The sequence below is a fragment of the Lycorma delicatula genome, chromosome 4, assembly GCF_047948215.1.
Source record: "Lycorma delicatula isolate Av1 chromosome 4, ASM4794821v1, whole genome shotgun sequence".
Lineage (NCBI taxonomy): Eukaryota > Metazoa > Arthropoda > Insecta > Hemiptera > Fulgoridae > Lycorma > Lycorma delicatula.
Window position 1 is genome coordinate 19,548,594 of NC_134458.1, and position 144,179 is coordinate 19,692,772.

Below are 144,179 nucleotides of genomic sequence, written 5' to 3' on the forward strand. Positions count from 1 at the left end.
CATCGGATGAACAAACGATTCGAAATCCGCATACAGAACGTGGAGTGTGGACGAGTAGTCCCTAAACTTCATCACGCATTCCCTTTCTTTAACAGGATCGGGTAATCTTATCCTTTGTGCATCGTGTCGCTTATACTCGATCAAATGTTGGTTTAGGTTTTGTGTAGCGACAAGTGGGTCTGATGAACTGAAACGGTGCAAACAGTAAGGGCAATATTGACTGCTACAGCGATGTTTCGTAAGACCTGAAAGGAGACGAGATAGCCCATTTTTATCTGGTTTGGTATTTGTAAGGCAATAATGGAATTTATCTCTCGTCTCCCCTGCAAGCAGCAATAGGTGTATGCAGTGGGTACATCGCGGTTTTCGGTAACACGTACCGGGTACACACGATCGTTATCTTCCTCATAGCCGTAGACATTGATGCTTATTGTGGGGTTCAACACCTCGAAGCGATCAATGTCTTTTACTTTTACTGTATATGATATCCCGGTCATGTTAATTTCATGTTCGTACTTTGCATACGAACTCTGACAATAGTGACGACCTGGTTGGTCATATAGGTATGATAACACGGACCAAAGGAAACATTTTTCATCATGCGGATTTTTTACATTAATTATTGCTTCTCTTCTTGCAAGTTTTTTCGGTGTAGCAATGAATGTGCTAGAGGCACCGTGCAGCGGGCGGTAACGAATAATGTTTAAATCTATATAAATTATTTTACTCATTACCCACCCGCTGCCGTTGTTGATGAATTTGGTCAGTGTCTCTATGATCTTTTCCACAGATTCTATCCACGATTCTTTAACAACGTCGGTGTTATCGTCCAAATTTATCATCGTTCTAGTCTTTCCGTGCAAATATAGATTAGTGAATGTCGTCTCTACTCCCTCTTCGAGACATGTCTGCTTCATCAATTCAACGTTTGCTGCAACGTACTTGTAGAAACAGAATAATTTTAGTACATATTCACTATTATTTTTTTATAACCGAAAAAAATGTATTAAGATAAAAACAGCACATTTACAAAAAATATTAACGTTTTTCTTTATAGCTGAAAAAATACATAAAACATGTGGCATTACCATTTTATGTTGCCGTCAAAACCTCTGCCTTCTTCCTTCAAACAGTTCAGGATGTTCTTCTGATACCGCAGAAGGGTTGAAAGGAGATACATCTCCTCAAAGCCAGACAAATCCCATCGAAGACGGATGACATTATTGTTTATTGCACGGATAACTACCGGTGACACCATTTTAGATGATAACGTCTAAAACAAATTAAAATAACATATCGTAACATTGTTTTTTTTTGTGTTTCAGACAGTAACAGAAGAGGACATTTATATATTTTATTTATTTTTTAAATTTATATATTATTTATTTGTATTTATTTTCTAAAATTTAATTAATTTATTTATATTATTTTATTGAATGTCATTTAATCTTACCTTAGTCATATTAAACTTATATTAAAACTTACCTAGTTGCTTAAGGTGATGAAGAAACTACACTTAATAGTTTTTTAACTTTACAATAATACCGTGTTCACTGATCACAAGTCGGTAAATGAATGAAACAATTTTGCAAATGGGGAGGTATATATATTGTATCAACCGTTCGTTTCAGTCACACGCGAACTCCCACAGCATCAACATCGTTGGTTGTAATTCTCTGCAACTGCGTACATACATACACACACACACATGATCACGCAATAGTATATGTGTATGTGTGACCGATAATATGTGTAAGGAAAAATAGTTGTTAAAAATTGAGCGGATGTGTGGGCAATAGATAAGCAGGTCGAAACATGTTCGTGTGGTTGATGAGCAGAATCAACCGCACTGTGATTGGTCGGTAGGGTGTGACGCTTTCGCCCCTATCACTGTAAAGGACGTTCAATATAGGACGCTCATCCTTAGGCCATGTTCGTCAGCTCTTCTTCAGTCGCGCACCACACCTCGCACTGTCAAGTACTCCGCGCCGCTACGTCAACGCACACAAGAGAACACATGCAGCCGCAGCCACGTCTGGGTTCTGGAGAGGTGGGTGACGCCTCCCGGTGCAACGGCCACGACGACCAGGATCATCCTCGAGGTACGTCTAAATTTTTATTCACACACGTAATATATTTCATTTTTTCACAACTATATATATGTATAAAATTATTGAAATAATTTTTCAAAGGTTGGTACCATATTTATTTAATTCAAACCGACCGCTACACAACAGCTGTTCAACAGTGGTACTAGTGTAGCACCACTCAAACAAGTATCTTTGCCCCGTCTTGAATTATGTGGCGCAGTATTGCTAGCTCGTTTGTTTATCAAGGTAATCACCAGTACTGATTTGAAAATACATGATACTCATCTATGGACAGATTCTAGTATTCTTCTTGCTTGGCTTAGCAAACCTCCATCGACTTGGCAGACTTTCGTCGCAAATCGTATCTACGAAGTGCAAGAGCTAATACGCAACTGCAAGTGGCACCATGTGATGTCAGCATCAAATCCTGCGGACATAGTTTCACGTGAAGTAACTCCTCAAGAACTCACGTGTAACGAGTTATGGTGGCATGGACCACCTTAGTTGACAAAGGATTCTTCTCAGTTGCCAACACATACCTTTATCAGGTAATACTCCTGAAATACGCGCAAATGTAAGTTTGGTTATAGTCACCAGCTCGGGCGATTCTATTCTGAAGAAATCATCTACTCTTTCACGAGTAATTGGATATTGCTTACATTTCATAAACAACTGTAAGTTAGCTGAGAAATCACATAATTTTGGACCACTAACTACCATAGAACTAAAGGGTAGCCTTAACTACTTGTATCAAACTGGCGCAAAGAGTTTGTTATTATCAAGAATTTACTGCTCTGGAATGTGGGAAACCATTAACCAATCAACCATCCTCGAACTTCATCCACTCATTGATAAATCTGGACTTGTACGAGTTGGAGGAAGGCTGCAAAATTCAGAGCTTCCATTTGAAACTCAGCATCAAATAATCTTGCCTTTACGGTATCACCTTACTCAATTATTAATTGAGCATGAGCATAAGCGACTTATGCATGCAGGTCCACAGTTAATTAACTCACTTAGATCTACCTATTCGATTTCTATAGCTAGAAAAATTGTTAGAAATACCCTACATTAATAAGTTCGTTTATCGGCAAAACTTCATACTCAGCTTATAGGAAATTTATCGTCTAAACGAGTTCAACCTGCTTGACCTTTCTTTTACACTGTTGTGGAATTCGCAGGTCCAGTATATAGAAAGTCAGGCTCTCGTCGCACTAAAATTCGCGTCAAATGTTACATTTCATTATTCGTATGTTTAATTACGCACGCTATTCATTTGGAACTTGTTAGCGATCTTACTTCGGAGACATTACTTGCAACCCTACGCCGGTTCATGTCTCGTCGAAGAATCCGTGCTAATATCTACAGTGATAATGGACCTAACTTTATTGGCGCTTCTAATGAGCTTCGTGATATCCATGACATGATCAAAAACAACTCTACATCCATCTCGGAAATACTGTCATTGAATTTCTGTCAGTGGCATTTTATCCCCCTAGTGCTACCAATTTTGGAGGTATTTGGAAAAGTGCTGTTAAATTGATAAATCGTCATGTCCTTCACATTGTTGGCAACAGTTCTTTAACATTCGAAGAAATGGCAAAATTACTAACATAAGTAAAAGCATTTCTAAACTCAAGGCCACTGTTGAAATTATCCAGTGATCCCACAGATCACTCCTACTTAACACTAGGTTATTTCCTTATAGGTGAATCCATCACCAACCTTCCTGATCCTGATATACCTGTTAATAGATTAAGTAGGTGGCAGCAGGTCACTCAGCAACTATGATGGTCAACAGAGTATTTAGCATCACTTCAGCAGCATAGAAAATTGTCATCAGTGAAGCAAAATCTCCAGAAGGGTGCAGTTGTTCTGATCAAGTACGATCAGCTTTCACCCTTAAGATGGAAACTGGCAGTCATTGAGGATCTTCATCCAGGTGCTGATGGTCTCATCTGAATAGTAGTCCTTACTGCTCAATGTGCAGCATTTAAATGACCTATTGTTAAGATCTGCCCACTTCCAACAAGGGACAAAGATGAATAAGTCTTTGTGTAATGTTTTCTTGTTATTGTTTTTATGTGCTATTATTGGCAGTGTCAGAGTTTGTGTTGTTACATTGTTGAATTTATGGTGTGAATAATTTTTTGTGTTATTACTAGTTTGCATTGACTATTTGCATATATACTTTTACGTTGATTTTTGTTTCTTTTGATAATCTTGCATTATGAATCTTGAATGATAAATTTGTTATTATTTTCCATGTATTATTTTTAGGTTTCAGTTTTGATTTTGTATTTTATCAGTTGAATTCTATTGTTTATATGCGTTTATGCGTTATATTTTTATTGTTCTATTAATTGTTATCATTTATTATTTGCAATGTAATCTTAGGTTATTTGATTTGTATTTGTTGTTTTGGACATTATTAAAATACTATATATTTTGGCAGGTGGTATGTTTGGTTATTGCCGCTGTCAGTAGGCATGCTCTGGCATGAGCGGCTTTGTTGGCATCCAGTTAATTTGCTGGATGAGCAGTATTGTTTGTGGTGTGGACTTACAAGGTCTTTGGCTCAGTGCCTTTCTCTTTAACGGGTCATATCAAAATTGCCATTAATTCATTCTTATAATTTATTAGTTTTGTTATCATTAGTATGTTTTTATGTTTAATAGTGTATTGTTGTTGTAAATTAAGTATCAGTTGATTCACGCATCCAGTGATCATTTACCACTACCTATACAGTCCACTTAAGACATTTAAGTTTATTACCGTTCAACCACTGCTCGAATTAACAAATTTGTATTATCATCAGTGGTAGCAGAAATCGTAACAGTGATTAATATCACTTATAACATTCTGGAATCTAAGTCGAGATACTCAGAGTAATAATATTATAACTATTGCAAAGTCATTAGCAAAAGCAGCAACAGCAATCGTTTCCTTAAATGATGAATGACCTTGATCTGATGACTAGCAGCTCCAATTACGATTGGATGTTTTGAAAATCTCTTGTATTTTCACAAGAACAGAATTTCATTTATTGATGTTTTATTATAGAGGAAATATTACTATTTACAAATAGATCATTATTCAACAAAATTTCAATCCTAAGCTGCGTTTCACCTAAAATTTGTAGTCCGACAGCAATATTGTTTTGTGATTATAACTGAGTTATGACCAAGTGTCAATAATTCTTACATTACACCTGAGCACAGATAATCTTCTTATGTTACCAGGGATGTGAATGAGCAAAATTTCAGGTATCTGTAAAACCAATGATGTAGCATGCTTTATGGAAGAAAAACATTTCACCCAGTCTTCTTTGAATCAACATTCTGCAGACAAAATTACCTAAATATACTGTTATGAAATGGTTCTAGGTACTGACATAATCAGCAGCTATACTGAAAGGTCTTATAAGACACCAGTGCCACTTCATTGTGCTGCTTATCCCCGTCATTGTATAATATGTATGTTGAAGATATGATAAAAAAATCCTCTAGAAAAGGATGAAGGAATCGGCATAAAAGAAAGAAAAATAAGCTGTATTTTGCAGATGATACAGTGTTTTTTGGAGATGAAATAGTACATGTATTTAGGTGTGATATTAACAAGCAGATGCAAAAATGAAAATGAAAAAATAAAAATCCAACAGCTAAGGAAATGTTTAATAGAAGAAAATAACAGAGCAAGATGTGAGTTAGAACTGAAAAAATACATTGTAAAATTTTTGAAGTGCTCTGTAAATGGATGTGAAATGTGGGTTCTAAGAAAAAGAAGCTGAAGGTACTTGAAATGCTGTCATGGAGATAATTAAATAGTAGCCGAAAGTGAAAAATTAAGAAAGTTAATCAGAATAGAGGCTTAACATTGATTAAAAGAGTGCTACAAGAATCGGTAAAAGGTGCAATGAAAGGAGGCCATAAAAATTTAAAAATGAAAGAAAATCTAAAAGGAAAAGGGAACTATAAAGAGCTGGAAATACAGGGTGTCCCATATAAAACGCAATCCATCAATCACTCATCCATGAAATTTCAAAAGTCAAGCTTACTCCCCACTCGCTACTGAAATGGACTTGTCCAACATCTGAACATTGCGGCGACGCAGTAGAACACTACCAATAGTATCAACAATGCAATCATAACATTCAGTGTACTGCTAGAGACAAGATGGTGTTTTTGCTAGATGAACGTGTTTTCATTGTTGAGTCGTACTTCAGTACGAAATCAGTGGTTGCAGTGCAAGATCTGTTTCGCCATAAGTACCCAGATAAACCAGCTCCAACAAACATCAGTATTAAGGTTAGTTGCAAAATTTAGAGAGACTGGTTCTGTTAACAACAATCAGACGTTTGTCTGCTGAAATTAATTTGCCTAAATCAACTGTTCATCAGGCGACCAAACAATTACGATTACGACCTTATCGCATTCAAATGGTTCATAAACTTCTTGAGCCTGACAAAGAAAAACGGCTACAATATTGTCAATGGTTCTGTCGATTTCTGCGTGAGGGAATTAATGTTATGGATTCGCTATTTTTCACAGATGAAGCGTGGTTTCATTTGGATGGCTACGTAAACAGCCAAAACAGTAGAATTTGGAGTGCTGAAAATCCCCACGTTTATCACGAAAAACAATTACACCCGCAGAAGTTGGGCGTGTGGTGCGCGATATCGCGGAAGAAAATAATAGGTCCTATTTTTTTCGAGTACACCATTATTGCAGAACGATATCTGGATATTTTATTTCAGTTCATTGCACTCTTGAAAGAGGAAGACAGACAATGCTGGCTACAACATGAAGGTGCGACATCGCACTACGCAGGTTCAACTTCTGATTTCGTTGAGGAATTCTTTGGTAATCGTGTTAACGGTCGACCCTTGTGGCCACCAAGATCTCCAGATTTGACTGCGGCGGATTTTTTTCTATGGGGTTACCTCAAAGAAAAAGCCTACATCAACAAACCACGAACACTTTCAAGTCAATATTGAACAAGCTGTATTAAATATCCAGCCACAAACTTTGTAAAAAGTTGCAAGAAACGCTGTAAAAAGAATTGAGACTTGTATTCAAGAAGATGGCGGCCACTTCCAACATTTACTCTAAATGTAAGGTAATGGATGGTAATAATAAAAATTACATTTACATTTACACATGCTTTTTTATTATTTCAATACCTACCAATATAAGGCTGGGTTGCGTTTTATATGGGACACCCTGTAGAAGAGAATGGAGATGGATATGATGCAGGGAACCTACGTCAAGGTTGTATGAGCATATGATGGTAATACAATTGAATTTCATGTTTACACATATAAAATTAGAAGACAAAAGAATGTTTGTATTTACAAAACTGTTAAATTTACTGCAAACTTTGTAATTAATTTAATCCCAATGAAGTTATATCAACTAATAAAGTTAAATTGTTAATAAGTAATTTTTATTCTTATTTCTTACTCTTAAAAATTTTAAATAACTATGACTGTTAATTACAACAGAGTTCACTTACTGTGATATGTTAAGAACTGTACATGCTGCTATTTTCTCATATCTTCAACACTTAAAAATTACAATCTTGTTATAAAAAATGGGCAAAATGATTACAATATTTTGTCATCCAATCAGGATCAGGATGAATAAAATTAAAAAATACTTTCAATGTAATAAGATCAGGAGTCATACTGCTATCTCTGCTTAAACAATTTTTTATTTTAGGATACGAGTGACTAATCTGTCTCTAAGCTCGTAGTAATATCTACTTTTTAAAAAATAGCCTTGTCAACTTAATACACCAAATGTGAGTGGAAATGAAGGTACAAAGAAAAAATTAAATGAAGTGTACTTAATCTTGTATTCAAAGATGGCTTTAACAAGAAAAAAAAATAAAAGAATAAAGTATAATTCATTAATAATAATTATCGTTATTACTAAGATAAAATCGCTGAATAAAATCAAAATAAAGCTATGTTATAGAAAAAAAAAATATATATATTTTTAAAAACATACACACACACACACACACACACACACACACACACACACACACACACAAATATATATATATATATATTTGTAATACGTAATTAGTAAATAAAAAGTAATATATATATATATATATATATTATATATATATATATATATATATATATTTTCTCAGAATATAATTTTCTGTTCTTTAACAGTTCATACAATCACTATAAATTTACAAGTTCTAATAAAAATCGTTATGCTTAAAATTTATAGAAACAATATTTAAAAAAAAGAAAAAATACTTCAAGCAAGCTACACAGCTTAATTTAACCGCAATGCAACTGAGCTAAACATACAGCTCAATTAAATATCAATATTAAATGTACTACAAGTTTTTTAATAATAATACAAATGTGCAGTATACACAAACAATCTGTTGAAGACTAAAATTTGGTGTAAAGTCATTAAAATAAAACATACAATTTTTACAATAAATGAGAACATTTCAAACATTATTTATGTCAATAAGTAATGGGCAAATACACAATAAATTTTAACTGAAAATTTCATGCTTCTTCAACTAGTAAGAAATTAATTCTATTTAACCAAGAGATGTTCTTTAATCAATATGCATTCACAATTGGTCATTTAAAAAAAATGATTTGTTTTTTTCAAATAACTGCAATGGATATAACTGAACACAATTTTAGTAAATATTTTCTTTTTTAATCGATGAAAATTCTATAAATAACTGATATTTTAATAGTTTATCTAAGTTTAAAAAGATAAAATGGAGTCATTGCATTGGAAGATGATAATGTGTAGGTTAATGAAGTGCCTAATATTTGATTTAATTTTTCAATAAAATTGAAGTACTTTTTAAATTTCTAAAATAATTAGATAAATATGACAGTGTTAAAATTCATTAGTAAAACAATTAACAGAAAATGAATAGTCAGGCAGCACTCAATTTTTTGTAGGAATATATTTATGAGTATATAAATAATTTTGTACCAAATATGTAGTCGCTAATTAATTTCTAATGATAGGATAGTGTACAAACATCACAGTAATGTTACAGTTATTATTGTCTAGCATTGTTATCTGTTTACAATATTTTTTTTTAACTGGATTATTTAATTGTCTTATCGTTTGATATCGACTTAAGTAATTGAAAAAGCGACCACTGAAATTCACAACTCATTTACTAGTTTTTGTCTTGTGTAGTAGACTGTAATGAAAAATTTCAGATTTGTCTCAACTGAAAAGGACACTATGTTACATGCTTTCTTTGAGACCAACTGATTCTTCCATCACAATGAATCTGTTAAAATGGTCATTTAATGACATTCTATTGTACAATCTCAAGGTTTATAGCTTAATAAATGTGCATGCTGGTAAGATATCAGTATGCTTGTCGGTAATCATTGAGATTCCGAAGTATTATATGAATTGTTTAAAACAACAATATCACGGTAAACAACACATCTGCTGTTTTTAAAAATTGGCTAATAAACCGATATGAAATTATTCATAAATTTGGTCATCGATTGATCAATTAATGTTTATAAATCTATAACTAAATTAAACAAATTTAAGTCTGACATTAACCAGGATCACAACATAAAATACATACTCAAGTATTTAACTGAAAGGTCATTTTTATGAATAAAAAATTGGAGTACTTTTATTTTTAGCATTACTTAACTTCTTATTCTCCACTAACAAAGTAAATAATATCGCTCGGCTACTACTTACAACTTTTATTCATAATGACCTAAATGTAAACTTCATTTATGTCTTCTAAGCATACACTACCTTTTTACTCATACTACCTGTAAACTTAAAATAATCAAAAATTTATTGTGTGCTTTACTCCCACATTTTTTTATGATTTAAAAAAATATTGGAAATTCACCATTGACAGAAGTACTGTTTATCTAGTAATAACTGAAATAATCATAAAAAAATAGCTTTCTTTTATGTATTGCAGAACAAAATAAAATTAAGACATTCTGTATTAACTTTCAAATTTAACTATAATCATTTTATTATCATCAGTGAAGATTTAGAATCTTTACCGTCAGTTCAATTAACCAACTGAACCGTAATTCTGATATAAATGTTAGATGAGACTACAGAATATTTCACTTAAAAAAAAATCTTAACAGTAAAACTGGTTGACCATATTAATTAATATTATAATAGTCTTATTAACCACAGCGTAATAAAATGTAAACTATAATTTAAAGATATATCCTGATAGCAGTTGTCTCAATTTAGTGTCACAGAAATTAGTAAAAATCATAAGAAAAATAAGTTGCTGTATAAATATATATTAAAGATAACAAAAAATTGTAAGATAATTAAACATTATTTTAAGGTTTGCTGAACACAATACTATAATGCATGTCTAACCGTACACCACTAAACCTTACCGTACAACACCAAAAAATATTAATCAGTACTGACAGTTTCTCAAGTATATGTGGTGAAAACATTTCATATACTCGATTATATTTGCTGAAGACTTGTTTTGAGTAGCATGCAATATGCCTAAAAATATTTTTTTATAAAAAAAAATCAAACAAACACTCTAAAAATTTACCCCTGGTACAAACAATCAAATTATAATAAAAATAAATAAACTTCATGTTAACACTACATATATATTCTGTTTCCATTTTCTTTTTCACAGTTCTACATTTCTTATAGTAGAAACTGTTATAATCAGTTAGCGTTACTGTTATTAACATTTTTTTAATATAAAATATTTTGTAATGTCATCTATCATTTATACCAGAATTACAGTTCAGCCGGTTAATTGAACCGACTGTAAAGATTCAAAATCTTTACTGATCACAGTTAAATTTCAAAGGTAAACAAAATGTCTAATTTTTTTGCTCTGTAAGTCATGAAAGATAGTTACTTTTTATGATTATTTTAATTATAATTACTAGATAAACTGTTAATCAATTATGCATTTGCTCTATGTAACCAAACACATGTTCAAAAAGGTAACAAATTCCATTAGATAAGTACAGTTTTATCTAAAATATTTAGTTCATAAATAATTTTAACAAATAAAGCTAATGTAGACCCCAAGAATTTATTTCCTGCTATAATTGTTTTTTATACTAAAATTTTACAGAACTAAAGCTTTAACAGTTCAGCATCTAATCTCACATAACTATAAACTGCAAGTGATTAAAACTAAATCACATTTTCATATCTTTAAAACAAAACTAAACTTGGATATTTTTAATGGGATCACAAGTTATGAAATAAAAAAATACAACAGACTTCTCCTCAACTGACTTTTTACCAACTCCAACCGAATTCATAATGTTCCAGTATACAGAAATTTTGAAACTTACACAATTCATTATACTTTACAATAAATTATAAACTGTTAGCATTGATAATATCCATTATGTAAATAAATGATCTAAAAATGTATCTACCTTTTCTAACATCATATGTTAAGGACAGTAGCATAAATATCAGCATAATTTTGTGCATAAAAAATTCTATATTATATTAAGTACAGCAAAATCATTACCTCGTTATCAGTAATTCATTATCAGTGACTGTAATCTCATTCTTAAAAAGATGAAGGAATTAATTTTCTATAAAACTAATTTACATCCATTTCCTATTTAATTCCTTTTATTTAAAAACATACATTTAACCCACTAATTGGATTAAAATAAACATTTTTATTGTTAAGGTGAATCAGCATCAGTCGGTTAAAGAGAAATCTATTCATTTCATTATACAATATAACCAACAGAAAGTAAATAAAAATATTTAAGAAAAACCACAAAATAAATAACTCAATAATCAACAAATCTCAATAAATTAAATCTAAATATATATAAATTATATAACAATATAAAAATAATAAATAAATATTCTGAAATTAACATAAATAAACAATAATTACAATCAGAAAAATAAATAACAATAATCGATTGAATTTTAACAATAACATAAATGATGCTGCTCTTCTATAGAATACCATATTGGTTTCAGCAACAGGATTTTAGTCAACTTTATGAGTATCAACAAAATACAACCATACACTGTCCTTAGTCGGATACCCACATGCATGTGGTCAATGAAGATCTAATTGCTGAACTACAGCAGGCCATTTTTTCATTAAGGGCCACATATACCTGTAGATGATTGACAGAAAGGTAATGTAACAGAAGTGGTAGAATGCAGTTAAAAAGTGTTTAAAATGGAATCAACAAACATAACAAAAAATTGTTATACATCTTACATAAAACTCCATAAGTTATAAATTTACCAGATTTTCAGTAAATGTCAATAATGCAAGAAAAATAACATTTTGATGATCAAGTATTAAAAGGAGGTAATAAAGAGGCAAAGCATGACTTCTGGAGTTTTCAATTTGCACACCAGATGCCAACTTCTGGAATGTTGCATGTAAACCTGGCTCCTCTGTTACATAAATTACTGATGATAAATTCTCTGAAATACTTGTGTATTTTAAAATGCCCAGTTTTTGGTTTCAGCATGAAAGAGAGTCCCTCTATTAAATTTTTAATTCATTATTCGAGGTCGATGAGCCTCTGGGACTAAAATGTGTAACAGTGTCGCGTATATCATCTCACATGGTATGACACATCAAAATGGAGTTAACAAAATGACTTCATCTTATTAAACACAACATAATTTTGATCGGTCTATTAACGTCATAGAGTCGCTTAAGAGGATATGTTTTATAAGTTTATATGTCTTTTTGTCATGTGTACACATAAACCTTTAAGCCCCAAATGCAAAGCAACAAAAATTGCAGCAGCACTCTAGACTTACAATGAAAGATTTCCAGAAATCAACTCGGCAAAAGTTAAGAGAAGAGAGTATTAACATTTGTGTTTTCTAAGGATTACTATCTTAAATGATAATAATGAAAAGAAATATACACAAGTGTAGTTCTTTTACACAAAGATTTCAGGAACTTTAGGTAGACATATCTATTTTAATTTCTTATTTTCCATTAGAAATACAAATAAATTTTGAACGGTCATTACTAAATAATTACATTATGTAAGAGATTCTATAATACTTGGCCTGTATACACAGTTTGTCACACGTACAGAAATACATATGTGCAAAAATACATACAATGAACACAATTTTTTATGCTTTTCAAAGAAATAGAACGTAATCTGGTGAGGTGAACGATAGATTTTGATTTCATTCTAAGATGAAAATTAAAGAATGAGTATAAAAACTGTTTTAAAGAATCTTAAAAGTTAATAATTTTAAAAAAAGCCTAACAATTTTGTATTTTTTTACTGTTATTTCCTAAAATTACATAAGAAAATACAAAATTTTAAATGGTTTTTTAACTTCACAAGTCAATTAAGAGGAAATATGTTTTACATGTCTACATATGACTTTTGTCAAATATGAACACATAAAAATATTCAATATATAGACAAACTATTTTTTTATTTACTTTAATGAAGTAATGAAATAATCAATGAGATTGATTAGAATAGGAAATCATGAATTTTGATTAATTTTACAATGAACAAAGAATGAGTATTACAATTATTCTAAAGAATTTGAAAAACTCTAAAACAAAATATTAACATTATAAAGTTACGAGCCTTCTGAATACACTTTACAGGTTAAAAAAATAATTATTTCTAGTAAAATTGAATTACTTTCAACGAAGCGCAGGTACGCTAAAAACACGTTTACAACTTGTGCATTAAAATATGGGATTTAGAAACTGCTAGTAAGCAAATATTATAATAACCGAGAATACAGACAAAAATTAGCGTTCATAAAACATGGATTTTGAAAATTCTATGAACTAAGTAAAACCCGACAGTAAAAAAATTAATTTACAATAATTTAAAAATTAATTATTTTTAATACAATTTTCCATAAGCCTTTTCACTGTCACAATCAATTTCATCAGATGTCATATTCTTCAATGAATCATAGATAATACCATCTTTTAGTTCATTTACAAATTATTGCTAAATCAATTTAAATACTACACACTTTCTTATTAGAACAACTCATAAGCAAAAAACAAATAAAAACATATATTTTCTACATATTTTCAAAGGCACCACTTATCTTATCTATCTCTCCTATGAGTGATAGTTGTGGTGCAAGTGTATTTTTTTCATCATGCATGTTTACATATTTATAACAATGATACATGACTCAACATTAATTAATTTTGATAATTATTATAACATTCAAAACACAGATACGCTATACGTTTTAAAATTAATTTTTATATCATTTTTCAAAATTGATGAACTAAGTAATTATAAGAAATTGAACTGTTATATTTTACCAATTTTCTGTAAAAATGATAAAAATATTAAAATTTAGTGAAACTAATGGAATTTTTAATTTATTTTTTACCCTACCATGTAAATACTTATACATAATAAATAGTTTTTAAAATTTGTTGAAAAAAAAAAACATGGAAATTCAGTTAGAACATAATTTAAAAACAATGTAAAATCAGAAGTATACATATCAGCAATTTACACACACTTGGTTAGATGTCAGTGTAAAGGTTAATTGTTTGTATTATACATATATTTCAGTGACCATAAATTTATAATTCTTTTTACAACTATATACAAATATATTGATCTCAAGTAATGGTATATAATTTTGTGTAAAACTGAAACATATAGCCTCTTATCTCTATGTACACTTATTACAGAATCTCTGTAATAAAAATAATAATACATATATTTTTTCTTCCACCACATTTCTAAATTTTTATTATACTTATATAAATAAATAATAAACTATACAGACTTACATGTAAATGTATTACATAAGTATCGATATGTAATACCTACATTTCATGATTAGTTTTTGGACTACTAATTGTTCCAGATAAATACGGGTTAATTTGTTGTCTAAAATTTGAATTGACATGATCATCTGCCCAAATATTTTGAATCAAAAGACGATTACTGTCAGGAGAACAATTGGCATTAGATTTTAAAGAATGTAACATTAAAGCGCTTTGCTCAGATTCTTTATTCTGTACATTTTCACTCATCAATCTACAATTAAATCCTGGTTCACTCAATACTCTTTCTGAACGAGTGACCTCGGTGGCAGCACTTAATTTTTTCTTCTTTGTTTTCTTACTGTCAATACAAAGATGACTTCCAGACAACTGTGCAAAAGAATCTATACGAGCAGTAGTACTAATGTTATCGATACTGATGTCACTACCTGATGCTTCAAACTTCATGTTATTTCCACTCGAAATAAGATTATATGATTCAGAATGTAACAAACGATTATCAAATGGCTCAGATAAATCCTTTTTTGTTGATTGTAATGATTGTTTCAAAACTACTACTTCAGAATCAATTTTATAAAAATCTCCTTCCTTTAAAGAACATAATGATTCTGCATTATGAAATGTATTATCCTTATTACTTTCCACAGAACCAGATCTCAAATTATTTGTACCCCTTTTAGAGTTACTGTCACTATCTTTTCGGGAATGAACAAAATGATCACTAGATGTTCTAGCAGGGTCCTTTTTTGGTGACTGAAAAGATTTTTTCAACATCAATCTATCAAACTCTGAACTGCCTTCCTTAGAGACCAATACATTTCTGTCAAAACGTGCTATATTACTGCTGGAAGTCTTACGAAAATACTTTTTTGGTGACTGAGATGTCTTTCTAAGTACAAAATCAACAAGATCTTCCCCATCATCTTGTATTTCCTCATCATCAGAATCATCATTAGTTAAATCTATTATCTCGATTTCATTTTTGGTAGTGCAGCTGCTACTAGATTCACTAGCTCTATTGGTTTTCTCGTTACCGATATTCTTTCTATTCATCAGCAAGTCCAATGTTTCTTTTGAAAGAGGATCAAGTTTTACATAACAGGTAGAAAAATTTAATTTTGTAGAACCTGTACAAACCAAAACATAACATTGTATAAAATGTATATTTACAAATAGCATGTTTGAGAAGAATTTAATATAACTAATTCTCTTAAATTAACAATCTAATTACTAACACTGCATCTTTGAAGGAATATAAGAAAACTAAATGAAATTAGTTTGATGAAATTATCTTCCAGTCATACTTCAGGAAAGGAATGAAGGTATAAAACATGAACTTCTTACATGTGGGAAATTAATATTAGGTGCCAGACTAATATTAACATCAAGACCTTTTACAGACCACTTACTATTACAAATTTACATCTTTTACTATCTTTACCAGATTTAATATTCTCTCCCTCCATCTGAACAAACTACTGATTTTATTCTGGAGATAAACAGCTTATTTTCACTTCTTAACAGCTTTTTAAATCATTCATACACAGTAAAAGTTTAATATAAATTGTTAGAGTATTACTTTAAATTACATTTATAATTATTAGTATCAATGATCATTAATGAACAAAATCAGTATATTATTCTGTTTATAATAACTTAAAACAATAACATTAATATTTATTTTGGTTCAACAATAATTTCTCATCTAATTATCAAAATTTATTTTATTTTAAAACTTATCAATTCATTTCACCATAAAATTTTGAAATCAAACCTATGAATTGTAATTTTTTATAAGTAAAATTTTATTCTAAATTTTCATCAATAATGTTTATTAATTAAATTAATTTATTATTAAACAAAATTTTGAGATACTGTTCAATAATGAACCAGGAATTATTCCACAGTTAGTCAGACATTCAGACACACAGGACCCAGTTCTACTTCTTTCCAAATCGAGGAGCTCTGTATGAGATGAAAACAAAATGACACTTTGACTTATGATTTACTAAGATCCTATGTAATCAAATCCAAACAGCAGAATTTGAGCAGCCTTTTAGTACTTCTATTGACAAAATAAAATTTTTCAGATTACTGGTTATAGAAGGGTTGGTATAAATCAATGTATCCTCATTGAAACTAAGTCACCACAGAAGGGGCAAAATTTCACTAAATCATAGCCCAGCAATTTGCCTTAACAGTGCTCTCAAAATAATTCACCACATCCACGACGTAACTTGTCAGATCAAATCATAATGCTCCAAAATCCTCTAACCCAAGGCTAAAAGAACATCCTGTATTTCAAAATAAATAATACTCTGATATAGTATGAAATCACTTGCAGTTTCAAATCAGTGGCTTCCTTTTTTTTTTAGTTTGATATTCTCATACTTTATCGTTAACGTCATTAAGAAAGTTGGTTATGTTCTTATCATGCAATCTAGCCATGGAACACATGCATCCAATTTTATTTGAAATTTGTTTGTTCATATGACAAACTTCAACGGCACTTAAAATTAAATCAGATTTGTTTTTGGTTAAGTCTAAACGCTGCATAGTTTTTCATAAAGCCTTGTATCTTTCTCTCCTATTGATGATGACTAATCAGAACTAACATTCAACTACCAATTTCATGCTGATAGATCAACATCCATTTCTTTTATCCAATTGTTACTGGATTAGGTTTTAGATCATGGACCGTCATTTAACTCTACTTCTCCAGCAATCTTTATCAAAAACTTATTCCACTTCGGTTCTCTTTATAAGGTTTTCCTTTTACACAATATATCCAAATAATCTGATAGTAACTTGGTCTTTCTTTATAATAATAATGACTAAATTAAAGACTATTTTGATACTTTTCCATTAGGCATTCCCTCTAGGTGCCAACTTAAACATCTTAGTCTGCTATGTTCAATTCTCTCCCATAGCTCTCTACATACTTGATCATCTCTTATGGCAGTAATTTTTAATTAATCTCTTCTATCATTCCTAGCTTTGTTTCTTAAAAACTTTATCTAAGTTATCTGTATTATATTGTCTTCTTTTTACAGTTATCTATGGCGACTGTAAATTTATTCTATTCTGCAATTTATTCTGACATATAGAATACATATGTTAGAATAAATAAGAAAAGGAAACAAATCAATCTTCTTATACAACCTCACTTTAAACATAGCACAATATTATAACAAAATTTTAAGTCAAAATCAAAATCTTTTAACTTATAAACATGTGTTCAATGGTTTTTAAGCAAGCTAAAGGATTGAAGGACAGTTATAAACTTAACAAAACCTTAAACCACAGCTTTGAGTTCTGCACAGCTGAAAGCATTATGTATTTTTAAAAGCTATCACTAAATTTTGGGGGAAGGTAAGAAACCTTTTTTGTATACATATCTATTTTTGTTTCAAAGATTATATTAGTAAAATAAGATTTAATTTTCTCTAATAATTTCTTCTGAAACATATTAAAATTACTCAAAAAAATACTGTTATATCTGATAAAGATTCCTTTCTGACATGCTTTATGTCAATTTTCAGATTTTTTACTGTTATTTTTATAATTATTTTAGGAGTGACTTATTCAAGTTAACTTTCTTTATAATCATTGTTGTACTAATGATATCAATTTTATCATTCATTTGAAAAAATATTTTCAGTCTTAAAGTTATTTCATGAATTACTACTTATCCTTTAAAAAGATGGTAAATATTTTCTACATAACTGAAAATAATGAAGTTCAATTGACACATAGATTTTAAAAATGATTCAGGCCTGCAGGGAGGACAAAATTACTCGGGTTCTTGCAAGGAAGAATCATCAAATGCATCAACACGATTCCTCTTTGGTTGATTTCAATCATTAAAAAATTTAAAAAGTATTTTTTTCATTTATAATCCTCATTGTTTAGATTTCTATAAAAAATAGTTTTGGCTGCTAAGTTAAACAAATAGGAAACAATTTTAAATATGTTAAATTTTAGTTTCAGTTGCCAAGATTTTTTTACTTTGCTGGCATCAGAGTTCTAGACCTATGATGCAAGAAGGAAAGTATGGTTATCAATTAAAAAATGGGGTATGGGTTTTTGCATTTCTTGACATTTCATAATTAATAACATGTGTTAGCTTAATAATGTTTTACTGGATAAACTAATTTTGATGAAATTTTGTAGACTCATAAATGAGGGACAATTTGTTGGAAAATTTTTAGTCAATATCTCCAGGTGGGGTTAGGATCAATTTTTCAAAATTTAGCAACATAACCCCCTTTTATATTAAGCTCAGTAGATGCATACATGCATGCATGCATGCATATCTTACTATTTTTAATAAAAAATGTTGCCCCTTCCCCAAAAACTGAAAAAAGGCAGTCTTTTTATTTATTGCAGATTTTCTTCATGCTCCTAAGTATAACAGAAGTGCAAGTAACAAAAAAAAAAGAAGAAAAGAACGTTAGGAGCATATTGTGGGCAGGGGGCTGATCAAAGTTTAAAAATATCAATTTTTTAAACCTTTTTTATTTTTACATATCATTTTTCCACTACTTAAGAATAGATAACCAATGCCAGGGAAGTATTACAACTTAGTTGTCAGTTTTTTTAATCTTAGTTTAGTTTTAGTTTCATAAAGAAAGTTTTAGTGATTATTTTTTTAACTTTTTTTCCATCATCAATCTGATCATCAATATGAATTCAATGAGATTGCACAACTGCTGAATTAAAGGTAATTCAGGGTTAATTTTTTTCAAAGAAATGTTGCTTTACCTGTTTACATCCACATTAAAAACTGTTCTACAAGTTTCAGTTCTATTTTCAGTGATTTCAACACCCTTAAATAAGGGGTGATAACTAAAAACTTAAATTACAGCTATGGTTCTTTATGTTAGCACCATATATTACACAAGCATTTCGTATCATTAACAAATCAATCCATTATTGGTATTTTCAACTGCAACCTTTCTGTATGTGGTTATAATACTTCTCTAAACCAGAAGAGTAAATTACGTAATTAACATAATTTTTATAATTATGCACTATATACTGTGCATTAAGGCACATAAATGGTCTTTGACTGTACAAAATTCAATCATCTAATAAAACAAAACATACTATTTATCGAATATTTTTTCAAAATATAAATTTCATATCGCTATAAGCAAGTCAGATTTTCATAAATTTAATTTTTCATAAAATTAATATTTTTATACAACACATAAAAAGAAAAACATGAATATAAATAATTCAAAATCTTTGTACCTGAAAGGCAGTTACATTTTTGCATTTCGTTGTGTGAATTTGTTATACATTTTCTACACTTTGGAAACTTATAAAAGCGAGCACAACACTGAGTTGAAGTCAATGGATTATGCAGCTGATTTACACTATCAATACTAGAACAACTTGTTTTAGCATAATGTAAATATAGAAGAGTATTATTTATATAATTTGTCGCTGAAGCAGACATCTGTAAACAAATACAAAAAAAAAATTATTACAGAATAATATAAACAGACTTTAATATTTTTTAACATTTATGTAAACGTAAACACATCTGTTACAGTACAATGAGACTTGATAAACAACTTTTTCTCTGATCCTGTACAGGATGTATGCTGATATCTATGAAAAACCGACATCACCCTAGCAGTTCCTGCAACTCACAAAAAATATTGAACATTTCATTATATAACATATGGAAAGACAATCACAGATTTCAGCATCAAGATGAATTAAAATTTAATTAACAGTAACCCAAATCATTAACCACATTGTTTTTAAAAAAAATTAATAAAAATTCTTTGAAAAGATTCTATCTCTGTTTCATTTCATTACATCTATTTTAAAAGAGGAGCACATAAACAGTAGCCTGTGACTAATAGTTCTGTTAGTAGTACTTACTTAGTAGTACTGACTACTATTAGTAGTCAGAATAACCTAAAAGTTATTTTAAATAAGATATTTTCCAGTTTTAAGTGTCAAGAATAAAGTGCAGTATTCATGTAGGTATAAAATACAGTACAAAACTTAAACTTTAGCCTGTGCAGCTGTTTATCATTGCGATGCTACTATACTCCTTACCAATAGACAGCTGAGATTCCCAGCAGTTTCAATCTAAAGTCCTTTTTTTCTGCAAACCTTTTTCTATGCCATTAACTTAAATTATCAAATTACTGAATCAGTGTAGATAAAAATACTTTGTTCAGTGCAAAAAAATCCATACTGCAGTGAGAGCTGAAGTAATTAATTAAAATAATTTCTGCTATATTGAAAATGACACTAGATTTATAAAAATAAAAAAAATTAAAAATATCTTCATTGCAGATAAAATTCTGTCCTTTAAATTACGTCTTTTATAATTTAAAAATATCACTTAATACTAATTTTTATATCATCTCTTACAAGTTACAGGATATTAAAACTATACTACCAAGAAAATAGGAATAAAAAAATGTGGGTTCCTTTAATTCCTTCCTCTCAAATCGTACAGAGCTTCTACTAACAAATTGCAACTCACAATAATAATGCCCAAATGTAAAGGTTTTAATACTATATAAAATCCATTTTTTCTAATAATTTAATTAAAATACTACAAGAAAAAATTCTTCTTTTTAATTATAAAAAGAAGAATTATTACGTAAGTAAAATTATTTACTTACGTACATTAAACATTTTATTAAAAATAATATTTTACTAACAATTAAACATATAATTTAGCAAAAATTTACCTTTTACTAAAATTAAATATTTTATAATTCTAGTTCATAAATTGTCTCAAAAGCAGCATATTTGTTTATACCACTATTCAAAATGCATTAACCACACTCAAGATCAATTCTCCAACAGTGACCTTTTGATGGGTGAGGAAGAAAAGGTTGAAGGTAGTAAAAGGACGACCTACCTGGAAATTGGTCACAGTAACCGCAGCACTCTCATTTTCTAAGATAATCATAAAATAAATATGTACGTAGGTGAACACAAATAGAAATTACTAGATGCTAGTAATTTTGTAAATTTGAACATTTTTAAATTCATTAAATAAACTAAAAAGAATTACTTACACAAACATCTGATCGCCGAACTGTATTCGAGTGATTATCTCTGTTTACATATCGCTCTATTTTATCCACATGATGTTGAGTCAAAATAAACTTTCTATGAATCTTAAGTAAATATGCTCTCCCTAAATCTGATGACAAAGCAACATTATGAAAAATCTTAAGTTGAGTTCTCTTGGATAAATATTTCTTACTTCTACCTTTCTTATGAGAAAAAGGTGATTGTGGAGTATTTACTTGAACAGGTACTATTTCTTTTTTATGAGGAGCAAGATTAAATAAACTTGCCATATATTCATCCTTAAAAAAAGCAGACATGAATTAAGAAATGTATAACACAGGTTTTTTAAATCCTGTTGGAAATATTATAATATAAATATCTACACATATTATAAAATAATACACCGCATAGAAACCTACTTCAGTTTTAATGCCCAATGAATTGGATAACTTTTTTTCAATTACACTAGTACATGATACATATCGTAAAGATTCATCCAAACATGTGGGGGTTGGCTTTAAAAAACAACAGTTTATTAAAACAAACTCTACAAGATTACAAATCAATGCAAATTTACAAACTATTCCAATAACTGTAATTCAATTACTTTCATAACCACTACTGTCCTAAGCGACATTAAACTACTCCGATCTGCTGTAATCCATCTGTGGATTGATTGTTCCATTTCTTTAGTCTTCCTTCTTCCTTGGATAGGTGCTGCAATAATACTTACTGATCTGGCTTAATATGTGACATCATTAAAAAAAAATCTTCTAGTAGCCACCAAAGCAATTATTCTTTACTGAAGTTAGTGGGGTGTGTCACTGCTTGTAGGACTGTTTTGTTTCCAGGGGTTGTATGAAAGATTAAGCAGATTGAGTCACTTATCAAGGCCAAAATTACTAATCTTCCTAAAATTGGAACCAATATTCAATTTAATATTTCAATATTTTTTATAGTCAAGCAAAATACTTTTCGAAGTATGACTTTACTATACAAAATCAATCAAAATTACAAATGCTTTATTATCTTCAAAATAACAAATACCATTTCCATATATAAGAGTAAATGAGAAAACTCATTTTTTCAATCTCTTTTATTAAGTTAATCAAATTCACCCTGAAAATAAGATTACTTCTTATTTCCAAGACATCAAAAAACCCTGTAAATTAATATTTATCAACTTAACAAACCAAAATATATTTTGTCACACAATTTTCTCAGGATATACAGTATAAAATGACAGGACAAATCTTGTATCAAGACAGCAATATAAATAAACATGCATTTATAATCTATGCTTGTGTAAACACTATTAACCTTTAAACTTTGACTCCAAGCATAAGATTTACTAGAGTTCCTCAAAATAAACCCCTAATTAAAAATATTTAAGAAATTAAGAAACGCAGGCAATAACAGAAATAAACCAAAAGTAAGCTAATTAAAGATTTTTATAAGTAAACTCATTGTGGACCAGAGAAACTAAACAGATTGATAATTTTATAAAATATTAGTGCCACTACTTATTCCCTTCAAATTAGTGGCTTCATCAAACAAAACTCTTTATTTTACTTACTGACTGCTACATGGCAACTTCTAGCAGTCAAGCATTCTATATTGCACCAAGTATTTTCTGGAACAGGTACTAGTCCCCTATAATGCGATGGCATATGAATTCAGTAACTTAAGATTTTACATGGTGCCTGGCAGTTTTTCCCAGTGCATTTCATTTCACCATTTCAGCAACCCCCACAAGCATTCAATGGTTTAAGTGTGAGCACTCCCACTGTGAAGATAGAAATGGTAATGATAATTCACAGTATAACAGTGGAATCCTTCTGTTTCCAGTGCATTGGTTTGGTATGCACACCAGGAATCTGACTACAATATACTCCCATCATTAACATTGTCTTTGATAGCACTTAGCAGGGTTTGAATCAATTTATCAACTTTCACAACAAACACTCGCCATTTTCACTTGTCACAAAAAAACCCACGGTTTTTAATAGATGCGACTAGCATGATTTATGCACCTCAAGAGCAGCGTCCATCAATTTTGACAACCAAACTGTTTCTCCCAATTTGATCTTTTCTGTGCTGTTCAATATATGCAGTTGACATACAGTTTCCTAATGAAATTATTCCAGTCGACTACTGTCCACACCCAATTCATAGTAATATTGAGCAAACTTCATAAATCGAATGCCCAATTAGATAGAAAAAAAATTGACAATCACAAAGCTTAGGTTCAAATTTTTCAAACACGTACTGATACGCACATTGACTTTTGACCACCAAGTGCATTTGTTGCAACACATACAAAACCATCAGTTTTGTAAAGACACATTGTGTGTCTGTTGCAACATGTCCTGGTTCCTGGTAGTATGTCTTGCAGTAGCAGGAAGTCAATGGTATCGTGTTTGTTAGTTGGCAAATTCCAAACATTCATGTTAAATATTGATAACAAAATTCAATTGCTTTCATGATAAATGCACAGAACCAACTATAAGTAACCAGTTGCAGTATATTAGATAATTGGTTTGCTTGGCATTTCTCCTGCCACCATCCGATTCGGTCACCCTAAAGCAAAAGACCGAATGTCTGTGCCACAAACGGCTACTGAGCCTCGAAACAGTTTAGTGACCGGTGTCCTAACTCGCTCCTACAGCTAACCTGAAAATGTGGGCGCAATAAGTGTGGTACAATACACCACCACTCATTTGAGTGTTCCACCACCCACTTGTCATATATCACTAAAACGGGTAAGCACACCCCGTAGTTATAGGCACAGTATATTAGATACAAATATCTAGTTGAATTAATGTTACTATAATAAGGCAACCTACTCTTATCTAATATTTTCCATTTGAGGCATTTAATCAAAGAGCATTCCTATATTTTTGAACGAATAATCAGTGCCACAGGTATTTGATAACAGTACAAAAAGATCTTACCTAGTAAGAGATCTATTGAAAGAACTAACGTTTCAATTAATAATAATTTTTCATCTTCAGAGCATGCAAATTAATCCAAACGTACAGAATTTTTTTGTTTATTTCTACGTTATGGGTATATAGCTTGACCACAACCCATTCTTTAAGTTGCCTGTGTAATGCAAGTTTATTGTTCTTTGGTTATTTAGCAATCTTAATGTTACAAATAGTGTTTTGTAAAAGTTTATTTCATTTTTTATTAAAAAATCATATTTTCATATATTTTGTTCTTTGTGTCTTGAATATATAATAATGGACTTGACTAAAAGAAAGTGTTTGAAAATTGTTTCTCTTTCTGAGCATACCAGTATGACACAACAACAGATAGCTTCTGAGCTTGGTGTTGAACTAAGGACAATGAATGCTATTTTAAAATAATTTAAAGAAACTGGTTTCTTTTCACCTCTAAGTAAAGGTAAATGTGGCTGTAAAAGAAAAACTTCTCCAACAAAGGATCGGTCATTAATGAGAAAACGTAAACTTGATCCAAAATTATCTACTGTGGACTTAAATCGAGAATTAGCAATTAGTGGAACAGATTTACCCGTGACAACTGTTAGATGCCGACTTCTTGGAGCTGTATAGAAAGCTAGTCAGCCAGCTAAAAAGAAGCTTTTAACACTATCAATGTTAAAAAAAAGAAAGGCTATTAAAGGTCAAAGAACAAACTAAACTGGACCAAAGAAAACTGGAAAAATGTTATGTTTTTCACCACATTTTTATGTTCAGGGGCAAAGGGTTCCATATGTTAGAAAAGCATCATGATGGATATATCAAGATTCTGAAGGAAAAGGTTGTGAGACAACTTCAAAACAGATTTCCACAAGGCAAAGAAGTGTTCCAACACGATTTGGTGCTATACCATACTGCCAAAACAATGGAAAGATTTTTTGAGGAACGAAACATTAAAGTGCTCCTGTGGCCAGGTAACTCCCCAGACTTAAACCGATGGAAAATCTTTAGGCAACAGTCAAAAAGACTCTCAAATACAAATTGTACCATAAAAATTTACCTCATTAAAGCAATAATATTGGTATGGTTTAATGATGAAGAAATCAAAAAAATGTAAGAGGGTAAATCAAATATGAACAGGATTCTATTTTTAAAAAAAATGTATTTATTGAAAAATAAAAGGCAAGATAATTTATTTTCTACATAGTTTCTTGCTTTAGAAATACATTTTTCCCAGTGAGAAGGAAGGTTTTTTATTGCAGCATCGGAGAATGAAGCTGGTTGCGTCAGGAGCCAATTGCGCAAGAATCCCTTCATGTCCTCGTCACCTTCAAATTGTTTCCTTCCTAGAGCTACTTTAAGCAGCCTAAACAAATGAAAATTGCAGGGCAATAGGTCCAAGCTGTAGGGAGGATGATCAAGTTGAGTCCAGTGCATTTCTTCTAGTTTTGAGACCGTTAAGAGCTGCAGTATGGGGCCTGGTGTTGCTGTGGAGGGTGGCCTCTCGAATCAAATGGTCTTGTCTTTTGTGGCGATATGCAGCCCTCACCTTATTCAACATCTTGCAGTAGTAAGCAGCATTGATTGTGCGTCGCATATGCAAAAACTCAATGAGCAAAATGCCTTGCCATTTAAAAAAAAATGGTTGAAAGAACCTTCCCAGCTGACAGTCGAGTCTTGGCTTTCACTGAGGCTGTCTCACCTTTCCTCTGCCACTCCATACTGGCTTTTTTCGACTAGGGAGTGTAGTGGTAGACTCATGTTTTGTCATAGGTGACAATCTGACTCAAAAATGCATCACTTTCTTTCCCAAACCTTGCTATAAGCCTCTGACAGACCTCCAAATGTCTCAACTTCTGATCTGCTATCAAAAAGCAACAGACCCATCTGGCACACACTTTACAGAACTGTAGATTGTTTGTGATGATCACTTGACGGCTCCCATAACTTATTCCGATCTGTTCTGCAATTTCGGATACTCTCACCTGCCGACCATTTTCATGAATATCTCGAACCACTCGAATGTTTTCATCTGTACCAAGGATGGTGATCGTGTTTCTGATTTTCCACTTATTCTTGTCCTTCCTTGAACTCTTTATGCCAGAAAACACATGAGTCCTTGACAATGTTTGGTCCTGAACTGTGCAGTCATCTCCAGAAAATTTCCATTGCTTGAAGGAATTTTATAATTATGTGTTGCGCAGTGGAGAAGTGCACCTGTTGCTTTGACATCATGAACATTAGTGACAAATTGGTTGGAAGTGTGGAATGGCCGGCTCTCCCCACTCCTAATGACCTCATCCAAACATACTAGAAGTGCGGGCTCAGTCCTACCAACCGTAGACACTCAAGAACAAAAATCCCGTTTCTATTTGATTTACCCTTATATGTAAACAATTGTTAAATCGATGCCAAATTGTGTATGTGAAATGATTAAAAATAAAGGACATATTAATTACTAGATATTCACAAATTGTACAGATATGATTTTTTTTTTCTAGTTACTTTTTATTAAATAACATCTGTGTTCAGATTAATTTGCATGCTACTGTACACAGACAGTTTTTAAAAATAAATTTACAATATTACTATTACTAATGCAGTAATGGTACTAATATGACAGCCATTCAGAAATTACAAAAAATCTGTACAAAGTAATCATGCACATGACCACCTACCAATGATACAATCAGTTAGTACTCTCTTGTATTAGCAGAGAAACAGAAATTCTGCCAAACATGAAATTCAGAATGTTAACCAGTTTTTAGACAAAAAAAAAGTTCACCCCTGCAGAAATCTAGTAAGAAAATGGCACATATTTAATGAAAGAGAATCTAATATTCTCAACAAATAATATGCTAGATAAGACCTTTCTTGTGAAAAAAGAACTGAAGAAAAATATTCTTAAGACAAAAAAATTCACTACTGATAGATGACATATATGATTTCCTCAGGTTTCAAGGTCGGTCTTACAAGAAATTGCTGGAAAACAGCTAGAGTAAAAAATTTGTGCTGAATGGTTTCCTGATCTGTATGACAAAGTCAGATGGGAACAGCCCTGACATTTTTTGATACATTTTAGTGACAGGATGATAAATCTCTTAATAATGCAGTTACTGGAGATGAAACATACATCTATCACAAAACAAACAAAAGTTTGTTTCAATCAATGATTTTGCATCATTTGGAACTCCTTCAAAACTTTAGGAAGTCAAGCTGCCTTTGAGCAAATCAAAAGTGCGATGAACATTTTTTGAGACCAGAAAGACCTCTTACGTCATGCCAAATAGAACAGTAAATTTACACACTGTGAAACAATTAACTCTGTCTGTTGCACAATCCAAATTAAACCTACAGTAAGCAATATTATTTCATTTCATGATACACTTAAATGCAAAAACTGAAATGATACTTCAATAATCTGTTCAGTAAATATTCTAGCATCAACTACACAGCCATGATAAATCACTTTTTAAAATTATTTATGTTTTAAATTCATTACAGCCACAACATCTTTACTCTCTGGTGACCCTTGTTGAAGAAAGATACTTTCTTATAAGATCACTTAAATAAATATATACAGTGCCAGAGCAGATACAGAAAATCAGATGTGAACACGTTTGACTTAAGTAAATATTAATATTACTACATTTATAATACACACATACTAAAATTATTAAAACAGAAGATGATCAATGGATTATCTCTTAATTGCAATTTTTGTGTATATATATATATTAAAATATCAAATGTACATTACTATATTGAAAATACTAAATATATATTATAACAAATAGTAAAACACTAGATGTAGTAAAAAAGAAACAAGTGCAATTATCATAATGTAACAATTTAGAGAAATAATCTAATTGCCAGCATAATAGATATAAACCTATTATTAATTCAACAATTCATTTCATCAAACCACCCTTGGATACAGAAAGTAATATATATATAAATATATATATATAAATAATAAAATTGTTTACAATAATAATAAAAATAAGAAAAGAAGATAAGTAAAAATATAACAACCTGTAATAGTAATTATAATAACAATAATTATTAATAAAAATATTAATAACAACCCAATGTAACATTAATAAATAAAAGAAATGAACACAAACCAAAATATTACATACAGCTCCCAGTAACACAGGTGTCCAATGAAGAATATTGGAGTTTTAATGTTATTCAATATCTCTTAACTTTGATTTACAAATGAAACATAATTAAAAATGAAAGAATAACTCTTATAAAAATAGGGTTTTTCCCTAGAAGTGTCAATATGAGCACCTGTAGGGTACTCACACTGAACACCTTACTTCGTGTTACCCTTGGTGCTTGTCATGCAGTACATATCCAACCAACATGTCTGGAATAATGGAACTGACAGCTGCTTCAGTTTTGTCTCAAATCATGTGGAAATAGTAGGTAGTGAAGGCACATACATAACATCCCTTATAAAACCCCAAGGAAAAATTACATGGGATCAGATCAGGTGACTTTGGAAGCCATTGGAAAAAAGCTCTGTCATCGGGTCCATGCTGACCATTTCAGTGATCAGGGAATCATCATTCAACTAATCCCATATAAAGTTATGGCAGTGAAGAGGCACACCATCTTGTTGCCAAATAAAATTCTCTGGTCAGTTGTATTTGAGGAAAGAGCCATGTACGCACACAGCATATCCATGAAAGCAACTTCTGTTATGCTTGCTTCAGCGAAAAACAACATTAATAATTTGCTGTCAGGATATCACACAGAAAACATTTAATTTTGGGGAGTTCCTTTCACGTTGTAAAAGTTCACGGGTATTTTCCTATCTTCAGACATGGACTTTATGGTTGTTAACTTTTCCACTAAGATAAAAGACTAATCACTAAACACAATCCAATCAAGAAAGTTGTCATCTTCATGCTGCAATATTTTTAACACAAAGTCAGTACACACATGTAATCAGTAGGATTCAAAGCCTATAACAGCTGTAAATGATATGACATATGTAAGCATTTCCTTAGCACATTCTACATTGTCATCATAGATGGTAGGCAGCTGGCCAACAAAAAAGATTTTTTAGGACTATACAGAAAAGACTCTTTGACACGTTCAACATTTTCTTCAGACACCCTTGGTCATCCTGTACTCTTCCCTTTACACAGACATCCAATCGTTTCAAATTGACTATGGCCATCGATGAATTGACAAGGGTTATTGTCACTTGGAGGATCACAATTAAACTTTCTATGGAAGCACACGTTGAACTGTAACTATAGATTCACATTTAACAAACTACAAAACACAGAAGACTTTTGGTTCAGAAGTCGCCATCTCTACTAGTGGTGCTGTCAAGAGGAAAGATAATAGGAAATCAGTCTATGACCAAGCATATAACTAGAGCTGTCCTTTTTGCTCTTTGACTCTAGCCTTAATCAACACTGTATACTTCATCCAAGAGATTTATAATAAATTACCACGATATTCTTTCCTGTATACGTGGTAGAACTGATAATATAACATATTTTTGTTAGAAATAGATATTAAAAACCCGACATAAAAAAATTAATAAAGCATACATCGCTTAAAAACTCCTCATACAAAAAATAATTATGATTTACCATAAATTAAAAATACTAAATTTTTGAAACCATAAAGTAGACTTTTTTGAACAATGCTAATCTAGATCTCGGAACCAGAATATTTGTTGATCTGGTATTTTGTGTATGTTCCAACAGACAGGATTTAAATAAATCTATATTTGTAACCAAAAGTACTGCTAATCTAAAATATAAATTACTAGAAGTGTTAGAAAAGTGCTCCTAGCAAATAAAAGCTTACAGGGCATAATATTTCATCCCTGAAATTATTCCGATTGCTTTTTGCAATAAAAAAAAAAAAAAAAAAAAAATCCTGTAAGTCCCCCTCCTTATAAAATAATCCAATAACATGCAGCAGAAGATGATATAGCTTGAGACCACTATCAGAATTAACAATATTCGTCATTACTCTCAAAGTGTAAACCTGGTTAAGGTAATCTGTTAGATTGACATGATCTTTCCAGTTCAATATAACACCGGCTATCATTCATTCCTAAAACCTTGACAGATTTACTGATTCAATAATATCATGTCATTACTATTCAAATTTATTCACAAATTTTATTCTTTTCTTAAGCACATGAATGAAATTTATCAATTTAACCTTTTGCAGAAGAATTATCCAGAAAAACAATGTTAAATACAGAATATCAACTTTTTTTTGTTCTCATTTTACTCAAGACTTTCACTAAAAGAAACATTAGAAATTTGATGATTACAAATTACATAACTGTTTTTTTTTTACAAAAACATAAGTGTATAAGTAACAATAAAATGATTTAAATTACTGACAAAACAAATATATGACATTACATTAAAAAAAACATATATAACTTCTAACTAAAATATGACAAATATCAACTACTCCCCACAACTGTTCAGGTTCAGTTTTCAATTTTGTTTTTCATAATGTAAACAATACATAGCATTAGACTGCTCCCAACCAAGTCATGATGATGGCGTTACTAAAATTCTTCTATCACCTTTAATCTTCACATTTGACACTATGAAGTAATAAGATTCTATGTCCTTGCATTACATGAATAATTTTTAATCAAAAATAGCTACTGATTTTAGAATTAAAACCCTGTTAAATTGATAATCATTATATCATTAGTTTCTAACACTACAACTTTAATTATTTTAAAAGCCTATATTGTTCAAGATTCCTGCTCACATTTTATGAATTAATCATCCTATTGATATCGTGTCAATGAAATTAAATCCTAAAATTAAAAAAAAAATTGTAATGATTTACTTCATTATACTTTCTGAACAGAACTCTGATCTCAAGTAACTGAAAGCATAAGAAAATAAAAAATCATAAACATTCTGGTTTGAGGAACATTTTTAATAATCACACAATGTCATATGAAGTGAAAAAATAGAATTTTATCTGACCATGTTACTGTCAGTGATATTTTAACATAATCCATAAAAAAAACCAAAGATATAAAGTTAAATTATAAGTGACTTATACATACTTTTGTAACAGGATGACCCAGACTACTCAAATCATAACTGGATTCATTATTAGATAATCTTGAATACCTAACCATAGACTCTTTTTTTGATGACAAACCTGGCTCAAAATCAGCCTGTAATTCAGTTTGTTCTTCCAACATGGGTTGTAAATGTAAATCTAATTTATGCCGAATCACAGACCTTCCAGTCGGCTTATTTTGTTTTGTTTTTTTTTGTGATTTTAATATGATTCCCTCATTATGCTCCTTCCTTTTCCTTAAATTAATATTACTAGTAGAAGGTTCTGATTCAATGGAATCCATCTCAACAACTGTATCCTATTGAAAAAACATTATAAAAAATAAATAAAAATAGATCACCGGTACACTGTATTTTCAATTAACAACAATAATAAGAAGAAAACACAAAATACTAAAAAATTAAATATAAATTATCCAATGTAGTTAGTAATGCACTATAAAAGTGCTCATGTAGCAACAAAAAATAACAGTGAAAGGTAACTTAAAACTGAATATATTATTATATTACTGCTAGGTTGTATTTAAATAAAAATAAGTATATATGCATTAAACATCTGACTGAATAGAAAACAGTTTAGGGCCAGTAAATACACTCATGGTTTGCAGTTGTCTACAATTTAGAAGTTCTAAAATGAAAAATTTATTTGTGTAAAGAAAAAGTTCATATTACACTGAACAAGGTGTTCAGTGTCTTAGGATAGTTTGTGATTAATAAATTTATTAATAATGTTCCCTTCATATTATCACAAAATACATTAAATGGTTAAATTACATTAGACAAATTCAACATATTAAAAAAAAGATGCAGTTATAACTTCAAAAAAAAATTATTAACTGTTGTAACCAAAAGAAATATGCAATATATTTATGTAGTGTTCATTCATCAAACAAGATGGTCTTTATGATTAAAAAATCAACCATTTTACAATCTAGAAACTGAATTCATATATTTCTAACTTTACTTTTAAGTTGCATTTTGAGTCGCTTTAGCACTTGAAGTAATCATGGATGAATTAACATAATTTTAAAAACTCCTTTTACAATTTTATTTTATATCTATCATTCTTTTGTAAAGTGATAGGTATAAATTCATATCATTCTATATTGCTTTCTTCCATATACAGATTCCCGTTAATACACTTAACTAAAATCATATACATCGATGTCATATACATGTCTTTTAAATCAGAAATCACATTACTTTTAAAATTCACAACTATGTTATAAGAAAATAGTTTCGTTTTAAAATCAGTATACTTTCTATTTGTACAGCCAAATTAAGCATGTACAGTTGTACATAAAACTGGTGTTAAAGTTGCATACACAGTAGAATAAACAAATAATCAAAGGTGACAAACACAGAACAGCTCATGTAGTAAGGACATTATTGTAAGTCTTTTGTAGATAAAGAATAGGAAATGCCTCCAGGTTAAGAACAAGAAAAATAAGAACATGACACATGAATAAGAAACACAATCAGCTAAGTTAGAATAATGTGATAGATGTAGTACGTGAAAATTAATTGAATACACAAACCATTTTGATAACTAGGTTTTCTCACATCGTTTAGAGTTTCTGCTCTTTGGATTATTTAATTAAGAAATCCTTTTTCAAAGGACTGAGGATAATAAAACTGTTCATCATTTAGAGACAGTTGTCAATACAGGTTTCACTATATATATAAATATTTACTTTTTTAAATTATTTAGAGTTTGACTGAATGTCAACAGCAGAGTAGTAGCAACTCAGCCTTTCATTCATAAAGTCCCAGGACCAAATCCTGGTCATGGTTGGAAGTTTTTACATATTAAAAAACTTAATACAGTTTCATACAGCCATGCGCCAACTTTGAGCTTATGAGCTTTGAGCTTTGAGCTTAGAGAATTAATAATAAAAAGAACCTTAGAATTTATTCCATTTCATTACCGATATCAATATTTAAAAATTAACCACCAAAACAAATTAATAAAACAAAACACCACCAGAGAGATGATTTTTTTATCATGAGGATCCTTTTATGGTCTCGCAAAAAGATCGGTCTAAGGATCTAAAGATGTCTCCTATATCAAGTTCTTGTTTTATTACTCTATTTAGGTCGATATCAGTTTACTAATATTTTTTTTTTGTGTTCAGTCATTTGACTGGTTTGATGCAGCTCTCCACGATTCCCTATCTAGAGCTAGTCGTTTCATTTCAGTATACTCCCTACATCCTACATCCCTAACAATTTGTTTTACATATTCCAAACGTGGCCTGCCTACACAATTTTTTCCTTCTTCCTGTCCTTCCAATATTAAACCTATTCCAGGATGCCTTAGTATGTGGCCTATAAGGCTGTCTCTTCTTTTAACTACATTTTTCCAAATGCTTCTTTCTTCATCTATTTGCCGCAATACCTCTTCATTTGTCACTTTATCCACCCATCTGATTTTTAACATTCTCCTACAGTACCGCATTTCAAAAGCTTCTAATCTTTTCTTCTCAGATACTCCGATTGTCCAACTTTCACTTCCATATAAAGCGACACTCCAAACATATACTTTCAAAAATCATTTCCTGACCTTTAAATTAATTTTTGATGTAAACAAATTATATTTCTTACTGAAGGCTTGTTTCGCTTGTGCTATTCGGCATTTTATATCGCTCCTGCTTCGTCCATCTTCAGTAATTCTACTTCCCAAATAACAAAATTCTTCTACCTCCATAATCTTTTCTCCTCCTATTTTCACATTCAATGGTCCATCTTTGTTATTTCTACTACATTTCATTACTTTAGTTTTGTATTTGTTTATTTTCATGCGATAGTTCTTGCGTAGGACTTCATCTATGCCATTCATTGTTTCTTCTAAATCCTTTTTACTTTCGGCTAGAATTACTATATCATCAGCAAATCGTAGCATCTTTATCTTTTCACCTTGTACTGTTACTCCGAATCTAAATTGTTCTTTAACATTATTAACTGCTAGTTCCATGTAATGATTAAAAAGTAACGGGGATAGGGAACATCCTTGTCGGACTCCCTTTCTTATTACGGCTTCTTTCTTATGTTCTTCGATTATTACTGTTGCTGTTTGGTTCCTGTACATGTTGGCAATTGCTCTTCTATCTCTGTATTTGAACCCTAACTTTTTTAAAATGCTGAACATTTTATTCCAGTCTACGTTATCGAATGCCTTTTCTAGGTCTATAAACGCCAAGTATGTTGATTTGTTTTTCTTTAATCTTCCTTCTACTATTAATCTGAGGCCTAAAATTGCTTCCCTTGTCCCTATACTTTTCCTGAAACCAAACTGGTCTTCTCCTAACACTTCTTCCACTCTACTCTCAATTCTTCTGTATAGAATTCTAGTTAAGATTTTTGATGCATGACTAGTTAAACTAATTGTTGTGTATTCTTCACATTTATCTGCCCCTGCTTTCTTTGGTATCATGACTATAACACTTTTTTTGAAGTCTGACGGAACTTCCCCTTTTTCATAAATATTACACACCAGCTTGTATAATCTATCAATCGCTTCCTCACCTGCACCGCACAGTAATTCTACAGGTATTCCGTCTATTCCAGGAGCCTTTCTGCCATTTAAATCTTTTAATGCTCTCTTAAATTCAGATCTCAGTATTGTTTCTCCCATTTCATCCTCCTCAACTTCCTCTTCTTCCTCTATAAAACCATTTTCTAATTCATTTCCTCCGTATAACTCTTCAATATATTCCACCCATCTATCGACTTTACCTTTCGTATTATATATTGGTGTACCATCTTTGTTTAACACATTATTAGATTTTAATTTATGTACCCCAAAATTTTCCTTAACTTTACTGTATGCTCCGTCTATTTTACCAATGTTCATTTCTCTTTCCACTTCTGAACACTTTTCTTTAATCCACTCTTCTTTCGCCAGTTTGCACTTCCTGTTTACAGCATTTCTTAATTGCCGATAGTTCCTTTTACTTTCTTCATCACTAGCATTCTTATATTTTCTACGTTCATCCATCAGCTGCAATATATCGTCTGAAACCGAAGGTTTTCTACCAGTTCTCTTTGTTCCGCCTAAGTTCACTTCTGCTGATTTAATAATTTCCTTTTTAACATTCTCCCATTCTTCTTCTACATTTTCTACGTTATCTTTTTTACTCAGACCTCTTGCGATGTCCTCCTCAAAAATCTTCTTTACCTCCTCTTCCTCAAGCTTCTCTAAATTCCACCGATTCATCTGACACCTTTTCTTCAGGTTTTTAACTCCCAATTTACATTTCATTATTACCAAATTATGGTCGCTATCAATGTCTGCTCCAGGGTAAGTTTTGCAGTCAACGAGTTGATTCATAAATCTTTGCTTAACCATGATATAATCTATCTGATACCTTGCAGTATCGCCTGGCTTTTTCCAAGTGTATATTCTTCTATTATAATTTTTAAATTGGGTGTTGGCAATTACTAAATTATACTTTGTGCAAAACTCTATAAGTCTGTTCCCTCTTTCATTCCTTTTGCCCAGCCCGTATTCACCTACTATATTTCCTTCCTTGCCCTTTCCAATGCTTGCATTCCAATCTCCAACTATTATTAAATTTTCATCTCCTTTTACGTGTTTAATTGCTTCATAAATCTCTTCGTATACACACTCTACCTCATCATCATCATGGGCACTTGTAAGCATATAGATGTGAACAATCGTTGTCGGTTTAGGTTTTGATTTTATCCTTATTACAATGATTCTATTGCTATGCGTTTTGAAATATTCTACTCTCTTCCCTATCTTCTTGTTCATTATGAAACCTACTCCTGCCTGCCCATTATTTGAGGCTGAGTTTATTATTCTAAAATCACCTGACCAAAAGTCGCCTTCCTCTTCCCACCGAACCTCACTAATTCCTACTACATCCACATTTATCCTATCCATTTCTCTTTTTAAATTTTCCAGCCAACCAACCTTTTTAAACTTCTAACATTCCAAGCTCTGACTTGTAGAATGTTATTTTTTTAATTTTCTGGTGACCCCCTCCTTAGTAGTCCCCACCCGGAGATCTGAACGGGGGACTAGTTTACCTCTGGAATATTTTACCAAGGAAGGTGCCTCCATCATTGCTATATGAAAATGCAGAGAGCCACATTTTCTTGGAAAAAAGCAGCTGTAGTTTTCATTGCTTTCAGCTTACTAATATTAATAAATACATATTTACTAGTATAAGGCTAAAGCATTTTACACCCTCTTATAGATTATTCAGAAATTAACATGCTAATCATAAATCACATCCACCATGCTTTCCCCTATTTTTGATGAATTATGTTTAACAGCACAGTAGAAAAATTTATTTTCAAATTTTCCATGACTGGAAAACATGAAATTTAATTACTATCAATTTGTGAGAAATCAAAAATTACTCTCCAGAACAAATAAATTCGAGTGATGTTTTCATTAAAATTATTATTGTCATTTAACTAAAATAATTAAATGAAAACAATTATTTTTCTGAAAATGGAACTCCACATAATAAGATACATAAATAAAACATTAAAGATATTACTTTTACCTAAAAAAAATTACAAATTTTAAGTTTCAGTTTCTAAATAGACTGTCATTTGCTTCACTCATTCCAGCAAGTAAAGGTAAAGAACATCATTTATTATTGTACATGAAATTTAAAAAAATAATATCAATACATTAAACACCTAGGTGGAAAAATGTTTGACAACGCTTACATGAAATTAGGATAGCTAGAAAAATGAACTCATGCAAGTAAAGACATTTCACAACTAACAGTGAAACATTTTCTTGGAAAATTTATTGTGTTTTTATAAAATAGCATAAAATCAAACAACTGGAGCCACAAATGTTATAGATGCATATGTACGTATTTGGATAAGTTTTCTCCTACCAAATGTTACCTGAATATGGATTTCAGATGAGTAATGGATATGGAAAACATTAAAATGATATTGAAATCATTTTATTTTAGGCATTATATAGAGATGCCTAAACAATAAAGAAAATCAAAGAATTATAATCTTGACAAATTGAAAGTAATAAATAATTTTACACTAATAAAAAAAAAAAAAAACATTAAAAAAGCATTACAGATTGTGGGGATGAATCAATTATTATCTCTTCAATAGAATTATCGTCTTTGCTGTCAGAATGTATGTTGTCTTCACTTTCATTCATGATATCATCATCATCATCATCATCATCGTCATTTTCTTCTTCATCACCACCAACTTCAGAATCATTAACAAATTTCAATAAATGATCACCAATTTGGTTGGTCAATTTTTCAGAATAGTGATTGCTTTGAATGGCTTCATCTTCCTAAAAAGAATATAATTAAATTAACAATGGCCACAAATAACTGAAACAAATTTAGACATAAACATATAGAATTTAATAAAATAAAAACAAATTAAATAAAACCAAATATAAAGACAAAATATTCTAACTTTTCAAATATACTCAAAAAATATATCAAATGCTTCCTTCATTAAAACACAAATATAAAAAACAGAAGTTTATAACGATAAAATAAAATGGGAATTCTATAATTTTTTTTGTTAGAGGGTGAAAACCCCTTTCACGTTATCATGGCCTGGTATAAAATATGTTTTTATAGAAAAATAAAAGAAACTACAACTATTTCAAAAAATTAAAACAGAAAACTTACAATTAATATCACAGCTAAAAACTAAAATTTAACTAATAATAAATAGAATTTAACAAAGTCCAAAAGGGATGTAAAGCGCCCCTTTTTGGATAACAGAAAGAATAAAAAAAAACTATAATTTACATAAAAAATAAAATATTAAAAGTGAAATCAAACTTAAAACTAATATCACTAAAAAGTGTATAACTAATATCACAGTGAGAGGCTTAACAAGATAAAATTATTAAAAAAAATGGGCAAACCTAATAAGAATAAATAAATAAAACATCAATAAAGTCCGAGAGGAGTGTAAAAGGTCCCTTCTTGGATACCAAATAAAAAAATCAAAATCAAAACAATTACATGAAAAGAAAAACAAATTAAAATAATTCTTCAACACAATAACAAAAAAAATATTACAATTTTAAATTTTGTGTAAAATATTAACACTTCGTAAATAGCAACACTCAGTCTATGGTCGATGGTTCCTTATTATTGCCCAGAATTTGACGAATGTTTCTCTGTAATTTAAATTTACAACGCAATGCCGTATAACATATGTAATCCACAAGTATGTGGCGCACAGTCTGGCAGCAATTGCATTGTACGCATAGTGGTGCATGTCCTATTGACATAAGGTACTTGTGAATGACTCTGGTATGTCCTAACCGCAATCGACAAAGGACCACTTCCTCACGATGAGTTTTTCTGCATGAGAAGTACCATGGCAACACAGAATCTTTAATGTGCTGGAGTTTATTATCAACGGTAGCCATCCAGTCACCTTGCCACCTGGCTCGAAGAGACTGTTTTATACAATTAATAAAGTCAGAAGCAGCAACAGAGTGGTGAAAGGAGGTTGATTACATGTGTCTTTAGCAGCAGAATCTGCACGTTCATTATCTGGGAATCCCACATGGCTAGGAACCCAACAGAAACTCACTTCTGTGTTGCGATGGTTCAACTCAGCAACTGCATCATAGATTTCAGTGAACAAAGGATATCTAAAGTAAAAATCTTCTAAAGCTTGGAGTGCACTATATGAATCGCTACAAATAAGGATATTCGGTACTTAGGGTTAATGATATTCACAGCCTTATTTATAGCATATAATTCAGCAGTAAACACACTTGTAATACCAGGTAGACCAAACATATAAATTCTATCAGTGACAACAAACGTGTAACCAACAGTATCGTTCTGTTTCAATCTATCAGTGTATACTACTACGTCTGGGTTTATCTCGGCGAGAATATAGTGAAACATTTGCTAGAAGACAATAGGTGGTGTTAATCGTTTATTGTATATTGTAAGGTCAAACATAAAATTTATAAGGTTGATTATATGATGAAGTGAGATACCGAGCAGAAAGAATTTACTAAGGTATTTGCCACTTTGGAAGATGATGAAAGGAATTCTCCTTCATGAATAAGAGCGAAAATAAACTGTTTTGGTCATCTGTAAATTGCACGGATCTTTTTCCACACAGTAGATGTGGAAGTAGTGCGCGAGATAGTGATCACATATTTCATCCATGACTTCCTCTTAACATCCAAGAATACTCGATGGCATACCACTCTAGCCGTGTGGTATAAATTAAAGGTTCAGTTATAGGCCTCCAGTTAAATTTGTGTAATGCCTGTTGTTGATTGCTAATAATGTTTTGGCAATCATCATTCCACCATGGAACAGATGGACGTCTAAGATTACCTGATGTTTGTGGGATATATCTGTTATCATTCTCAAGTATCACAGACATAAAAGATGAAAACTGATCAAGGATGTCTGTGCCATCATCATACTGTGATTGGAAGGCTATATGGTATCTGTTCCAATCCACCTTTTCAACAATCCAACTTCGTGGCCTTTTTTTCACTTTGCGGTCGACACCGAAAGCAATAATTGGCCTGTGATCACTGCCATGAAAGTCATCACAAACAGACCAATTAAGATGAGGGAGTAAACTCAATGAGCATAAGGAGAGGTCGATGTTGGACAATGTACCAGATGATAAGGACATGAATGTGTGTGACCCATTATTCAGTAGACAAATGTCCAAGTCTAGTCACACTCTATTTATCATATTTCCTCGAAAGGAGCAGAAAGATGAGCCCCAGGAAATATGGTGGGCATTGAAGTCTCCTACTGTTAACGACAGTGATGAGATTTGACATTTCAAGAGCATTGAACTCAGAGTTTAGTGAAAGATACAAATTGCAGATATGCAATTTGAAGGGAATACAGCCTTCACAGCAACAACAGGAATAAGGGTGGCTAGTGGTATCCTTGTAGCTGACACCTCCTCATTCTTCATGAAAATGGCAATTCCATCACGCTCTCTACTGTCTACTAGACAGTCATATCTCTCACAGAAATAGCCTTTGAGTGTTATTGGATACTGTTGTAGAAAATGAGTTTCTTGGAAGCACATGATTAGTGATTCATGTGCATGCACCAATACTCTAATATCTTCAATGTAGGACCGAAAACCTCTAACATTCCACTGAATAATGTTCATAAGTAAAGGTAGATGTAGATATACAATTGCAGGCAAATATGAAGAAAAATTAGTTGTAGGTGATCCGGTTTTTCTTTTCTGTACTTCTTATTTTAAAGAACTCTGGGGTCAGTCAGGTGGTTCCTCAACCATATCCTCCAGTAAATGAGATGATGGAGGAGGAGATTTTGAAGAATGGGATGCCATAGATGACATCCCTGAGGAGGTGGTTGTGAGAGCTCCCTTAACAAGAAATTTATTAAATGGCTTATCGCCAACTGTGTTTACTCCTGCCCGTATAGGTAAAACTTTGGTACTGGAGCTTTCAGAGTGATCCCACTGTTGGTTTCACTAACTGCAGCTAATGACTTTCTGTTTATTTTAGTCAGCTCTGAAATAGTGGCTGTAATGAAGCAACTTGGTTAGATAACATCTGAACAAGTTTTTTTAGCTCATTGCAGGATTCTCACTGCTGATTACCTACATTTGTAGGAGCTTGTTTTGTTGTAGTGGTGGCAAAAGATACATCTGGTTTAACCAGGTTATGTGTGTTGATTGTCTTTTTATATTCTCTACGTGCAGCCAGAAAAGATAGCTTCTGCTCAAGAGAGATTCTGAGAATTGCCTTTTCTTCTTTAAAAGTTGGGCAATCTTGGGAGTGGGCTGTATGTGAACCACTACAATTTGCACATTTTTCATCTTCTTGGCAGTTAGTATCATTGTGGCCTTCCTTAAAACAAAAACATCAAGCACAAATCTCAATTTTCGAGCAAGATTTTGTAATTTGACCATATCCTTGGCATCTGAAACATCGCCGTGGGTTGAGTATGAACGGTCGTACCTGAACTGACAGGTAACACACTTTAATCTTCTCTGGTGGTACCACGAGATTGAATGTCAGTATAAGAGACGGTGTCGGTTCTTCCATTCTGCTCCTTCAATAGAAATTGAACTAAACACCACTGTGACCTTAGGACTATACAACAGTTTCTAATATAACTGATGTGAGTTTTCAGTGCTCCAATATAGACTATTCTGCTTATTTACATAGCTGTTCAGGTGAAAATGAGCTTCATCTGACAAAATCATATGGCAGATTGTTTTCATCACCAACCAAACACTACAACATTTCTTGAAAAATTTCAAACAAGCAACCAAATCAACATTTTTTTTATTCCTGAACAATTTGAATTTTAAAGGGGTGAAAATGTCTTAAATAAGATTCAGTGGATCAATGTTGAAATTTTATGTGGACCCAGATTCCTCAAATGTTTTAACCCATAAGTTAATTGCATGGACAGTACATGCCCATGACAGAATACTGAATCGATTGTAAAAATAACCTTCGTACAGTTCTGAAGGAGTCACCATTTATATAAAATGATTTAACAAAGAAAGTATGATCTGTACCTGACTACTGTTCCATGTTTACTAAATGGCATTAAATGACTGACAATATATCAAGTTCACTGTTGTCAATCTAATGTCAAATGAATAACCAACCTTTTTCAATTTTTCTGCTTCACTAACATGCCCTTTACACAGGTATGGAGATTGTAAATTTTGCTCTTTATATATTTATGGACATGTATGGAAATTTACACAAATTATTAAGAATACGTTAAAATAAACAGAAGCTTATACATTTTCAGTATTTGTAGTATTGGGCATTAGAAAAAATTTTTGAATAGATGTGTTAATAAAGGGCGAGACTATACTGCTATGGAGAAATTCTACATGTAATAAAACTTAGGTACCTAAAACTCATTATTGAAAAAAATATTTTCCCAACATTTTCCTAAATTTAAAAATTTACAAATAAATTTACTCTTTTAATTTAAATATTTCATTGTTATACAATCTGCTAGCAATCAATATTGGTTAATTTTCAAATAAGCTTGCAAAGAATTAAACATTGTAAAGTAAATTTTTATTTGCATTAAAATGCCAATTTAATAGGATTCATACTGCAATTAATAAGCAATACTTGCAAAGCATTTGACAACATGAAGACAGAATGTTATTTGTAAAGTGATGACATGATTTGTAAACCATGACAGCTATTACACATAAAACCAATGATAGTTATTTTAAGAAAACCAGCTTCAGCAGGTTTGATAAAAAAATGACATTAGGAAATGTAATGGATGCATATGAACCTGAAAGCTAGATCAAATCACTACCATTTTTTTTTTGTCATTTACTGTGAATGATGGTATAATCATTATCAGTGACTTAGCAAAGACAACGGACAGTGCCGGTGAAGAGCAGTACAAGAGAGAACAAGAAAAACTGATGATGATGAAGGAAGCAAACTGACAGCAAAAAAATTGAAAATAACAAGTGACCTACAATCATACTTTGAAGATCAAAGAGAATACCAACTAATTTCAAGCATACAGAAAAGAGTACAGAGTAAATGTCACTGTAGAAAACAGACAAAATAACATAATTTTTCCAACACACATTCACAGTAGTGTTTGTAATTACAATACACAAGATTTTATAAGTTGCATCCTTAATTTTATGATAGAAAAAATACTTTACACTCTGTTACAATATGTGCGACATTAAATGCAAAAATTTAAGCCCACTTGCTATGTTTATATTATTTTAAACAAACCTGCAAATTTCAATTAATAAATTAAGTTAAAGCCCACAAATAGACATCCAAACTTACACTATCTGAACTCAGTTCAAACACTTCACGTGTGTTGCAGTCGTATAACTGAAATCAAAAAGTGAAAATTAATACCCATAAGCACAAGAGAATTTATTTAAAAGTACATTATACAGTTTAAAGAACAATTCAATCAAGAAAAAAATCTTACTCAGAATTACAAGTCATGTTTTAAAAAGTTACAACTCCAATGAATTATTGAGTTACATTTTTTCTTTCAACTAAAAATCTAATCTAAACAAAAGTTTTGTTAATAAGCTTTAAATTTTGCCTCTTCAACATAGCCTGGAGCTGTTCAGTTGAATGGATGATGGTGCATGTGGCTACCGTAAGAAACAGTATAAGATAAAAGATGATCGGCGATGTGTGTTGATGAAGTTTGTGTCGTATTATTTTGGAAGAAGATACTTCTGCTGGCTTTAAAGGTTACCAGAGGAACCCATTCCTCTGGTAACTTTTAACTTCTTCTTACACAGGTCTTCAGTGATTTGGTGCACTGAGTGGTAAGCATTTTTTTGTTGATGAGCTAAGCAACAGCCAATGAATACTTTGTTTTTTGTTTTACCCCTCTTTCACACCAATCAGATCATGGTTGTGTGTATAGAAGAGTTTTTCAGCCAGGATTGTGAAATTAATTAACAATGCCCACATTATTAATAATTATAAAAGTTTACAGAGACAGATTTACTCTTCAAACAAGTACTGGTTATATATGACAGAACCATAGTAAATATTCTCGACTTAAATTTATCCCACAACTCTTCTCTCTTCAATAATCACAATAAAAATAATCCTCTACAGCGAATCAGTTATACCACTCATCACTCCCAAGATCTGAATCTTTATCACTTTCTTTAAATCATAGCCTAAATTCAAACTATTATTCAGTCTCCACATCTATTGTGATATCACTTTTAAAATAGATTTCTTCCTAGAAAAAACTTGGCAAAACTAGAAATAAAAGGTATTAATGTAGACAGGGCACGTAGGTTTTTTTACAGAAAATTCATATTTTTATCTTATGATTTACAGTGTACATAGTGAAAGAAATCAGTCGAATATTCTACTATAGTACTATTATAGTTTTAAATCACGTTGTAACTTTTGAATTACCCTATTGTTATTTGTTAAGCTCCATGTTTTGTTCATAAGAGTATTGGCATTTACATCAAGTAATGAGAGTTATTTTTTTCTTATAATGATAAATGTAAAGGGGAAAATTTCACTGAGAACTGTAGTAGAATGGTTTAGGGTAAAATTTACCTGCCAAAAATATTACAATGTTTTCAAAGCGTTTTACAAATAACTATCTGACGCCATAGCATTTAAAACTCAAGTTGAAATCTTTAATTTTTACAATAGTCAAACTAAATGCCTTCAAAATTTGTTCTTAGGAAAAGGTAGGAAATTTGCATTAAAATCTAGGAAAGATTGCACTGTAAATCCAAAAGATCCATGGGTCTTCACACTTGAATAGATAATATTCCTTTTCAGGGATAAAGGTATGTTGTAAACCCTTTTAAAACTTTTTTAAATAACCAATAAATGCTGCATAACTATTCAAAACTAATTTATAAAACATTAACCAACTTAAGAAATGCAAGACACTCACTTTTCATTCTAGAAATGTATCAGAACATGTGATAGCATTGACATCAAATAGAAATGATGGTTACTATCAAATAGAAATTTCTGATATTCTGACAATACAATTATTAATACATTGTGTGAGATATTTAACAATGTCTATAACAATAAAAATTTGCCAAATATTTGTAGATGATTTATAAAACTTACTATGAGTATTTTAAGATAAATCTTTCTTAAGCATAAGAAAAATTTTTGTTCTGATAAAGAAAATAAAAAAACTACCTCAACTGGAAGCAATCCCCTCTACAGTGGAGCATTCTATACCACTTTCCTTTCTGTATATTTACCTTTTCATCCTCCAATATGTATTACTCAAGTCATCTTAGGATTCTATTTCCCAACCGGTAGTTAATACAAGACACCAACAAACTGAGGTTGTGCTAATTAGATATGACCAAGACTTCTAAAATCTAAAAATCTACACAGTATATTAACCTACAACTGATGCCACATTTAATGATTAATATATAATGATCCTAATAATCCCTGCCTACCGTGAATGAATTCTTCAAAAGTAAACATCTGAAAAGAAAACACTTATTAGGTATGCAAATAAAGATGGCAACATGTAAAGACTCCTTCACTTCAATAAATGAATCTGTACTGAATGAAAAGCCTATCTTTCATAAATTTGATCTAATAAAAATAAAATTATTTCTATGTAAAAAGGGTTCGCAACATACCAGTAAGGATTAATAATTTTAATATTCTGGCCATTTTTTTATTAAATTTCTTTGAAAAAATAATAGTTGAAATAAAGAACAAATATTCAGGTCTGTTTTTTCAAAAAAATTTTACATACGTGCCAGCTTTTTTCCCCATATTTACCTTTTTATGCGGACAGCTGCAATTTCTTGTACCAGGTGAAAAAAAGGTCCTTTAGAAGGGCCACTTGGATGTAGATGCCATTAAAAATATCAAAAGAAATTAATTTAATTGTAAAATAATCAATGGATCAAGTCTTTCCTTGATGGAGATCCAGTAATATAATTATAAGAGACGCATAATACTTCAGCAAAAAACTTTTTTTCAACAATTTTTAATCACCTTATTAAAATAAACAGTAAAATTACTTTCCCTCTGACCTAACATATAACAAGAGTGACAATGAATTTTTCAATTTGGAATTAAACTAATATGGAGAGAAATTTATTTTCCTTTTTATGTTATTAATCCGGTACATAATAAAAATTTGCAAATAAACCTATATCAACTTATTACTTCATTTACAGATGCCTATAAAAAAATGTTTATTCACTATTTCAAGTGCATAATGGGTTCAGCCAGAATTCCGTTCTTGTTGCTTTTGACTTTGATGTATAGACTACTCAATAATCTGTTTCATTTCAGAAAATAAAAATGGACACTAAAAATAGTCATACAATTTATAAATCTAAAAAAAATGTAACTCTACTCTTGTAAAAAGGCTTAATCAGACTTATTTCCTGTTTAGTTGTCAAGCCAATTAAGCGTGGTGAATTACTAATGCCCATGAGATCCATAGTTCATTACAGTTACTTACCTAAACTGCTTAAATAAAAAATTAGTTTTAAGATTCTGAGACATATAGGAAACAAGTGGGTAAGCTTCAATTTTTTTTTGAATTGGTCAAGCAACCACCACCCTTGCATCATTTGAAATGGATTGACCCTGTTTCCTAAACATATACTGATGGTGACAGTTTAAAATATCAAACTAGTTACAGAATTTATGAAAAACTTTTTTTTACATGATAATCTTGTTTTTTACTTACTTAAATTTTAAGTAAAAGTTTTTTTAAAATTAACTTCAAAGAAACTCATAAAAAAATTATTATAACAGAACATAAAAAAGTATTTCATCATATTCATGCTAATCATATGAGCATATCCATACAAGTGTATTAAATGGCAAAAACGTACCATATTTTCATTCCAAAACTTGATTAAAAATCTTTCTTCAGTGAACATACTTAACATATTTTCATCACTATGGTTTTCATAAAATAGTTTTTCACGTGGTAATTCAGCCAACTCAGCACACACTCTCAGCATATACTCACAGTTATAGTACGTATAACACCGGCAGACTAGGCTCTTGAGAACAGCAAACTTCTAGAAAACAAAAAACTAAATCACTAAATCATATAATCTTCATGTAGAAAATTTGAAGTCTTTCTGCACAAAATACAATAACTAAAATTAGTGTTTCTATTGGTTATTACTGTTTTCACATATTCTATCATGAGAAAAACTAATACACTGGGGAACAAAAGAGAATTTTTTTCTCAGGAAAAAATATGTGATTTTGATAGTATTTTTTCTCCTGAATTCAAATACGATATCGGTTTTCCCCATCATGCAAGGTTTCTGAGAGACAGACTTTTATAATTTCCAACATTTTAATACTTTCTCCATTCTTAACTTCACAACAATCAAATATTTGACTCGCCTAGAAAGTAAGAAATAACGATTTTCTGCTACATTTTGCCTGTGGAGCATCCCTCTTGATGGTTCAACAATAATCGCCCAGCATATTAGGATTCCATTTGCCTTGATACCTCTTTTCCATAGCTGAAATCTCCTGATGAAAAGTGTTCCCTGTTCTCATCGCTCACTGTGCCAAGATTTTCTGGGAAGAAATCTAGGTGCAAGTACAGGAAGTGTACTTTTACATATTACATGTAACAACATAAATTTTTATAAAATGTTATAATATCCTTAACAGTATCAAGGTAATTTTCTGCCTTTCGATTTTCCAAAAAAATTCTGAGTAACATTTTTAAATGCTTGCCAAGCTGCTTTCTCCAGTGGATTCCAGTGATCATATTTGTGGACCCACAAATATTCCTTCTTTAATTTTTGCATCACTAATTTTAGGATACTTCTGTTTTAAGTACAAGAAACCAGGAGTATTGTTCATGGTCTTGACAAAATTCTTCATTAATCCTAATTTGATATGTAATGGACGTAGATATATATTTTTAGGATTACAAAATATTCATGTTTCACGTATTTCTGTTCAGGAATGAGTGATTCCCGTTTAGGTCATTTTTTTCTAATGAAATGGTTTTTTCTGTTCCTACAATCCTTTCACACAAAAAACCAACAGTACTTTGTGAAGCTGCAGACCAAGAATAAGTGCAATTACCTTCAAATCACAACAAATATTCCATTCATAAACTGCAAATTGAAGCTTTTCCAATATAAATTTAAAGTTTTCATACATTCCCCTATCATACTAGCAGAGTGAGCCACAGGTACTGATGGGAATTTATTACCATTATGCAGAAGCACAGCTTTTAAACTAACTTTAGAGGAACCAATGAACAGGCGCCATTTTGTTAAGTAATGTTCATTACAAAGTGTCTCCGTAAGAGAAGAAATGTCATTACAAAACAGCAAGCCATTTTCTTCAGAAAAATATCTTTAAATTCAGAATGACAATTATGATAAGTACATATCTTTGTATTCTTTTGAAGATTCCATTCTTTTAGCCGGGAACAAGCATTTCAGACTTTTTTTTTAGATAACTTTAAATCTTGTATGAAGTCGTTAAGATTTTCTTGAGTCAGTAAATAAGGCTAAGATGAAAACTGCTTTGTTCAAAAGCTGTATCACAAGAACCTATTCTTCTGTTTCCTCCTTCTTCTGTTTTTCTTCCTCACGTCCATCAGACTATGAGCGCTCTTCATCTAATGTCACATGTTCTACAGGCTTACACGGTCGGGGATAGGGTGGTTGGGTTCTGCAAGGTGGACGTTATTCATTCTCATTGGGGACAGCCACTCTCCATGATTGTGGTTAGCTCAGACTCATTTAGTGTCTTCTGGATGCCTCATTGGTCTGATGAGCAATTCACTGTTGTGCGAATCACAAGGGGTACGCTTGATGTCATACTAGTGTCGGGATACTTCCAGCTTGAATGGAGTATCAATGACTTGCTGGCGAAGTTGGGATGGATTCTGGACAGTCTCCCAGGCATCAGAGTGCTGGTTGCTCTGGACAATAATGCCAAGTCTCCCACCTGGGGTTCACCATTCACTGACCCCAGAGGTGTTGGTCTCGAACAGTGTGTTGGAACCAAGAACCTCTACTTGATTAACAATGCAGAAAAACACCAACTTTCTCTTTCGAACTGGGGGAAAGTTACATTGACATCACATTGGTGACGGGCAACTTGCTATGAAGTCTGGCCTGAAGCCAGTGTGGGCAATCATAGGCTTATAAACTATGAGATCATTTAGTCTAAGAGCTCCAGATTCAGGTCACTATAACCTAAAGGGCCTGAATCAGGACAGTCTGCGGAATGAGTGCGCAGCTGCCTTACACAGGTTGGAATGGCACAGGGAACACAGGGAGGAAGTGGAATTGATGGCTGAACAATTCAGCCAGGCCATCAAGACTGGCTGCGATAGAGTCCTACAGCGGCCTCGGCCAATAGTCGGACCCTTAGGTAGTGGCTAGTCTGCTGATCGGAAAGTGCCTGGAGCCGTCTCATGACCGCTGCTTCCGAGAAGCCGTCTGTTAAATGCAGGAGGAAACCCAGGAAAAAGTGGTAGTCCTCTGACCTTAGCATGCTGCACGCAAGGTTAGGCCCGCTAGGAGAAGATATCAGCGTCGCCCCATAAAAGGGATTATCGTTGATGTATTGTGCGCTGAGGATTTGCGGATCTACCGGCGCGCCCGTAATGAGTATGTTCATGCCATCAAGGAAGCCAGACTCAAATTATGGCAAAACTCCATGTGTGAGTTGCAGAGCACCCCCTGGCAGTTCACAAAATCATGTTACCGGCCAAAGCCATTGCACGTGCTTTCCAGTGTTCGATGCGGGGTTGGTGGTTGTGACCACACTTTAACAAGGCGACTTACCAGGCGTTCCTGGATACCCTGTTTCAAGATGCTCCAGAGAATAAAGCAGAAGTCGGCGTTAGGGTGGGGACTATGCCTTTCCCTGGCATATGGGCTGTGGATCCCGTAGATATAGACCGAAACGTTTCTCGAATGGCACGGAAAAGGGCGCCGGGAACTGACCAAGTTGATCCGGTTATATTCTACCATCTGCTGCCTGTCATAAGAGAGCCGCTTAGCTGCTTCCCGACTTATTGGAAAATGGCGTTGGTGAGGGTGCTCTTAAAACGAGGAAAGGACCCTGATGAAGTCGGCACCTATCAGCCTCTTTCCGGTAATCGGCAAGTTGCTTGAAAGGCTGGTTGTGGAACGGCTCTGGGAAAGCATTGAGGTAAACTGTTTTCTAAATCGAGGCCAGTACAGCTTTACGAAAGGAGTTGGCACCGAGGATTGCATCTTAAATGCTCTTCTCGAGGTGGAAAGCGCCGACTTGTAAATATGTTTCGGCAATTTTTATTGACACAGAGGCAGCATTTCCTTCCTTGTGTTGGAGTTCTGTCCTCTATGAGTTGGAACGCCGCAATATTCCCGTAGCCCTGCAGGCCGTGGTACGTGACTATTTGTCTAACCATACGGCTCTGTTTAAGGATGTGCACCTAGTTTTTAAAAAAATTTGTTACCAAGGGAAGCCCGCGGGGCTCCGTTCTCGGTCCCCTGCTGTGGAACCTGGCATTCGAAGGATTTCTGGGATTAATATTTCTAGAAGGGGTCACGGCCCAGGTTTTCGCCGAAGACCGTCTCCTTTTAGTTCGTGGTAATTCACGACCACAGCTAGAAGACCGAGCGCAGGCGGAATTGTCAACCGCAGACGGACGGATGGACATACAAAATTTAAAGATATCTGTGCCCAAGACGAAGTTTATGCTTCTCAAGAGTACACACAAATTATCATAAAATTGTAACCCCCATATTAAACATAAAGGCTTAAACATAAAGCCATATTAAACATAAAGAGTGGGAGTTCATAAATACATAGGTGTTTTGTTTGATGAAAAGTTGCTGTTTATCAACCACATAAGACAAGTAGCGGCAGACGCCGTCTCAGTGATGCACAAACTTAGAAGGGTTGTTCGGAAAGACTTTGGGTTGTCGGGCCGTCAAATGTACATGGTGTACCGAGGTGTCTTCGAAACATGACCTCATACGCGGCGCCCGTTTCGGCCCATAGGTTGGATATGAATAGAGCAATTGTTCAGAATTTAAGGAATGCCCAGCACAGAGCCTTAATTGTATGCACTGGTGTTTTTTAAAACAACCTCCTACGAGGCTACCACCGTATTAGGAAAGGTTCTCCCAATCGATTTAGTGTTGCAAGTTTGGGCGGCCATGTGGAGATTGCGAAGAGGCCGGGAGGGCGAGGTATTTGGAATGCCGTTTCGATTCGGGCCAGTACCGGAGCGGAACGATCACAATGCACCGGATCTAAATTTCTTTCAGTTGCCCATCTCCCGCCTGCGGAAGAGGTTGCAGAGCCTCGCGATGGAAGCATGGCAGCTGGAATGGAACACCGCGACTAAGGGAATATCCGTGTATAAGTTTATTCAGGATTGGGGGTATGATATGCCTCGAGCTAGTTTTTAAGGGCAACGGGTGCTCACCAACCATGCTAATTTGAACTAATGTCTGTTTCGGTCCCGCCTGGCAGCTGATGAGCAATGCGTCTGCGTGGAGGTCTAGTCAAATGAACACCTGATGTTTGACTGCTCTGTTCTTGTGGGGGGGGGGCAGTGAACGAGCTAACCTGGAACTTAGAGGTAAAGGGGATAATTGGCCACTCACAAGCGGCGAGTTATTGTGGCGAAAGCTGCAGTGCTGGACCGTGTGGGAGTTCCTTGATGCGGTTGCTTTATTCAACCGACATCAGTAGTTTACTAAAGAGAAAGGGCCCTACCGCACTGCTGTGGATAGCTAACCTAGATATATATATGGCTGACCACTAGCCACATAAGGCTACAAGCGCTTTAATATGGTGGACAGGTACTTGCTGGAATTCAGCGACCTTGCCGTGGTAGCGAACTGCTGTCTAGCAAAAATAAATTTTAATTTAGGGTATCATATATATTTTTAGTAATTGACGGGGTGCGCCTATCCATTTTAGCAAATATATGACAAGTGAGCGGTTGGGACACGTAAGCCGGTGGTGTATGGAACCGTGCTTAGTCGGCTCATGCTGTTAGATAAGCTCTAGGTGCTAGTTAGAATTCTGGTCGCTATACTGTTCGAGACTCAGTTGCCGTTTGTGGTACAAAGATTCGGTCTTATGCTTTAGGGCGACGAAATGCGATGGTGGCAAGAAAAATGCCAAGCAAACAAAAAAAAAATGTTCTGAGGCTTTGGTATGGGAAATTCTTCGCAGTGTGGAACTTTTTTTTTGTGTTTTTGATGGGCGAAAAATGCTTTGGCGTTATCATCGCCCGGAATAAAATGTTTTAAAAGAAAACAAATAGTAAAAAAAAAAATACCGCCTTAAAAGCTAAACACATTAAAAACTTACAACTAATGCCACAGCTGAAAATGTATTTTTTGAAACACATAAAACTAATCGCAGCCGTAAGTAAAATTTAAAAAAAAGTTTAAAACTGAAAATGTAAAATTTAACAAAAATAAAGTTTTAAAAAAATCCAAGAGGGGTGTAAAAAGTCCCTACCCGGATAAGGGAAAGACTAGAAAATTCAGATAAAAAACTAAAATATTAAAAAGCTAAAACTTAACAACTATTAACATAAAATATCACTAAAAAACTTAAACTAATATCACTAAAAAATAAATTAAACTACTATCACAGATAAAAACTTAAAACTACATAAAATCAACTATGTAAAAATTGAAATAAATATAACGAACTCCGAGAGAAGTGTAAAACGCTCCTTTTTCGAGTAACAAAAGAAAATAAAAATTTTAAATCAAACAACAGTAAAAAAACAAAAAAAAAACATAACACTAAAAAGCGTGTAACATATTAATAGTTCTAAGAAATAGAAACACCCGGTCCAAGATTACTTTACCATTGCCCAGGATTTTACGAATGTTCCTGGGCAATTTAAATTTACGACGCAATGCCGCATAAGAAATGCAATCCACAAGGATGTGGCGCACAGTCAAGCGGCAGTTGCATCGTACGCATGTTAGTGCATCCACTTTTGACGTTAGACATCCGTGTGTGACTAGTATGGCCTAACAGCAATCGACAAAGGACTACTTCCTCTCGACGGAGTTTTCTAACTGGCGAGTTCCATGGGAACACAGTGTTTTTAATGTATGGGAGTTTATTATCCACTGTAGCAGTAGAGTACCTCGCCACTTCGTTCGAAGAGCGTGTTTCACACAATTGCAAAAACGCATGCAGTAACACGATTGGTAAAAGAAGGTTGACTACATGCGTCCCTAGCAGCAGAATTTTTTACACACTCAACAGCATGGTGCTCCTCTTCATCACAATTACAGCAGGTATTTCCTCTGCTTTCTCCATGGTAGTTCCTCGCAACATGCCCGAGTTCAAAACAACGATAACACTTCAAAGGCTCCTTAACAACGTCAGCCTGACAGGACACCAGTCCAATCTTCACCCTTCCTTTCCGGGTGATATCCGCAGCCACAACCGCAGGGAGTCGCCATGTGGCAATCCGAGTTTCCCCAAAGCCGTCTTTGAATGACAGTCGTATTCCATCTAAATAAACTGGCTCAACAATCTGCCCCAGTCCCCAAAGTACATCTTCAGAGGTGGCGTCTTGCTTCAAATCATGTATCCGCATTGTAGTCATCCTAGTTTTTATTGAGACGATTCCCTCTTTGAGAGCAGTGGAGACCACCCTCTTAAACTCACCCGCCGCAGTTCTGTCTTCCTTAACTCTAAACTCCATGCTGCTACCAGCTTTACGTATCGATAATATCTCAGACGTAATGGGTACTGCTACATCTGTTTTAATGGATCTCAGCAAGTCTGCATATGTTGTAGTCGGACCGCCTTAATCACAACTGTCTGTCTTGTGCAGTTGGTCGGCAAGGTCATAACTTTTCCAGGCCTGTGGGAGTCTGCCAGCAGCCGCGAGCAGATGATATGTCTGCCCAAATTTCCTCCCTTCCCATTCCAATATTTTCCTAACGTATACTGCAGTGTTCTGCCCGTACACCTCGGCCTGTATCGATCCCAGATATCCACCTTTGTTTGTTCTTACTTTATCGACAGCGCAACTAGTTCTTGCGCCAAGTCGCCACCACTATCGGAGTCTACAAAAACTATATGGAAGTTGTTCTTCACCGGCATCGCGTCATCAGGAGACCCACCAATAATTCTAATCTCCAAAGTTGTAGTCAGGACATTACCAGCCCTAAGCCCAGGTTCGTTTAAGAGCCAGGACACCCGGGGGTGCCTCGACGCCAAACTGTCCAAACAGTCGTTTTCAGTCGCTTCATGGAGGTCCACAATGGCCATTATACCTAACGCACCATTTCTTCTGTACGGAATGCCAACCGCTATATTGCGAAAGGCTTTTTCGGCCAACCCTTTCTTATGAAATCCACAAGTTGGTGGGAGGACACTCCATTATCAAGTCCATCAACTATAGGGCACCCATTATCAACGAATGTCTGGGTAGTCGCCTCGACCATTTCTTCTTAGTAGCTCCGGCTGAAGTACGAACCAGTCTCCGTAAGTCTTTCACAGCAGCGGTGAACTCCATATCAATTTCTTTTATACTTCTTTTAACATTTTTATTCATGTTTTTTCTGAGTTCTTGGCTAGCTTTTCAAACCGTCGAACGATCATCTCCATGTCAAGAGGTATGTCCTTCTCCTCGGGTGGAGGACTGCCTCAGTTTCAGCCGTTTGGCTCCCTTCCTGCCCTCCACCGTCGCTTTGAGGAGCAAGCCCTCCACCAGCTAGTCAGATGTGGCAGCGTCTGTGGCAACCGGGATGGGCAGATCCTCCATTGCCTCCTGTCTCGACGTCGTAGGCTCAGGGGCGACCTCCAGTTCTTCTGCCGGCTTTCTTTCCATTATTATGGAGGAGCTGGTAAGATAAACAAAAATAAAACAATAAATTAAATATCAATAGTGTAGCTTGTGTACTCAAGTTACTAACCAAGCTATCGCTTAAACCGATAGCGCCAGTGTATACTATAACATTATCAGTACTGAGAAACAATATTCTATTTAATATTATTTTACGAGATAAGACAACATAATATTATTAAGTATTGTCCATTAAATAATAAAAAGATAATGTTATTGATAGACAACAAAACTTCAGTCCTAAATGTAAATAACGAAAATAGCCTCTATTGTCAGAGGCAATAAAGCCGATCTCGTAAAAGGCAGAAAAAGTAAGCCCGTTAATCGACAATCAAAAAATTCACAAGACACTTCCGTAAAAATTCCACCGATCAATCCCGATCGTCCTTCCATAAAAGTCACCAAAAAAACCAAACAAAAATGATAAAATCGCGGAGCAAACGAAGTACACGTCCACACTGTGTGGGTTCATCCACTCAAATGTAAAACCTCCTATTGTAAATATGATGAAACCAAACGAGCTTTGGTACTGTTTTAAAGAGTAGCGTTGCTACTGTTGTGCAGGTTAAGACGTGTAAAGAGATGTACAAACATTCATCCGAACGATGTGAGATAGTAGTGAACCAGTAAACAAGTTATTGTGAGTGCTTTGTGTGTCTGATTTGTTGTGTATTACATATTAACAACTTTATTTCTTTTGATTAGTCGTAGTTAAAAAATGCCTAGAATTTGTTTAAATCATCCCAACAATTTTTCTTATATATGTGGTGAAGTGACACTCAAGTCCCAAAGGCGAAATCTTACTCCATTAGAAAAGACGTGTTATGAACTTTATTTTTTGTATAAAGTCGGGGACCAAACAAGGGCCTAGGCCTCGCATATCTGTTGTGTATCGTGTTTTAGGCCTCTCACCGCATGGAAAAATGGTACACGCCATATGCCATTTGCTATCCTTATGATTTGGTGGGAACCCAAAGATCACTCTTCTGACTGTTATTTCTGATTAGCAAACATTAAAGCGATTACGCCAAATCAAAAGATACAGTGATGCACCTTAACTTCCTAACTTGCAGTTTGTAATGAGACCAGTTCCACTGGAAATTGCTATTCAGAACACTTTTCTGCTACGCCAGCGCCTCATCGCTATCTTCTTTGATATCACAAGGGCGTTCAACACGGCCTGGCGGCGTGGTATCCTAAATACTCTCAATTGGGTAGTAAAAGGCAACATTTTGGCTTTTATCAGAGGTTTCTTAAATGACCGAATTTTCCGAGTTCGTGTTGGAGATTCTCTATCGGGTAGTGTCACTTTAGAGAATGGAGTCCCTTAAGGAAGTGTATTAAGTGCCACCTTGTTCGCTATAGCCATCAACAGTATTACTGATTCATGTTCGTTATTTGCTGATGATTTTGCCGTATATATTACGTCCCGTTCAACAGCCACAGCAGAGAGACACAATATCTCGTCTTGAAGCTTGGTCCAAGGTGACCGGCTTCACATTTTCACCTGAGAAAGCAAAATGTGTATTCTTTTCTAAATTGCGGGACCCATCTACTCCGCAAGTTTTTCTCAATGGAGAGCAAATTTCTATCACTCCTGTTGTCAAGTTTTTAGGTTTGATGTTTGACAATCTTACATGGGTCAGACACATCAAAGAACTGAAAACGAAATGTTCCAAAATGTTAGATATGCAGCACCGAATGAGGAGCCGATAGGTCATGTATGATGCGATTTTATTACTCTTTAGTTCGTTCCCGCTTAGATTACGGTTGTATCGCCTACTCTTCAGCGCATAAAATGTTAGATGCTGTACATCACGCTTCTCTCCGTCTTGCTACAGGAGCTTTTAGATCAAGCGCTGTCACTAGCATACTTGTTGAGTGCGGTGAACCATCACTTTGGGATAGACGTGACCAACTTTCAACATCTTTACCCGCCTTAAAGGTCAAACCGATTCACCCGGTTTTTACCGCAGTTATTGCGAATCCTATTTTACAAAGATATGAGGACCATTCACGTTCCACTGTACCTATGGGTGTACGTATCCGGCGGTTACTACAGCTTTTAAACGTAGACATACCTCCTATTCCAACGTATCCCTATTTGTATCCATCGTGGAGAATTAGCCTTATAAATTTTATTTTTGATCTCACCATATTCAAGAAATAATCAACATCACCTATCGTCTTTCAGCAAAGTTTTCACCATATCCTTTCCAGAATAAACCCAGACGCAATAGCATACACAGATGGATCGAAACAGAATGATGCCGTTGGATGCGCATTTATTGTTAATAGCAGAATCTATATGTTTGGTCTGCCTAGTGTTACAAGTATATTTACTGCAGAACTGTACGTCATCAATAAGGTTTTAAATATCGTTAACCCAAAATATCGTCATATCCTTATTTGTAGCGACTCGTTTAGTGCACTCCAGGCTTTGGAAGATTTTTACTAGACATCCGTTGGTCATCGAAATTTATAACGCAATCGTGGAATTGAACCATCGAAACACACAAGTGAGTTTCTGCTGGATCCCTGGCCATGTAGGAATTGTGGGCAATGAACGCGGGTGATTTTAGTGCGGGGGTAGTTGCGGGTGATTTTAATGCATGGTCTGCATTGTGGGGCTCTGCCTACACTGATGCACGGGGTAGACTGCTTCTTGAGGCGGCAGCAATTTTGGACCTGGTGTGTCTTAACACTGGGAATGAATTTACTTACCGGAGAAGCATATACGGGTCCATAGTGGACGTTACCTTTGCCACCTCTACCCTTGCAGCTAAAATTAAAGACTGGCGGGTGTGGGAAGATTATACTGGGAGCAACCACCAGGCTGTCGTTATGACGATGGTAGACATCGTGTGATAGGGCGACCCTTGTCTCACAGATGGAGTGTGAAGGGAATGGACCCCCAGTTATTCGTGGAAGCTCTTGATTAGAGGAAGGTTACCGAGATTACAGTGGCAGAAGGAAATGTTCAATTATTAGTGGATGAATTGATGAGGGCTTGTGATGGTCTCCTTCCCCGAAGGTGTTACATGGTTGGTCGTCCACCTGTTTACTGGTGGAATGGAAAGGAGGGTTCATTCCAGAATGGCCATTAAATACCTTGGAATCTAGATTGTTGCCTGATTGAGGTACAGAGTCTGTGTTATAGACAGTTGTGAGAGAACAGAGAGGACAATGCGTGCGGTTGCCATCTTACTTCCGAACATCAGAGGGCCTGGAGAACTCAGGAGGAGGTTATTAACAAGTGTAGTGAATTCTTCCCTCTTATATAGGGCAGAGATCTGGGCAGATGTCCTGAGGTATAAAAGGTATATGAGAATACTTGCTGCTTAGGTATTAAAGAATACTTGCTTAGGTATAAAGAATACTTGCTGCTGAGGTATATGAGAATACTTGAGATCGTACCACAAGCTGCTGAAATCCGGAAGCAGCATCTCCTACGAGATGCTGCCTCCAGATTAGGCAGCTTATCGTACGATCTCAAGAGAGGCTGCAGAGGTCCTGCCTGGTGTTATGCTAATTGACCTGCTAATTGCTTACAGAAGGAAGTGTAGAGAATTAAGGATGCTTCCTTCTTTAGAAAAGAAGAGATTGATTGTGGCCAATTTACAACAGTTGATGAATACTTGGCAAGAACGGTGGGGTGCGAGAGAGAAAGGTCAGCAGACTTACCGTCTGATTAGGAATGTAAGGAGTTGGTGCAGTAGGACTCACGGATTAATTGATTATAGTCTTACACAATTCCTGGCTGGGTGGTGGATCGTATCTGTTTAGGTTCGCTCTTGACCATTCAGACCGTTGTCTGACCTGCGATGTGGAAGAAACTCCGTACCATGTCTTTTTTTGTTGTACGAGGTTCCAAAATACACGGAGGTGCATGCTGGATGCCTTGGACCGGGTGGACATGTTCAGACCTGAGGATTTTCAGTAGATAATGCTTCAGGGCGTGAAGCAGTAGACTATTATTGCAAATTATAATAAAAACGTTTTAGAAGAACTTAGTAAAACAAAAAAAAATCATAGGAAAAGGCGAGCATTGGCGCGGCCTGCAAGGGAAAGAAGCATCGGAAGGTGCCGGGTTGGACATGTCTGCGGCTAAGTGCCTTGGGGGCCCTGTCGAGCATGAGGAGGGTCGCTTTGGTGCATTGAGGCCGTGGACACTCCATTCTCGGTACCTAAGGGTGTTGCTCACGTTTTTAATGATTATGGATGACGGTTGTGCGGGTAAGTGATAAGTAGTTCAGTTTTGTGTGTGTTTTGTGTACTCTGGATGAGATTGTGGAAATTTAATTAACTTTTGAGTGTACTTTGGTGGATAAGTTATGTCTTGTGGCCATGTCTTCTTGATTGTGGTGCGCTTGTCTTGTGCTGGCTTAATTGTATGAATGTACAAATGTGTATGGTATTTCTTAGTACCTGTTAGGTGTTAATATTTTTTCTGAATGTTTTTCTCTTTAGGTAGTTGTGGTGTGCAGTGTGTGCATGTAGTAGTCTGGTATAGATGATATTTTCTAGGGAGACCAAATGTGTGTGTGGGCACTTGCCTCCCTCCTGAAGTAATGCTTTATTAGAGGTTTACCAGGTGGTGGGGTAGCCAGGGGTGGAGGTTTAGTCGGTAGTGCGAAGGAATACATATGCATTTTCTGTAACAGCTTGCAGAACCTGTTAGCGAGTCCGACACTACTTCGGCGCCTGTAAATGGGGTTCCTCCACCTCAAAAAAAAAAGGTTTTACATGACAATGGACAAATGGATGAAAAAACATTTAAAAATATTTAAAAAAATTAAAATAACAAATAAAACTGTGGGTGATGGAGAAAATCCAAATACATATTTGAAAATTGGATAAAAAACTGCATTAAGTATACCTATTCGTACTCGTGAGACAAAAATCATGTTTACCAGTGAATAGGCCACACATGATTGTTGTTATCTGAATTATTACAGGAGTTAGTATTCGTTATCAGCAATCTCTCTTGCTGTTTACATTAAGTTCTTTTATTTATAATTTCCTGCAAATAATAGATTAATACACCAATTTAGGCCTTTAATATAAATATTTATTAGGAAAACAAACAACAATCAACATATCTTTTTTTAATATTGAGAAATTCAAAATCAATAAAATGATATATTTACCTGATAATATAATTTAGTACCTCATCTACACAAGCACAATACAAGGTTATTACTGTAAAAAATTTAGATAAAAACTATATCACTAATACTTGTAATGGATGTTTTATGTCGGACATTATGAAAACTACTGGAGATGTGGTTCTGGAACTTGTTTTATTCACTGTGTCATATCAAAAACCATAAGAAACCATCAAGTTTACCCTTTAATGGTTTTATTTCACTTTCTGCCCAGGAATCTGGGCCAAATTTTTTGCTAGTCGTAACTCGCTAACAGAGCGTTTCCGAACCCATATTTTATGAACCTTCTTCATTATTTTCACTAATAGAATGAGTTCAGAAAGCACTGGTAACACTACGTGAATCACTATGTATAAACAGTGATAAACATACAACAGTTATCATAACTTGGCATAAATGAGTCTAATAACAACCAGACACTGACTGATGTGATAGTGACTATGTTAAATCTCAAGTAAAAAAAAGTTCACTTCCATCTCATATAACACAACTCATAAAAAACTATAAAACTGGTTATCATTTTTAATCAACCCTTTCAGCTCAATTTTTTTCCACTGCTGTCACCCACATCTTGTAATTCATTTTTCTATTTTATACACTCTTTCACAGAATCAATTTGTTTTTACCTTCTACAATAATTTTAACAAGTTTAACCTATAATTGGAAGTAAATATAACTCGTGGACATCTTAAAATAACTGAAAACAATAATTTAACACACCATTATCTGTAATTTTGAAGTGTATGATACTTCTCAAAGCACAGTCCAGGATGAAGCCCCATTTCTTTCTTGCAGGTTTTGCAATAATGGATCGTCTCCCTTCATCCTCCTTTCACTTTAGTCACTGCGGACCTTGCAGTCAGTCTTGCCTTGAGCATTTGGTTACAGAAGATGTAGCTTTCCATTCAGGCATGTTTTTTCTTGATCTGATAACGATGGCCGTCTTCGTTTTCTGTTCTGGGTATTGTGAACATCACCTACCACTGTGTTGCTAATTGTTTTCTGAATGTCTTATGAGCAACATTTGGATTTTTTCAATTTAAAAAGAAGACAGGCATTCACTATGGATGTTTCCAGAAGCTAAAAAAAAAACATTCTCCTCCACCACTTGAGACTTTTCCTAGAGAATGTATAAGATGAGATGCAGTGATTGGCAACATCCAATGCTCCCATATTCTTGTTATAACTACATATAACTGTAAGACTGTAGGCTTTCAGACTATCTCTTGTATTCCCCTTTTCCTTTATCTTATTGCATTTTCAAAAGAGCTGTCATGGTAGGTGGAAAGCATGGCTATGATATGTTTGTCACGCCAAGCCATGCATGAAATGTCTTTCTGCCTCATAGAAACAGTGTCACGTAATCTTAGTGACTTTGTGGCAGCAGATTTTAATTGAACAGACATATCTTCCTATTCACCACAACAGTACCGGTTAGATGAACTTTCAATTTTCTAAGTTCAACAGCCAGTTCATAACATGTGTAGAATCTGTCAGTAAAAACATGAAAGCCAATTGAATTTGTAAACTGCAAAAACTTAGTCACAAGCTGAAGGATTATTCTGGATGTGAACAGATCAGGCCTAATCAATGATTGTGTTGCAGTGACTCCAAAGTATTGGTTTGCTTGGCATTTCTCCCACCAACACCCCATTCAGTCGCCCTAAAGCATAAGACCGAATGTCTGTTCCACAAAATGCTACTAAGCTCGAAACAAACGACCAGTCCTAAATAGGTCCCAGAGCCTACCTAACAGCGGAAGCAGACTAAGCACGGTGCCATACACCACCGGCTTACATGTCCCAACTGCTTACTTGTCATATATTTACTAAAATGGGTAGGCACACCCCGTCAACTACTAAAAATCTATATGACATCCATAAATTAAAATTTACTTCGTCTAGACAGCAATTCGCTGCCATGCATAGGTCACTGAATGCCAGCAAGTACCTATCCACCATATTAAAGTGCTTGGAGCATTAATTGGTGGTCAGCCATATATCGCTAGGGTAGCTTCCCACAGCAGTGCAGTAGGAGTCTTTCCCTTAAGTAAACTACTGATGTCGGTTAAACATAGCAACCACATCAAGAAACTCCTACACAGTCTAACAACGCGGCACTCGCCACTTGTGAGTAGCCAATTCCCCTTGACATCTAAGTTCCAGGGTGGCCCAGTCTCTCTGGCCCTCCCCCGAAGAGCACAGCAATATAACATCAGGTGTTCATTTGACTGGACCTCCCCGCAGACGCACAGCTCATCAGTTGCCAGGCGGAACCGAAACAGATATTGGTTCAACTTAACATGGTAAGTGTGCACCTGGGCACCTGTTGCCGTTAAAAATAAACTCGAAGCATACCATCCCCCAGATCCCACATAAACTTGTACAGGGATCTTCCCTTAATCGTGGTCTCCCATTCCAGCTGCCATGCTTCCATCGCGAGTCTCTGCCGCCTCTTCCACAGGTGGGAGATGGGCAACTGAATGAAATTTAGATCTGATGCATTGTGATCACCATTCCATTTCGGTACTGGCTCGGCCCAAAACCACATCCCAAATACCTCAGCCTCCTGGCCTCTTTGCAATCTCCAAATGGCTGCCCGAACTTTCACCACCAAATCGATTGGGAGAGCCTTTCCCAGTACAGTGGTAGCCTCATACAAGGTTGGTTTAAAAACACCAGTGTATACAATTAAGGCTCTACACTGAGCACTCCTTAAATTTTGAACAAGTGCTCTATTCATATCCAACTTATGTGCCCAAACGGGCGCTGCATATGAGGTCATGCTTTCGAAGACACCTCGACAAACCATGTACATCTGACGGCCAGACAACCCATAGTCCTTCCAAGCAGTCCTCCTTAGTTTGTGCTTTACTGTGATGGCTTCCACCACTACTTGCCTAATGTGGATGCTAAATAGCAACTTCTCATCAAACAAATCACCTAGGTGCTTATGAACTCTCACTCAGCTGATTACACAGCCTTTATATTTAATTTGGGGGTTTCAATTTTATGATAATTTGTCTATGGTCGTGAATTACTATGAACAAAAAGGAGAAAGTCATCGGCAAAAGCCTGAGCCATGACCCCTTCTGGGAATGTCAATCCTAGAATCCCATCAGATACCAGGTTCCACAGCTGGGGACCAAGAGCAGAACCCTGCAGGCTTCCCCTGGTGACAAATTTTCCCACAGCTAGATGTGCATCTTTAATCAGAGCTGTATGATTAGACAAATAGTCACATACTAAGGCCTGTAGGACTACAGGAACATTGCAGTTTTCCAACTCATAGAGGACAGAACTCCAACACAAGGAAGGAAATGCTGCCTCTACGTCTATAAAAATTGCCAAAACATATTTATAGTCGCGCTTTTCACCTCAGCAAGAGCATTTAAGATGCAATCTTCGGTGTCAACCCCTTTCGTGAAGATATACTCTAAAGTATGCAAAGTATGGCTCAAGAGCACAAATTTACCATTTGTAGTCACAAAGCACATAAACAAAAAGACTCCATTTTGTAAAGTTCAGTTTATTATAGCACTTGAAAACAATATGCCCTTTGAAATCTACAGTGCTTCCATCTGCACTTAGATTTTGAATTGATATATAATACTTCCTAAATTTTATATCAAAATTTAGTACTACATTTTTTTTTACTTTTGAACCCCTACACTGAAGGCCTCTACAGGAGGTGAAAGATGTAGATTCCATAATATCTGCATAAACCTGTCCCATGAAAACACATCTTTGAAAAAAAGGATGTTTATTTAATCACTCATCCCTAAAATACTCTTGGATTTTTGTTTTTGAATTTAGTCCCACGCTGATAATGACCCCCATAAAAGCTTTCACTTCACAAACAGTCACAACTGTCCAAGATACCCAAATAGAACAACTTTGTAAGGAAGTACTATGTTGAATTTTCACTTTCGCATAATCATTAGTTTCGTCAACAAATGAATCATAAAAAATAGTTTCCAATAATCTAATGCAGTTTCAGGATTATTGCCACACCCTACAAAACTACTGATCGCTCTGTAAGGGAATTTTGGTAAATTAGAATCATTTTCTTGCCAATGTCTCCATGGTAAAAAAACAAGCTGTCAGTTTGCAACATGTCCAGCATCACCGTTTCCTTGTTTGGTATCTGTATTATTTTCACCATTATACTCACAACTAACCAGCACTTTCATTATTAATATCTACTTCAAAATCAGAATCATTTTCAACATCACTATTACTTTCTTCACACAAATAATGCAGAACATCATCATCAGTCATGAAACTCATCGACATCATTTTCTCAGACTGGTTTGTTTTGAAGTTGACATTGTCACATATATAATATTATTCTTTTCATAGCACTGCTTGTAGATGCTATAGAAGTAGTTCGTTTCATTCACGATAGATAGCAGCAAACATTTAATACAAGTAATTCATCAACCAGTACTTGACACGAGGGATACAAACAGTTCAATTGAATGTCAACTCCAGGTTGACAGACGAGTGTTTGGGAAAATTGGTATTTGTCAACGTAATCTCAAAACACGAGCAGTAAGAGATAACTCTAACTGAAAGTATACAACAACATTGTGACAATAGCAAACAGTTAAACAATTTTACGAAGAGTGAGACCTTTTACTTCATAAAAATGGTTGCTCCAATTAACTGATGACCAAATCAAACAGTTTCCACTGTACATTACAAAAGATAAACATGCTACCAATGTAGTACATCATAATTCATGAAAAGTTAATTACAAACTGATTGTAACACATAACTCCAAATGGAGAGCACCAAACAGTAAAAACATCAACAATGTGCAATGAGTAATAGTTTTGGCAATTTTTTTTAAGCCCTCATTACATTGAAGATATACTTAACATACTTTTTTGTTTTAAAGACTACTCGGTCCTGATCAAACCAGTTTACAAGGTCTACTATATTATATACAATTATTTTATTTACACATTTTATAGTAAATAAATTTATAACAGTAATCTGGATAAAAACTACAATAATGAGTACTTTAATGCATTTTAAATATTTATGAACAAGAGTCACACAAAACCCAAACCAACAAACCATAACTGTTTGGGTTGGTCTAGTGGAGAACGCGTCATGGCAAATCAGCTGATTTCGAAGACAAGAGTCTAGGTTCAAATCCTAGTAGACAGCTACTTTTATACAGATTTGAATACTAGATCATGGATATTGGTGTTCTTTGGTGGTTGGGTTTCAATTAACCACATATCTCAGAAATGGTCGACCTGAGAATGTACCAGACACTTCACGTACACTCATACACTTCCTCATTCATCCTCTAAAGCAATACCTTATGGTGGTTCTGAAAGCTAAACAGAAAAAGAGAAAGAGGGCCATAACTGCAAATATCTATTACTATTTTTGTAAGTGATTAGAGTGTATAAAAAACAGATAAACCAGCCTAGAGTGAATTTTGAAGTGTGATCCAGTTTTAAATGCAACAAAATTTTACCCAGCACATATTTGTAGGTGAATAAGGTAAGTGTACAGGCTGATAAGGTTATGAAAGAAAGAAATGTAAGAAAATAGCAAATCATATTTATTAAAAGAAGACTAAATATTCACAACATAATTGTGGATGACACAGAACAATTATTTAAGAAGTGAAGCAAACCATCTGTTATTAAATTCATTAGGATAGATAATTCACAAATGATGGATTATATAATTTTCATTTCCTCTGATTTCAACATGTCTTCTAAATAAAATTGTTGAAAAATTGTATACGCAAAATTTGGGCTAAATGGTCTCCTGATTATATCTGAAACCAGAAAAACAAAATGGGAGCAGCCTTGATGTTACTCAGCAGAATTTTTAGACAACAAGCATGTTGAAAATAGTGATATCTAAAATCTGTCACTGAAAGGGTGAAGTCTTGTTACTGATGGTTTGTGATTGGTTTCTGTAATACTGTAATAGAAAAACTATATATATATATAATCGTTGTGATAAAAAATGGAGATAATACAGAAAAATAAAGTTTTGCAGTAAGTACTAAATCAACATAATTATTTAAATATTGTTTTAAATTTATTGCAATCAATCTTTCTTTACTTTCTGGATGCTCTCATATTCCTTTTTTGTAACTAATACTTTTTCTACTGTTTGATGTACTCTTTTATTACACTTTTTTATAAGATGCTATTTGAATTATCTCTTTTGCAATTTAAATTCACTCAAATACTTCTTTTTATGCATCAACACTTTCTCCCATAACACATATGAGGTCTATTCAGAAAATAACTGAACATTTTTAATTATTCACCAACAGAGACATTTAGTGATAAGCACTTGTGTTCTGCATAACCTCCTCTGTAACCACAAGTTTTTGGATTGTTGATATCTTGTTTATTTTTCGTGTTATTGTAATTTGATTGCAGTGTGTTTAAGTGTTAGTAATGATTTTTATAATGTGTGATTTTCAGGTGTAACAATCCAATGTAAAATTTTGCATGAAACTGGGGAAAACTTTCACAGAAACATTTCAACTTACAGAACAAGCTTATAGAGATGATGGTCTGAATCATATGCAATGTTACAAATGGTTTTCACAATTTAAACTGGTCATCCGTCAATTGAATGACCCTCAACCAGGAAGGCCTTCAACTTCAACTGATGACACCCGCATTCATAAAATCAACAATCTGGCAGTTGCAAATCACTGAATGACTGTCAAGAGAATTGGAAGAAGAGGTTAGCATCTCAATTGGATCATGCCATGACATTTTGACTGAAAATTGAACATGCACTGAGTTGCAGCAAAGTTTTTTCCTCGTTTGATGATCAAACAGCAGAAAGAACATCAACTATACATTTGTCAGCAACTTCTTAAAAAACCAATGACGATGAAACATTCACACAAAGGATCATAATGGGAGATGAAAGCTAGGTTTAGGGCTAAGACATTGAGACAAATGTTAAATCATCACAATGGACTGGCAAAGAATCTCCACACTTATTTGAGCTATTTAAATAATTACACATATTCTACTTACATTTCTCCACATCCCAGAAATTCGAAGAGGATATCGGAAGGGCAAATCCTTAAACCACCAGGATGGTTTTGGACCAGAAAATACATCCTTACCTCTATGATAAATGGGAGCAACTCCAGTACCACCTGTATTATCAGGATGATTCAATGAGCACTGTATCATAAAAGGTAAGAATACTTCCAGCTGTTCCTGAAAAATAAGAATAAAAATGTCATTACCGTTTGTTTTTTTACAACAGATGAAAGAAGATTGTTAAGTGGGATATAAAAAATGTAACCTAAGACAGAATTAATCTGCAATGATGTATACATTGAAGGGATGATGGAAGGAGAAGTAGAAAAGGTACACAAGAATGAATGGGAATGGAAACACAAGAGGGAGTCTTTGATTTTTCATCCAACCCAATAACAGAGATAAAATGCATAGGACAACATGCATTCTGATGAGAGTATAACACCTATCAATTAACAAATTCCATTCTGCTATCATCTCTCTGGTAACTGATTTAATTTTAACGATAAATTGTCCATGTGGTGACTCAAATGACCTCTTCACACTGAGCAGTATCAGCAGTCTCAAACATTTTTTTTTTTTTAATTGTATAATTGCTTAAGTCCCTCCCTGGCTCATATTTAAGCACAGTTTGTTTCAAAATTTTATTTGAATATGTCCAAATAATAATAATATTTTTATTAAAAAATATAAATAAAGCATTATTTGTCCTTATTATTGAAACAAACATATGCTTTATGCAACCTGGGTCAAAACAAACATTTTCATTATCAGACTGTATTAAATTTGAATATTAGACATGTATTATACAGAAAGAAAAAGGTGAAAAAGAATTTTCATTTAAAGGACACAATGAAGCTACATTTCTTGAATATAAAAATCCATGGCAAGCCATAACAAAAAATATTTAAAAAGAATGAAAAAAAAAAACTTTGTTTGATTTTAAAACAGTATCTGTAACAGACAGTTCAAAATTCTATCATACTGAAAACCACATGTATCATTCAAGAGAGTGGACTGTATGCCCTCATAAAGCATACAAACAAACTAGATGTGATAACATTTCAAAATTTCAAAACATTGAATATTCAATGTATCAAAACATTTCAATTTCAAAATTGGATAAACAGTGAAATACTACTGGCGTTTATGATGTGATGGTGTTTATTTTATGTTGATTGCTATTGGACAAGCATAAAGGACTAATTGAATTACAACACCATTAGATCCATTTTAATAAATGGTTGATGAAGAAATTAACAAAAAAATTAGATATTAAACCTGGCAGATAACATGAGAATAAAATTTGTATGTGGGATAAGGCCATGGAGATCGAAAGCAAAGTTGGTGTAATGACAGACAACACAATGAGACATGTTCAATCTTCTGAAAAGAAAGCGTTAACCAAACAATGATGGTCTGTAAAACAATTACCAAATGTTGCTATGTTAAAAGAGAAATATGAAGAAGTCTTTGAAAAAGATAGACAAAGATCAAAACATTCAGAGAGAACATTACTGAAAAGCAAAAAGATTTTAGTGTGAAAAAATTCCATATATTTCATACAGCAATAATAAAATGAAAATTGAAGCTGCTGGTTTTGAACACACTGTGGATAAATTGCTGGATGGTTATCATAAATAAAGTTTTAATGGTTTTGAAACCGATATTTAATACATAGAAAAACAGTAGCACCAATATTTTTATATGAAAAAAATTTCACTAGGACTGATGCATTTGTAGTACAAATTTTATGGAAATATCTAAATTTAAAATAAGCAAATAGATCACATTATTATCACTCAATTTTAATGTCATTTATTAATGTTAATCATTTAAATTTTAAAGAAAGTTTCAAATTTACTTTTTAGATGAAATTCCTAAATTTAGTGAACTATTAACTTTTTCTTTTTTTTACAGTATTTCTTGTTTTTACAGAAATAAAAGTATATTTTATTTAATATAAAAAAACTCAAATTTTGAGTATAATAATGCTATAATAAAACATATTTAAAACTGTACATTGTAACATTTCTATGTTTAAAATCAAATCCCAGAGATTAAAACAATTATTTATGTTCAATCTTTGGTAAAACTGAATTAAAAAAAAAAACCCCCATAGAGTAAAACACCATTTAAAGCTATACTTCAAAGAATTATGAAAACCTTTCTGAATGAGTTCATCAAAAATGACCTTCACCAACCAGAGGAAAAACATCTCTGAGTGAGACCTTATATTGCACAGAGTAGGCAAGAAGATTGAACTTTTGAACCCAAGACGGCTTCCCCTAGGTTTAAGAGTTCATCATCTCCTCCAAACATGTTCCATTGAAGCCAGCCTCTGTTTTGCCCTATCAAGTCAAAACTGGGCTCCCATACACATGGCAGCTTTATGGATGCCAGTACATCCCACCTTGTAAACAAGTTTCTATATAGAAGACAGTCCTATGCTGGATCAAGTTCCTGTAGCAAGTTTTTTCAACAGAGCAGCTTTATTCTGAAAAAGAGTTAGTGGAGCCACCTACCTGACTCTACCATGACTCATTTAGCTGTTCCTATAATCTATGTCAACTCCACACAGACTCATCCCTGAAAAAAATCCATTGCTCATGGCAAAATTCCAGTGAATGCAAGGAGGGATAAATCAGACATCCATCAAGTGAGTATGCTGGAGTTTGGTTTGGATCTGGAATGCCAAAGATTGAATAATGTTTAATTTTGTTCCACCACTCACAATGATGTGTGTAAGCAGAATAGACCTATGAAGATGACAGGTAATAGTAAATATATCAGGCATTAGGTTTGATACTGCTAAGTGGGAAGCCATTATTGTATCAACAATAGGCAAATAATAGCAGTAAGCAGATCTTACAATCAGCCTGTTTAACAAGTAGCACATGTTCAAGTATATAACCGTAGAATGAGCATGGGTTGCTTGTTGTTTCATGTGCTGTACTGTTATTGAGCTAGGAAATCCTGAAAGGTGATGAAACTAGTTTGGTTTAGATGTTGCAACAAAACACTGCAGATATATTAAACAATTATTTCCTGAGACACAAATTTTGTTTGGTGTATACTTATTCAGCTTTCCCTTTTAATTCATTTGCTATTTTGTTTCATATATTACACTTGTATATTTAATAAAAATTAATAAATCGCAGTCTGACTGTTCAAAAGACTATGGAAACACAGTTTTTCTATGAGAAAAACAGAAATGAGATAAAAGATTTCAGAACAGAAGAATTTTTTAAGTTAATCTATTTATAAGTCGTATATTTCTAATAAAAAATAACATTAGGTTTTTTTTTTGTTAAAACATCTAACAACTTTTTAAATAATGTATTTTATTTAAAAAATTATAATACATGTATATGCATTCCAAATAATGTATGTTATAATCTCTTTATTCATTATTGTATTTTGTTTGTAATGGACTATTGTGTAAACAAATACTTATACACGAAGTTCAGTATTTAAATATTCTGAAAGCAAGTAACATCACTAAAACTTTTTTCATACAGCAATATTTTAATTCTGTTCATAAACAATTACATCACAATTAATATTCAATATTTCAGACCATTTAAATTATGTTCCGAAGATCCTCACCCACATTGTTACCACATATATGCCTAATTTAATATCGGTGGGCGATAACGGTAGCAATGATGTGAGCAAGCACACAGTATACAGACACGCTCATACAAGCATCACTCCCATCGCGCAGTTCTCCCACCATAGCGGCGCTGCAGCCCCACCACTCTCAGGCACCAATAAAAAAGTGTTCACCACGAGAGTGAAAGCAATTTGTCGTCAACCACCACCTGGAGAAGACCAAGAAGATGGAAGAAGACAGAAGAAATTCCCTGGCCAGCTCAATGTGGGACCTCCTGGCAGATGCCAACATCCCCGCCGGAGCAGCAGGCCTGGCCGGCCCACCAAGAGAGTCGCTGGATGCAGACACTACGTTCCCACTCCAGCTCCAGCTTGCCGGGCTTCAATCGCCCTGGCCGGCGGACTCAGCCCCGTGTGGGATCGTTCGGGGAGAACCGCCTCGGCTGCGGCGGGGCGATGGACGACCAACGCTGACCCGACACTGTGGAGCTCTGGGGGCCACCACTGCCATGCTGTAGTGGAGACCCAACTGCCACTGAGGGAAAGCCCGGTCAGAATTCAATGGACGAGCCGCAACTCCCCCGACTTCGTCGGAGACCAACAGCTCTTCTCAAAGCTAATGCAAAAAATGGCCCTTTTCATGGCTACTACAAGGTTATGAAATACGAACCGTCGAAGCCATTTGACGACAAAAACAGCCCTTTTCATGGCCATGAGATTAGTAAGTGCCACATGCCGTCAAAGCCATTTGGTGACAACATAAAACAAACAAAAGTTAACTTCATAAATTTGCTGAACACATAATAATATATCATACAGCATAAACTTGGAAGTACTGTGCCTATTATATATTATAAAAGAAAAAAATAAACACAGAAGATTATTAGTTGAAGAGGGACAGTATGAACTATAGTAGAAATACACTTTCATAAGCAAACAATAAAAAAAATATAAACCTTAACCAATATATTACTTAAACAATCTAAACATGCTAACTCCAAACCCATTCTTGGCAACACACCAAGATAACCATACAAAATTTCTGTCAACAAGTAAGACTCAGTCAGTTACAGCCAAATTAATCTATTAAAAAATGGTTTGTTCCCTATTGAATAATATAGTGCAATCTTAAAAGCACATTTAAAAAAAATTAATAGCCACATTTCACTGCAAAGATACCACATAATAACAAGAAGTTTTTACCTCAGTTATTTTTTCTAAGGAAGTAGGAATGCCTCCAGCAAACATAACAGGTAGGTAACATACAGTAAATTCTGGATTTACGTAAGCAAAACGAAATGCATCAACACTAATCTGCACAACGCATGGTTTACATTCCAAATCCATAGTTTACAAGCAGCTAGTTATCTGTAAAAGAAAAAAAATTAAAAGTAAAAATAGTTAAATATTATAAACACATTAACGCTTCAAAAATTCAAAAAACCAATGAAAGGGTTTTCCACAGAAATAAATAAATTAGCACTGGAAAAAGCATTTTTAAATTACTTGATATCAAAACACTCTGGTTAGGATCACAGTTATAAACATTCTATAATTTATAAAATGACTGTTTAAAAGATCACAGCCTAATTTTAAACACAACAAATATCTTTTAATCATGTCAATATTTTCACCTTCAAATGAGTAGCTTTCATTTATGACTACTGATGTCACACTGTAATTTCAGCTGAAATTATTCCCATGTGTTTTTTTTTTACTCAAATTAATATGTCTAAATACCAAATGAGTTCAAAAAGTGCATTAGAGTTTGTTTGTGTCTTTCCACTTAGTATCTTGATGTGTTATGTTTTTTGTTAATTTATCTAGTTCATAGAATTCATATACATAAAGACCATTGAGGTTGATACTGATCTTATAAAATCAATATGTTTGTACCTTACAAAGTATTCTTTTTAACAAGAAAACCAATTATCTATAGTTATTTTAAAACTATTATGTACATAATTGTTTTTAATTATTTTAAGAAATACTTATTTATTTGAAGAAGAGGTATGTCAAGTTTTCAAGAAAAACTCTACAAATTCAACTTCCATACCATACCATACCTAAGCGCAAAAAAAATTTTTGTAGCAAAAACTTTTAATGATATTTAAATTTTTATGATATTAATGGTTGTGTCTAAAACTTTCCACACATATTTCTGTCACCTTTGGATTTCACATTAAATTGAAATAAAAACCCATCATCAACATTACCTCATTATCTAATCTGTATTTCTGCTTGTATGGAGTTACGTGTGAACAGCAAAAACTGGTTAAAAGAAACTTGCAAAATGGATTCATTTTAACCAGACAAACTACATGAATGAAATCTTAGCTATCTGTTGTCTCCCGTGAAATATGTACTGTTGGGTTGCTCCTCTTGACGATATAAATACAGAGTTCATTCACTCAGGATGTATTTTCACTTCACTCAAAAGCACATAATATTGAAAGGCTTACATAACTTTTTTGAAATTTCAATGACAGTTCTTTCACCCATCTTCTGAGACAGTTTTAGGTCATTTATTTGACAATATATTCTGGTAAAAATTTATGGAGAAACAATTTTTTAAAATAATTTAAAACTGTAAACATTCTTTTTTAGTTTTTACTGGTAATTTTCTGAACAAAAGATATGATCTGGTAGTAAAAAAAACACCAAGTGATTCAGCTAGTCATTATATAGAGTGAATTAAAAAAATTTCATTATTTTGGTTGTTAGTGTTATTTGTTTTGTCATTATACGAATCTATAATGACAAAACATACAATAGGATATGTTTAAGAAGTAAACTCTAATGTAAAATCAAAAACACATATACTTTTATAGTATATCAGTAGTTAGATTACTGTGGTACTGTCTGAAACTTATGAATTTATTCAGCATCTCTACTATTATTTTTAATAGATAAAAAGCAAAAGACATACATTAGAATTTTGGTTAAAAACTGCTTTTCATAAGTGATTATATATTAAAAACAATTTTTTTTTCAATATTGTAATTTCATTTTTCATTATTTTTATAAGGGTCATTTTTTTAAATATTAGATAAGTACAATGTTGTATTTATCACCAGATGATGATAATAAATTACGAATAGCTATACAGCTGTCAATAACAATGCATAAGAGCAAATTTCATTCTTTACCAAGCAAATTTACAAACAGGTGTAAATTTTGATATTTAATTGCCAATGAGTAGCCTTTTAAATTCTTTCAAATATGTTTTAAAATATCAGTTTATTCATTTTAAGTAAAATATAATTTAATACTCGTCTAAAATCAGCCGACACAATTTTAAAAATGATTACCAATATTACAAGTAGGTACATTTTCTAAGAGCAAATATAACGAGTATATGAAACAGTAGGCATGTTAAATTCAGCACTAGAAAACGCTCAAAAACAAAAAAGATTGCTGAAAATCTAACACTAGGCCTGTACGACCATTTTATTTGTTAAACAATTAGCTAGCTTCAGTAGATATTGAGGATAAAAGACATGTTAAGAAAATAGTTTAAGCTAAAATTATACAAAAAAAAAATAATAAATTCTAATTGAGAAACAACAAAATACAGTAATGGCAGTGGTAGTAGTAAAATCATGTGTTAGTAGAATTCAGTACAAAAACTAGGAGCAAAAATTAAAAAAACTAAAAACCAACTAAAGGATGTAAAATAAAATGTATCTCAAAGAGTTATGTAACAAAACACTAATAATATGAAAATAAGCTACATTTTATTAAAAAAAATGGTAGCAGATAATTCAAAGACACTAAAGGTTTGTTAATAAAAGTGCATAATTAAAGCTGCAGTATATCAACTGGAAAAAATTAATTCAATTAAAGAAATCAGTCTTTTCTTAAACAATGCAATGAGAATCAATGAATTAATGAAAAACTATCGTACAAATAAGATAACGATCCAGATAAAAGAGATAAATTCAGAAAATTCCAAACTTAATTTTCTCAACCAATCAACAAAAATACTGACAAAACTGGCAAAAATATTAAAATAAAGCAATCATTCAGCAATTATATATCTGTGTTGTAAACATAAAAATATAACTGAAGGGCTTAAATCACTACCAATAAAATATATTAAACAGATCAAAAACACTAATAAAAGTGCATTTACTTTTAGAAAGAAACTTATACGTCCAACAGTGAAGTTGGACGTATCAGTTAAAATGGCTAATTTAAAAAAAAAACTGTTAAAGGGTAAAAAAAAATACCAACTAGGAATCTACTAAACCTTTATAAAATTTCATTTCACTAAAGGATCACATGTTATTGCACTAACATGCTCTGAATCTATTTAAAAAGTTGAATGCACAGATGTTTTGAAATATTTGGTACAAATTACACTTATTCCCCAAAATGAAATAAGATAATTACAATTTCTGTGATGTAGCAATTTTTTTAGTATAGAAATGATATTTTTTATAAGCATTAAAATGTTCTGAACACTCTCACAAGTTTATCGTAATTTAGTTGTTGAAAATAAAAATTTATTTATAAATTTTAAATGGAGATGTCTCTATTTAAAATCTTGTTTCCAAAGTAAAAATCATGTTTGGAAATAATGTCTTATTAAATTAAGTCTTAACTTATTTTTCATAGTTTTAATATATTTTTATTTAAAAAATATTTTTTGAATTCATTTTTAGTGACAGGCCACATACTACAAAGAATGTACAAATAGACCTGGCTACATCAGGAATTGAATATCAACAAAAGGATAGGCATACTAAGCAGAACTTTAGTAGTTTAAATACTTAACTAAAATTTTATCTTAATTTTGTTTTACTTTATACTCTGATACTGTAAAACATAACCAAACAGTGATAGCACATAAACAATAATGTAAAGAACAAAGCATAACAAGAAATTACTACAAAACACAAATTTTGTCCAAACTAAAAAAAAGTCAATATTTCTTTTTCACATGATCAGTATGAAATACATAAACACATAACACTAACACACTAAATGGATAATTACAACAAAAATAAACTTTTTCATTATATATTAAATATGAATCTTCACAATTCACCAATTGCTAGTAATAATTTCAACTGGAGTCACAAGAAGACTTTTTTTTTAAACTTCCAGGACCACTGTTAGACATTACTTCACAGGATGAAATGAACGACAATTTTTGTAGCATGTGAAAATGCCATGCCTGACCGGGATTCAAACCCGGGATCTCCCGATGAAAGGCCGAGACGCTACCACTAACACCACAGAGGCCGGCAAGGAATTTTTTACTAGCTGCAGATTAAACTACTTATGAATAACATGAAATATGACCAAAAAACTTCCAGTGTTAGAAGTTGGTCGAGTTCATGGGTTCAAGTTAAAAATGATCATTTTATGATAAATTCTCTTTTTAAAAAAACTAAATCAGACCTGCTCAACTTCAGGGATCTATACAAAGTGGTTTATAACAATAACTTTGGCTGTTGGCATTAAACCTTCCTGTCTTATCTAGTACCCAATCACAAACTCTTTGATTATATTACACTAATCAATTGCCCTATATGACTAATTAATTATGTTATAGCTTAGTTAAGTAACAAAGCAGATAAACAATGGTCAATTCAAAATTTAAAAAAATTAAATTGAACTGGGCAAAAATTCAAAAATATCAAGAATTACCAAATGTTAATTATTATTCTGAATTGTAAGAATTATTTTAATTCTAATACAATTTAATTTTATAAAATACACTAATACCTGTACTGCCTCAATCTAAAGCTATTCCACATATACAAATTATATTACCAGGTAAGAATTCTTTAAAAAAACACATCCTTTTCTCCTAGGTTGTGCTTGAACTTGACCTTTCAAAATATGGTCAGGCCTTCCAGTTTTATTACAACTCAGTTCATTACCAATAATTATTCATTGTTAATTAGTTATTTAAAAATAAAGTTTCTTTAAGTAGCAGCTGCTTGATTTCATAATTGAACTCTAACATGCAATTCTGATAGGTTAACAAATGCAAAATATTAATCTACCATATAATTAGACCTGAACTCTCAATACGAAATTAATCACAAAAATTATTTCTTTCGCAGAATTTAATAAATCCTTTTAAATCCTTAATAGAATTTACAATCACACGATGAAACCATACACGATATAGAAATTAAAATTTAAAATATGAAAATTAACTTGCACTATCCTAATTTGTTAAATCAAACAAAGTTTAGGATTGTTGATCTTAAATTAAATAAAAAAATCACACCATCTGTCATCATTCTACAGAATCAATAAATCCGGTATTTTGCAATTACAATTTTTTTTATAAATAGGATAACAAAAAATGCCCAGAACAGAAAAAGATTTCGTTATTGTCATTTAACCTTACTCGTTTTAAACAACAAAAATAATAATGCAAAACTATAATAAACAGGACTAAATGATAAGAAATTTAACTTAAAAATTCTACTGAGATTAATTACCAAATTAAGGTGTAAAACGACAAATAAAATCAAAACTTGAAAACTTTAGGGCAGCATTGCATATTGAACTAACCTATATAACTGGGGGTTTCGAAGCAGCACTACATCACCATAACACAAAGACTAAATACTCACACAGATTAAAGTTAAAATTTGGAAAACTAACCTTTAAATTAGTACTAACGTAAAAATATTTCGCATGACATTATGAAGGAAAAAGGATCAAGCAGCCAAGTAGGAACACAACTTCATTAAAAATTATATAACAGAATAACTTCACTATGTAAAAACAATTTTAATATTATCACGTGTACTCCCTATTTTTTATATCACATATACTAGTTTAACACACAAAACAAATCGTATTACAAATAAAACAAATCTACACAAATGTGACAACAAAATAGGTAAACAGAACACTATTGACGTCACTGTTACCACAATGGCGACTTCACGTAACCGAGACTCAGCAACCGTTTACGAATGTGGCGCGAGTGCGTGAAAACGTGAAATAGGCCATATAATGAAAGCTTCTGGTATTCCGTGAAATAAGTAAAAGTTGCATTAGGTATAATCTCACAGAAACCGATGTCCAATCAAAATTCCAGCGAACTCACTTTATCCTATGTAATTTGTTACCAAATAATCGGAACGGATGCGTCGGAGCACGTATTACTTTTATCAACGATTACAACAGTTTAATATGGGTAGTTTCAGAAAAACAAAAACCTGCAAAGATTAATTATGATGTTCTAAGTTTTACAGAATGTTATCCATAGCGTAGATTAAAAAATTGAGATTCCAAAATTCATATTATACGAAAGAAAAGCCTCTTGCGTTTAAACTAGGCCTAGAGACTTAATGCATATTTCCTATGCTGAGCCAGTATACCAAATTTGACAATAAAGATTTGTTCTGCATACCTTAGAAGCATGCATCGTGTGCCCTCAAGTAAAATTGGCTGACTGTGCCAGTTTTCAGTAATATATAAAATATTTTTTTTCAAGTAACCCTAATGCTTCCGTTAATTTATACAATGTCTACATTAAAAGTTGATTTTAAAACTGGAATTGAAATTTACCAATAAAAACTTGCATACCGTACTCCTACATCAGTACATCCGATTATGAATCTTGAATAACGTTTTGATTTGAATAGAGGCAAATAACCTTTGATTTTTATATTTCACAAAATAGAATAAATAAAGGTGTTTCAAGGATCTACATCTCTGTCGAAATATTATATTATAGCTAGATTTCGACCACTCTTCCCTGGAAACTCGATGCACAAAAGCATCACGCAAAATCGTCAAATGAAATATAAGTGAGAAAATATGTAAATTATTTAATAATTACTCGAATTTAAAAAATATATATAATTGAAGAAGCAAAAGTAACAAACATCTGCATTTATCTAGATGAAGAGACCAATCTTTTAGAACGCTAGATTTATCTGTAATTCGACTAAACAATGCACTATTGACAAACCGTAACCTCTAACTCACAAAATAATCACGATAATCTCAACATTTTAAATTACTATAAAAAAGAAATCACTACGATTATTAATTTGCTTAATTAGTTTACTTTAACTCTACAATTAAAAATTACGAATCCAATTAGATAAATACAGCAATTCTAAATTATTTAATTAGTCTTTAATATCAAATTCTTCATTCCGTAACGACGAATCTCAAAAAAATCTCGCAATGCCATGAAGATCAAAAAGAACTATGATTCAAATTCTTAATTAAGTGTACATTGTACTCGTTCAAAGTTAAAAGATGAGATGTATTGATCGCATGATACCTTAAAAAAAGAATCTTCATAAAATATGCTAAAGTTAGCTTAGTTCCTGTTAAATGATAGCTTTTTAGAGGTAAAGGTGTTGTGGCTGCAGAAACACTGTCGGCAACAATCGTTGGAGTTTATATATCACTGAATGTGGATAATGTAGAATTTGATAGGACACTTGATGTAATTCAAAATGTGATTACTAACACAGACAAAAAGATCATAATGCTAGGTGACTTCAATAGTAGGCTGGTGGCAGCCAGGGGCCGCAGTACCAATAGGAGAGGAGAAATGTTGATGGAATTAATGGAGACAGTAGGATGTCAATGTATAAATGATGACACTCCAACATTCGAGGCTAGAGGTCATACCTCAATCTTAGTCCTCACTATCCTGGATGATAGATGGAGAAGACAGCAGTGGAGCTGGCAAGTGCTACAACAGGATATAGCCAGTGATCATTATGCAAAAATGGTTACACTGAAAGACATTAGTTTTAATAGTTATGATCAAGAAACTGTTCCTAGATTTACTGCAGAACAGATAGAGGCTATTACAGGCAAGGTTGTCATCAGATTAGCGGCTACTGAACAACTCACGCCAGAAACCCTTGCTAATATAATAAAACAAGAGATGGATAGGGAGATGCACAATGGAGTTAGAAAACTAATGGTGTATTGGTGGACTGGAGAAATCGCTTATCTTAGGCAGATTCTGCAAAATAAAAGACGAATTAAACAGAGGCTCAGAATAGCAGGCGGACTGAGATATGAAGAGGCTAACATGAGATACATAGAGGCAAGAAGAACACTAAATAGAACAATAAGAAAAGAAAAGAGAGACAATTGGGCAAGGCTATGTGAAGAACTCGATAAAGATCCCTGGGGCATGGCTTACAGAATAATTACCAAAAGGTTCGGTAGGTGTCTCCCTGTAATTACAAAGGAAGAAACAGAAAGGATAATCCCCAGCCTATTCCCACATTTCACGCCCGATGAGAGAAGACACACTGAATGTGAGAGCAGACGTTTTGCAATGAGTGAGCTCTTATGCCCTGGACGTATGTTAGCTATAAAGAAAAGTCCTGGTTCGGATTATATCCCAGCGGCAATTATCAAGAAACTTATCAATCAAGCTCCATGGGAGATGCTAGAGGTGGTCAGTCATGGACTAGTAAACAAGACTTTCCCGGAGTGTTGGAAGGAGGTGAGAGTTGTGTTATTACCGAAGAGCACAGATGAAAGAAAATATGACGTATAGACCATTCCTGAACACAACGGGAAAGCTTGTGGAAAAGATGCTGGCTGGCCGCATGGTGAGCGAGGTTGAGGAAGGCTTGGGCATAAGCCCAAATCAATATGGCTTCTGGAAGGGGAGATCCACCGTTCAGGCCATCAGTAAGGTGATTAATTGGGCCGAGGAGTCTAGAAGAGGTACTTGGCGAACTAGACAGATTCCATTAATGGTATCACTTAACGTGAAGAATACATTCGGCACAATAGCATGGAGACACATAAATATGGCCATTGAAGAGAAGAGAATCAGCTCATACCTGCGGAGACAAATTGAGGAACATCTCAATGAAAGAAGGTGTAAGATTAGTACACAAGAAGATGAAGTACACTTCAATATGTCAGGCGGTGTGCCGCAAGGTTCAGTTCTGGGCCCTTACTATGGATCCTGGAATTAATATGGGTCCTGGTCTTTGATGGCATACTTAGTTTAAGGTATCCAGAAGGGGTACAGCTTATTGCTTATGCTGATGATTTAGCTGTGCTCGTACAAGCTAAAACAATGGAAGAAGTTAAAGATAAGACAAACCTGTCACTAGAAATAGTAGCTAGATGGTTGCGTACGAGAGGTTACAATTATCTGTGAATAAGTGTAAATATGTCAAGTTCATCGGACGTAGGGTACTAGAATCGGTTGATATACACATTGATGGTCACAGAATAGAGGAAGTACAGATGCTAAAATATTTGGGAGTCCATTGCAGAAGAACTGTCGTTTTACAGAACATGTTTTAAAAATATGTGATAGTGCAGAAAGAATGATGAGAAGTTTGAATGCGTTAATGTCAAAGAAGAGAGCACCAAGGGCTTCGAAGAGAAGACTTCTTGCGTCGACAGTGACTTCTGCAATGTTGTATGCCGTTCCGGCATGGTGGTCAGCATTCAATATTGGAAGGAATAGAGATAGAATGAAGAAGATACACAGAGGGGTACTCTTAGGAGTTGTATCGGCCTACAGAACGGTCTCTTATGAGGCCCTCTGTATCCTTTCTGGAGTTTTCCCTATAGATCTTATCGCTAAATACAGAGTTGAGTAATACTTAGGCAGAACAGATAATGAAGTAAAAGAAGAGATATATAACTTATGGCAGCAAAGATGGCTGGATGCAGGGGTAGCTAATTGGACTAGATTATTAATACTTGACATATTAATATAGACAAGTAGGCGTCACGGTGAAACGGATTATTATGTTACACAATTTTTAACAGGGCATGGTTGTTTCAATGCATATCTTCATAAAATTGCCAAAAGAGATCAGCCTATGTGTATGTACTGTGTAGAACAAGATGATGTTGAGCATACCATTTTGAGGTGCCACAAATGGCAGGAGTTAGGGCAGTATGCAGGTATTAGATGGAAAACCCCAAAGGAAACAGTTGATTATATGCTTGACAGTGAGGTAAAATGGAAAAAGGTTGCTGATTACATAAGAACAGTTTTAAAGCAAAAGAGCATAGATGAAAGAAATATGGGGTACTAGTTTGTTAGGTGGGGTGGACAGCCTCAGCAGTGAGAGCAAGCATGCTGAGGTGTGCTGGTTTCAATGATCTACTGAGGACTCCTTGGGTGTGTTTTGTAGGAATAAAAAATAACAAAAGATCCATGGGCCACACCACGGCATTGAGGTATGGTGTGGTGCCACAAAGGACAAAAATGAAAGAAACCTCAAAATAGCCATGAAGGGTCGGTTAGCCCGACCTGCCATGCCGGTATATAGCCGGTAGGTGGGGAGGGATAATTAGAGTAACGGACACTCCGCTGGGTGGCGTAATACCATCAAGTCGTTCCGGCCCAGGGGAGTAGAGGGAAAAAAAAGAAAAGAATGATAGCTAACCCACAGGGTTGGTCTAGTGGTGAACACGTCTTCGCAAATCAGCTGACTTCGAAGTCGAGAGTTCCAGCGTTTAAGTCCTAGTAAAGGCAGTTACTTTTTTACGGATTTGAATACTAGATCGTGGATACCGGTGTTCTTTGGTGGTTGGGTTTCAATTAACCACACATCTCAGAAATGGTCGACCTGAGACTGTACAAGACTACCCTTCACTTACATTCATACAAATCATCCTCATTCATTCTCTGAAATAATACCTGACGGTGATTCCCGGAGGCTAAACAGGAAAAAAGAAAAAAAATGATAACTAGCCTAACCTAAACAGGCTACAAAAAACTACCCGATTCTAAGAATTGTAGCATTCAAATCTCTGTGTGACGCTATCCAAGCATGATCAAAGCGACTCGTATAATAAATACATCACTGAATCTGAATACATGCCTAATCTAATATTAGTTCAGTAGTTCTTTTATCCAAGATATACTCAATCCGGTACTAAGTATGAAGATAAATATTTTCGTCTAAATATCTCTTGAAGCTCCTTCAGAAACGCTAAATATATTTAAGTTACCAGATCATTTTTACGCCCCATAATATTGAATTAAGTCAACCGATATACGTAACACAGCTCAATATTTAGGTCTAGGAGAAATTGATAATCGTTTTTGTTATAATTTTTAATCAGGGTCCGACCTTCCTACAAGTTCACCTAAAATTAAAATACTGTTTTTGCCGAAAAAATAAACTTTAGAATTTTTAAATAGTACTAACTTAAAAAATAATAATGAAAACGTAATTTTACGCACTTTGTTTAACATAAAAATATAATAGTCCAAATAATTTCGATTAAATGTAAAATAAAAAAAAAATAATGTGGTATACCAGTCAGTACCCGCGTACAAACTACTAAGGAAAATTTCATTTAAATAAGTTACGTAATTTTTGAGAAAAAATGTATAAAATTTAACGACAAAACGACCATTTAATTACATATTAAAAATATACGATTTAATGAAGCTACCCTTAACACGCTTTCAAAATTTTCATTTGTTTGTTTATTCACCGATTTATTTAGCATCTTCATATATGTTATCCCGTTATGCATTGAAAATTAGTTACCGGTGATCAGGGTGATTGCAGATTCTAGACTCAAAGGATAATGGAAGTGCATGTGTACTAGATCGCGGCGTGCACTAAGTTTCGAGCGGCCGACAGAATGCGAGCGACCACCTGGTTCGTCGGTTTAAATGAATACGTTCAACTTTGACGGAAACCAGACATGTGCACAGGTTTCGATTTTCACAGACTGAAAGAGATTCAAGATGAGTTTCGATACCAAGAGATTTTCAGAAATTGAACTAATGGCTGTTTGAGGAATATCGCTACACGATAATCCTCAAACATAATCGTCTTCTTTTAATTTCTCTGATGGAGAAGATAAAAGAAGACGATGATAAGAAGTAGTGAATATATTTGGAAACGAAATAGTTTTTCTTCAGCTAAATTGCAAAATCTAAAATTCATATCCCTGCCGATTAGAAATCATCAGACGATCCGGTAGATATCATATTACAAAATGTATCTCCATATCGTCTTACTTCTATGAAATATGCGGTAAACATAAAAGAATGCATTCATCATTTTCTCTTTTTTTAAAATTATATTAATGATAACGGCTACTCCTCGACGTCCAGTCTGTTGAATGGTTTTACAGTACTGATAAATTGTGAGTCGAGGGTTCGGTTTCTTAGTCTGGTCTCCCACTTCAGCAATTAAACGATAATGCTTAACGGGCCTTCCTTCCGAGTTCTTATACGCGGTCGGTCCTTTAACTTCTTTTCTTGCTTATCCCGGAGATCCGAATGAGAAGCTATTTGATGTGAAGAATATTTTACAAAAGAAGCCAGTATCATAGCGTAAAATCAATAGGATCTTTAGCGGTTTCCCGTTGCCTTCTGTATTTTAATACTGTTGACTTCGTTAAGAAGTTCCTCCGGTTTTGAGGGCAGTTTCCCGCTCCAGACCTATAGAGTGCCCTGAAGCTACCACTGCTCGTCCGCCTTCCTGAGAGGCCGTCGAGGATATACTCCGGGGGCTTGGAAGAATTATGGAGTTCTTCAGTATGGAAGCTGCTAGCATCTCCATCAGGGAGACTAAGATTGCCACATGTCGGCTCCCTGCGGCTTTGGCCGCTAGAGTAAATATAGAAATTTTATGTTGCCGGATAGATACTATTGAGGCCCCATTGAAGGTGTTTCGAATTGAGGCACCTCTCCAGAAATTGTAGTGGTGGAAACAGGGAAAACACCTGTTTTAACTGTGGTAGAGAGAGCCATCAGGCTGCTGAGTGCGTCAGGAGACCTAGGTGCCTGATATGGGTATACTGATATATGGGGATACCGTACTGGGCCGTTGCGTGCCCTAAGGGTCTTGCAACTACAAGAAGTACGGCGAGCCAGGGGAAGACCGGGCGTTCTTCTACCCGGAAATGAAGTTTGTTCAAATGAATTTGAATCACTCGGCACTTGCCCAAGATATTTTGACACGTAGTGTATTGGAGATGAGTACTGATGATTCTATGTATATAGGTGCTATGTATCGCCTAATGTGAGCACTGAACGGTTCAAGGATGTTTTGTCTGCGCTTGCTGGAAACATAGCTCCGCGACGACCTGTATTGATTGCGGGAGATTTCAATGCGTGGTCGACGACAAGGGGCTCTGCAGAACGGACGCAATGCATCCCTGGACTTGTGTGTATTAATGATCGGAACATTTTTACCTACCGGAGAGGCACCTTTGGATGGACCATTGATGTTACCTTTGCCACTCCCACCCTCGCGGCGAGAATTGCTGACTGGAGGGTATCGGAGGATTTTACTGGAAGTGACCACCAAGTGATATGTATGATCGTGAAGGATGAAAGACAGAGTGCACCTGGACGGCCCCTTTTACATGGCTGGAGTGTAAGGAGAATTGACCCTCATGCATTTACTGAGGGACTTCACTTAAAATTAGTTAGGTACATTAATTAGGTTATAGGTACAAGGATTGTCGGAGAGAGCTCCGGAAACTTATAAAGGACTCTAAAAGGGCTTGTTGGCGAAAATTAATCCAGGAGATAGAGAATGACCCGTGGGGTAGGCCTTACAAAATCCTAGTTAAAATTGTCCTTAACCCGAGAGCTCGTGCTGTCCCAGGAGTCGAGGAGGTACAGGTTGTAGTTAATGGTTTACTCCCCATGAACAAGGGGTATTTTTAGATGTAGATGAGGTAGAAAGTCCTCTGCCATTTCTAAAGAGGAACTTGTTCAGGCAGTGGAACGCCTACCGTGTGACAAGGACCGGGAAGGAAAATCTCCGACGGCAGAAGGTTGGATCCGGAGGTCCTCCAAGAAATAATCTCAAACGAAATTTCCAGCATACCGGAAACGGAGCATAGATACCACCCTGTGTACTGGTGGAACCAGGAGATCGCCGAACAAAGAATCATACTTCAGCGAAATAAACGAACGGCCCAAAGATTACGAGCTAGACAGGGATCTGAGGCTCATATTGAACAAACTATGGAGGCCTATAGGACGGCTCGGAAAACGTTGAACTACCTGATTAAGAACGCCAAGAGATCTAAGTAGAGGGAACTGTGTGGTGATCTCGATGCTGACCCGTGGGGGTGAGCCTTCCAAATAGTAATGAAGCGATTGGAGAGGCGAGTGCCTGCGCTGAATGAGGACGAAGCGGCGCGCCAGATGTCCGTACTTTTCCCACGGGAGGAGGAGATAAGACGGGAGGCAGTCTTGTGTGAACGTGGCAGGTTCGCACAGGATGAGGTGATTGCCGCAATTAACAAGTTAAATAACAAGAAGAGTCCGGGCCCAGATGGAGTTCCGGCAGCGGTCATTAAAGGCCTGGCTAGAGTAGTACCGTGGGAGATGACGGACATTTTGAGTTATGGGCTGCAACACCGCACTTTCCCTCAATGCTGGAAGGAGGCCAGAACGGTTTTTCTTCCCAAACCGAATACAAACCCAGGCGTTTGCGAGTACCATCCTATCAGCCTCATAAATAATATGGGTAAGGCTGCTGAGAGACTTCTTGCTACCAGGATCCAAGAGGAGCTGGCCCTAAACGGAAGCCTACATTTGGAGCAATATGGATTCCGTAAGGGACGTTCGACACTAGATGCGATAAACAGGGTGGTTAGCTGGGCGGCGGAGGTACGGAGCGGTACTTGGAGGACCAGAAGGATCCCATTGCTGGTTCAGTTAGATATCAAAAATGCGTTTGGCTCGGTACCGTGGACGGCCATTGTAGCGGCGCTCAGAGAGATGAATGTTAGTAACCACTTGCTAAACCAGGTTGACTGCTACTTGTCTGATAGATGGACGGAGGTTCGCACTTTGGAGGGGGTGGTGAGATTTCTGGTCTTCGGTGGAGTTCCGCAGGGGTCTGTGTTAGGCCCCTTGCTATGGAACATCTTTTACGACCGGGTGCTCCGGTTGCCTTATCCGGAAGGAGTCAGCGTAGTCACTTACGCTGACGACATTGCACTATTGCTGGAAGATAAGGAAATTGGTGATGCAGAGGATAAAGCAAATCGCTCCCTCCAACTCATAGACAACTGGCTAATAAACAACAACATGGAGGTGTCCCCACTTGCAAAAAGCAAGGGTATTCTCTTCACGGGTAGGAGAAGACTGCGCGGCGTTCGGGTCGTGATCCGTGGAGAGGTTATAACTGAGGTCAAGGATACAAAATACCTAGGGGTGACAATAGATAAAAGTCTCAAGTTTGGTGGGCATATAGAAAATGTGTGCAAAAAAGTAGGGCTCACCATAAAAGCCATCAGGAGATTATTCGTGGAACACACAGTACCGGGGGCCTCCAAACGGAAACTGATTGCGTCGGCGGCTGTGTCTGCGGCGTTATACGCGGCCCCATATACGTGGCAGGGTATCGTATTCTGTCGTATGAAGCTATATGTGTGCTTGCGTCGGTCCCGCCGATAGAACTTCAGATCAAGAGCAGGAAAGCGAGAGCGGAAGGGTGTAGTAGAGCTGAGACCGAGGCGATGACCCGACAGTGGTGGAAGGAAGTACGGGCAGAGACTAACGCTGCGGCCTGGACCAGAAGGTTAATAAGTGATTTGGACGCATGGCTGGATCGCTAACATGGCGAGGTGAACTTTTACATAACACACATGATGTCGGGTCATGGATGTTTTGGTTACTATTTAAAAAGATTCGGCAAGAGAGACACACCCAACTGCGACTACTGCCAGGAGGTGGACGACGCAGAGCATACGATGTTAGAATGCCGAAGATGGGCACAATACAGACAATTCATAGCAGTCAATAACCTGAACGCGAATAACATAGTGGAGTGATCGCTAAGGAGGGAGCAGAACTGGAACGTTTTTAACAATTTCGCCCGTACGGTTCTTCGCACTAAGGAAGAGGAGGCGCGACGAAGAAATCGTTAGGTTCAATCGTAAATAGGGATAGGTGGACAGCCCCGTCTCTGAGAGCCTGTATGCCCTGGCGTGCAGGTTTCGGTGAGGGGACGGGGACTCCGGGGAGATTTCGCGGGGATAAAATGCCGGCGTGGCTGGGTTTGGGGGTGCGCGCGCTCCTTGTGCTGGTCGCACCGGTTTGAGGCAAATGGCATAAAGACCGAGACCCGGTTTCTGTCGGCGGGGGTGGGGAACGGCATAGCCGGGCTTTGCCCTCGTCAGTGGGAATTAGAGGCAGGCAAGAAAAGATCTAGTACCGGGGCGGTTGACCTGTCGTGCCGGGTGTAAAACCGGTGGGCGGGAAGACCGCCTTAGAGTCAAAAGACACGTCTCTGGGCCGAGTATACTTAATTGGATGTCCGTCCCAGGGATGTAGGGGGAAAAAAACAAAAAAAAAAAGCAAAAAAGGACAAGGAAGGAGTGTAATTTGGCCAGGGCCGGATGCCTTGCCAAATTTAGTGGTCAAGCTGGCAATTGTGGCACATGTAGATGTTTTCCTAGAGACATATAATGCCTGTTTGGAAGAGGAGCTCTTCCCTGAATTTTGGAAGAGACAACGTCTTGTCCTAATACTGAAGCCTGGCCGCGATCCGGCTCTCCCGTCTTCCTTTCGCCCACTAGCGATGATTGATGCGATGGGAAAGGTCATAGAGCGAATTATGCAGCATCGATTGGTCCCAATAATTGAGGACTCTGGTGGCTTTTTGATAAGGCGATGAGACAATTTAGCTTCCGAGCTGGAAAGTCTGCATTGGACACGGTGGCCGAGGTGACAGATGCGGCCGTACTATCGTTGCTGAAGGGGAGATGTGCGCAATGGTAGCGTTAGATGTGAGGAACGCTTTTAATGGCGTTCTCACATCGCCATCGGCTCAGCTTTGGTAAATCTTCAGGTCCCTAGTTATTTAATGAGGATGATATTTTCACATCTAAGGGATAGAAGGCTTATATACGCTACTGAGAATAACACTTTAGAGAGAAGTGTCGATCGAGCTGTTCCACAGGAATCGGTCCTTGGACCAAGAGAAAGCAGAAAGAGTAATGCGTGTGGTTACGGCTCTTCTCCCCAACACAGGAGAACCTAGTGAGCAGAGGAGGAGGCTTATGTCGAGCGTGACGTACTCTTCATTATTATATGATGCAGAGATTTGGGCTAGTGCGTTAAGATACGGCAGATACAAAGGAGTGTTAGACTAACTGTATCGGAAGTATTGCCTGCGGATAACGTCCGCCTATCAGAGGATATCTCGCAAGGCAGTGGAGGTACTGGCGGGGGCAATGCCGATTGATCTACTGATAGCTCTCAGAGTGAAAACGGCGGAAACTAGAAGGTTGCCACCCCAGGAGAAAAAGGAACAACTTCAGGCTTATACCAGGGAACTAATGTGCGTATGGCAGGAGTGGTGGAACGCAGGCCAGAAGGGTCGGTGGATCCGCCGTCTGCTTGGGGACATTCGACCTTGGTGTGAGAGGAAACAGCCAAATTGATTTCTTCCTTACGCAGTTTTTGGCGGCACACGGGGATTACAAGGCGTACCTTTATAGGTTTACTCTGGACCACTGAGACCTTTGTCCGGTCTGCGATGACGAGGAGGAAACGGCGCACCATATTTTCTTTTCTTGTGTGCGATTTGAGGCTACTCGACGGCGTATGATGGATATATTGGATCGTGAGGATATGTTCACATTGAAGGAACTCCAGCACATCATTCTAATGCGAAAACAGCAGTGGACGGCAATAGCAAGATTCAATAACTACATATTGGAAGAGCTAAGAGCTGCAGAAGAAGCCCGAAGGAGATGTCGGAGGATGCCGGGGCGAACAGGGCCGCGGCCAAGCACCTCGAGGGCCTCCTGAGCGTTTGGGGGTCGCCTTGGTGCGGTGAGGCCGTGTGCACTCTGTTCCTGGTGCTCGATGGCGTTCTCGTTGCTACGGAAGACAGTTGCCACTTGGTAAGTAATGAGCTGGTACGTTCTGTGTTGTGAGTCTGTTTGTATGATGTGTGTGTGTGATTTTTACTCTTGGTGTTGGTTATTGTGGTTGCGTGAGTGTGCGTTACAGTGAGTGTTCACAGTATGGAAAAAAAATTCCTGTGTTAGGTGTGTTTTTTCCTTGTTTTGATGTGTGAGTGATTTGTTACTCCTTGTGTTGGTGTTATCCTTGGTGTTACATGAGTTGTGTTACGTGAGTGTGTGTTTGGATGTTTCAGTTGTGAATGCGGTGACCGATTGTGTGTGTGGGCGTTTCCCCCTTCCTGAAGTAATGCTGCAAAGCGATTCCCAGGAGGGATGGAAATCCAGGGGTGAAGGTTTAGTCGGTAGTGCGCTGGAACACATACGCATTTAATAACCTCTTGCGGAACCTGTTAGCGAGTCCGACACTGCTTCGGCGCCCGTAAATGGGGTTCCTCCACCTCTATAACAAAAAAAAGGTGTAATTCGATAGCCGCTTGAGTATACTAGCAATGGTTAATAAATACAATCCTTGTACACTTATCCCCTCTCTACCGCTCTACCGCGGTGAGATGAACATCACGATTTTCTCTTCATTGAATCTCGGAACTTAAAAGCGTTTCCCAGATTTTCTAGTTCTTTTAGAAAAGTAACGGGCCTTAGGATATCATTATTTTGTATATTTATTACTATTTAATTTTATTTTGTCTCTTTGTATTAGTGTTCATACCAGTTATTTTATTTTAATAATTATCTTTGTATTTTACTATATCTTTGTATTTATATTTTACTATATATTGTATTAGTATACGATCAAGATGTTACTAAGATGTGTTCCCGTTTTTCCTCGCAGACAAGCAGCCATTTTTTATCCGTGGATTAATATACCTACCCTCGTTCGTTACACGATCTACATACGAAAAATTACTTTCGAAACGGACAAAATATCTATTTATTTAGGTGGATAACGCGTTGCATATTTATACGTTATCGACAGTAAAAAATAATTAAATATAACCACTTACTATCATCATCTGCATCTGGTATTCTGCTCGGCGGCTGGTCCCTTACGCCACCGCGTCTCCTTCCATCACAGTCCCAAGCCTTCTCTTTCGTTCTGTTGTAGTTTCCGATATTCACCTCATCTATTAACTTCATCCTTCTTCCTCTACTGATCCTCCTGATGCAGACGTCCACTTCCGATTCATTCCGCTCTCGCTAAACACATATCCTAACCGGTTCCTTTTCTTTGTTGTAGTTCCTGCATAAGTGTTTTTTGTTAATCCTATTCATTACTTCCTCGTTCCTCATTCTATTCGTCCGTTTTACTTTCTTAACACACATCTCAAAAGCCTCGATCCAATCTGTCTCCCTCTTCCTCAACGTTTGTGCTTCACTCCCGTTCAATAAAATACTCCATACGTAGCGTTCGGCTAACCTCTTCCTTAACTCCAAATTTTTACTACTTACAGTAATTCTTTCTTCTTACTGAAGCCTTTCTTTGCCGTCGCTATTTGTTTCTTTATTTCCATTACGTTCTTCCAGTCCTTTCTTCCCAAATATCTGTAATTTTTTACTTCTACTATTCTTCCTTCGCTTGTCCGTGCTGCTATTCCGCAGTACGTATGTATGCTTCCGTTACTTTAGTATTTGCTATATTTATTTTCATTCCGTACTCTTTCATTCCTTCCTTAAGGCTGCTAATGATCTCTGAAGCGATCGGCTAGAATCATCGACACAACTTACGCATCTTATTTTTCATCCTCCTATGCTTGTTATTTCTTCTCTTTCTCCTGATATATTCCTTATCGTATCTTCAGTGTAAATGCTGAACGGTGTCGGTGAGAGGCCGTTCACAACTTTGTCTAGCACCTTGATCTAGACCTACCCGGTCGGTCGTATTCTTATTTCTCATGTGAAATTGCTTAATGAACCTTATATTTTTCTGTTCTGCTTTTTTTATCTTTCACAACCTTCATCGTTTTCTCCCGTTTGACTCTATCAAATGACTTGTCTAAATCTACGAAACACTGACTCATTCCTCTTCCTCTTTCTAAATATGTTTCTTCAACCGTCCTTAATATTCCGATGGCACCTCTGGTTCCTCCCTTTCCTAAAGCCAAATCGTTCCTCTCCTGCATTCTATTCCATGATTCTTATCGACCTCTGCTTAAGGAATCGTAACAATATTTTAGCGGCACAGGCTAATTAAAGTTATCGTTCTGTGTTCTGAACATTTCCTAGTACCAGTTATCTTGAGAATCGATATCATTACCGTTTTCACAGTCTTCATGGTATTATCCCGTACGGTATGTCCTATTCTTTCTCTGCTGTATATACTACGCGAGTTTTTATTCTCATCTAGGTCTCCTCACCGGATGAAGGTTATGTATGCCTTATGAAGTGATAGCTACTCCTATGTACTTCCATTAGTTTATGGTTAATGTATGGTGAGTTTACTTTATTATAGTTTAAAACATGCTGTGTCTACAAAAATGAAGGTTAATTGTTAATCGAAACAGTCCGATGGCTGAAATAACTTGAGAGCACTTCTAGTTCATTTCGTGTACACTTATGCTTCTGCGTCTAAAACAGGGCAGAGGGCCACCATAAATTGTTAAATGTCCCGGATATGTCCAGCAAAATCCCTAATTTATATTTACATGGACTAGAGGAAGCTATATCCATCATCTTTGCCATTGCATCCTCAGTGCTCTTGCCCGGTCAGAAACCATTGGTCAGTGGCCAATCTAACATTTATATGCAAATATAGGACCTTCTCAAAAACCTTGCCAATCACTGGCAAGAGCGTTAGTGAACTGTAAGAAGAACTAACAGTAGAATCTTTGTCGCCATCTTTGAACAACAACACCAAGTCTCCCCGCTTCCAACACGCCAGAAAGTGGCTGGCGAAGAACAACCTATTATATATTCTAGTTAGAGGACCAAGGACTACAGGAAGCGCTCGGACGATGAGCTCCATTGTGATACAATCATATCCGGGGGCCTTGTGCCGTGCCATACTACTATCACCTGGCGCACTTCCGCCTCAGTGATCTCAGAAGATTGTGATTCGGTCTCGAAAATCGCGACTTCCCGCCTGACACGATAGTGGTATGAAACCTCATGCACCACAGTGTCATCCGAGAGAAAATCATTCAGCAAAATGTTAAGGACATGGTCCTTATCAATTACCACACCCTCGCGGGTTGAAAAGGCTGACAAGAGAACATCTTTCCTGTGCTTATATCCAAGGGTTCTATACACAGCGCCCCAAGGGTCCCTACTCCCTTGCTCCTGAACGAAGGAGCACCTAACGCTTGGAGGACCTAATGCTATGAAAGTACCTAGCCCTCGCTCTACGGTAATCTGCAGTTAGGGCCGTACGCCGATCGGGATCACCCTCTCGTTGCGCAGCCCCTCTGAGTCGGTTCACAGACTGCTTCGTTACTGTTAGATTCCGAGACCAACAACCAGATATACGTTTCCAGCCAGTGCCTCTAGGAATGGCGGCTTCAGCCGCCGCCACCACCGCAAAGTTAAATTTTTATGCCAGGACATCTAATGGCAGGCCGTCAAGGTCTTCATAAAAAGTCTCCAGTGGACTCCTACAAGGAGGAGAATTTCGGCCACTCCGCCCTCCTATGCAAAAAGCGCCTCCGGTAAACAGGAAAGTGTCCCTCATGGCATCGAGTTTACTGGAAACCTCCTTCTATTTCTCTCTCTTTGATCTGATTATTGTCTTTCTGAGATCTTTCCTAGCCGATCTAAGCTCTAAGACAGTAGCCTCACCCAATGAAAAATCCTGACGACTCCTTCTACGTGTTACGATACGACGGAATTCAATGCAAGTCGATCTGATTCCCGAACTTTCTGTGTTCCATCAGTAAGCTGGTCTGTGTCTCTCGGTTATCCCGACCACCAGGGCCTCTCTGCAGGCTTCAGCTATAGCATCATGAAGCTCATCCGGCTTTAACTCATCATGTCCAGTTACCTTCTACACAAACCTTTCACGAAGTCTCGGTATCTGTGTCTCACGTATCTTCCAAGAGCTCACGTACTCAGAGCAGCTACTTAGAGGATGCCCAACGATTATTCCAATACATCTATGATCGCTGAGCGCGTCTCATCCACCAACACCCGCCAATGAACACTGCCCGTATAGGTCTTTCTAACGAATGTTAAGTCCAAAACAGATCCTCCATTAACCCTATGAAATGTGTGAACGCCAAAGGCGTTCACACATTTCATATACACATATACACATGCCAAGAGATGCCATAATATCAGCGAGTTGTCTGCCCCTCTCATCGGATATCTCACTTCCCAGATCCTGGAATTTTGCATTAAAATCGCCTGGAATTGCATAAATAACAGGTCTCCGTTTCCTAATTTCTGAAGCTACAACTTCTACAAACTCACCAAATTCATCTATAGGTAAGTTTGGGGAAATGTAACAGCTGAAGAGGGACGTCCCCGCAACAGCGACCCAAAAAACATTTTCAGTGACAGTGTACTGTCTAGTCACTATGGCGATGAGACATGTTGTTACTAGATTCACTTCTGATGTGAGCAAGATTGATGTCTTGAGATTATTAGAATGTACTGATGCCAAGTCCGTTGTTTGTACACAGCTTAGAACTAAACATAACAGTTACAGTTCTTTTCATGTGGTTGTTGACGCTAATTAGTTAAGCAAGATCAACTCTCCGGATATTTGAACAGAAGGCATACTTGTTGCTCCTTTCTACGGTGTTTTGTTACCTGAATACGTAATTAATGAGTCTCCGAAGGAAGACAGCTCACGTATTGAAAAAGAAGAGTCTAAAAGTTTATGACAGAACGTAAGAGGCCTTCGTACTAAATCTAGCCAAGTGTTGTATTTCTTCTTTTCTCTCGATTACGACATTTATGCAATTTCCGAGACATGGTTGGATTCTGAGGAAAGTGACTGCGACGTTTTCCCTGATGTTATCAATATCTATAGAGCTGATCGACAGTACGTGTCTGGTGTTGTTGAGCGCGGAGGTGGTGTTTTGCTTGGCGTAAGGAGGGATATGCAATCATGTAAAAGAGTTGATTTGGAGGAGACATCCGAGTGTGTTTGGTAGGAAATCGCATAACCCGGTCCGAAGAATTTGCTAATTGGTAATCACATGTGGTTATTGATGATTATCTTCGGACAATCAGTGACAAAATCGATGCCTATCGGTATAGAGTGGTTATCTTAGGTGATTTCAATGTGGCTGGAGTTAATTGGTGCACTAGATCATTGCACCAAAATATGCATCTTTACTCTAAGAAAAGAGCCTCATCCTTATTTTAATTTATTGACGTTCTGGGATTAGATCAAATAAATAAGGGGTCTGGTACTATTTCTGTCCTAGATCTTGTATTAACTAATTGTGCTGATGTATGTTTGAATGGTTTTCATGGTTTCATTGTTGAGCCTGATGTTTTCCATGATCCCATTTCTATTACTGTTCATAACGCTAAGTATATCAAGGTCAAACACCATCCATCATATAATTTTAGAAAGAGTAATTATGTGAGGTTGTATGATCTAGTTCTGAACTCCGATTGGCACAATGTTTTACTCTCTGAGGATGTTAATTCTGCTTTTGCTAGGTTCTGTTCAACTTTAAGTTGTTGTGTTGAGGATTGTGCACCACTGAGGAAGCTAAGCTTTTAAAATATCCTCTATGGTTTTCCTCCGAGTTAATAAATTTATTCAAACTAAGAAACGAGCTCGCAAGAACTACAAAAGGACATTATCAGAGGCTGATTACCTGCAGTTATCTGTATGACGTGCTGATGTTAAGGTCAAGCTGGATCGAGATCGGCGTGTCCAAGGTAGGCTTGTTGAAAGTGATCTTCGATCAAATCCATCAGGCTTCTGGAAATACGTTGGGGCACACAATTCTGTAGAGTTGTGTAGAGTTTCCAGCTCTTAATGTGGATGGGAGACTGGTTACTGATATAAAAAAATGATGAGTGACTGTCTTAATAAATACTTCCAGTCGGTTCATCAAGATTTAGCTTGAACTTTTGACATGTCTGCCGTGACCAATTACAGCTTGAATGGTGAGGTTTTTAACAGTTCCGTCTATTACCGTGGAGGACACCCATAATGCTATTAGAGGTCTTAATGCTGCATCGACCATGAGCTACGGATCTATACCTCCATTTGTAATGATGGATATTGCTGAGATTATTGCACCAGTCTTGAAATCATTATTAAACTGGAATTCGGCTGTTGAAATTTTCCCTTACGAATCGAAGGTAGCAGTTTGTTACACCCATTCCAAAGAAAGGCAAAAGTGGCGAACTTACCAACTTTCATCTGATTTTAGTGTTGTGCACCCTCTTCAAGGTTTATGAAAAGGTAATATTTGAATTTATTTATTGTTATATGGAAAAATGTATTAGCCCTTGCTAATACGGCTTATAGAAGAACCGCTCAACGTCAACCAATTTATGTAATTTTATGGCGTATGTTGGACCTGCTGTTAAGTCACAGGGTCAGGTTGATGAGGTGTATGTTAACTTCGAAAAGGCATTTGACAAGATTCTCCATTATCTGCTCCTAAGAAAGCTGAAGAGTTACGGTTTTTCCTTTACTCTGATTAGATGGATTGTCTCGTATCTGTGGCACCCTTCCTTTAAGGTGAAGCTTGGCGGGGTTTATTCTGACCTCTACAGAATTACTTCAAGAGTGACTCAGGCTCTAATCGCCCTGGCCGGCGGAATCAGCATCAAGAGCCGGCCCGGCGTGGGATCGCTCAGGTGAACCGTCTCAGCCGCGGGACTCTGGGAGCCACGCTGTAGTGGCAGTGGTGGCCCCTTCCAAGAATGTCAATCCCAGAAATACGTCAAATACCAGGTTCCACAGGAAGGGACCGAGAACGAAACCCGGCAGGATTCACCTGGTGACTGATTTTTCCACAACTAGATGCGCATCCTTATACAGAGCCGTACGGTTAGACAAGTAGTCACATACAACGACCTGCAGGGCTACGGGAACATTGCGGCGTTCCAAATCATAGAGAACAGAACTCCAACACAAGGAAGGAAATGCTGCCTCTACGTCAATAAAAATTTCCAAAACATATTTACAGTCGACGCTTTCCACATCGCAAAATCACTTAAGATGTAATCCTCTGTGCCAACCCAATGGATTGCTTCTCGGCCTCTGGCCCCGTGCTGTAAAACTTGTATTTACTGCTACAGGTAGCGATATATTGCTTCAACAAGTACAGCGTGCCTACGTTCACGTCGTCGGAGCTGACAAAGATCAGTGGCTGTCAGTCAACCAGCGTTGCTGTGGTGTTAAGGCAACACAGCTGCGTAGTGTGTAGTAGAAGTGCCACTGTCGGCTAATTAAGGACGTTTCCTTTGTTTGTTTTCTTCAAACAAAGGAAAAATTTTCATAAGTTCCCCATTTTCATAGGTTCGTGAGGCCAGTAAATTTTTCTGACTTCTAGCAAGTTCGGGAAGCGATTTCGCTCCGACCTCGCCGGTGGTCTATATTAGGAACTATTATGCTTTGACTTTTTCGAGCGGGGTTGCGTGAGAACACGCAACCCCAGGCGCAAGCGTTCGATATGGTGACGACCTTCTTCGAAAGCTTCCCCCAATTCAGAATCGCCATACGCCGTATTATTAACGATCGATTGTGATTATCAGACAGCACGCCGGCCCTGCTCGCGATGGTCGATATACAGGATTCGAGGCTCCATGGGAAGGCCCGTACATTGTCCTTCAACGAACAGAGCAAGTTTATGAAATTGACCAGAAAGGCACCCAGTTAAAGGTACACGTCTCCAGGCTGAAACCTGCAAACCACGGCGTGAAAACTCAACTATAACAAGATCCATCAGATGTGGATTCGTATGTGCCTTACTAAACGAGAGTTGTTACCACATATTTGCCTAATTTAATAACGGCAAACGAACACGGTAGCAGCTCAGATGTTTGCTGGAGCACAGTATACGTACACGCTTGTACAAGCGTCACTCCCGCCGCACAGATGACCGCGCAGTTCTCCCATCATAGCGGTCCTGCGGCCCCACCACTCTCAGGCTCCAATAAAAGAGCGTGCATGAGAGTGAATTTTTAATTCATCTTCGACCACCACCTGGAGAAGACCAAGAAGAAGAATAAGAAGAAGATGGAAGAAGACAGAAGTTCCCTGGCCGCCTCAACGTGGGACCTCCCAGTGGATGCCAACATACCCGCCGGAGCGGCCTGCCTGGTCGGCCCACCGAGGGAGCCGTTGGACGCGGACGCTACCTACCCGCTCCAGCTCGCCGGGTTTCAATCACCCTGACCGGCAGACTCAGCAGCAGTAGCCGGCCCAGCCTGGGATCGCTCATGGAGAACCGCCTCGGCCGCGCCGGCGAAGGAGGACCGACGCCGACCCAACACTATGGGGCTCTGGAGGCCACCACTGCCACGCTGTAGTAAGGACCCAACTGCCGCTGAGGAGAAGCCCTGTCTGACTTCAATGGACGAGCCGCAACTTCCCCACTTCGCTGGAGACCAGGTTCCGGACTCAACACCTCTTCTCAGACCTCTCAAAAAAACGGCCCTTCTCAGGGCCTCCACAAAGTTATAAATTACGAGCCGTCGAAGACATTCGATGACAACAGACAGCCCTTCTCAGGGCTACTATAAGGTTATTAAGTGCTACGTGCCGTCAAAGCCATTCGGCGACAATATTTTAACTTATTATTGATTTTTATCATGTATCACATGTACTTGTATAAGCACTCATTATACTTGTATCATTTATCATATATGCCCTGTTTTTTTTTTTGTCTTTTTTTCTGATGTAATGTGTTTAATTAATCATCGTCCTGTATATGTAATCCCCATGTAAGGGATTTATCCAATACTAGTCCTAAATATCTTACGTTGTCTTTGTATTGTATTGGATTATCATCAATTGTCAACGCAGGACTTTTATGAGGAATTCTCTTCCTACAAAAGTGTACACAGCACGTTTTTTCTGGTGAGAATTGGAATCCGTTATTCCTTGCAACTTCATTTAGAGCATTGATCGCTCGTTGCAATTTGTACCTCACCATAGCAGTCTTGTTGCTGGCATACACAATTGCCAAATCATCAACATAGATGCTTTTGCTGATTTCTACTGGAATGGCTAATATCAATTTATTAATGGCGATGGTAAACAAGGTACCGCTCAACAGTGTACCTTGTGGTATGCCATTTTCCAAATTTCTTACAGACGAATATTCGCTATTAACTCGTACTTGGAAAGTACGGTCATTCATATAGTTGCTCACTAAGACTGGCAGGTTGCCACGAATGCCCCATTCATGTATCTGGAGCATTATACCATGACGCCAGGTCATATCGAAAGCCTTCTGAAGATCAAAGAAGACTCCGACACAATGTTTCCTTGTAATAAAGCTGTTATATATAACGTCCTCTAAGCTGATCAATTGATCGGTGGTGGAATGCTACTGTCGAAAACCTGCTTGATATGGTGATATCAGGTTTTCTTTTTCTAAAACCCAAACAAGTCGATTATTAATCATTTTTTCAAGTATTTTTCCCATAGCGCACGTCAAGGAAATAGGACGATAGCTATTGGGATCTGTTAAATTTTTATTTTTCTTTGGTACTGGAACAACATGAGCTTTTTTCCACGGCGGGTACATTCCATCCCGCCATATTTGATTATACAGTTCTAATAATCTGCGTTTTCTTTTGTACTGGAGCGACTTTCTGTTTTGGAGATGTGTCTTCAGGAGGCTGTACAATTATTTTTGGCTTAACAGGTTCTTTAGTGCTGAGAGGCTTCATTTTATTTTCAATTATCCTCTCAATTAAGCCAGCCAAGGTAGGTGCGAGTTTGTTGATGATTGCACTCTCATCAACAGCAGCTGGAGTAGGAGCAGGAACAGCAGCCGCAGCCTGAGCATAGGTTGTTGTTGCTCTAGGTCTGCGGGCGTTTACGATCTTCTTTGCTTCGCAGTAGCTGACCTTTTGCAGGGTTTAACTTCCTGCACAGCTACTTCGTCTTTGTATACAGGACAGTTCCTGGATCTACAGGGAATGCTGTCCTCTGCAGTTAATACAGGTAGGAGGCTCTTTACACGGCTCTCCCTCATGCACCTCTTCGCCGCACACGCATATTTGCGTTATCTCACATTTGATAGCGGTGTGGCCAAAGCGTTGGCATTTGAAGCATCGCATTGGCTGCAGGATAAATGCCCGCACATCCAAACGATGTATCCCCGCTCTTATCTTCTCCGGCAATGTAGGCCGGTTAAATGTGAGAACATGAGAGGCAGAAGGTAGGACTTCGCCATTCCTCCTCATGTTCAATCGGCGACACTCTATTACTCCTTGTGATGACAACTCCTCAACAATTTCTTGCTCCGAACAATTTAGAAGATCCCGACAGACAACTACACCCCTTGAGGTGTTGAGGGTACCGTGGGGATCGACATGTACAGCCATTTCTCCAATCTTTTTCAGCCCTAGGATCTTCTGAGACTGTATATCATTTACAGTCTCTACATGAAGTCCCGTGAAAGTTTTCCTAATTTCCTTAACAGGGCCTCCAGCACATTTTGTTATTTCTCGAGCAATGAGAAATGGACTCACCTTCGAGAAATTACCGTCTTCTTTTGTAATAACTAAGTATTAATTAATTTTGTTCGGTCTTATTGCCGTCTTAAGTTTGTTAACAGTGCAGTGTCATAATGCCTCGAAATTGTGTAAATGGTGTGGATGCCTTTTGTTATGTATGTGGTGAGTTTACGTAATATCAAATAGAAAAAACATTACACCTTTAATTAAAAAAGCATATCATTTGCACTTTCAGTATAAAATTGGTGATCAGGATAAGACGTTGGCTCTTCATATAGTATGCACTAATTGTTCTGTATATTTAAGAGAATGGCTGAAAGGTATACGGAAGGATTTGCCATTTGGTGTACCTATGGTTTGGCGTGAACCAAAGGATCATGTAACCGATTGTTAATTTTGTTTAACAAGTGTGTCTGGAATTTTTAAAAAATCTGAACATATTGTAAAATATCCTTCATCTGCAATCAGGCCTGTACCTCACAGTGAAATTATTTCAGTTCCTGAGCCTGCTGTGAATGTATGTTTCGAAAGCAGCGATGAAGAATCAGGCAGTACCGAAGAAGACAACAATGACTTTGATTTTGAATTATGTTCCAATAAGGCACATGTTATACACAAGGTAAATTAAATGACTTGGTTAGGGATTTAAATTTATCAAAAAATCAAACTGAACTGTTAGGATCAATACTGCAAAGTTGGAATTTACTTCAAAAAATAAAAATTTTCTGGCTTTCAAAGCCGACAAAAAGAACTTCCTCAGTACTTCATTGATGAAAATAATTTGGTTTATGAGCTTATGTAGCACTTAGGACAAGTTCATAAACCTGAGGACTGGCGCCTTTCCATAGATTCGTCCAAGTATAGTTTAAAAGTGGTTCTACTACACTAGATAAAAAATATCCTTCGATACCAGACGCTTATGGTATTAATTTGAAAGAGACATACGATGTGATGAAAGACGTTCTTGAAAAAATAAATTATAAAAAACATAGCTGGAACATATGTGGTGATTTGAAGGTTAAAGCTATTTGATAGGCATGCGCAGTTAGGCTATACTATGTACATGTGTTTTCTTTGCGAATGGGACAGCCGAGCTAGGGATAAACATTATATTACCAAAGAGTAGAAGAAACGAGACAAATTAACTCCAAATGGAAAAATATTATTCATGAGCCCTTAGTTGAACTAAAAAAAAATATTTTTACCTCCTCTCCATATCAAGCTAGGACTAATGAAAAAATTTGTAAAAGCAGAAGGACAGTCCCGGATTTTTGTACATCAGGCAATAATTTCCAAATGTAAGTGAAGGAACAATTAAAGAAGGAATATTTATTGGTCCTGAAATAAGAGAGTTGGTCAAAGATGATGTATTTAACTCGATGCTAAATAATGTAGAAAGTGCAGCTTGTACTTCATTTAAAGACGTTTGCAAAAGTTTTCTCGGCAAATAAAAATCCGACAATTACCACGATATTGTTAATCAACTGCTTACTTCACACAGAGCTACGGGATGAAATATGTCTTTGAAAATACATTTCCTCCACTCACATCTGGAATTTTCCCGGACAACCTCGAAGACATAAGTGACGAACATGGTGAACGTTTCTACCAAGACATTTCGGTAATGGAAAGCCGCTATAAAGGGAATTGGAATAATAATAGGCTAGGCTTTTACTGTTGGACATTAATTCGGGATGTGCCTGAGGCTATGTATAAAAGAAAAGCACCAGCGAAATCATTCTAACACAGGTACGGCCATGCAAAATTATAAATTTTACAGATTTTAACTATATTTTCCTTAATTTTTTTTGAAACGTAATTTATGTAAAGCTGGGTGACAAAAATAATTGTATTTACAGATCTGTAATGTACGCAAAAAAACAATTAAAAAAATGGTATCACACTTAGAGAAACATTAATTTTTTTTTTTTTTTGGTCTATCAGTAATAATCTGTGTAATATAATTAAAACTCCAATTATTACTTTCATTTTTATGAATCTATAATTATTATTAGTATTAAAATGTATTATTATTAAAATTGTATTCCGAATTTTATAAATTTTAAATTTTGTATTTTTTAATTTATATGTAAATTTTTAACTTATAATTATTGTAATGTTATAATTATTGTATATGTTTTTATGTACTATTGTGTAATATACAAGGGCTTTATGTAGCTGTTCTATTGCACAAACAAAACAAATAAATAAATTGTTATTATTAATTATAACTAAACGCTCAAATTTATGAAATTTGTTATTTCTTCTGTCGGACGAATGCATTTTTAAAAAATAAAATAGATTATTATTTTATTTTATTTATAGTAAATTTAACTAGAGAACTGGAGAATCTACAGACCGGTCCTATCAGGTAGCCGGTTCATTCACCAACTTCCGATCGGTTGGAATTGGTTATCTTGTTTAACGGCAGAATCTTGACACAATTTTATAGGGTATCTGTTTCTAATAATCATGATATTATTCCGAAATTTTTATCGTTTTATAATAGTATATTAGCAATATATAAATATAATGTCTCTTGCGAGATGTTACTCGTCTTACCTGATAAACTGATCCTTTTAAACCAAAGTTTAAAAAAGAGGTCTAATCTGCATAACTTTCCCGCCTACGCTAGTCGAGTTATGTGATTCATTTACCGCGCAGGAAAGGTATTTCGATTCGATCATTTTAAGAACTCTGTCTTTATTATAAAATAGAGCTTTTAATTGGAAAACGATATACAAAATTAAGGATTTTATTTTTATATTTTTATGTAAAGATATTTATTTCGAATTTTACGGTACATAGTTAAATAAAAAAAACACAAAAAATATGATTATTTCTATAATTGCGGAGGACTTAATGAAAGTTGAACGGTAGGACTATTGTTTTGTGTTGTGTTAGAAATGAAAAAAAAAAATTATGAAAATAAGTCCTAAGCGATGATAATAAATATAAAAAATAACTTTTTAAAATCGTTAAAAAAAATCAAAGACACTCATAAATTTAAATAAAGTTGTAATTTTCTAGGAAGTAGGTGAACATTTTTGACCAATTTTTTTTTCAAGAATACCAAAGAGTAAGGGTTGTCAAAAAATTATGAGTTTTACATTTTTTGCGACGGGTAACTTGCGAGATGGATTTAAATTTAAAATAAATAATTTTTTTTTTTTTAATTAAAAGAATTATTTTTTGTTACCGCAGCCTGGTGTCAGATGGAAAAAAATGTTTACAGCGGTTTGAAAACTTATCGATGCAAAAAATTGCCGACTCCTTTTCTGTAGCGAGATATACTTAAAAAAGGGAAAATATACACAAAATCATTTTTGGGAAGGGGATGAATATTAAACAAAAATTTATGGTAATTTGTGATTTTGATTAAAAAAAACTCCAACTTTGTAAAAAACATTTTCGCTGAAGCGCCCCACTAAAGATTTGAAAATTTATTTCGACCAAAATACTCCTATCCCTTTTTCCAATTTTTGGAAAAATTTAATACATTCTTTCCCCCCACCCCGGAATGTAATACCTGTCTACCGAGTTTGAAGAACATCAGTCGACGAGGTCTGAGTTAGACCGAATACAGGCAGACATACATTCATACGTACGTACGTGTTATTAGATTATTCTTTTAATTTTTATGAATTACTGATTCTTATCTTATAGATTTATTATTAAAATCTATTGTCTTTCTAGAACAAACAAATATACCTTTTTTGAATTTATCGGCCAATTATTTTGTTGATAGTCATATTATTCACTTCATACCATATTTTTAATAAAAGTAGTATAATGACCTTTACGAATCGAGTCCGTGATGTAATATATTGCACTTATACTTTGTAAGTGTAACCCTCGATTTTTATCGTATCCGTGGACACTCTTTCTGTCAATTAGTTCAAATAGTTCTAATAGTAGAATAACGATTTTACCGATCAAATTTATTTCTGTTTTATGTAGCAAATCTTTGTTCCACATTTTTAACACTTCCTACTGTTTGCGTTTTCTTGTGTTTTATTAGCAGCTATAATCTCTTGTAAACTAATACTTTTATTTTTTTTAATGATGTGATGTGAATTAAAAAAATTGTTTCATCTTAAGTACTTTCATTCACATAAGAAGAGCATTTACTATTAAAACAAGCTGTAATATATTTTCTTTTAAATTTTATTATTTCAAGTACATTATCAACATTTTGTACGTTACCTAGTACTATCAAGTACTGCTACCTAGCGGCAGGATTTGCAAACCCACCTTTTTGAAGAATAAGTACTGGTACCTAGCGGTGCGATTCGTAAGACCACCTTTTTGAGGAAAAAATGACATATTCGAATGTCGCACTTCATCAAATGATAGAAAAATACGTTGTCTAACAAAATTCGAGATATTTTTTGAAATTATTCTTTATTACAAATCTAATTTAACTGAAATATAATGTTTTCATGCTTATTTTTTGAAATTTTTCCCCCATTTTCATTTAATTTTTAGGTTAGGTCATGTTTAGAACTGTAAACATAGTTGATTTCGCCGTGCCGTTCAGTTCTGCGGACTCTTACCGGCGAAGTTCGAACGAACTTCTTGATTTTTTTTTTCTGGAAAAGACTGTTTTAATGTCTCTACTTAAATAAAGATGACTTTTTTTACCAATCTGTATAATTCCCCGTTGTAGCAGTATATATCACTCGCTATAACCGGGAAAATAAAATGTATGCGTGCATGTCGAATTTCTGTACGTATAAGTTTCTACAAAGAAACATTTTGTTTTAATTAAAAATTTGGGGAAAAATCATAATTTAAAAAAATAAGTCTTTTTCCGTTGCCGGCCAGCTATGGATTAAGAAACGACAACTATTTCTTCTTTTTTTCTGTTTAATCTTTCTCCGATGTTCTTTCGTACGTTCGTAGAAGGCCCTTTTCCTTTCTTCCGACAGTTTATTCTCTTCAGATGTTCTTTGGAGTTTTCTTTTCAGGAACCTTTAAATTCTTTCATTTTTTTTTCTGAACTTGCTTCTGTCAAATGTCTTCCTTCTTCTAGACCTCTTCCAGTTCGGCCTTCCCGACCTTTATCTCTCGGTCAATTTTCCTATTTTTAAAACGTTTTGAATTTTTTTGTTTATCATCGTCCATCCGTTATCTGAAGACGGCCGTAAAAAGTAATGCTTCTTTGTCTAATTTCATTTGCTATTTTCTAAAACGAGTTGTACGGTTCAGAATTTGTTTGATCTTGTCCCACGACAATTAAACTCGACATTTTTCCTTAGAATTTTTTTTAATTTCTTTTGTAAATCTTCTATTATATCTTTATTATTACATTATCGTACCTTACATTTCATTAAAAGGTACGTTGCATTTAAAAGTAACATTTATTGTACCTTTACCTTTACATTCCATTAAAAGTAACATTTCTAGCCCTTAAAGAACTTCTGGTTTTATTAATCATAACGTCTTAATTTAACCTTTTTAGATAGACGTTTTTTATCGTATAAACTTCTAACTTTTATAAAAGTTTTTTTTAGATTGTTTGCTCTCATTTTAACCGCCTCTTTTTCTATTTTGAGACTGATTTTTTTCTCCAAGGTAAAGTTATCGGTTTTCTTAATGTTCCGAAACTTCTGTTTCAGTATTTCTGGTATTACATTTAAAAAAAGGATTAAAAAGGTACTAAAATAAACTTTTTATTGTACCTACTTTTATTTCGTATAATTTATGAAATTCATGTAGCTACCGTATAAGATATTCAAGGTGAATTTTTGAACCGGCAAAATTCATTGAAACTTTCTTTATATATATATATATATATATATATATATTTTGTAGTTAAATTAAAAAACCGGCTTAAGAAGGAATTAAACTACGATTCATTACAATAAAAACATATTTCTTTTAAAAGTGTGCCAAACATTTTTAAAGTTTTTAAATCGATTAGTTAACTGTATTGGAATCAAAAGGCAATACTTTTTGAAGACATGCGTGATCGCATGAATGATACACACGCGGGCACATCGCCATGGAAACCGAGCCGTACGACACCACCAGGTACTACTGTGACGATAACTGTTACAGTCACCGTCAGGGTAAGAACTAAGAAGTGTAAACCGAGATCAGGCACGGTCAACATGAAAAAAAGTACGTAATGATAAGAAATAAACGTATTATTATTGTTATTATTATTATTGTTATTATTATTATTGTTATTATTATTATTATTATTATTATTATTATTATTATTATTATTATTATTATTATTATTATTATTATTATTATTTTTATTATTATTATTGTTACTATTATTAATTTTTTTGGAGTTTTGGTAGCATCGACTTCTATGGTCATCTACCCCTTCCACAAGAAAAAAAAAAAAAAAGAAATTCATTCTATTTTCTCGCAGTACAAAAACTCTAGCGACATAGTCAATATAAAAAATATTTTTTCTCCCCTGAAAACAGAACACAGGTGACATAATCAAGGACTAGTCTTGTCAAAAAGAGTATCTAAAAAGACTTGTCAATGGTTATTGAAAACCCCAGAAACACAACATAACAAGGGTGTAAAGGCCCTTGTTATTTTGGAATATTTCTAGCCATTTTTTACGAAATTTAGTCAAAAACTTTCAAAACAAAAACTTGTCTGAGATGCAAATTAAAATACACATCAAAAAATCTATTAAACGAAATATGACAAGGGTGTAAAGGGCCCTTGCCATTTAACATCGCACGCAAAACACTTATAAATCACAAATGTCTATGTCAATTAAAAATTAAAATTATATTTATTTACCAAAATCTCAATTGAGATATTTGATCTTTACCGTTCTTAAATTTATCGGCTTAGTTTTCCTTTAGGCCATCCTTTTTTCTTGGTCATCTCCATTTTCCTGAAGGCCTCGATGTCGAATTCTGCGTTGTCTGATATATCCGATGTCGATCCTTCAGTTCCTCCGGTGGAAAATGCGGAGGATCTCCTGCTTCCGGTATCGGATGACACCAGCTTTATTGGTGAAGCCAAAAGCACATCACAGTCAAGACTGGATGTGCGTGCTGCAAAAACATGGGGGGGGGCCGAATGTCTCACTCTCTCAGGTAAAGGCCTTTGTGATTTTGGAGGCTTCATTTAAATTTTCCTTAAATCTTTCTTTTCTAAAATAGGTATTTTTATTTTCGCGGGTCCCGGAGTATGGATTTGTTCAATCTGAACTTTAGTTTCTGGTTCCTTCGTTTTTTTCGACTTTGCATCGCCTTTGAATTAGTTTTAGGCTCATTTTTCGGAGAAGTCAGACGCTGTTGCTTTGGAAGGTCTGCTTTTGTTTTAAACGACTTTGGGCTACTGTCCCTAAATGTTCGATTCCTTAATTTCTGATTAACGATTCTTTCTACCAACGTTGTTAAGACTGGCGCCAGTTCTGTTACCACGTCCTTAGGTTTAACAGTGACTGCAGGAGCAGCAGCAACCTGTGCATAAGTCGTGGTCTTTGGCGTTCTGCTATGCACGATTTTCTTAGCTTCGAAATAACTAACCTTTTGTACGGACTTTACTTAGTGAAACGCAATTTCTTCCTTATACTCGTACTTTGGACAATTCCTTGATCTTGCGCAATGTCGTCCATTACAATTTACAGATATCGGCGGGTCCCTGCACGGATCATCCGGGTGCAACGGATTGGCACACGTGCAATTCTGTTTCCTCGTGCATCTCGCAGCCGTGTCCGAATTTTTTACATCCGAAACACCGCAATGATCTTGAGATGAACGGACGCACATCAAGCCCCAGATGGAGAGCTCTGCGTACGTCGAACTCACCCGTCCTATTCTGGCAGGGAGCCCCGTGATGTTGGTCGCGAGTACGGTGCACTGTTTCAGGTTAATATAGAGCGGGGTTTGATTTCTCTCGCACGCAGTCGTCAGGCTTTCCTTCAGTTTCGTGACCCCCTCTCGAGAAACGATCTGTGACCGGAGCCCGGGTGTGGGTGCGGGTGTGGGGGGGGGTGAGGGCTTTGTGAGCCCTGAAACACCCTCACTGACTCCCTGAGCACGCTTTCTAACATAGCTAGAGTTAAAGATCCACAACATGAAAGTACACCATAATATTTTGTTTGCTCGCTCTGCGATCAAACGTTTTATATTATATTTTTCTGTTAGCTTCATTTCCTTTCTTTTTTTGGATATACTACACGATGTCTACTGACGGTATTAGTGCGTGTGCGGTCTGATGAGGCTGGATGGTGAGAACAAAGGTTCGGCGGCAGGCGGGATGGTATCCGGCACCTCGCCACAGAATGGTGAGACTCTCCTGTGGTCAGAGCGGGAGAGACTAGAGAAGCTCTGCTCCGATTTGCTTAGCGGATTGGAGAACGACAGCGCGCGTAAGGTGAACAAGGACACCATGGACAAGGTCGATGGTGCTCTACGTGGCATACGCTCCTTGTTCGAGGACATACGCCTCGAACAAGCTAGGCTGGCAGGTCAGGTGACTGGCCTGCACCAAGCCTCGAAAAAGGCGATAGGTGGAGTCCGGGCTCTGTTCGCAGAGCTGAAGGAGGCAGTTGTGGCTGAAGTCACTTCAGCCAGTAGATCGTCCGTACAAGGTACGATGCAGAAAGAAATGGTGACCATCCGAAGGGAGGCAAACATGCCCTCCTTCGCTGAGGTCACCAAGAAGGCGCCACCGGCGATTAGGTCTAATAGGAGCGTCCCTTCTGTTGTGCAGAAAAGGCCTCCGGGAGCTAGTCCGGGTGTGCTCTTGTTTCCTGAGGAGGAGAACAGGATGACTACGGTCTTCTTGAGAAAAAAGCCAAGGAAATGCTGCGACCGGTTGTGGGCACGCTGCAGGTGCGACGTGTGAAGCTCATCTCCGAAGGATTTGTACTGGAAATGGCGAACAAGACTCAACCGAGTCTTCACCAACAGCGGGCCAAGGTTGGCATAAAAGCCAAGGTTCGGGTTAAGAAGGGTCCGAGGGTACTGATTTATGACGTGCCGTCGGACATTACAAAGAAGGACTTGCCGGCAGCCTGGTTAAGGCAGAATGCCCAATACAAGTCGGGCATAACGGAGGAGGACCTTGAGAAAGAGTTCTCCGAGAGATTCCGTCGCCGCCTCAGTCGTGCGCGCGATGCGTACACTGTGGAGGTGGAATGCTCGCCCCGTATGCGGGATCTGATGCGTAGTCGGGACCGATGGTTTATCGGTTTTGGTTACTGCCGAGTCGTTGACGATATGGCCCCGTTGCGCTGTTTCAAGTGCTGTTTCGCGTTTGGTTACTTGGCCAAGCGATGTTCGAGTGAGCCTCTTTGCCGCACCTGCGGTACGGAGGGGCACAAAATGTGGGACTGTCCTGTTACACAGGAGAGTCAGCTGACATGCCTTAACTGCACAAAGGCCGGCAAGTCGGGCGACTAGGTAAAACACGCCACCATCAGTGTGGACTTCCCGGTGCGAAAGAGGGCCTACGCCAGGGAGCTGCACCGCACCTCCTATGAGTAGGTTGAAGATAGACCAGGTGAACGTAGCCCCCTCCAGGACCTCCCTGGACAACTGCGTTAGGATCGAGGAGAAACTGAAGCTAGACATCGTTTTAATTCAGGAGCCCTATTGTATACGAGGCCAGGTCCCAGGACCGCGAAGAGCTAAAATCCTACATATGAGCGGAGCTGACCACGTATGGGCTGCTACTTTTGTAGCGAAACCGGGTCTAGGAGCGCTTTTGGTGTCACAGTACTCGACTGCGCACTAAGTATGTAGCGAAATCAAAATTGGGGGGGGGGGGGAAAGCGTCTTTTTTTTCAATGTGCATTGTCAGTATCGTGACCCGCCAGGGAGATACATTCACGTGCTACGGAAAATTGCTCGTACATACGAAAATGCGAACCTTGTCATCGGAGGTGATCTTAACACCTCCTCTAAGCGATAGAGTTACTGACAAAGGTAGGGCATATGAGGAGGCAATCATTGAGTCTGGTCTGAATGTGCTGAATCAGCCTTTCAGGTTTCGTATCTTTGAGACTCTGCGAGGGAGTGCGGACATAGATGTAACTTTATATAATAGGCTAGCGTTGCGCAAAATTAGCAACTGGAGGATACATCCTGAACAGTTTAGCGATCATCTGATGATCGTGTTTGAATATTCTTGGGAACCTGGTGTGAGAGTCGCTCCCGCTGTGGAAGGAAGACTTCTCACTCGGAAAGCAGATTGGAGGAAGTTCGATGAACTGCTGCAAGCCACTAATTGGGATGAGGGCGGTATTCTTCCGAACTCGGTGTCGCGTATTCAGCGACAGCTGATGGAAATAGCTGAAGCCTCTATGCCGCGCGCAAGAGGAACTGTGAAGTCTTTTTCCTGGTAGTCTAGCGATCTAGACAGACTACGGCGGACGATGTATAAGGATCGGAAGCGGTACCAGCGGTGTAGGAACCCTGATAGGCGGGCTGTCCTGCTAGAAACGTATAGACAAAGCAGTCGCCGGTTCGTGAACACGGATGGGAATTTCCATCGAGAGCTCAGAGTGGCGGTCCGGAACGCGGGCCGCTGCTCTGACCCTGTCGGGGACTGTTGTTTGGACCAGGTAAAAGAGGCAGTTTTTACCTTGCCTAATAAGAAGGCGCCGGGAATAGATGGTATAACCGGTGAACTGGTCAAGCGGTCTTAGGGTAGATTGCGGGACCCCTTGGTCTGGCTTTATAATGAATACTTGCGTGAAGGTGTTTTTCCGATGGAATGGAAAGTATGCGATCTTCAGCTGATTCTTGACTTGGATAGAGCTACCGTGAAGTCGTATAGGCCAATAACGCTTCTCTCAGTGCTTGGAAAAGTGCTTGAAAACTGATTTCCAGCCGCCTTGATGAGCTCTTCCGAGCTCGTAGGGCGTTTAGTGATCGACAATTTGGTTTTAGGCACGGTGTTGGAACGGCGGACGCAATCAGCCTCGTTGTTACAAAAGTAAGGGATAGCCGGTATAGAATGGTGCTCACCATTTGTTTGGATATAAGGAGCGCGTTGGACAATGCCTGGTGGCCGTCTATTCTAGACGGCCTGCTGGGCGTTGCATGTCCGGGAGACATCTGAGATCTGACTGTGGACTATTTTCGGGGTAGGGAGGTTCGGCTGACCATCGGTGGTGAAACGCTGGAGAAAGAGCCAAAGAAGGGTTGTCCGCAGGGGTCTGACCTCGGGCCGATTTTCTGGAATATAATCATAAATAAATTGTTAAATTCGGATCTCGATGAGGGATGCATAAGCATCGCGTATGCGGATGATATACTGTTGCTTGTGGAAGGTGACACTAGAGCCGAAGTAGAGGCCAGGGGATGCACTGCCCTAAATGTAGTCTCGAACTGGGACCACGAGGCTAAGCTCCAGTTCTCACCTGAGAAAAGTAAATTGATTAGCCTGAAAAAGACGAAATCCCTTTCGGTGCGCCGGAACGTGAAGATGGATGGTGTTCCGTTGCCATACGCGGAAAAATTAAAGTACTTACGTGTCTGGATCGGGGAAGAATGTAGTTTCTCCCTCAATTTAGACCATCTTTGTGACAACGCGCTCGTTTCCCTTGTGAAATTGAAAAGTATGTGCAATAGAGGTGGGGCCTGGCGTCCGGGCTTGTCGGGTAATTTATCGTACAGTATTCGAGGCGATATTGACGTACGCGTCACACAGCTGGAGAGTGACCTAGCAAGAAAAATGGTTTGTCGGGAAGAGTTGTTGCGAACTCAGCGCTCTGCTCTCATTACCATTTGCAAGTCGTATAAGACGACTTCGGCGGCAGCATTGACAGTTCTTTCGGGGGATAATTCCTATTGATTTACTAGTCGTTGAACGTGCTGAAATTTATAGGCGGGTTAAGAACGGTGAGAATAAGCGCTCGGTTCGTAAGGAATAGCGAGAGTTGACGCTGCAAACTTGGCAGGCTCGCTATGACGACGCGACCACTGGTCGGGTGACATATGGCTTTTTCCCTGATGTGGCGAAGAGAATGAAGTTGAAGTGGCTGGATTGGGATCATTATACCTCCCAATTCCTGACCGGCCACGGCAATCTTAATAAGAAATTGTTCGACCTCGGTCTTAAGGAGACCCCACTCTGCGACGAATGCAGAGTCGATGAGTCTAGTGCCCACGTGCTATTTGACTGCATAAAATGTGAGGTGGTACGAGATTTTACGAGTAGAAAATATCGAGATATAGGGGTAACTTTTGGACAGACCCGTGAAATGGTGGGCAGTATAGCGGTGTGTAGGATTTTCACCGAGTTCGTACGCGAATTAGGTACCCTGCGCGGTTGAGGGGCGATCTCACTTAGGTTAAGTTTAGTTTCAGTTAGGTTAAGTAACTTTAGTATTAGCTTTTAGCACGATCTTTAAGGCACCCAGGTGACAGGACTACTTGGAGTGATCAACAGGTAGGGTTGCCACGCTAGAAGAGGATTCTGGTCTTGGACACTGAGGTGGTATACATGCCCACACGGCACACAAACAAATACACTAGCGTACATACACAACATCGGACTAGTCCGCTAGTCCGAAGACATACCCGTGTGGCTGAAAACGCACACTCTTCCCCAAGCCGCACCACTACACGAAAAAAAGTATATATATTTTTTTTTACACTACCGTGCTCAAACCAGAGGCACTCTACGCATCAGAATGTTGATACTCAGGAAAAAATGAACTGAAGGAAATGGAAATACATGAAAGAAGAATCTTGAGGAAAATATTGGGACCAAGAAAACTAGAAAACGGATCTTACAAACTAAGAAGTAACGAAGAACTTTATAAAGGGAACAACGAACCGCTGACGTCAACGATGAGAAAACGAAGGGTCAAGTTCTACGGTCATATACTCAGGATTTCGGATGATAGGTTAACGAAGCGCGTCTTTAGTTTTTTAACAAATATGAAAGCGACTACGGATTGGGTAGTCGAAGTTAAGAAGGACCTCAGCGAACTACAACTGAACGAAGGCGATGAGTGTAACAGAACTGAGTTTACAGATAAAATTAATAAACACATTTTCCGGAAACTTACAGATAAGACTAGAACTGGGAGGCAGTGGACTGATGATCAAAAACAAGTTAAACGAGACGAAATGAAATTGTACTGGGAAAACAGACGGAAGACATCTGTTGTGCAAAACGTTCAACGCGGTCCAAAGAGACCATAACGAAAAAAAAAAAAGTTTTTTTTTTTTATATATATTGCATGTGCATCTAAATACACTCAACCGGCTTGCTTACATTTACACGCACTTGTATCTTTTACTTTCTGTTTCCTTCCTATCTGGGACTCCGAAGCTATACGTGCTCGCTTTCGAACGAGCTAGGCTAGTTAGGAGCCCCTGGGGCAGTTTTTTCAAGCTTCTGGTCATACTGAAAGGTACCTCCACGTGGTGTCCGCTGGGCAACAGCATCACTCGTCCTAGAGTAAATTTAAGGCTTTATCTTTGATTTATGTTTTGGCTAGCTACCTCTTTCCATGCTAGCCACGTAAATTTAAATTCAATTAGATTTTGTGGCGAGAATTATCTTGCATTTTGTATCGAGGCAACAGCTAAACTTTGATGAAGCATGACCAGCGAATTTCCAGTGGCGTTTGCTAGACGTGGTGCCAAACTATCGATCCAACGCGGGAGATGAGTCTTGTACTCAGGTACCCGGTTGTGCTGTGCGCAAGAGTTTGGTCCTAACTCTCTCCTGATCCAGACCCGTTAGATTATAGCGAATCTAGAGCTCTTAGAACGCCTCCGTAAAAGATCGCATAAGTTATAAGCCAGTATCACTTAAGTGAACCTCAGGCGGAGACTTAGCGTCCAGAGCTACCATCAATCTGATGCTGGGGAGATCGTTCAGAATTCTGCCCAACTTCGCCGGCAAGTCAACGATACTCCATCCAGGCTGGAAGTATCCCGACACAACTACGACATCGAGCGTACCCCTCGTGATTTGCACAACGGTGAATTGCTCATCAGACCAACGGGGCATCCAGAAGACACCCAACGAATCTGAGCTCATCACGATCACAAAGAGCGGCCGTTCCCCCACGAGAATGAATAACATCTACCCCGCGGAACACGACCACCATATCCCCGACCGCATACGGCTCCTATACCAAGTGGACCTCGAGGAGCGTCATGGCTTCATTGGTGGCTGCCCGGGAATGATGCAGGTTTAACTGACCCAGGCGCAAGCGTTCAAATTGGTGGAGTCCGTCCTCAATGGCTTCTCCCAATTCAGTCGTCGCCATAAGCTGTATTCTTTACAGCTCTCGCCCGAGCAATTTCCTACCCCCTACACTGCCTACCCGCGACGAGGTATCCAGCATCGCTGCCTTTCACAAGGTACAGGCGGCGCACTTGGCAAGCGCAGACTTGGCAGGGCAATTGCGTGTCCTGTGCCACGGAAGAGCACAGTGACCACACATCTTTGAATGCGCTCTGCAGCGGACAGAGGTGTGACCAAAGCCCTGACACTTGAAACATCAGCCAACTTCTATATGGTCGACAACCCCACATGAGATCCACCCGAAAAACAGACGTCCACTTGCCATCAAGACCTGCCGGATCTTAGACGAATTCTCTATAACCCAGTGACTCTTTAGGGCTTCCTTCTTCCCCACCTGCTGAACCACCTTGGTTTCCCTAAGGAAGTCCTCGAAGGCCATATCCAAGGCAGGATTTTGACCGTGCACGGCCCTGAGTATTTCGGGCTGCTATACCCTTATCGCCCTTGGCATTTCATATACCAATATCTGCGGCCTTTGCTTGGCCAGCCGCTGAGCCTTTAGTACGTTCTTCTGCAGAACGTCGGCCTCCAGCAGCTGCTTCGCCCCACTAACAATTTCCAAGACCACGCCATGGTATGGTCCCTTGTTTTCGTTACCCGGGAACCTTGCATCCTTTCTCTCCGAGAGTTCAGAAACTTTTTAAGGGTTAGCTCTGTCGCTACCGACGTAGCCCCCGGACCCGGTTTAAGCGGGACTACCTTAACAGTAGTCCGCTTTATTTTGGCCGCCGAAACCTAAACTGGTGGTGGTGGACCAACCCGCTTAGGCGCAGACATGGCAGCATTTGAGGCGAAAGAGACGGGCTTCTAAATCTTCTCTTCCACCCGTTGAGTGGCTTTCTGGCGTTCGCCCAGAGCCTCACTCGTCGGCGGTTTGAAACCCCGAACACCCTCCACAACCTGGTCGACCTTCCCTGACAGTCGCGAAACAACTGAATCCAGGGCAAGGTTGGCGCCTTGGAGTCTGTCGCATTTTAATGTCAGACCCGCAACCATCAAGCTACACTCGCTTAAAAAGGAGTCGACCGTCTGTCGATACTCCAGTGCCACAAGCGACTCTTTCTTAGAGGAGACTTTGGACCATTCGGACCGCATCTCCTCGATCCGCCCGATACAGTCGTATCCTGCTGTGAGCTCACCTGGCTCACAGCAGGCTTCACCCCGGGGACCTCCCGCACCGAGCTGATCTCCACATCGTCGGATTCCACTTTCTTCGACTTCGTGGGGAGCCGCCCTTTGGCCTTGGCTCCCTCTCCACTACCGCGCTCTCCCTGCACGGTTCCAGCCGCAGCCTTCCCCGCACAGCTCGTAGCGGAGGTTTCGGCAGGAATTTTAGTGCAATCCGCCGGTGCATTTGGTCGCAGTACTGCCTTCGTGGAGACCTCCAAGACCTCCTTATCGGAGGACCGTGATCTCGGCAGAGACCTACCCAGTAACCTTCTCGGCAGGAAGGGATCGCCGGCAACCAGGTCCTTGACTATGCCAACAAGGTTCTCTAAGCAATCTCCTCCGGATTGCTCCATAGCGTCTGAAAAACAAAAACACCGACTGAACTGCCGACTTTTGTTTGTACAAAACAAAAACACTGTAACGCCGACTGTACTGTTCAGACTGTACAGTCTGAACTATTTATCACAAGGTAACGTGAGCGTCTAGCATTGAAATATCCCGAGCAAGAAGACCACCTGTTCTCACATAGCCCCACCCGAAACGTCAAAAGCTAAAAGCTCCCAGATCCGACCCCCAGCGAGGTCGGAGCGAAAATCGCTCCCCGAACCTGCGAGAGGATCGAAAAGATTATTGGCCTCACGAACCTAAGAACGGGGATACGATGCAACACAAAGTAAATGTCTTTACTTAGCCGACAGTGGCACTCCTGCAACACACTACGTAGCTGTGAAGCCCAAACTCCACAGCAACGCAGGCTGACTGGCAGCCACTGATCGTTGTCAGCCCCGACGACGTGAACGTAGGAACGCTGCACTTGTAGGAACAAATCGCTACCAGTAGCAGTAAACACAAGTTATACAGCACAGGGCCAGAGGTCGAAAAGCGATTTTACAGTATGTGTGTGTATATTTATATATATATATATATATATATATATATCCCGTAATTTTTTATTTAATTATGTGTAAATTTTTACGATCGCGAATTTTTTAAATTTTAAATTACCAGATCCAAATGAAAAAATAGATTTTAATTAATCGTAACCCTAGTATTTTATACCGGTTAAATAGCGGATACTAGCCTCCCTTAAGGTGAACAGAGGATAATGCATACACGGTTTAAAATCCGGAATTATACATCTATAAAAACGTTGTTCCTCTGATAGTTACAACTAGAACTATAAACTTTCGAATTCGCGTACGTATCTTCAATCATCATACGATATTTTAATATAAAACTAATAAATATTCAATCCTTATTTCATTGATGCGTGAACTATGGAGATATGTCGAAGATTCTTTGTTAAAACTTATCTTAAAAGCTTTAAAAGTAATTCTAAAATACTGATAAATGTACCGATTGCATTCCTAAGACGGTCGACGGTAAGTAGAATTAACGGTAATCTTTTGTTTATGTCATCCTATGTTACTAACCCGTTGTTGTTTTTCCGTAGAATTAATTAAAAATATCACGGTTTTTAGAAAACCGTGATATCATTCATCAAAGTTTAGAAAGCTTAATTGAAGCGCAGGACTGGGATAGATTGCCGGACCGGGGACCTGTCTCTTGCTACCTACGACGTCTTGTCGCGGTACATTATCCCCCGTCCGCTGTACTACTTTATTAGCAGCGTCTATTTCTATGTGTACTATTACGGTGAATCTACGTATTTACGCTTCCTAAACATCGACGATGAATTTTTTATGCGTTTAGTAAAAAATAAAAATGAATTATTCGTATATTTAAAAGAAAAATTGTGCGTAATCGGTCGCGTTTCTGTAACTCGACATTCGTGTATCGATAACTATAAAATTAGCTTTTATCAATTTGTATTTTTATCTTTTCCAGAAAAACTTTTGATAGCAGAAGTTAAGACGACAATAAGAAGGAAGTCTTGAAACCATTCCTATCTTCGGTCGTCCAATTTTTATTTCGGCTAGTATGATCTAGGGTCCGTTATCAAAGCAATTAAATCGATTTATAACTCGGGTATAGTTCATATTATAAAGTTATAAAATATCCTTCACCCATATCCCCTGAAGGAAATTAGGCTCCCGTTTTTAAGGTTTAACAGTGAATTATACGTACGGGAGGGTAATAATCGTTCTACTATGTAGAATTTAAACATTTTTATTTTAAATCGTTAAGGATCTTCGGGTCGCTTTATATTTACGTTCCGACGTTTATGTACACGCACGAACACTAAAGCCCCGATTATTTAATAATAATTAAAAAAAAGATTTAAATTAAAATAATGTTTCGTATATAAATCACCCGTAAAAAGATTTCATTGATTCGTAATTCAAATTTCAGAATTCAAAATATTTGTCAAATCGCTGGAAAATTCAAAAATATCGATGATTTAAAAAAAAAATTATTTCAAACGAATGCCCCGTTCGCTAACTAAAAATAATAAAACGAAAATAAATAGATTTGTTTTTGCCGCGACCACAAACATCATAGAATTCGGCTTGTATCATGGAAGCGCTGAAATACCTCCTTCGTCGACGTTAAAATTGACCCCTTAATCCACTGATACTGATTCAAACTGAAAAAGAAATGTTTTTAATCTACGATAAACGAGATCAAAAGTAATTACATTATAACATCTAAGAAACAAAATATCCGAGAAAAAATTTCACATTTTTGTTACCGTTTATAAATCTAAAAACGAGTATCGTATTTTAAGCTATGAAAATGAAAATAAATGAATTAATACAATCGGTTTTATCTGATGTGAAATTCTAAAATATTTAAAAAATAAATAAATAAGCCTACGAAAAAAAGCGGTTTTACGTAATCGTTTCATTTTAATGCGTGAGAATTTACAAAATTTAAGATATAGTTGTATTTTAAACTTTAATCTTGTAATAAACTTTTTTAATCGATTAGTTAAAATTTGTGTTTTTTTCAGTCAAAAATCATCTTATTTATTTGTTATCGTTATATTTTTAATGACGTTGAAGAGGTATTTTTAATATAATTTTTTTTTTTAATTCGAACCGATTCAAAGCCTTATTTATTTTGAACATTCCGCAGAATTTGGTAGCAGGGTGCGGTGGTGTTCCTGACTTACATTCGGACGGTAATGAGTTCGAAACCCGTTAGACTTGACGTTTTCCAGGCGCTACAAAACGCACTTACTACTCTCTGTAAAGAAAACAATGGAGGATGGCAGCTGTAATCGAACGTACAAGCTTATAAAGTTGCCGAATAAAATAATAAATAAATAAAGAGAATATTCCTGTATATGACCATTATAAAACTAGAATCTTTGGTACCGGGTTTAAAATTTAATGTAAAAAAATTGTGGACGGTCTAATATCGCTTCTCTGTTTCCTATGTGATTTCGTTTTGTTACTAAAATTTGTTTAAAAAAACTAAAGAGTGAGTTTTTAAGTATTTTTTTTCATTTAATAACTAATTTTTTTTAATAATCATCTCTCATCGTTAAAAAGGCACGATTCTGCCGTTTTTAGCAAAAACGAAAACCCAACGGATTTCTAATAAACGTCCGTTTATAAAACAGTAGTAGTCTTATTTCGATCGAGAACGGTTACTTTTTAAACCGGTATATTCGTTTTCTTAAGCCGAATAAAAAAGCGTTAAAATAATTAAAAGTAACCGTTATAATGACGGGAACGAAGCGTATTTGAAATGGTAAAAAGTAAAACCGATTTAACGGTCGAAAAGAGGAAAATATTCTATTAGCATAATAATAGGACAGTAGCTGCTGCTGCTTAAAAATCAAGGCGCCGGCTATTCATATTCGTAGGTTAGATAATATACAAAATATTTATTTACTTTTTAACAAATATTGCTTCATCGGCCCGGTTTTTTATCATAGCTTTATAAATTTTCTTATTCGACTTATCGCGATAAAAATACCGATTTTTTTATTTTTATTTAATAACCAGTCTGGATTGAAAAACAAAATCAATATTACTTGGCCTGTTACAGTAAAACCGCTGCTCGAAAAAGCTTCACCGAATCGAGCGAGGACAAAGAGAAAATATTATTTCTTCAGCGGTTAGTAGGCCATTTTTTTATTTTTTCATACTCGTGTAAATCTTTAGTGAAAAAGTTTAAAAAGAGAGAATTTTCTTTAGATTATCGAAAGTGAATATGAATACCGAGATGAAATCACATAGAAAAAATACTGGAGATTAACATAAGACCATCCTCAACATTTTTTACAATTAACAAAGATTTTTTTTGCTCGTCTAAAAAAATTTAACGCGACTAGTGTAGTCCGATATAGTAATTATTTAGTTTATCTTATTTGAGTGTTTTGTGTTTTTATTCGATCAAAACAGATAAATTACGGAAGTTACTGAATTTGTTACTAAAAATATTTAATTCACACCTACACTACCGGTTTATCGTAATTAATGACGAACTACAAAATTAAAAAAAATATATATGTCTAATAAATATCCAATACATTACTACATTTACACTGCATGGCTGTGACATTTGTGTGTGTATGTGTGTGTGTGTGTGTGTGTGTTAATATTACAAGTATTATTTTCTGTTACAGGAAACATTAATAAAGTTCTTTTCTTCATTATGCTATATACATTTAGAAAGACGAACGCACAAGAAAACAACAAATATACAACAGGTAAACATATTTTGATTTATAATTTTTTATATCGTAACACGGCGATTCACCTATCTGTTCTAGTGAAATTATGTATAACCGGCGTATAGTTCTGTCTCGCAGACCGCAATTAATTAATTCCTCGAATAATAATTTCGTGATGAAGAAATCACCAAACTACAAAAGATTTATTACTTACGTTAACCGTATGTTATAGGGGGTTTTTCAAATCGAGCGCAAAATGTTGATAAATTTTAGCGGCGATGATGATTTCTTTTTAATTTTCAAGCGTCATTTGTTTTCAGTAGTTTATGACAAATCATCACGGAACGCTACACTCCTCAACGACGTTTACAAACGATAAAAATTTATTATCGAAATATGGAATCGGTTACAGCTGTGTATATTTTTTCGGTTACACTTCGCGTTATTTAGAGTGCGCATAATCGAACAAACAAAAGCACAATTCATCGTTCGGTTAAAAAGTTCGAGGAAAGTTTCTTCTGCTCCTTGTCAAAACATCGATTCACAAAATACAAACAGTCGAGAGAATATTGCTGCTGTAAGTGCAAGTGTTCGTGAAAAATTGAAATTTATCGTTTCACATCACTCACAAGAATCGGGCTTTCCTCAACAACAACATGGTGTAATTTTGCATTAAAATCTTGGTCTACAGCAGTATACGGTTCAAATAACTGAAAAAATTAAAGCCGCGGGGTCGTTCTCTGCTAGACGGTTTGCCGATCGGACTAGAATAGCTCGGAGTGGATCCAAACTTCCATTAAAAAATCATCTTTTTAGATGAGGCTCGTTTCCGGCTATTGTAATATAATAACGGTAAATATTGTTAATATAATAAGTATTGTTAATATAACGAATATTGTTAATATAATAACAATTGTTAATAATACGAACGTTATTGTTTTTTGAACTTAATGTAATGTTGTAAGCATCGAAATAAAAAATCTTTGGTTGATTTTTCACATACTTTATATTTTATTGCGATTTTACTTTTAGTACTGAAAATGAAAGATCCCTTACTTAAAAAGAAAGAAAAAAATGACTGTAAAACCTGACAACATAATTATTTCATCAAAGTCAGATACGATACTTCGAAATCAAAGAAACGGTCTTATTATGCTTCCATTGCTATTTTTAATAAATTAGCAATCGTTTTTTATAACCACGGAATAGCAAACCTAACGTAATATGTAATAAATAATGGATTTCTATCTATCGAACAAAATAAAATAGTTGTTTGTTATTTACTAGCCGTTTCAAAAAATACGTTGTACGTTCTAAGATCAAATATATTTTATTAAAGATCAAATACTGCTAAACTTAATAAGGTTTTACTTACAAAAAATAAAAAATGTAAAACGCTAAAAAAGAAAAAATAATTCACTTTTTAAAGAAGATAAGCCGTGCGATATTAAAATATTAATATTACGCTTGTAGTCTTAAATAATAAAGTTAATTTTTTTTTTTAAGTAAAATATTCTGATTTATCTATTTATTATAGCAGTCGAGGCGAACGGTTGTGTTCGTCTTCTGCGTCTTATCCTCCCGTGATAATTTTAATTCGCGTAAACTTGCTCTAAATTTAATTCTCTGTAATTGTAGTGAATTTCCTTACCACAAATTTGAAATTTTAATTGCAAAAATGTCGTGTAGTCTGTTATAAATCGCTCAGAATCGCTAAAAATCCAAAAATAAACTATTGTGAATATAACTTCAAGTTTCACGGTGCCTGTGTAAACTTGAAAATAGATGAAATCAATTCCTAAATAATCAAAAACCAAAATAAATGGATATGCGAACCAGAAAAGAGAAGAGAAAAAGCTTGTCTCTGGAAACGTCTGCATCAAAGGTGAAACTCTCGATAATGTAGGTGGTCCATCTGTTCAATGAAATGAGAGAAGACAACAGAAGAATATAGACTGAGAATTAGAAAAATCGATCGATTTTGTCATACAGACGCTGAAGATGTCCTTAAGAAAATGATTCTTCAAGAAAAACTATTATATACACGTGTCTTTAGAAGATCGAAGCTCAATTTTAAGAAACTAATGACCTTAAGAAGGAAAACAAAAACCTATCGCACTGTTTCCGAATAACAACAATATTCCAAAGCTAACAACTGCCTTGAATCGCATGATTACCCCGTGGATAAAAATGAAGACCATCTGAGTGTAGTTAGACGGTTGAAAGTGCTCTAGGATATGACATCACGGATGAACAAATCGGTAACTCCAAGGTAACTTCAAATCGTCTTCCTGGTCGCCAAGGTGACAAACCTCCGGAAATACTGATAAAATTTACAAAAATAATGAACAAAGAGGAACTACTCCGAAGAAGAAAAAGAAATAAACGAGACTTTTCAAAGCATCACTTAATTCTTCCATCTGATATCCCCCTATATCTAAATGAAAGCTTTGTCTCCGGAAAGAAGGAAAGTTCTAGTTCTGGCAAGAACAGGTAAAAGTGACAAAGGTTTTAAATATTTGTGGGTCCGGAATATCAAAATCACGATGAGAAAAACAAAAGGTCAGCCAGTTATTGTACTAAAAACGGCTAAAGATTTGAATAGGTTAAATAAGTGTCATTATAAAACATACTAAGAGAATTACAGCACAAAAAAGTTAATTTTGGCTTTCCTTACTGCTACACTACTAACCTACGAACAATGATGATCTGTTTCAGTCCAAAACATCCGAAGCATGGCAGAAAATTTAAATCTATCCTTGCTTGAAATAAGTAAATTTAACGATAAATTTTTATGTATATGTAAATTGTATATGTATATTGTATATGTTAATTGTTTTATATGTTTTTATGTATGTTAATTTTTATCTGAGACTGGATTTATAGTGACGAAACGAAAATTTACCCTATCGAGGATTATAATCTGCTATTCTAATCGCAATGATGATTATAGATCTGCCGGAATTGCAATTCATATAAAAAACGATGTTAAAATTCAGTCTGAAAATATACTGCAGAAGGTTTAAAAGTAAATTTTTTGATAAATGAAACTGAAATTTGTTTATCTCTATGTAAGATTTCGTAACATGCCGGTAGATAAACACCTAGAAGAAATTAAAGACTTCCTTCTATCTACAGACGAAGATAACGTTAACGTTACAGGCGATATTAATAATGACCTTCTGAAATCAAATACAGTAATAGAGGAGTATAAATTTATTATACCTAATCCTTGTCTCACGAATTCGTGCAGCAGATATAAATATGATTTCAGCACATATGAGCAATATCTCAGTAGTTTAGGCTGTGCCACTCCCACGTGTCAGTGCAATTATTGCTTTATGCGCATATAAAGCAATAACAATTAATAATAATAATAATAAATAATTAATAATAATAATAATAAATAATTAATAATAATAATAATAAATAATTATTAATAATAATTAATTAATTAATAATGCTCCTGACCAGGACGACCTGGAGGTCCTCATGGTCCAGGAGCCGTACACGGTCGGGGATAGCGTGGTCGGCTTCCACGGGGTTGATGTTATTCATTCTCGTGGGGAACGGCCGCTCTCTGCGATCGTAGTCGGCTCGCTCTCGTTGGGTGTCGTCTGGATACCTTAATTTTCTGACGACCAATTCAACGTCGTGCGAGTCACGAAGGGGTACGCTCGATGTTGTACTGGTGTCGGGATACTTCCAGCTTGGATGGAGTGTCGATGACTTGTTGGCGAAGTTGGGGAGGATTCTGGACGGTCTCCCGGGCATCAGAGTGCTTGTTGCTCTCGACGCTAACGCCAAGTCTTCCACCTGGGGTTCACCACTCACTGAGGTCAGATTCTCTGATAATTACTCAGACCCAATAGGGGCTTGGAGTGACGGCCAGATCCATACCGCGGTTTTTTCATTGTGCCGAGTCAAGTATCGCATCTGTTATAGCGTCGACATCGTCTCCGATAACTCAAGTTGTTTCGAGCAGTATCATCTTAGCCGTGAAGCTCGTCCAATCTGCCTTTTCAAACAACCATCTTTTAGAGATGGGGTATATTTTTCTTGTAACATCAGTTACAATTTGCACCGAGAAATGATCGATTCCATGCAAATCGTCTAAAACATGGAAGCTGTCCCTCGGTGCTATCGATCCTCTTATGAGTGCAAGATCTATACAGGACGTCGATCCATCTCTGGCATTGAAAAAGGTTCCTGACCCATCGTTTAAAAGCATAAGTTCAGAATTCATCAGGAACCTTTCCAATTCTCTTTCACGGGTATCTACTCGATCCGATCCCCAAAGAGAATTATGAACATTAAAATCACCCACCAGTAAAATAGGTGGGGGAAGCTCAGAAATTAATCGTGCCATGTCATCCTCCTTCCAATCAAAATTCGGCAGGTATATGCTGCAAACAGTGACCTGAAGCGGACGCTTCATTCTAATGGCGACCGCTTGTAGATTTTTATTTAGATCAATAGGTTCGGTAGTAGCTCTGGTCGATGTTAATATGGCTACTCCACCTCTGACCCTTACATTTGGCGGTTGATTTCGCCGAAATATATCATATCCCTTTAATTTAACATTTTTATTTCGGCAGAAATGTGTTTCTTGCAGACATATTCAAATCGGGTCTACATCTTGTACCAAGCGTTGGAGCTCATGGATGTTTGAAGCTCGATTGATGTCCCATTGTATAATCGACTCGCTAATTTTAAATTAAATTATTGCCTGGGTTTGCCTTTCGGCCACCCTTTTTTTCTCCATATTGCGAACAGCTTCGTGTTCGCGGAGAACGTCGTCGCCCGTGTAGCTTCTGGTCTCCAAATCGGAGACTACCGAAGCCGCCGACGACGACGGGCATGGATCGGCGCCGGATTCAGGCACCGATTGAGAAGCGGCAACCTGGCCGACCCCCGACACGGGGATCGCACCAGTCACCGCCCGTGAAGGCGGGGACACTTGCCCCCCCCCTTCTGGTTTAACGTCCGTTTTCTTCTGGACAGGAGCAACTTTTTGTTTCAAAGATGTATCATCAACATTCTCATCAACAGCAACTGGAGCGGGAGCAGGAACAGCAGCCGCAGCCTGAGCATAGGTTGTTGTTGCTCTAGGTCTGCGGGCATTTACAATCTTCTTTGCTTCGAAGTAGCTGACCTGTTGCAGGGTTTTTACTTCCTGCACAGCCACCTCGTCTTTGTAGACAGGACAGTTCCTGGATCTAAAAGAGTGCTGTCCTCTGCAGTTTATACAGGTAGGAGGCTCCTTACACGGCTCTCCTTCATGAACTTCATCACCGCACATGCATATTTGCGGTCTCTCACACCTAACAGCGGTGTGGCCAAAGCGTTGGCACTTAAAGCATCGCATTGGCTGCGGGTCAAATGCCCGCACGTCCAATCGATGTATCCCCGCTCTTATCTTCTCCGGCAAAGTGGGCCGGTTAAAAGTAAGAACATGAAAGGCCCAAGGTAGGACTTCGCCTTTCCTTCTGCTGTTCAACCACCGACATTCTAATACTCCCTGCGGTGCTAATTCCTCGATGATTTCCTGCTCCGTACAGTTTAGAAGATCCCGACAGACTACAACACCCCTTGAAGTGTTGAGCGTGCCGTGGAGATCGACGAGTACAGCAAAATCTCCTATCTTTTGGAGCCCTAGGATCTTCTGAGACTGAGCATCATTCACAGTCTCCACATAAAGTCCAGTAAAGTTTTTTCTTATTTCCTTAACAGAGCCTCCAGCGCATTTAGTTATTTCCCGAGCAATGAGAAAAGGACTCATCTTCGAGAAATTGCCATCTTCCTTTGTAATGACCAGATACTTACGTTTTGGAACATTACTATTCTTGAAGTAAGCTTTTTCTAGCCTCAACTTCATTTTCTTGGACTCCGCGCTCTTTCTCCGTTTTGCCTCAGGCGAAACGGCCGGTTATAGATGTGGGTGTTTACGTGAATCCTCTGCCACGTTTGGTTTTTGATCAGTTTGCATGATCGTTGATCCCTTCTGTAGTAAGGCTAGCCGCCGGGGTACAGCCCCACTCCAGGGCTACCAACCCTGGAGGTCTGTTCCGGTACTCCGGTGGAACCGGCATATGTGTTGGCAGAGAGCGGATGCGCAGTCTCTTCACTGACTCCAGGCCCTTACACACCAAGGTTTTCAGGGTTCCCATGCCCGAAAATCATGGGCACCTTAACTACATACATGCTTGCCATCGCGGGGGGCATGTGGACAACGAAAGGGCTCCGTTATACCTGCAAATAGCTTCGACCGTGGCCGCCACATCGCCAGCTCTAAAGGTTGTATCAATCGATGTCCATAATCGTTAAAAGTTTCGTACCTGCAGGTGGCCGCGAAATCCAGTCCTGAAATTCGGCGTGTAGATGTAATTCGGCCGAAAATGAACGTATCCGAGAACAACACTCTGAACCCCGTTAGACAGCTGAATGTATTGTACGTGAGTACAGCTGTTGCCGCCCTGGACGTGGAACGTAGATGTTGTGTTCCGGACGTGGGGATTATTATTATTATTAAACAGGACGAGTCAAAAATTATATACACTTTTGCCATAGCACACCTTCAAAGGTTCATATTGCCTTCTTCGCATGCGTGTTAAGAGTTGCTACACTGGAAGACTTCATTGAAAGGGGGACTACGATCAACAGCGCGAGTTACAGTCAAATGTTGGAAAACAAGCTGAAGCCCGCAATTCGCAACAAACGTCGGGGTTTGTTGTCGAAGAAAGTGTTGTTGTTGCATGTCAACGCCCGCCCTCACACGGCTCGCCACACCGTTCAATGCATTAAAAAGTTCAATTTTGAGGTACTGGAATCCATTCTTACAGCCCAGATCTTGCTCCTTCGCACTTCCATCTTTTTGGGCAGCTCAAGAATGCTTTGCGAGGTCGTCGATTTTCCACAGACAGACCTGCAGGAAGCGGTGCAAAAGTTCCTTCGCAACCGATCGAAAACTTTCTTCTTGGAAGGAGTACGCAAGCTTTATGACCGCTGGACCTAAGTACATTGACAAAGGAGAAGACTATGTAGAAATGTTTTGTACATGATTAACCCCTAACTTTGTGTAAATAAATTGTAAAACAGAAAGTGTTGATAATCTTTGACTCGACCTCGTATATACGATTATAAACATCTAGTGGTATCTGTGAGTATGTTATTCTTTCAAACCAAACCTACTCAACCAACTAAGCTCAAATTTTGGAAAAAATTTTATACCTGGAAAGAACATAGGATTATTGACATTACTAAATGTTTCACTGTTACAATATGATGGCCGTTTAATGGCTTGCGGTAACAACCAGATTATGATCCTTGCCGATATTCTCGTAGTATTTATACTACGGGAAACCGTTGGTCAAAACGAATTCAGAAACCACTTGCAGTATTTTAAATTGAATTAGTTAGAGAAAAAGCATTTTTTTCGATATCTCGTTGGGTTATCACGAAAAGTTCTTTAACACCGTCGCACCTGAAAGTTATAAATATTATATACAAGTCTCCTGGGCAGATGGGAGGGGCGAGCGAAGCGAGTCCTAACTAGCAAGTACATCATATAAATATACGTATGATAAATTGTAAATTAAATATATGTACGATAGACTTATATGTATGTATATGTAACTGTTCTTGGAATACTTTTAGAACGTTTTAGGGTATGTATAAAATACTAAATGACAATAAGCTTTTTTGGGTTGTCTTCTACTATAAGCTTTAATTCAGATTAATCAGTTCATTGCGCTTGGGTAATTTGAAATAAACATTTCAGCGGTTTAGATGTTTTTAAACTAAGTTTTTCGCTTTCAACTAGAACTGCCCAAAACTACAACAATTTTATTAATTTGTACTTTTATTCTACAAAAACTTAGGAGGTATTCGTTTTGTAAGAGAACCTGGGAGATCATGTTTTGTAAGTATTGTTTATTTGTTGATTAATTTTTTTTTTATTAACACATATATATATATAATTATTTCCCAATTACCTACTGATGATGATTATTTAGCCATTGAAATGACCATCTAGTTTTAGATTTTAAGCAAAAAATCTTTTAAATGTTTGTGAGCATTTTCTTGTTTGCCAGTTTATTTTGGTAACGTTTAGCATAGTTTTCCTTGGTAGATAATGGAAGATTCCGAGAATGTTTCATGTATTATAAAATTTTATTTTATTTCAACAGCAATTTTTATTGCAATATTGGTTTTTGTGTAGAACAAGTTTTTTTAACAAACATTTAGAAGTTTGTTTTTATTTCTATCGAAGATGCTATTATTCAATCGCAGTAGAATATTGAATGAACGGTTTACAATAAATAAACTTTATATTAAGGCTACAAATTTAACTTTCCAGCCTTAATATAAAATTAGCGTTTATTTTAAATAATCTCAAAAAGTCGTGGTTCATACATTGTATTAGAAAATCGTTGGAATTTAAAACAAATCGAGCTGGAGTAAGTAAACAGTATGCGATTATCTAACTGCAGTACAACAGAATTGTCTCCGAAGATTGTCTCCGGCAGTACAACAGAATTACAGTAGCTATTGATGAAGACACTGTTTAATACTTCCATGTCTGGTGAAATTCCTAAAACTGAAGCAGTGTATTATTTTTGTTACATGCTTAAAATGTAAACTGCAAACTTCAGTATATACAGTATTACTGATTTATTATATGAGAGTTTTTTCTACCGCTTCTTCGAGTATTACCGCTCTCGCATTATGGGAATTGTCTGTAACAATAAAAATACAAAATTTATTTCTTTAGAGACAAGTCGATTTAACGTTTGTATATAAAAAAGTCCCTGATCGATAAAACCTTAAAAACGAGAAACAGCTAATCATAATTTCAGTATACAAGAACCGTTTAAAAATACAGAATGATTCACGAAGAGTGTAACAAACATTCCGGACATATTCTACCGGTGAAAATAAAGAATATATTTTTTATAAACGTCAGTTCAGAAACGCTTTGTTAGCGAGTATCGGCTGGCGAAAGATTTCGCCGTGATTTCTGCGCCTTATGGTAAAATTAACGCAGACTGTAATTCTTGGGATCCAAATTACGGGTAAGTTTTTTAGTGGTTATATGTAAACTAACCTGAAAAATTAATATAGAACTGTATTTTTAGAGAAAACTGGGGTAAAAGACAAAAGATTGGGGATCGAAAAATACACTATTTTGTTTGGCGTAAAAATTAATTCTTTTGTTTTTTAATATTGAAAATTTTGTTTCGTTTATTACCTAGTTAAAATCTCCCACATTTTGACATGTCTTTTTTTTAATAAAATTCAAAATTCTTACGTTTGTATTTAGTTTCTGTAAACTTTATTCACACCATTTTTCTAAAAAACAAATTCTCTTCAAGTTTTGTTTAAAACTTTTACGTGTTTATTAGCTAACAAAGGCATTTCACGCCAAACATAAAATATTGTTTTTTTTCGACCCTCAATCTTTTACCTTTTATCCCGGATTTCTTGAAAACTACTAAAATACAGTTCTGGGATCTTGTTTTTTAAAACTTTTTCAGGTAAAATTTCATATAAAACAGCTAAATTTATCCCTTATTTTGGATCCTAAGAATTACATTTCTGGCTTACTTTTACTGCAGAAATCACGTCGAAATCTTTCGGCAGCCGACACTCGCTAAGAAGAATTTCCGAACCGATGTTTATATAAACTTTCTTCTTTATTTTCAAAAGTAGAATATGTCCTGAAAGTTTTCTGCATACTTCGTGAATCACTCTACATATTCAAATTAATGGATTTTAAAACATCATTTTACATTTAATCGTACATTATATAAACACCTAAATGCTGTAAGTTAATAAAAAATGTCATCTTCTAAGTGTACACAACCTGATTACTTCACAAATTTTCGTTTCAAGATTTCGCTTGTAAATGATTTTTATAAAAATACTTTTAAATGAGAAATTATGTGAACTTAAAATTTTCATTTACGAAAATAATAATACTAAATACACCTTGAATATTTAAGTTTACAAATGTTCGTAACGTATATCCATGTATTTGTATATAATCAAATCATCAGAGAATCAGAGTGAGAATATATTTCTGTACACGCAGCTAAAATTTCATTACATGTGAAAAATCTTTGCAAAATTAATTTACAAAATTATCAGAAAAAAGTAAGTCGCTATCTATTTGTAGAAAAGTCACAATTTATAGAACAAATCTGAAAAAGAAAAAATGACTGATTTTTTTTTCATTGTCATTTTGAAGATAAAAAACTGGACAGAAACGAGATTAAAAGTATCTTTAAAATTATGGATTCATTATAATTTTACGACCGAGTAAATTTTACAGACTCTTAATAAAATCCGCATTACCAAACAATCCTACTCAGGATTGTTTGCAATCCTACTCAGTAAGTGATTTCTTTATTTTAATTTACTGATATTTAAAGTCGTTTTCACTTAGTAATATACGATTTTCCAGTCATTATTCTGTTATCATTCCAATTTATTGATATCGATATCGTAATCTTAAACCTAATAAAATCATTTTTTTCTTTACGTGTACGAGTATATACTTAGCGTATGTGTAACTATTTATTTGTAATTAAAGAAAATTTAACTGTAAATGGCAGATTTTCCTAGATTTCCCTGCAAAAAACACCGTTCTATCCAGACAAAAGTGGAATTGTAATTTTGATTTAAAATTTAATATCTTAAGGTGAGTTGTTAATCAAATTTGTGTTGTCACAGTAAGGGGACAAACGGAAGGAGAATTGAAAAGTGTTAAAAATAGTGTGACATAGTTTACGATTGGTCTCATTCGGATTAATCTAGCTTACGGTTAGCCCAGTCCATATTTAAGGGTTTCCGAGAGCGTACATTATTAAACAGCTATAGATAAAAAAGTGCATTTTTTAAAATATCCTAGCCACTCTGAATTTCCTATCATATTAAATTTTACCATAATAATAATAATAATAATATTTTACGCAGCTAAAATTTCGTTACATGTGAAAAATCTTTGCAAAATTAATTTACAAAATTATCAGAAAAAAGTAAGTCGCTATCTATTTGTAGAAAAGTCACAATTTATAGAACAAATCTGAAAAAGAAAAAATGACTGATTTTTTTTCATTGTCATTTTGAAGATAAAAAACTGGACAGAAACGAGATTAAAAGTCTCTTTAAAATGATGGATTCATTATAATTTTACCATAATTTATAATATTACATATTAATTTATTTTTATGATTTATTAAATTTTACCATAATAATAATAATAATAATATTTTGGGGGAGAGGTGATATGTATTTACGCACGAAATTTTGGGCTCCCACTGGGGGTCTTATCCAACCGCCACCAGCAGACAACGACTAAATCCCTTTCTATCAGGTCTAGCCCAGAACAGTTTAACACAGGCCGTTTACTTCAGCCTGAGTCTACTATCCTAGCCTGAGACGGCCCCTACTTAATTTTCACGACTATTCACGTCAACCTTCTTGGTCCTGAGAATGCTCCCAACGATTGTTGTGTGTGGGCTTACACTCTCCCAGCTGCTCAGGTCCCAGAGCATCATTACAACTACGTTGTGAGGGTTCAGTGCTCCCACTGAAACAGAGACTCTCTTAGTGCTCCCTCTGAGGCAGAGATCCGCCTCCAGTGTTCCACGATCTGCCATCCACCGAGCAAATTTGAAAAAAGTGTGGCTCGACGTCACCCAGTACACCGGGGTAATAGAGGCAGATGGAGGACGGCGCTTCCTCTATGGCATGGATAAGCGTGGAAATACTGGTGACCCGTTAAAAACTGGATGACGTACTACTCCACCTTTCCATGCCACGCTCTGTCCACGATCTGACCAGAAGGATAAGCCTTGCGGTTCATCGTCCTCTGGTCTCATGGTCCCAGGTCTCTTGCCATACGAGAAACGTGCGAGTTTGTTCCTTCTCAGCGATGGTCTCCCGGTCTTCTCCTGCGAGCCGCCTGGCGCTCCCTTGCAAAAAGAGCAATAGGTATTACGCCAGCGATCACCATTACGACAGGCTCAGAAACCGTCCGATACGTGGAAGTGACTCACAAGGCCGCAGTGCATTGCAACTGCGCGAGCCGAGGCCCACATTATTGCCTGGGCCCACATTTCCGCCCCGTATAACAGGACGGAATGCACCGTGGACATCAGCAGTCGCCGTCTGCTGGCCTTCAGTCCGCCGACATTATCCATGAGCCGGCTGAGAGTGGTTATAGCTCTCGCAGCTTTGCTGGCGGTTCCCCAAATCACCATACCGAGCTACTAAGCGGACAACTTGGTTTTGACAATCTCGTCGTCAACCCACAGGGGAAGGAGGGTGTCAATCCGCTTCTTCGTTACAAACAAGATCTCCTCTTTTGCTGAGGGCTAGAGACAACCCATGGTCGTCCAGCCAGGAGCTGACCTTGTGCATTACTCGGAGCCTCAATTGAACCCACTGCACGTCGCGATCTGCAACATGTAGCGAAACTTCATCAGCGTACCCAACCAAGGCCGACACTTCAGGCACCTCCTAGAAGCCGTCATAGAAGGCGTTCCAAAGATCGGAGCCGAGAATCGACCCCTGCGCCGCCCCCGATGTGATCGCGGTTTTCGCCAGCCTGCCGCGGTCTCGTAGATGAGATCACGGTTCCTCAGGTATGCGTCCACCATTCTGAGGAGCTATCAAGGCACGTGAAACGAATGCTCCAGGACCCAAAGCATATCGCCCCACCGTGCAGAGTTGAACGCGTTTTTTACATCCAACGTAACGAGAAGGACCACAAGACACGAAAAATGATTGTGGTCCTCTGCTCACCGAAATACCTTAACAATCTCCTAGACTGCATACAGGTCGACCAACCCTGCAGGAAACCGTTAACAGCTTCTCCAATACCTTCCCAGCAGTGTCAAGCCTAAACAATGGTCGGTAGGAGGACGGCAACTCCGGGTCTTCTTTGCCCTTGGGACCAGCAAAAGACGCGTGATCTTCCATCTGGCGCTAAACACACCAGCCTCCAGACATGCATTGGACATGTGTAGAAGCAAACGGGGGCTGCAATGCTCCACTAGCTTCAGCCCGCGCTTCGCCCGGGACTTTTCTGACCTTTAGCGACCGTAGAACTCCCTCCAGCTCCAACATTGGTGAAGAGCGGGAAGTCGCCCAAGTCCCGAATAATAATAATTATTATTTTATCATCATCATCATCATTATTATTATTATTATTATTATTATTATTATTATTATTATTATTATTATTATTATTATTATTATTATTATTATTATTATTATTATTATTATTATTATTATTATTATTATTATTATTACTATTATTATTATTATTGTTGTTGTTATGATTTTAATTGATTATTTTATCTCTGTGTATTAAATTGAATTTAAATTTCTTAATGGAAAGTAGAATCTTATTCATCTAACATGGTGTCCTTATGTAATACCTGGTTATAAAAGCGTTATCTAATAACCTGCGCAATTTTGTTGAGTTTTCCCTGTTGCACACTTCGGATTTCGATTACGTTTGTACAAGTAGGTTTTGAAATTTAAGATGAAGAAAAGTCTCTAAAAAACGTTACAAAAAGTCAATAAGGGGTTCGAATCAGCCGTGTAGTGCAGACCATAACATGCAAATGTACTTGACGGTAGATTCTGACAGGTCACAATGTAATTTTTCTGCTTCCAGAAAGGAAGTTAAGATCAGATATTTAGCTATAGAATTCAAAGTTACTTATCGAACTATAATATTCTTTGTTTACTATCTTTGACAGGTTACGCGACTAAAAGATTTTGCACTATAGAATCGCTGATATCCACTACAGCAATTATCGACCGGAAAACATTATAGGCGGTCTGGAAACGAACGACGAGATAGACAGTCATATCTCTCACAAAAAAAGGACAATGTAGTCAGGGTGTACCCATAACGAGTTTCGGGGTGTATGTAGTGAAATAAACTGATATTTCATGTACGCTCTATAGGGACAGAACAGCATCTACTTTGTTAGATGTAATTAAAACATATATTTTACGGAAAATTATTTCTAATTTGTTAAACATATATGGTAGCCTAGGGAAATTTTCGTCATTTACAGTCTACCGTTCGGAAAAATTTCGTAGTTTTGACTACCCGATGTACGTAAGACGATTAGAGTCATTATGAGCATCTATGAAATGCCGGAATCTTAAAAATATTGTACCTCTTGATTCATACCTCGGTAATTTCTTTTTGAGGTACTGAAATAAATATTCAGACCTGTTTCAGCAAATATCGGCCGATATCCATGGTTACTGGTCATCGAATGCTGTCATAAATAGATTTAATTAAGATACCGGTATCAAACTCATTATAGCACTTGTATTAGTTGATGTAAATATATTTATACGTACTTATTTTCAAAATTTGTACCTACTGAAGACTTACTTTTTAAAGAAAATTAGTCGTTAAAAAAAATCTGGTGTACCGAGCGTAAGAAACCTTATCAGCTGACCTCTAGAATTAGTAAATGTTACAAAAATAATTGATAATAATGGATTGCGATGAAAGTTATTAAGTTTTAGTGATAAGCGATTAGCAAATAATATATGCACGCTCTAACTCAGTTCAAGGTCATATAAAGTCACCGGTTAGTGAAGAGATATTGCCTCGAGCGTGTGACGTCATAGGTGTGGGTCCTCGTAGCAGTGGATCTGTCTAGGTGTAAAGTCTTGATCCGATGGAATCCCAGTTCAAGGTCATGTGATGCCAGAGGTGTATTTGATCAAAGCGGTCGATCGGTCTAAATGCAGAGACCGGATCGGGTGGTAGCCCAGTTTAAGGTCTTATGACGTCGCAGGTTGGTATACAGATATTGCTACCGACCGGTGCTCGAGATGGGTTATCGGAGTTACGACTATAATGCAATATCGTATGAGGGTTTGGTACTTCCCTTCCAAGTATACAACGTTTATCATTTCAACCTTTAAGACAATACAGTTTTTTTTTTCTTTTTTGTCTGGCATTTCTCTCACCACCATCCCATTTGGTCCCCCTAAAGCATAAGACGGAAAGTCCGAGCCACAAACGGCTGCTGTGCCTGAAAACGGTTTATCGACCAATATCCTAATTATCTCCTAGAGCTTACCTAACTGCGTGAGTCGAATAAGCGTGGTACCCTACACCATTGGCTTGCGTGTCCCACCGCTCAGTCATATATTACTAAAATGGGTTGACGCACCCCGTCAACATACTAAAAGATATGACTTGTCAATAAGACAGTACAGTTACCGACCGAAAGCGAATCAACCCTATCGAAACGGGTCAGAATAGATCTATGCAAATCAAATGTATTCAATCTCTGTGCGACAATCGCACAAAAATTTAACCTGGAATTATATAAGTATAAAAACTTTCCGATGATAAAGCCAACGATATCGCATTTCTGATCATCACTAGGGAAGATATAGAAAGCTTGCTTACAAATTCAATTAAAAAGATGAGCTCTACTACGTTCAGCCTTGTTCTGGAATGTGAAGGTTTTGTACAGAAAACGAATGTTATATGGAATTAAAACGATACAGAAATCTGCAGCGGTGACATTAGGTAAACCATATAGTTAAAATGGTAGAGGCACTGGAAGAGTGTTTCTCAAATCTTACTAAGGCGGACAATAGTCGACATCTGGTTTGATGGCATTTTGCTCCGCATAACCGTAAACTGTAAAAGAGCGCGGTTACCGGACGATAACTACAAACAAGGATCAGGTCTCGGTAACCGTCCTTCTCTTGAGTCAAGGCAAAAAAACGTGCTATGTTAGAATTGTGTGAACAGTCACTATTCAACATAATCGAAAGCGCATTCAATAGCGACCTGGTTACAGGTCAATATCATGTATTAATTCACCAAATAACAGGATCTTATCTCTGCTTCTAGGAGGGTTACCGTGGTCAGTAAGTATATTTCCTATATTTAGATACACTAGGTTTGAAAGTTTTACTTTTCGCAGAATGTTCCATGCTATCGTTGCTGATGGTTCGAAATTTGTCGTCTGGTAAAATTGACTCCATCTGTTTTGTATTCAAAATTTCATTTATGAATGCATCCAATGAGACTATATTCTCATCCCGGGTATCCATTGTGATACATTGTATAACTCCATCATCGACTCCATGTTAGAGTTAGATTATGATAGCAATGGAAGATTCGGGTATCTATCTATAATATATTAACCAACTTTATAGTGTATAAACTGCATATAATTTAGGGCCGCGTTTCTTTCTTTGCATATGTGTTTGTATTTGACCGTGTATTCGATATTCCGTCTCCAGCACCGGCCGACGGCAACATCTGTATACCAACCTGCGACTTCGTATAACCTTGAACTGAGCTATCACCGGACCAAGACAGATTAACCACCTCGAGGCACCCAGATTTATGACGTCATACGCCCGAGGCCACATCTCTTTATCAACCTGTGACGACATATGTCGTTGAACTGGACTAGAACATACATATATTATCTACTGAGATTCATTCTTTAGTTACATCTCAATAATTCATTTGTTTGTTTGAATTATTGCTAACAATTTTAGTTCAGAGAGGTATTTCGATGAGCGAACTAGGACGAATAGATGACGAACTATTTGCGATGAATACAGAATCCTCTAAGCTAACGTGGTTTGCGATGACGGGAGTCATTAGCGATCAAGACAAAGATATCGAAGAGAAAGTTAACAGATTGAGCGAGGAACGCACCGTATGGAGAAACAGCAGGTGCGCCGACCTATCAAAACGCTCAAAATTTAACCACGATCAGGTGGTCCATAGAATGATCTACCTACTTTGTAGAGGTCCAAAATATACTCCTCATCAAGCCAGGTGAGTACTAGGTTGTAAAATAACTAAAATTGTTAACTGTAGAATTACCACTATATACTGAATTACTATACAATAATTAATCTTTAATTAAGCCAAACACAATCGGCGATCGGAAGTATAACCGATCACGTAACAATTCAACTCGATCCAATCAGAGAGACATTTATAACCGATCAGGATGTTCTGCGTCGGATGATAAAATGTTTGTTCTTCATCGAACACGATTCATTTACTTCACGACCCGAAAATTAAAGAAAATAACCGTTCAAATATAATAAATAAAATTAATATTTTTCAGGAGACTATATAAACTCTTTCTGATTTTATTTTATCATCTTTTACGTGTCAGAATTCTATTATTTAAACGGGTCTTATCTCGAAAACGGACACATTTCCTAAATCGCTATTATAATAATAAAAAATAAGTCTTACTTATATTCACTGTTATGAAGATCAAAACAAAGCGATATCCTGCAAAATTTGATCGAACGGCTCTCTGTCGACGTCACGTTGGCGCCACGTGAATTCGCATAAAAAGGACCCTAGCACAGATTACGATGTAATATTCCTTGTGATCCTGCCTTTTCACTCCTCCCCATAAATTCTCCACTGTGTTTGTATGCGCCCCGGCAATCGCAACTCGTAAGTTAACCGAGGAATTAACAGTTTTAAGTGTAAAATTTTAACCTTGTAGATCAGATATGTCATCGTAACTCCATCAACGATCATAAATTGAATTCGTCCCGGGTCTAATAACTCCTTTATAATACTTAGTAACGTCTCTTTCGTTCGGACCATATATACGAAACCTTCTTTTGATTTTCTACAAATTCCCGCAACCACTCACTGCTGAGAGTAGACCGTCTCCGCACTGTACTTTCACCTTGAAAAAAGAGATTCATCTGTTTACGCGTTCAAACCATTACCGCCTGTTATTACCGGGTTATGAAGTAATGATGTCTATATGCACTTTCCTTAAAACATTTTTCCGATCGGTTACAACGGCACAACCCGCACCAAATTCCAAAAATGTTTGTTCAAACAAAAAATAAAACCGGTATATTCCCTAATCCAAACGTAAAAGATATAATCAACTTTCGATTTCAGTTTGTTGGATTGCAACCGATTGAAAAACGCCATTATCTTCTTTGCCGCTTAACGAAAGAGACACTTCACGACCCTGTACGTAAAACCTAGAGTTATGTAAAATCCCTTCGGCTTGTAAAAAACGAACAGCATGTGTATGTTGTTTATCTGGCATCTCACGGGTTAAGTCGATTAAAACTATGTCGAATGAAAAACAAGCACAGGAAATACAGCAGTACAAGATTGAAATAATAGACTTCCCCGACTAGTGAACAGCCAGCGATTTATTTACGATAAGGTAAAGAAAGATTGAAGTATAATTACTACAACGATTTTTAAGACAAACATTTGCGATTTAATCTCGTATTTTATAGCTTAATCCGCTAATAATTTATATAAAGGTATTAATAATTAAGAAAATGAAAATTAAGGAACGCGTCCGCTTTCGAAATAAGACCCCTTTAAACTAATCTATTAAATAAAGCAGACAGAATATTGGAGTCTCAACAAAGACATTTCCGAGACTTCACCGGAAATATTTTAGTGAATTATCGATATAAAATAAGACTTTAATGATAGTTTATTTGTAACTGGGTAATCAGATGTGTTCGTCATTTTTTTCAAAATAACCCCATTTAAATTCAGTCGCTTTTTACAATATACTAAAAACCCGAGTATATCTTGGGCAAACAAGAGTACTCGAACGCAGCGTCACACGCCTGCAGATTTGAAGGAATAAAACCCGAAAGTGTGATTATATTTTGGAGATGAGGAAGCATCGGTATTAAATCACCGTCAATTATTTTCCATTATATAACAAAATACCTCTTACTAATAATTTATATAATTATTTTCTAAATAGACTTTTAAAGATTAATGAGATTTGTGAAGTTTTTCTTACACTATAACAAGATAATTTTAGCTACAGATGCAGACTCCTTGAAAATTATTTATTCTAATATTAACAGGAGTAACCCCATTAATAATAGATGTCAATAGGTACCCCTTGTAGGATCTGAAATTTTATCGATCTCGGTAATAGTAACGATTAAAAACTGAATTATATAATTATGGAATAAAAATCGACATCTCTTTTTTAGAAAACTTGAGGTATAGGTTTTTAAATTCCCGTAAAACAATTTCCATATTCTATCATAGCATTGGATAATTTATGGTTAACTAGAATTCCCGCCGCGGCTTTGCGCGCGCTAAAAAACGTATTGAAATTCAAAAATTGGATATAGTTTTTTAGTTATTACGTGTGAGCTGTTGCTCTCAGAAGTTATCGTTATTCATAACTTACCGGGTAAATTAAAACATTTAGAAAATCAATATTTTATTCCCAAAATCAAATTTTTAATGAAATCTGGAGGATATTGAAGTCATTCAATTTCGATATTTTCGTTACTTTATTCTAGTTCAATTTTTTTTCGTTTAATTTTAATCGCGTTGCTTCTGATAAAAAATATTTCGCGTTTCAACTTCTGCAATTTAATCGATCAAATCCATTTTAGTTAATTTTTAACGGTTTCTTACATTCGTTTATCTTCCTATTTTAATTCGATAAACCTCCTTTTAAATAGAACCGTCGATGAGGAGTCCCTAAAAAGATAACAAAACTTTTTTTAATTATTTTTTATTATAAAATGAATAGCGGAAAGAGAAACTATCAAATAAAAATCTTTAGTAGAACTTTTAGCTAAACGTTAATTATCCTGTCAGATAAATTTTCAAACTTATCTAACATGAAAATTCCGAAAATGGTTTTGTCGAAAGTCAAACTTTTTCTCAATACTCTGAAAATATTAAAGAGATACTCTGAGATTGTTTCTCTTAACATCAACGCGTTCTCACGCACCAGCAAGACCGCCCATGAGTTTGCATACAGTATATCGTTACCGTTAAGTAGTAAGTACACACTTTTCATATAATTTTATAAAGTTTCTTTTCTTTATAGGCAATTGACAGCGATTCTAGCCAAGTTACAAAATATATATACAGAAACACGAGTATGTCGTGGCGTTGGATTTCCTTGTTATTCTGGAGAACCCGGCTTGGAAAGGACAGTAAGAAAGAGCAAAGATGCAGCAGTCCTTCTTTGGGCCTGGGAAAGTTGGCGTGATTCTGTTAGAATAGCTAAACCGCTATATATGTCTCTTATCTCGTTACAAAATCGAGGAGCTAAAAATAACGGTAAGTAATATAAAAAAAATAAATGTATTATAAATATATCGGTTTATTAAAAATATAATGTCGATAGCAATTCTTTAAACGCAATCATACAATTGATTATCGCACGTTTTATTTATCCATCTATCTTAACATTTTTTTTTTAATAAAGCAAGGTATTTTAATAACAGAAAAATATAGCTTACAGAGCTAGTAATTGGGTGCAGTCAAATACGTGCAGTAATGTAACGCATTAAAGATAATTTTATAAATTTATATTAATTTTTAGGTTAAATTCACTTCATGCAATAGTTTTTAATTATTTTTTATTTTTTTTTATTTTTTAGCGCTAAATTTAAGTAAAATGATTCTCACCGTTCACCGCATACGAACAGAGAAGGTTACAGCCTTTTTTTTATTTCCCGATCCTTTTTCTGTTATTCTAATTCATTTTTATACTAAAGATTTTCTTTAAAACCCTAAGAAAAATACCCGTTATCGACTACTTTTTAAAATAAACTCGACAATTACCGCCGTACCGAATGCGAAAAAATTTCTAAAAATATGTCATATTAATCGCTTAATGACCAGTTTTACTACAATAATAAAAATACGTAGACCGTCAAATTTGCGGGTTTTTAGACCGACAGTACATGTACGTAAATCTACGAGTAACTATTCTTACTATATGGAAGCTGAGTCGGTGATTAAAACAAATAATTAAAAAAACCTGCTCCAGAGAAAAAAATCTTTGTAACTACCTAATTTTTTAATGTATAGATTACACAGATCCTGTTGCTCGTACGGCAACGCGCCGGGTAAACCATTTTCTTTTCGGATTAATCGCATTTTGATTTATAAATATCAACTTATCTACACATAATAATGGTTGCGTTTCGTTATTATACAGTTTTTCTTATTCGGCTTATAAATGCAAAGAAATTGTTTGTTTCTTTTACCATATAACGATTACTTACAAAATAGATTTAGAAAAAAAAAAGAAAATCAGATGAAGATCTGGATGAATTACCGGCTTACAATCCTGGCATGTATCGATAGTAAGTGCATTATAGTAATTTTTTTTTTGTTTTTTTACCTTTTACAGTAAATCTGGTTTTTTGTGATGTAAGGAGCATTTTCTCAAAAACCGCTCAACCGATCGCGGTGAAATATTCTAGTCGTAGTACGACGTACACTGATTTATTATCAGATTGATATTTACTAAGTAACATTTAAAAATATTATTTTAATATTTTAAAACGAATTCTGAACGGCGATCGATTACAAGTTTTTTCTCAGGTCCAGTACAATATTTTTTCACTGAATTTATTGAGCGTGTCTGAAAGTCCCTAATAAAACTACTGTAAAAATTTGGAAGCCGTAGGTCGAATAGTTTTTGATAAAATTTTCCTAACGTTTTTTATAGTGTTTTCTTTCATTCTTTCATGTTTTTAGGAAACATTTAATAGGTTAACTGTTAATAGTATCGGGAATAAAGTAAACCCGCCCTCTTTCATTTTTTACCGTTACGATGAAGCGAATCGTTTAGATCCCGACACGTGACAAACAGATTTAATGCGGCTACTGCAAATAAAATTTGCATCGATTTAAATATGTTATCGAACGGTGATGGAACTTAAGTAAGCTATGAAATTCACGATGTTACTATAGACTTTGATTTATACTGCCGTTTATTTTATTCTGTCTATTTTAAAAATGTATTTATTTTTAGTTGATTTTATTCGTACCTTGTAAACCGTAGTTTTGAGTTCTTCTTAAAAAAGATTTTCCTTCACGATTTGGCATGAAAATCCTATCGCAGGCTAATATTTATCACAGATCAGGATATTTTTAAATCGACGGAGAAATGGGAGAAGAAGATTTATCGTTTCCAAACTGGGAGTAGTGATTTTTCAAGATCGGAAATTAACTGGAAATATTTAGTTCCGTGTTATACTTACGTTCTACCTGTTTTTTTCATTTTTACGATCGCTTCGGTTACATTTCCGACAGTAATAATTGTTCTTTTATAATGATGAAGAAAAGGGTCGCTAAAAATCGAAAGCAGGACTAGGCGATTAGTAATTTTGCATCACGAATAGCCCGAGTCAAAATTTAACCGAAATTATTAATATATTTTATCGTATCTAATATCGTACTATCGATGGGAATTTCAGTTTTTCTGTGTTTACCCCCTCACAAAAAATAATCCGATTCCGCTAGATTCGTTAGAGGATTCACTACCGATATTTTATATATAACGTTTAAATACATGCATCGACAGCTTTGAAACGATGTAACAATTTTAACCGATATCGGTAGGTTTCTAATTATCAGTGACTATAGCGATAAACTGCGACAAGTTCTATGAAAAAATAATAAATTGTGGACGATGTTTTTAAACTTTCTCGGTAGATGTTTTTTTTTCTTTTACTTAGAAAATTTTTTAAATTCTATCCCGTACGTTTTGAATTATTACTTTTCGATCGAAGTTTTGAGTTCAGAAAACTGCATAATTAATAAAATGATTTATTCTAATATTTTGCCGATCGGAAAACAAAATTAAAATTTCATAAATACGAATAATTATTAATATCAGCTTTAAATATTACATAATGCAACCTATTTTACACCTTTTCTTTCTGAATTATTACATGATTTAGCGATAGAAATCGAAGCCCCTCGACGGGAATCGGGAAGTGAAACTAGTACGTACAGATGATGAAAAAAATGTTACGTCGGTTAATGGTAATAGCGCAAAATACCACACCCGTTTATAAACCGTTCAGAAATTCATCTCGGTACTACAAATATTAAAACAAACAGTACACGATTAAATAAATATTTAATCGTAAAAATAAAAATTAAAAATAATCGAAAAATTTATTTTTTTAAATATTTAATCTATTAAATAAATGTTCAATCGTAAATAAACAAACATAAATTCACCCTAATAAAAGATTATAATATTCTATAAGTCGCTCGAAGCGACGTTTCTTTCGTGCCTGTCGAGCACGTGAACATAGCACGGAGTAGGCGAGCGCAACGCTGATAGATCCCATCGACTGCATTAGCTCTCGTCTCTGCTAGCAAAACAATAGACGTGTTTGATATTTAAACGGCCGAATTTAAAAAACCTTGTATAACTAGACCCTCGAATTATAAGAATACTCCATGTATACCGTTTAACCTTTTTTTTAATACCCTGCTCAAAATTTAATGAAAAAAATATCTTAACTTAGTACCGAGTTTGAATAAAAAATACGAGGGAATTTCGAAATTTCAATTACAATTATACTTTTTTGAATTCGAGATACATTTTTTAAAAAAATTAATAAGTCAAAACATCGGTCGCTTTAAAAGATCTCGA

The 144,179-nt window shown here is 36.0% G+C and overlaps 3 protein-coding genes and 1 pseudogene across 3 annotated transcripts in view; 3 read left to right on the forward strand and 1 right to left on the reverse strand.

Annotated features, from left to right (window-relative positions):
- Positions 1-14,491: 14,491 nt before the first annotated feature.
- Positions 14,492-78,090, reverse strand: ova (ovaries absent). The gene is made up of 10 exons (XM_075362444.1): positions 77,832-78,090; positions 72,402-72,566; positions 67,572-67,760; positions 47,368-47,559; positions 43,817-43,864; positions 38,081-38,311; positions 31,980-32,297; positions 21,956-22,252; positions 20,154-20,361; positions 14,492-16,024 (listed from the first exon to the last, which is right to left on the reverse strand). The coding sequence occupies exons 2-10, from the start codon at positions 72,543-72,545 to the stop codon at positions 14,937-14,939; spliced, it is 2,715 nt and encodes a 904-aa protein (XP_075218559.1). The 5' UTR covers positions 72,546-72,566; positions 77,832-78,090; the 3' UTR covers positions 14,492-14,936.
- Positions 78,091-80,755: 2,665 nt separating this feature from the next.
- On the forward strand, positions 80,756-81,148 carry LOC142322575 (uncharacterized). Its single transcript, XM_075361651.1, has one exon. The coding sequence runs from the start codon at positions 80,756-80,758 to the stop codon at positions 81,146-81,148; it is 393 nt and encodes a 130-aa protein (XP_075217766.1).
- Positions 81,149-110,523: 29,375 nt separating this feature from the next.
- LOC142322576 (uncharacterized) lies at positions 110,524-123,329 on the forward strand (annotated as a pseudogene).
- Positions 123,330-137,360: 14,031 nt separating this feature from the next.
- Positions 137,361-144,179, forward strand: part of LOC142322577 (angiotensin-converting enzyme-like) — a 90,940-nt gene continuing 84,121 nt past the window's right edge. Inside the window, exons 1-2 of the mRNA XM_075361652.1 lie at positions 137,361-137,554; positions 140,598-140,833. Of these exons, the coding sequence (XP_075217767.1) occupies positions 137,361-137,554; positions 140,598-140,833 (430 nt within the window). The remainder of the gene's footprint in view (positions 137,555-140,597; positions 140,834-144,179) is intronic.

Excerpts from the sequence above, each read along its gene's own strand:
- ova (XM_075362444.1), bottom strand. The coding sequence starts at position 72,545 with ATGGATTTGGAATGTAAACCATGCGTTGTGCAGATTAGTGTTGATGCA. Across the intron at positions 43,865-47,367 it reads AGTTTTGGAATGAAAATATG|TTATACGACTGCAACACACG; the intron begins GTACGTTTTTGC and ends TTTTGATTTCAG. Across the intron at positions 38,312-43,816 it reads TTGAACTGAGTTCAGATAGT|GAAGATGAAGCCATTCAAAG; the intron begins GTAAGTTTGGAT and ends TATTCTTTTTAG.
- LOC142322575 (XM_075361651.1), top strand. The coding sequence starts at position 80,756 with ATGCTGGCTGGCCGCATGGTGAGCGAGGTTGAGGAAGGCTTGGGCATA.